At 45.6% G+C, this 121,896-nt stretch overlaps 1 long non-coding RNA gene across 3 annotated transcripts; it reads left to right on the forward strand.

Annotated features, from left to right (window-relative positions):
* The first annotated feature begins 8,546 nt into the window (after positions 1-8,546).
* LOC135179028 (uncharacterized) lies at positions 8,547-119,852 on the forward strand. Of its 3 annotated transcripts, none has more exons than XR_010303870.1 (3): positions 8,547-8,632; positions 99,456-99,502; positions 119,737-119,852. It is a non-coding gene; the product is annotated as an uncharacterized LOC135179028 (long non-coding RNA). The 3 variants fall into 3 exon arrangements; XR_010303868.1 differs by lacking the exon at positions 119,737-119,852 and adding an exon at positions 118,943-119,055; XR_010303869.1 differs by lacking the exon at positions 119,737-119,852 and adding an exon at positions 114,800-115,267.
* The last annotated feature ends 2,044 nt before the right edge of the window (positions 119,853-121,896 follow it).

Here is a 121,896-nt window from a genome sequence, read left to right on the forward strand (position 1 = left end):
TCACATTCAGCTACACTGAATTTCATCAACAAATTTATTGTCCACTCGCTCAGCCCCTGAAGGTAAAAAAGAAAATCATTCCTCATGGTAGTTCTTGTTCTTAGTGCCTTGGATAGCTGTGTATTTTCTGCAAATTCTGTTACCTCCCTGCTCATCCTCTTCTCGAGGTCATAAAATTGGAGTATCTTAAACCAGCACAAATTCCAGCACTAACCCCTGGAGAATTTGACTAGAGACTGCACTCAGAAATGCCCATTGCTCCTAGCTCGGGGGTTGAGGTTTGGATGCAGCTTAATTTGCTCTGTGGGATTGATTCTTTGTATTTGTTGAGGCTTTTAAAAACCTCTTCAGAATCAGAGACTGCTGGGGTTGGAAGGGACTTCTGGAGATCATCTAGTTCAACTCTCCTGTTAAAGTGAGCAGGGATGTCTTCAATTAGAGCAGGTTGCTCAGATCTCAAATGTGACACCTGCCACCTCTCTGGGCAATCTTGGTCAGTGTTTCATCACCCTCAGTGTGAAATTTCTTCCTTATATGTAGTCTAAAATATAAGCAGTAGTGTGACCAGCAGGACTAGGCCAGTGACTGTGCCCCTGCACTTAGCACTGGTGAGGCTGCACCATGAATATTGGATTCAGTTTTGGGTCCCTCACTCTAAGAAGGACATTGAGGTGCTGGACTGGGTCAACAAATGTGGTGAAGGGTCTGGAGAACAGCTCTTGTGAGGAGTGGCTGAGAGAACTGGGATTGTTCAGCCTGGAGAAAAGGAGGCTGAGGGGAGGCTTTGTCACTCTCTGTAACTCCCTGAAAGGACATCGGTGGGTGTTGGTCTCCTCTCCCGAGGAACAAGCAATAAAACAAGAGCTTAAAATTGCACCAGGGTTAGTTTAAGTTGGATGTGGAGAGCAATTTCTTCACTGAAAGGGTTGTCAAAGCCTGGAACAGGCTGCCCAGTGCAGTACTGGAGTCTCCATCCTTGGGGGGATTGAAAAGGAGACGTGATGCTGGGGGACATGGTTTAGTGGTGACCTGATAATGCTGGGTTCATAGTTGGACTCAGTGGCCTTAAAGGTTGCTTACAACCACAATGATGCTGGTACTGTGCTTTTAAACCTGTTCTCTATTGTATAGGGTTAACACTCCTGGGGGACACTCCCCCAGGAGTGTTAACCCTATACATCTATGTTGGATGTGTTGCTGGAAGGGCAGCACAGGGATGTGATATGAAGATATTCCTGAGGGGACTCTCTTAGATAAGAGTCATTTGGACTAGGTGTATAGGTAGGTAGTAATGTCCTTTGTGGTGTTCCACTTAGACCTTGTAGCTCTAACAGTTGAATGGCTCTCAGGATACCTCAGGGGTACATTTGTTCATTGCCTGTTGATTTGTTCATTGTGATCTGAAGGGAGGTTGTAGCCAGGTGGGGGTTGGTCTCTTCTGCCAGGCAATCAGCAACAGAACAAGGGGACACAGTCTCAAGTTGTGCCAGGGGAGGTCTAGGCTGGCTGTTAGGAGGAAGTTGTTGCCAGAGAGAGTGATTGGCATTGGAATGGGCTGCCCAGGGAGGTGGTGGAGTCACCATCCCTGGAGGTGTCCAAGAAAAGCCTGGCTGAGGCACTTAGTGCCATGATCTAGTAGATTGGCTAGAGCTGGGTGCTAGGTTGGACTGGATGATCGTGGAGGTCTCTTCCAACCTGATTGATTCCACGATTCTATCTGAACACACTTGTTATGTGGTAGGTCTCCATCTTCAATGAAGAACCTCTCCAGGGTTTCATATTAGAAGGTGCTGGAATGTCTGTCTCATTTCTGGATTGTTCCTATGTGTAGCAGAAATGACAACTGGCACAAAGAAAGGGGGACTAAGAATCCATGAGATTATGTGCCTATGAAAGAGGCATACCCACGAGAATATGGCATGTGAAATAAAATGAGAGCTTTCACATTTTCCTAAGCACACAGAAACCTCCCTTCAGTGATTTTTCAAGCCCTGAGTTATCCTGACTCTTCCAGTGTGTAACTGAAAGCCTATCATGGTGCAGATGGAAAAACATCTGAGCGCTGCTCTGTTTTGCTGCTCGAATCACTTAGAATGTATTTATGAATACTACTTTTACAACTCAACCAGCTGAGGCTTTTCTCACAAACAGATGAAATCATTTCCTGGGAGATCTTCAGCTGTAACTTTTCACAATGATACATTCAAAGTTCAGAATAGCTGAGAGCCCTGAGGCTGTTTGTCCTGGAGAAGAGAAGGTTGAAAGAGGATCTTCTTGGCGCTGTTAATGTTTCCCTATGGACAGCTCATATAGGATGTGCAGAACTCAAACCCTGCTCCAGCCTCATAGAATCACTGAATTATTTTGATTGGAAAAGACTGTTAAGATCAAGTCCAACCATTCTCTAACTCTACCAAGGCTAGAGCTAAACCGTGCCACTCAGCACTGCATCTCTGCATCTTTTAAACAGCACCAGTATGGGAATTCAGCCACCTCCCTGGGCAGCCTGTTCTAGTGTTTGAGAACCTTTCCAGTGAAGGAGCTTCTTCTCATGTCCCACCTAAGCCCACTCTGGGGCAACTGGAGGCCATTTCTTCCTGTCCCATTGATTGTTACCAGAGAGAAGAGGCTGACCCTCACCTCACTCCAACCTCCTTCAGGTCATTGTAGAAAGCCAGAAGATCTCCCCCAAGCCTACTTTTCTACAGGCTGAACAACCCAGTTCCTTCAGCTGCTCCTCACAAGATCTGTTTTCCAGACCATTCATTGTTCTTCTCTGGACCCACTGCAGCAACCTCAATGTCCTTCTTGGAACGAAGGCCCAAAATCTTGCCTATGGAATTGTTTAATGAGAGAACAAAAACCTAGAAGCTAAAATACAGTCTGTTTGTAATAGATAAACTGGAGCTTATCCTTGTGAAAACATCTCATTGACGTTAAGAAGGTCTTCACCATGAGGTTGGTGAGGCACTGGAACAGGTTGCACAGAGAACTTGTGGAAGTTTCAACCCTAGAAGTGTTTCAAACCAGTTTGGATAGGATCCTGAGAAACCTGGTCTAGTAGGAGATGTCCCTGCCTATGGCAGGAAGGTTGGAAGTAGATTATCTTTAAGGTCCCTTCCAACCCAAGCTGTTCTATGATTCTGACCTCTGCTTTTCAAAGCTGAATATTATGGAGCTTCATTTAGATCACAGAATTATAGGATGGTCTGGGTTGGAAGGGACCTCCAAAGGTCATCTAGTCCAACCCTCTCTGCACTAAGCAGAGGCATTCTCAACTACATCAGGTTCCACACCTTGAATAGCACCAGGGAAGTGGCCCTAACTGCCTGCCCAGGCAATCTGTCCCAGTGTTCCATCAGCCTTATAGTAAAAAAGCCCATTCCTAACATCCCATCTAAATCTGCTCTTCTCCAGTTTGAGGCCATTGTCCCTCAACCTGTCACTGCAGGCCTTTGTAAACAGTCTCTCTCCATCCTTCCTTTAGGCCCCCTTTAGGTAGTGGAAGGCTGCTATTAGTTCTCCCCAGAGCCTCCTCTTCTCCAGGCTGCACAACCCCAGCTCCCTCAGCCTGTCCTCATGCAGAGGTGCTCCAACTCCCTGATTATTTTCGTAGCACTCCTCTGGACCCACTCCATCAGGTCCATGTCCTTCCCATACTGAGGGTTCCAGAGATGGGTGCAGCACTCCAGGTGAGGTCTCACCAAAGCAGAGCAGAGTGGCACAATCACCTTTCTAGACCTGCTGGCAAAGCTGCTTTTGATGTCTCCCAGGGTATGATTTGCCTTCTGTGCTGCGAGCTTGCACTGTCTGCTCACGTCCAGCATCCCCAACTTCTTTTCCACAAGGCTGTTTTCTCTCACCTCATCCCTTAGTCTGTATTGACAGCAAGCATTCTTCTGGCAGGAGGGAAAGATGTTGAGGATTTAATCTTTTAGAATACAGGTCCATAGGGATACAGCCAGCCAGGCATTTAGTATTCCATTTGAAGAGGGTTGGTGATGTCTCCTGAATGGCTTCTTTCTCCTGATAAAAATGAATAGGTATCTGGAGCAGAATAGGACAGCTAAAACATGTCCCCCCTGGAAATCTGTTTCCTTGGAAATACCACAAATATTTCCTCAAGTAACTACTTCAGAAGTCAGTGCCTTTGGGAATGAAGGAGGTGAGATATTAGGTAATGGAACTAGACAGTGAGGACCAGTGAGGAATTCCCTGCATTTGGCTATTCATGTGTTCATTTCTATTTCCAGAGTGTCTATTTCCAGGAGAACATCACATTAAACTTGTTACCTGGGGGAAATATTTTGAGCTCCAAGCACAGTATTTGTAAACAGTGTAAAAAAGAGGTGTGACAGTAGGTACTTCCTATCCCAGCATGGCAGGGTTTGGAAACGACCTCTGGAGATCATCTAGACCAACTCCTGCTAAGGCAGGGTTGCCCACAGCAGGTTGCACAGGATCACACGGCTCAGGAGAGTCTGGAATTTCTCCAGAGAAGGAGACTCCACAACCTCTCTGGGCAACCTGCTCCAGTACCCTCAGAGCAAAGGAGTTTCTCCTCATCTTCAGATGTAACCTCTTGGGTTTCAATTTGTAGCCATTGGCATCTGTCCTGTCACTGGGAGCCAATGAAAAGAGCCTGCTGGTACCATCCTTTGCCTCTCCACACTTTCACTTTTGCTGAACATTGATCAGATCCCCTCTCAGGCTGCTCTTCTCCAGGCTAGACAGCCCCAGGTCTCTCAGTTTTCCCTCCTCACAGAGATGCTCCAGTCCCTTCAGCATCTTTGTAGCCTCTGTTATACTCTGCTCAGTAGCTCCCTGTACCTCTTGAACTGGGAAACCCAGAACTGGACACAACACTCCAGATACAGCCTCAGTATGGCAGACTATGGAGGGAAGAGAACCTTCCAGACCTGAAGATCCTGACTTTCTTGGCCACAAGGGCAGACTATAGAGGGAAGAGAGCCTTCCAGACCTGAAGACCCTGACTTTCTTGGCCACAAGGGCAGACTATAGAGGGAAGAGAACCTTCCAGACCTGAAGACCCTGACCTTCATGGCCACAAGGGCAGACTATAGAGGGAAGAGAACCTTCCAGACCTGAAGACCCTGACCTTCATGGCCACAAGGGCACATTGCTGGCTCATGGGGAACTTGTCCGCAGTTCCTCTCACCTGTAGTGATGCACAGAGCTATTCCTCCCTGGATGCAGGGCTCTACTGTTGTTATGTCACAAATATAGGACCACCTGAAAGAACAAAAATGGACTTTTCTGGGGGGTTTTGTGTGTGTTAACTTCTCCCTGTCAAGGTCCTAGGGTTCAGCTCAGTCTACTGAAAGTTATGGAGAGGCTTCTGTTCATACCTGCCCTTTGAAAAGCAGCATTTTGCTCAACACCAGGCTTATCTTTGCAATTAAACACTGAAAAGCAAATAGTGTAAATTTGAGGGGCTCCATTAATAGAAGTTCTTTAGAACAGCCACCAAGATGATGAAGGGAATGGAACATTTCCCTTAGGAGGAGAGACTGAGGGAGCTGAGACTCTTTAACTTGGAGAAGAGGAGACTGAAAGGTGTCCTTATCACTGTTTATGTAAAGGGTGAGAGCCAAGAGGATGGAGCCAGGCTCTGCTTGGTGATGCCCAGTGATGTGACAAGAGGCAGTGTGTGGGAGTTGAGGCATAGGAAGTTTCATGGAAACATGAGGAGGAATTTTTTCCCTGTGAGGGTGACAGAACACTGAAACAGACTGCCCAGGGGGGTTGTGGAGTCTCCTTCTCTGGAGATATTCAAGACCCACCTGGATGCATTCCTGTGTGACCTGTTATAGGTGACCCTGCTGTGGCAGGTCAGTTGGACTGGATGATCTTTTGAGTTCCCTTCCAGCCTCTCTGACATTCTGTGCTTCTGTGCAAAGTAACTGTTGTTACATCATGAAAAAGCTGAATTCTAAATGCTTCTCAGTCCTGGTGACAACCACACAGGCAGAATTGATGTTAGGAGTGTCTTCCCTCTTAATCACCTTTAAAATGGCATTAGCTTTAATATACTGTTAATAAATTCAGTAAACTTGAAAAGGATTCAATCAAGCTTCTTCATTCTGTGTATTAATATCCATGGTGACATGAAGGCTGTAAGAATGTAATCAGTTAAAATGTCAGTTGTGGGGGAATTTATTGACTGGTCATAGCACTGAAAAATTGATGTCTTTTGCTCAATCAAAGTGAAAAAATTAGAATTTGAATCTGAGGAGCAAATTACCCTTTCCAGCAGCTCTCTGTGGAATTACATCCCACATCTTTGACTCCAGCTGGTGAAGAAAAGAGCCATCAGGGAAGGCAACACCTCACGAGAAATTGTTGTGTTCAGCAGTGGTAAATCAATAGATTTGAAAGAAGAGAACTGATGTATACACTGTAAATACATCCCATAGTACTCCAAGATTGGATGCTTGAAACATAGGAAGAAAAGTTGTCTGCTTTTCCCAGAATCATAGAGTGTGTTGGGTCATAGAGCACTGGAGCAGGCTGCCCAGGGAGGTGGTGGAATCTCTGTCTCTGGAGTCACTCAAAAGCTACCTGGACACAATCCTGTGCCAGCTGCTGCATGGGTGACCCTGCTGAACAGCAGGGCTGGACTGGATGATCTGCAGAGGTCCCTTCCAACCCTCTTCACGCTGGGATTCTGTGAACCCTCTGTGTTCCCCCTTCTGCTGGCAATTCCAAGCTGCTCCACACGGGCTGCCAGGTTTTACTCAGTGCCCTTTATTTGTGGCAAACAGGCCAGGTGTTCTGAGCCCTGAGGTTGCTGACTCTATTCACCAAGTGCCAGCTGACATCAATTATCATTTTAGAGGTGAGAGACAAGAAGGACTCAGTGGTGTTTTGCATGTGTGCCCAGGTGGCCAAGAGAGCCAATGGCATCCTGGCCTGGCTCAGGAACAGTGTGGCCAGGAGGACAAGGGAGATTATTCTGCTCCTTGTACTCAGCACTGGTCAGGCCACACCTTGAGTGCTGTGTCCAGTTCTGGGCTCCTCAATTCAAGAGAGATGTTGAGGTGCTGGAACATGTCCAGAGAAGGGCAACAAGGCTGGTGAGGGGCCTGGAACACAAACCCTATGAGGAGAGGCTAAGGGAGCTAGGGGTGTGCAGCCTGGAGAGAGGAGGCTCAGGGGGGACCTCATTGCTGTCTACAACTCCCTGAAGGGAGGCTGTAGCCAGGTGGAGGTTGGTCTCTTCTGCCAGGCAAGCAGCAACAGAACAAGGGGACACAGCCTCAAGTTGTGCTGGGGGAAGTCTAGGCTGGATGTTAGGAGGAAGTTGTTGGCAGAGAGTGATTGGCATTGGAATGGGCTGCCCAGGTTGGTGGTGGAGTCACTGTGCCTGGAGGTGTTCAGGTAAAGACTGGATTAGACACTTAGTGCCATGGTCTGGTTGACTGGCTAGGGCTGGGTGCTAGGTTGGACTGGATGATCTTGGAGGTCTCTTCCAACCTGGCTGATTCTGATTCTATGTGGACATGCACAGCAGCCTGGATCACACCAGCAGCAGTGCTGCTGTTCATACTGGTGGTAATAGCACTGCAGAAAATACCACCCACCTGGGAATAAGAAGCTGTAGTAAAAGGGCCTTATTTATCTGCCCATCAAAACAGCCCAAGGCTGAATTCCCCCAAGGACAGTGTTTATGTTATGAGAGGAAAAGCCTTAGCAATGCTCTTTTTTATGAGTGGAAAATGGGATGAGAATTTCTGTTCAGCTGTGCAAAGGAAAACCACTGCAAAACCACAGTGTACTTGGTGGTGAGTAAAGCCACTAAGGGCCACGACAATGGCACCTCTGCTGCGAGGACAGGCTGAGAGAGTTGGGGCTGTTCAGCTTTGAGAAGAGAAGGCTCCAGGGAGACCACCTTGTGCCCTTCAGTAATTTAAGGGAGTCTATCAGAAAGCTGGGGACAGATTTTGACCAGGGCTGGTTGTGACAGAACACGGGGTGGTGGTTTGGAACTAATAGAGGGAGACTCAGACTAGAGAGATGGAGGAACATTTTTACTCTGAGAGTGGTGAGACCCAGACCCTGGCTGCCCAGAGAGGTGGTAAATGACCCAACCCAAGAACCATTCCAGGCCAGATTGTTTGGGGCTCTGAGCAACCTGCTGTAGTTGCAGATGTCTCTGCTCAGTGCAGGGGGGTTGGAGTAGATGACCTTCAAAGGTCCCTTCCAACCCAAATCGTTGTGAGGTTTGGGTTGCAATTCTGTGCACTTGTGAATGTCTGTATATGCTGACAGAGGTCTGGGGGGTGTGTGGGGTGGCTGTAACTCAGGGGTGTGGGGTTGTCCTAGAAGCAGGGGCCTGGGCTGCCCAGACAGGCTGTCTGGGCTCGTTGGCACAGGACCCCAGGCCACCTGTGAGCTGCAGGGCGTTAGCAGTTTGGAGTCAGCCAGCACAGCTGAGCTGAGTTAGCTCACAGGTGTGTCCCATATCACTAATTTCACTCAGTATAAAGGGCGAGGTTTGCTGCGAGCAGGAGCTTTCCAGTTTGGGCTTCTCCCTTCTCCTGACTGCTCCTCTTCCTTTTTCCTCAGGACTGCTTTCCTGGTTGTTGGAGTCTGCCGTGTCTTTGCTGGGGTGAGTAAAGCTTTGTGTACTTTATGTTGTAATTGAGATTGGTTTGGCTGGGTTGTGAAATCTGTTTCCATTTTAACTTGCTGCTCTTCCCTCCCTTTCCTTCTTCCCTTTCTCTGCCGGGAAGAGGTCATCAAATGATAGAGTTACTGCTGGTGTTTTGCTCTGGATACAGACTAAACGTATACAATGCCTCATCCCTGGAATTGTTCCAGGTCTGAGCGACCTGCTGTAGTTTCAGATGTCCCTGTTGGCTGCAGCAACGACCTTTAAAGGTTCTAACCCAAACCATTCTGTGGTTCTGCTGAGCAGTTACAGGGTTGAATGCACAGAGAGCAGATTTTAGCAGAGTAAGGGTCAGTTTGCCTTATCTTGATAGCAGTGTTTGTTCTTACTCTCACAAATACATTCTCTGGTCTGTAGCAGAGGTGATAATGTATTTTACTATATAGCTACGAGTTGTTTATTGTTCTGGCAGCTTTGGCTTTCTCTTTTGGACAGGGGGCAACAGGTGCAAACTAAAACAGGTGGCTCCCTCTGACGATGGGAAGAAACTTCTTTGCTGTGAGGGTGCTGCAGCCCTGGAGCAGGTTTCCCAGAGAAACTGTGGATTCTGCTTCTCTGGAGAGGTTCCAGAGCCGTGTGAACATTGTGGTTTTCACAGAGAGAGGGATTTGCCATTGGAATGGGTTGCCCAGGGAGGTGGTGCTGGTGTTGCTGTCCCTGGAGGTGTTCGAGCAAAGCCTGGATGAGGCATTCAGTGCTGTGGTCTATATGATTAGATAGGGCTGGCTGATAGGTTGGACTGGCTGATTCTGGAGGTCTCTTTGCCTTGGTTGATTCTATGATCTTGGGCAAGCTGCTATAAGTGTCTCTGCTTTACAAGTGGGGTTGGGTGAGATGGTCACCAGAGGTTCTTTCTAATTTCTACCATTCTCTGATTCTGTGACTTCCCCTCACTCACTTCTCCTCTGTTGGTCCTTGAGAGTCCTCAGGAGAGAATTTCACATTAGCTTTTTCATAATTGCTGAAGCTGAGGGAAGGAAAGGGAACTAATCCATCAAGCTATACAGAGTGAACTTTTCTTCTAATAACTGTAGTATTTTCCAAGTGAGTTGCTAAGGATTTTATACCTTTGCTGATAAAATGTATTTTCTCATAAGTGGTTTTGGGTTAAGCTAGGAGTAGGATTTTAAATGGTGAATGTGTTGCTTCCTCATCAAACACACCTGGCTCTCCTGGCTTGGAGCCCAAAAGGAGCTGAGACTTTTTTCTCTGTCCTAGGCTTTGGATTTAATATTTCTTAAACTCCTTAAACATTTGTGGAAACCCCTGATGGTGACTGTTTTCTTTCTGTGGTTTGAGTTTGACATCTTATTGATGCACTGTCCTCTTGATTCTGGTGATGAAACAGCTTAATTCTGCAAGTGGCATGAAGCAGAATGTGCCCAGGTGGCTGAAGAAGAGACTTGGTTGTCTCTTTTTTTTTTTTTTTGGCTTAGCTCTTGCAGTCGTCACTGGAGGCATTGCAACAAACTGCCCAGGGAGGTGGTGGAGTCACCATCCAGAGGAGAGTTAAAGAAGTGTGTGGACTTTAGGTACTGTAGGATTTGTTCTAGTGGGCATGGAGGTGGTGGGAATAAGGTTGGCTTTGGTCTTAGAGGTATTTTCCAACCTTCATGATTTGATGGATCAAAACCTCATCCAGTGGGAATTAAGGGTACTAAAAGGAGCAATTATAGGCAAGTGAGTGTAGTTGATTTGTGAGTGCAAGTACAGTTCTGGGCACCTAATTTCCATTGCTATCATCAGCCACCTGTGGTCCTTGGACATCCACTACCTTGTCACATTTGTCATATCTGGGTGACCTACATTGGTGCTTACAGAAACCTTATATAGGGTTTGGGGTAAAAGGCTTATTCCCCATGGTCAGGAGACAGAAGTTTGAGGGTTGATGTGTGACAGTGGCTTCAAGATGGACTTTGGGTCTAATCTTTAGGATTTAGAAATGACTACTTCATGATAGGGTAGATAAAGGTTGGAGGAAACAGGAATGAAACTAAATGCACAGAAAAGGTTGAAGACATGAAGATATTTGGGACAGGACCAAGAGCAGGATGGTGATGGGGAGAGAAGATGCTGATGAGAAGCAATTTATATGGCCATTCTGCATCTCCCAAGGGTGTGATGTGCTCCTTGATGCCTCTGCTGCTCAGTGGTATCAGAAGACCTGACTTGCCTGTGTCTCTTGTGGGTGACTGAGATAAGTGTCAGCCTAAGAACACTGAAGGCTTGTTGCAGAACTAGGGGATGTCATCTTGCATCTCTAAAGTGATGGAGTTTGACCTGCATGGCATTCCAGCCCTGGTCCATGATGTTGAGGTGGTAACTGGGGTGATCCAGATACTTGGCATTGTAAATACATATCAGTCAAGGAGAAACTTCTGTGCATCATCTACCACAGAACCTCTCTTCTGATATGGCAGAGGTTTGCACTGGGTTCCCTTGAGTTGCCACAGTTCATGCTAAATGCTCTAGTTCCTGTGATGACACAAACCCAAGCTGGATCAGGTTGCAGACACAGATCTCATGGTTCCTTGATTGTCTTTCAAAAGGATCTTGCTTAAATCCATTTCTTCATGCTCAGTTAAGTTCTGATTAGATTACCTGCTCAGACCCAAATTGAGGCTTGCTTTCCTCATAGAACCACAGAAACATTTAGGCTGGAAAAGACTTAAGGTCATGAAAACATGATTTATTGAGCATGGTGGTGGTGGGTTGATGGTTGGATTGGATCTTAGATCTTTCCCAACCTTAATGATTCTATAATTCTAAGATCAGAATCCTTTTACATTAATAACAGCATCAGCCTGAAACTCTGCTCTGGAGTTTGGACCATGAGTGAAGGTACATAATGGCCAGTGAATATCTTTCTTTATGGCCAGTGACTTCTCTCTTCCTGGTAGATCTCATTGACTGGCTTTTAAATTGTCCATGGATATTTGCTTTTGTGTGAGCAGCAGCATTCCATTCATTTTCTGGGGTAGGTAACATACAAAGAACTGTCATTTCTAACCCTTCTGTTTCCTTCACCTCCAGACCTCTACTTCACCTTCTGTTTCTTTCCCAGCTAGAAAGAGTCTTAAGTTTCTTTAACTTTACAGTCAAAAAACTTCCTTCAATGCCCAGGGGATCTTCATGTCAAGAAAGGTGGGAGTTCAAATAGCCTTAGGATGGTTGAATCCACTTCCCTCCTTTTACCATTGCCTCCTACTCAGTCAATTTTGTTTCTCATTGCAGCAAGAAAGAAAGAATCAAATGGAACACTTTAGACTTTGGAAGTTTCCCTTAGTAAAGTAACTTTAGTAAGAGGTCAGAAAATAGGTTTGGTACCAACCTGCAGGTTGGTGGTGGGGAAAAGAGGTCTTAAGGCTTTGCAACACTATCAATCAGTCTTAAGGTAGATGCCCAGCTCCAGGCAACCTCATGTAGCTGAAGATGTCCCTGCTCACTGTGGGGTGGGGCAGGTTGGACTAGGTGGCCTTCAAAGGTCCCCTCCAAGCCAAACCCTTCTATGGTTTTATAACAGACTTTTTTTCTTCTGTTGTGTTTTGTATAGCCTCAGGCAATGCTGAGCTGCTCGATGTAACTGATGGGTTTTAGGACTTGTTTTGGTATTTATGTGGCTTTTCCACCCCACTACTGCTGAAGCTAATAGCATATCTACTTCCCTTGTATGAGTTTAGACAGACAGAGTGGCTTGCACTGTTTGAAGGGGTGTGGAGGGTCTGAGGAAGAGCAGGGCTCTAGAAGTGGTAACCTGCTTCCCTCAGGAAGGAAGGTTTGAATCATGATAGAATTGAGGATGGAAGAGACCTCTAAGATACCAAGTTCAGCTGCTCATCTAGAGCTCTCAATCTTGTTATTGCTGCTACACCACATCTCTCAGTACAACATGCATGCATCTCCTAACTACCTCTAGGGATGGTGACTCCTGCACCTCTCTAGGCAGACTGCTCCAGTGCTTGATAACCTCTTCTGTGAAGAAACTGTTCCACATATCCAACTTAAATCTCCCCTGGTGTAACTTGAGGTGGCTTCTCTTGTTGCTTATCTGGGAGAAGGGACTAACAGTCCTTCAAACCCAGCATGTGGTGCTCCTGTGCAACCAGCTTTGGATGCTTTAGCAGGGGGTTTGGACTGGATGATCTCAATCAGCATCATGCTGGGATTCTCTAGTACTGTTAACTTATCTCAAGCAAATAAGTGTAGCAATGTCAACCAGAGCTGCTTCTACTGTAGATTCTTTCATCTTGTCCTAGAATTTAATTGGGAGAAAAGAGCAACATCCACCTCACTACAGCCTAGTTTCAGGGAGTTGTAGAGCCAGAAGGTCTCTCCTTGGCCTCATGTGTTCCAGATCAAACAACCTGAGATCCCTCAGCTGGTCCTCACAACACCTTTCCTCCAGACTCTTCACCAGCTTCACTGCCCTTCTCTGGATCCACTCCAGCACCTCAATGTCCTTCATGAAGTGAGTGCCCCAAAACCAAGCTCAGTATTTGAGATGTGGCCTCACCAGTGCTGAGTACAATCACTACCCTGGGCCTTCTGGCCATGTTATTGCTCACACAAAATCCAAAGGAGATGGCAAGAGCCATATTTTGAACACTTTCCAATGATGTCCCTAGGCTTGAGATGTGACTTGTTCTGAGTTAACACAGCCTGCTTCCCCCCTGCACAAGTGAGGGAAAGTGACACCCATAACCTGAAATCTGGGTTGAGATGAAGAGCTTTACTGGAAAATGGGGTCATAAAATGCACAATGACCTTAGCCTAGCTGCAGAAAAATCACAGCCAAGTGCAGAAGCAACCTACCTACCCCCCCACTTGCCTGACTTGCAGCCCAGCAGAAAGGACCAACACCCCCCCCCCCCCCCCCCCCCAGCTCAGAGACCAGAAGCAGCAACTGCAACAGCAAGCCTCTCATGTCACAATCTGAACTTCAAGTTCCAGAAAACTTTACTTGAGACAGGACTTCCATTTTGAAAGTGGCCTCATGCAGTATGGTACTGAATATCATCAGCAGATTCAGCTCAACCCATGCCACTTGTACAGAAGCTGTAGCATTGTGATGGTTTGGGTGTTCCCTGCCCCCCAACACTTTGGAAATCACCCAGACTAGACTCAGCTGGCTCTGGAAATTTGAATGAAGCTTATATTTACAGCTTAGCTCAATACACAAGCAGATATTTACAGTTTATACAGTTAGAGACAGAAACAGACAAGGTAAAAGATAATACAGAAACACAGCAGCCTTCCCAGAAACCTGAGTCCACAGGAGGGGCTCCCAACCACCCTCATTACCTTCCCCCTACCCCTCTCAACCTTGCCCCAGTCCCAGGGAAGAATGGAGGTTCAGCCAGTGGATTAATCAGAGAGATGGCAGAGAGGCAGTGCCCCAGGGGGAAGCAGCAACTCCCCTGTCTATGTTTTGATTCTTGTTTTTATGCATCTCAGCAAACCTATGAGTGAAGTAGACATCATCCTGTTGGTTTTCCTTTCACAGCCTGCTCTAATCCTTCTCACCAGAACATTCTAGCTAGCTTCAAACTAGCACAGGGATGGAGGTTGTAAAAAAGATTAAGTAATTGCTGTGAAAATAATCTGGGTTTTATTTTCAGTCCTGACCTTGGTATCTTCTGCAATGACAGACCAGAAGAAATATGTTTGGGGCACATCAACCTTGCAGAGTTGGTAACTTCTGCTGAGGGAGACATCCATGCTTGAATTGGAGGGGGGGAAAATCACATCAAACCCAGGGAATTCTCCCAGTTTACACAAGCAGGGGAGTTAGTCCTTTGTGTTTGGAGTTCATTTCACTTGAATGCAGAGCTATAAATATTTTTATCAGGTCCTCTTATTGCATACAGTACATTAAATAAACTAAGAATGAGTTCCTCAGCAGTGTGATTCAGTGACTCCTGTTAACTGAGTCTGAAAAGAAGAGGCAGATTTCATGCAGATGTCACACCTTTGAATTAATTACATATTTCAGATAATGAGCCTGACCTATACTTGAAGTCTTTTCACTTTTTTTGTGCCTGTTAGTAACCAGGTTTATGATATGAACTTTCTTACCACCACCTGACATCCTAAAACACTGTGGTGTGTCTCCATGTTGATGTCTCAAGAAGATAAGGAAAACAAATCCTGGGCTCATAGCTTTATGCTTCACTAGACAGCAGTGATAATGTCCCCTTAATAGAGATTTGTTCAACATTGACCTTTTCAGTATGGAAATAAATCCTTTCCCTGCACAGTGTGATCAGACTTGAAAGAAGTTGTCTTGAAAACAGCATCATGCAATGATGAGGCTTGGAAGGAACCTCTGGAGATGACCCAGCCCTTAGATAAATGCTTTCATGAAGAAGTCTGAAGCTGTAGGAATTGGGGTCAGTCTTATCATGGGTCCCCAGTGATATGACAAGGAGCAATATGCACAAACTCACCCCTAGGTGATTCTATCTGAAGAGAAGGAAAAAATTCTTGACTTTGAGGGTGTCAGAGTCCTGGAGCAGGCTACCCAGAAGAGTTGTAGTCTCCTTCTCTGGAGAGAGTTCAAACCTGTCTAGGTATGATGCTGGAGTCAGGACCAGGTAGCTCCCCTTTAGCAGAGGGGTTGGACTACATCTCCAGAGGTCTCTTTCAACCCTTATTCTGTGATGCCACAGGCAGATAGAAGATGATGTGTGTGGAGTGTGTGGACACAGTGCTTACAGTCTCTAGCTACAGAGAATGTCCAGAGTCTGTCAATTCTGTTTCTGTGCTGGCTCAAAGTGTTTTTTTGTTGGGAAGAAAAGCAGGAAAGGGAACACGAGGAATAGCAGGAATGATAAAATGATAACTCTATTCTCTTCTCGCCCACACTTTGCCTGTGTCAGAAGTGATGAAGTGTGGTCCTTCAGAAACAAATTTCCATGATGAAAGGAATAACAAACAGAATGATGACATAATTGCTGTTGACAATGCTGTCCCTTAGCCTTGAGATCCTTGGGTTCCTGTGGCTGTGAAGCCTTTGACTGCTGTGAAAGCAGTCTTGAAACACTTTGAAATGTGGCTTGCATATCAAGGAGGCAGAGTCAGCCCTTGCAGGGTGGTTTGTGTGGGGGCAAAGTGGATGGATGGAAAAATGTCACTGAAATGTTGGTAGTGTAAGTAGCCTTTCCCTGTGAATTCCTGCTCCTTGAAGGGTTTGACAACAGCTGGGGTCAGTGAATGCTCTGCTGCTGGAAAACATCTCTCTTACTTTCTAATGCTTGTGAATATTCTTGGGTGGGTAATTGTGGGGAGGGGAAATAAAAGGGAGGCTTTCTAGAAGCATCTGAAAGGAGTTTGAGGCTGGGTGTGTGTTAGTCTCTTCTCCCAAGGAACAAGCAATAGGATGAGGGAGCAGCCCAAATTTTGCCCAGTAAGAAGAAAAGCAAATAGCAAAAGACAAGCTTATTTTTCAGCAGTTAGAGCTCCAAGCCTTGACAAGAGCTCTCCAAGATGCCAGGCGTTAATGCTGTTGGTGTCAATCACTTCTCTGGTTGCAGCCTGTGCTTCTGTCAGAAGCCTCATCTGAAGCTGACACAAAGGTCAGTGCTCTCTGCTGGTGAGAGGGAACAATTTGCTAGACATATTAGATGAAAACAATGATGGTCACTTTTCTGTGTAGGGTGGAAGAACAATCCTGTGACAGTGAAACCTCCACCTGTGGAGAAAGTCCAGAAGAGGCTACAAAAATAATTTGAGGGCTGGGACCCCTCTGCTGTGAGGATAGGCTGAGAGAGTTGGGGTTGTTCAGTGTGGTGAACACAAGGAAGACCTTTTGGTGGCCTTTCAATAGAGGGCCAAGAAGAAAGCTGGAGATGTACTTTTTCTCAATGCCTGTGTGATGGTTTGGGTATTAACCCCCACCCCCTGTTCTTGAGAAATAACCCAGGCTAGACTCAGCTGAGCTGGAAATTAAAGAACAAAGCTTTGTATTTACATCTTAGCACAAAATACAAGCAGCTATTTACAATTCATACAGCTATAGACAGAAATATACAAGTTAAAAAGGTAATACAGAAACACAGCAGCCCTCCCGGAAACCTGAGTCCCCTGGGGCAGCTCCCAACTACCCTTCCACCTCCTCTCCACCCCTCTACTTTATCTCAGACTTTGCCTTATGTTCAAGACGAGTTTGGAGGGTTGGCCAGGGGTGTTAGGAAGTAAAAGGATCAGTTACATGACAGCAGGTTAGGGAGAGAAGGGCAAGCAGCCAGAGAGCATGACCCCTATTTATACTTGTGTTCTTGCTTTTATACATCTCAGCAAGCCTATGAGTGAAGTAGACATCACCACTGTTTCCTTTTCACAGCCTATAATCTAATTTAAAGGCTGGCTGAGGCACTTAGTGCCCTGGTCTGGTTGACTGGATAGGGCTGGGTGCTAGGTTGGACTGGATGATATTGCAGGTCTCTTCCAACCTGGTTGATTCTATGATCCTTTGTTAATTCTTCTCACCAGAATATTCCAGCTAGCTTCAAACTAGCACAGTGTGTTAGGATGAGGGATGATGGTTTGAAACTAAGAGGGAGGTTCAGACTCAACAGAAGGATATTTTTCCTTCTGAGTGTGGTGAGACATTGACTCGGGTTGCTCAGAGGTGGTGAATGTCCCATACCTGAAACTGTTCCAGGTGAGGTTGTTTGGAGCTCTGAGCAACCAGCTCTAGTTGCAGGTGTCCCTGATGAATCATAGAATCACAGAATCAACCAGGTTGGAAGAGACCTCCAAGATCATCCAGTCCAACCTAGCACCCAGCTCTATCCAGTCAACTAGACCATGGCACCGAGTTCCTCATCCAGTCTTTTCTTGAACACCTCCAGGAACAGTGACTCCAGCACCTTCCTGGGCAGCCCATTCCAATGCCAATCGCTCTCTCTGGCAACAATTTCCTCCTAACATCCAGCCTAGATCTCCCCTGGCACAACTTGAGACTGAGCCCCCTTGTTCTGTTGCTGGTTGTCTGGCAGAAGAGACCAACTCCCACCTGGTTCCAGCCTCCCTTCAGGTAGTTGTAGACAGCAATGAGGTCACCTCTGAGCTTTAACAGTCCCTTCCAGCCCAAACCATTCCATGATTCTGTGAAACAGTAAATTCCCCATAAGAAGAGACATGGAGGTACTGGTCTCTGATCTTGCTTATCAAGGGACCTGCATGTCTGGCAGCCATGCATCAAGGCTGACATACTCATCTTCTGATGACACTTCACAGCACTGCTGCATAACCTCATACCTCTCTCTCTACTTCTGTCAGCAACACAAATGGAAAGGCTGAGTTTTGCCATGCAGTACTAAAGATAATGAGCTCTTCATCAGAGTGCAGCCACAATGGATCTGACTGTAAAAGCACTTAAAATACTGCATTTGAGTTTAACAGTTGTATGGTGAGCACTTCCTTGGCGTTAGAAGGATGATAGGCAATAAGCTGCCTTGCATTTAATCAGAGCTTTTTATCATACCTCTTGCAGGAATAGCTTTGGACAGAAAGGAGTGGAGTTGTTTGTCATTTGGTCACTGGAGGACTGCCAGTTTTGCCTTTAAGGCTAGAATCATAGAATGGTTTAGGTTGAAAGGGACATCAGAGATCATCCAGTTCCACAGCCCCACCATAGGCAGGGACACCTCCCACTAGAACAGGTTGCTCAAGGCCTTGTCCAGCCTGGCCTTGAACACCTCCAGGGAGGGAGCAGCCACAACCTCCCTGGGCAACCTGTGCCAGTGTCTCACCACCCTCACTGCAAAGAACTTCTTTCTAACACCTACTTTGACTCTCCCCTCTGCCAGTTTAAACCCATTACTCCTTGTCCTGTCATTACAAGACCCTGTAAATAGTTCCTCCCCAGCCTTTCTGTAGACCCCTTCAGATACTGGAAGGCCACTCCAAGGTCTCCTTGAAGCCCTTTCTCCAGGCTGCAGAGCCCCATCTCTTGTAGCCTGTCCTCACAACAGAGCTGCTCCAGCCCTCTGAGCATCTTTGTGGCCCTATGTATGGCTAATGCTAAAGATGCCTGAAAAAAGGGAATCATTCCTTTGAATCTGTTCCTAGTGCCTGGGTGAGGGATGCTCCTTTTAAAGGTCCCAGTTTAAACCTTTTACACCCATCCTATCACCACAGGACCTTGTAAATAGTCCCTCCTCATCCCTCCTGCAGGCTCCCTTCAGAGGGCCACTACAAGGTCTCCTCATGGCTTCTCTTCTCCAGGCTGAAGAGGAGAAAGAATAAAAACCCCAAATTGCAGAAGCTGCTGGCCCAGCACCTCAGCTGTAGCTGAACAGCTTGGAAATGACAGTGTGTAGGTGTAGAATTAGACTTTTTACTCCTGTGCACAGTCATCAATGTTGGTCTGGAGCACAAGGCTTTGGAGGAGAGGCTGAGGGAACAGTGGTTGTTCAGTCAGGAGAGAAAGAGGTTCAGGGGAGACTTCTGCAACAGCTTGAAAGGAGGTTGTAGAGAGGTGGTGATTGGTTTCTGGTACCAAGTGTGCTAGTTTGAGCCTAGCTGGGATATTTTGGTGAGAAGAATTAGATTATAGGCTGTGAAAAGGAAACAGTGGTGATATCTACTTCACTCATAGGCTTGCTGAGATGTATAAAAGCAAGAACACAAATACAGATAATACAGTTGGCTCTCTGTCTCTGGGGTTGCATGAACTTCTCTCTCTAACTTGCTGCCTAATACTTCTCCTTCCTAACTCCCCTGGCTGACCCTCGAAACTCTACCTTGGAAATAAGGCAAAGTGTGGGGTAAAGTAGAGGGGTGGGAGAAGGTAGAAGAGTAGTTGGGAGCCCCTCCTGGGGACTGGTTTCTAGGAGGGCTGTTGTGTTTCTGTATTACTTTTTAACTTGTGTATTTCTGTGTATCTATTGTAAATATCTGCTTGTATAGTGTGCTAAGCTGTAAATAGAAAGCTTCATTCTAATTCACTTAGCTGTATTACAGCTCCATTCTAATTCATTTAGCTGTGCTAAAGCTTCATTCTAATTTCCAACTCTGCTGAGTCTAGTCTGAGTGATTCTCCAAAGTGTGTGGGAGGTGGGTAACACCCAAACCATCACACCAAGGAAGGTGTGACAGGATGAAAACAGCCTAAAATTGAAGCAGCAGGGGCTTAGACCAAGAGGAGGAAGAATTTCTTCCATAAAAGGGTTGTCATGCCCTGGACCAGGTTGCCCAGGGCAAGTGGTTAAGTCTTCATCCCCAGAGGAGTTGAAAAGCCATGCAGATGTGGTGCTGAGTGGCACGGTTTAATGGGGGACTTGGCATTTCTGGGTTAATGGTTGGCCTTGATTTGAAGGGCCTCTTCCAGTCTAAACAAATCTATGATATCTATGATTTGATGTCTCCACACTTCTTTTTCGTGTGTGTGGAGGTATTTTTTCATCTTTGCTATTTGTTTCCATATGTGTAAATCTACCAAAATACTGAGGAGAAAAAGGGAACGAAAAAAGAGTGCACCTTTTGTTCTTTAAAGTGCTGGCAAATGAGCTGCAGCTGTTCTGTGCCTCCCCACGAAGACAATGGGTGCCTTTTAATGAGCTTGGCTTCATCTTTTGTATGAGTTACAAAGGAGCAATCTACAATGCTGGAGGCACCAAGGAAAGACAGCACTGCTGTGGTGTAAAAGCTAAATCCTTCTGACTAGAGAAAAATGCATGGTGAAGTCAGGGAGAAATTAGCCTGCTTGTGTTGTACTCCTGAAAAGGATGGTATGGCAATAAAATAGAGCCTTCCAAACTGTAATTCTCTAAATTAGCTGTGCTAAAATGTGTTAAATTAGGATTTATCACAAAGGCTTCATCTCCTCTAGCAGCAGAATGAACTGTTTGCGCCAAAGGGACCAGTTCTGCTTTTCACTTTCAGAATCAGACTCATTCTCATGGAAGAAAACTCTTAACAATGGTCAAGTCCAGCCCTTAACCAAGCACTACCAGGTCACCACTCAACTATGGCAATCAGCACCATGTCTACGTGGCTTTGAGACCCCTAAAGGGATGGGGAGTTGTGCTAGTTTGAGCCTAGCTGGGTTATGTTAGTGAGAGGAATTAGATTGTAGGCTGTGAAAAGGAAACAGTGGTGATGGCTACTGCACTCATAGGCTTGCTGAGATGTATTAAAACAGGAACATAAATATAGAGAAAGGAGATGCTTGCTCTGACTCCCTCCCTTGTTTCTCTAACCTGCCATCGGTGTAACTAATCCATCTGCTGCCTAACCACCCTGGCTGACCCTCCAAACTCACCTTGAACATAAGGCAATGTCTGGAATAAGGTAGAGGAGTGGAAGGGTGGTTGGGAGCCCCTCCTGGAGACTCTGGTTTCTGGGAGGGCTGTTGTGTTTCTGTATTACCTTTTAACTTGTGTATTTCTGGATATATTGTTAATACCTGCTTGAATATTGTGCTAAGCTGTAAATGTAAAGCTTCACTCCAATTTCCAACTTGGCTCAATCTAGTCTGGGTGCTTTTTTCACAAGAGTAGGGGGCAGGTAACACCCAAACCATCACAGGAGTCCACCACTGCCTTAGGCAGCTCTGTCCCAGGGTTTCACAATCCTCTTGGAAGAAATTGCTCCTTATGTCCTGTCTAAACCTCCCTTGGAGTAACTTGAAGTGGTTTCTCTTGTCTTATTGCTTGTTAATTGGGAGAACAGAGTAACAGCCTCCTTCTTGGGAGATATTGCAAACCTGCCTGGACATTGTGGTCCTGGGCAACCTGCTGTGAGTGCCCCTGCTTCAGAAAGGGGGTTGGGCGAGATGATCCCCAGAGGTCCCTTGCAACTCCTGTCATTCTGTGACTCCCCAGAGGTCCCATCCAGTCCTCCCCATGCCAGATTCTATAGCACCATCCACTTGAGGCATTGCAAGCAGTTCAGCTTTACCATCTAACCCAAGGTATGTTTCCCTGGGAATTCTATTTCAAAGGTTTTGTTCATCAAAGCTTTTCATCATGAACCAATTTGACATCTGAACCTCTACCAGGAAGAATGTGCTGAGTTTACTATAAATGAATTCAAGTGCAACAATAATCCTAGGACAATGAACTGGGCAAGTTGATGTTCTGCTCTTCTCTGCAAGATTTTACTTCACTGGCTTTTAATGCTGGAGGCTGAACCCTGCAACAACCAAACCCCAAAACAATGTGGGCATTTCCTCTCTTTTTTTGGGTAAATACATCATAATTTGTTAGATACATTTAATTTGCTTCCCTCTGGCTGTATTTAAGCAAGCCCAGGCTAAGATGTATTTCATATCCAAGCAGCTTTATGCTGCCTTGTCGCTTTCATGGGGTTTAGTGTCATTCCAAGACTGCCAGGAGGAAAATAATCATTATGGTAGATTAATCTTTTAAAAACTCTTTCCTCAGACCTACATTCTATGTTCTAAAGCTGTCTGACATCACTGAGGGAATTTTTCTTGGGGGAAGTCACAATTTCTGCCCCCAATTAACCTTACTGGCACACAGCTAGGCTGCCAGCAATCTGATTTTCATATAGGTTGGCCTCAATGATCTCAAAGGTCCTTTCCAACCTAACTGATCTTGAGATTCATCCTTTTGTCTTTTACTCGCTGTGAAACTGACAGAATCCCAGCATGGTGGGGGTTGGAATTAATCCCTGGACATAGAATCAAGCAGGTTGGAAGAGACCTCCAAGATCATCCAGGCCAACCTATCCCCCAGCCCTATCCAGTCAACTAGACCATGGCACTAAATGCCTCATCCAGGCTTTTCTTGAACACCTCCAGGGTCGGTGACTCCCACCTCCCTGGGCAGTCCATCATCTAGTCCAGTCCCCCTGCTAGAGCAGAGTCATCCAGAGCAGGTCACCCAGGATCACAATGTCCAGGTGGGCTTGGAATCTCCCTAGGCAGCCTGCTCCAGGGTTCTGGGATCCTCAAAAGAAAAAACTCTTCTCTTTTGTGTTCAGGTGTAACCTGGGTCCCAGTTGTGCCTGTTGCTTCTTGTTCTGTCACTGTAAAAGAGATTGCCCTTATCCTCTTGACACTGCCTTTAGGTATTGATCAGCACTGGTGTGATCTTTGGTTGAAATGATGGCAAGGTGCTATGCACATGCTCTGGTGCTATCTTTATCACTGCAACCAACCCTTACACTCCACTCACTTTTTGCCATTCAAAAACTAGGAGGAAATCACTTTAAAGGTTTTGATGACTGAAAAGCAACCTTTTCCTAAATTTGCTAAGCAAAACTTGGATCTCACTGTGTGTGGGTTCTTTGATATGAAGATGATACAGAATGAAAAATGATCTGTGCCTAGATGCCTTCTGGAATGCACAAAATGTTGCCCACAGCAAGACGAGTCAGTTCAAATGGCAATGTTCTCCCTTGACTAGAGCAAGGAAGTAGGAGACTGCTAATGGCTCTTGAGAGAGGATGTGAACAATCAGTGCACAGTCTCAAGTTGTCCTGGGGGAAGTATAGGCTGGATGTTAGGAGGAAGTTCTTTACAGAGAGAGTGATTGGCATTGGAATGGGCTGCCCAGGGAGGTGGTGGAGTCGCTGTCTCTAGAGGTGTTCAAGAGAAGCCTGGCTGAGGTACTTAGTGCCATGGTCTAGTTGATTGGATAGGGCTGGGTGCTAGGTTGGACTGGATGATCTTGGAGGTCTGGTTGATTCTATGGTCTCTAGGAGGATGTTCAAAGTGTCAGAGATGTTGGGAGAGAGTCTAAGGCATAATTTAGTGGTGATGCTGCATTAACAGTTGAACTCAATCGTAGAGGCATTTTGTAACCTCAGTGTTTTTATGATTCTCAAAGCTTTGCTTATCCACAGCAATTTTAATTCCTTGCCCTCATTTCAACTAAAGATAACACCAGTGCTGATCAATACCTAAAGGCAGTGTCAAGAGGATAAGGACAATCTCTTTTACAGTGACAGAACAAGAAGCAACAGGCACAACTGGGACCCAGGTCTTCTGAGGTTGAGTCCAGCCTTCAATTGAAGGCCACTGTGGCCGTTAAACCATGTCCCAAAGTGCCATGTCCACATTTCTTGGAAACCTCCAGGAACTTAGAAAGCAGCAAAAGTGAAAAGGTATTAAAATGACACTTGATACATGCCTGAAAACAGCACTTCTGTTGTGATCTTGTCATTCTTATGGTCATCAGTTAAATGTTCTTCCAGTGTAATAGTGATTAGATTCTCACTGGCTGAAATCCTTTCTCCTTTTCTTTCTCTTCTGGCCTAAAAGGTATGTTAATGACTGGAAAAATCTGGTAATGAACCAGTGAAGTAGTTTTTTGTGTGAACTCCAAATGTTTCTGGTTTAATGGAATCTGTTCTCAGGAGGAGGAGTATAAAGAGAGCAGGCATGCATAAGGGAAGCAAATCCTTTGAAGAGTCAAATATGAAGCTCTTCACTGTGAGGGTAGTGAAACACCAGAACAGGTTACTCAGGGAGATAGTCCCCATCCTTAGAGACATTCAAGGTCAAACTAGATGGAGCCCTGAGTAATCTGATCTAGTTGATGTCCCTGCTGACTGCAGCAGGGCTTGGACAAGATGACCTTTAAGGGTCCCTTCCAACCTGATGCTTTCTACGATTCTATTACAGAATCACAAATCCTTTAGGTTGGAGGTGACCTTTTAAAGGTCATCTAGTCCAATCCTCCTGCAGTCAGCAGGAACATCTTTTGATTTTCCTCCTGTATTTTGCAAGTACTTTTTGGAATCTAAGACTCCTTAGCTTCTCCCAGCTGCTTCTAAAGCTTTTCCAGAAAGCTGATGCAAGCTTCTTCACACTGGTGCATAACTTTGCAAGCTTAGTAGGAAAAGGGATGAGGAAAATTGGAGAGACATTTCACTTACAAGTTGTATAGATGTGGTGCTGAGGGATGCAGTTTAGTTGGCCAGTAATGGATCAACAGCTGGGCTTGATGCTCTTAAAGGTCCCTTCCAACTGAAATGATTCTAGGAGAGGAAAAACCTCTCCAGAGACAAGCTGTCATGGAGAAGGCAGTAGATCATGTTGAGAAGTAGTAATGAATGCAGATGACAAAACTGGGCTGTGTTCACCCACTTGGTCATCACTGCTGCAGGAAGTTAAGGAATATATGATTATTTCAGCCCAGAGGGTCAACCAAATCCTGGGCTGCATCAGGAGAAGTGTGGCCAGCAGATTGAGGGAGGTGATTCTGCTCCTCTGCTCTGGTGAGACCCCACCTGGAGTACCTCATCCAGTTCTGGAGCCCCCATTACAAGAAGGATGTGGAGATGCTGGAGCATGCCCAGAGAAGGGCCAATGGGATGCTCAAAGGGCTGGAGCAGCTCTGTGATGAGGACAGACTGAAAGAGTTGGGACTGTTCAGTCTGGAGAAGAGGAGTCTCCAAGATGACCTTTTTGTGGCATTCCAGTATCTGAAGGGGGCTTATAAAAAAGGCTGGGGAGGGACTTTTTAGGCTATCAGGGAGTGAGAGGACTAAGGAGAATGGAGCAGAGGTGGAGGTGGTAGGTTCAGGCTGGATGTGAGAAGGAAGTTCTTCAGCATGAGTGGTGAGAGCCTGGATTAGATTGCCCAGGGAGGTGGTTGAGGCCTCATCCCTGGAGGTGTTTAAGGCCAGGCAGAATGAAGCTCTGGACAGCCTGATCTAGGGTAGGGTGTCCCTGGCCATGGCAGGGGGGTTAGAACTAGATGATCCTTGTGATCCTTTCCAACCCTCACTGATTCTATGATTAAAGACAAGTCTAATGGAGACAGTTGCTCAAAACTTGCTGACTAGCAGCTTTGATAGCCTAAGATTGAGTCCCAGGACAGATTATTCAGCCACCAATTTAATATTTGAAGTATTTCCTATTAACACCCAATTCCTTGTGCAGCCCTTCCTGATTTACACCCAGGATACATGTATGCTCCACTGAAGAGTAAGATACTCTGTCATCCATCTGCATTCAACACATGAGAGCTCTTTTGCAAAGAAATAAGCAGATGGGCTTTATTCAAAGCATCATCCTGAGCAATGTGACAGTGATACCAGGTGATTTATAAATATTAATTGAGGATATATCAATCCAGAGCTTTAAAATGCCTCTCAACCATTGGGTATGGTGCTTAACATCATGCTGGTTGTTCATTTGATGTCCCTTTCAGCACCAGTAGACTGCATTATCACAAAAACTGGCACCAGTACAGCCCAAACCTTTCTTGCTGGTAATGGAGCTGGTGTTGTGCCAGAGTTGAAGGCTGTAAAACGAGTTGAGCTGTGAGACCAGAAGCAAGGCAGATGCCAGTGTTGGCACTGCTACCTTTATGGACTGCAGATGCCTTCACTTACTGTCAGGCTGAATGCCAATTTTGTTCCTAGCACAGGCAGTGTCACAGCTTCGCTTTCTGTCATGAGCAAGCAGCTTTGAAAGGGAAAAAGTGATTTGATCTGAGGAATCAAACTCTGCTATGCCTGGGATAGAGCCAGTTCCATAGGCACTGCTAGCAGTAATCCTGAACTTGCTTATCTGACATCTCTATACAGTGCACTTTCAATATAGCCTCCAAAGGTTTCTTTGGCTTCCTTATTTAGGAATCAGATCTCTCAAGCATAGAACTATGATTTTGGAAAGATCACCTAGTTGAATCCCATCTTCAGCTAGATGAGGTTGCTCAGAGCCCAGGGATGGAATTTTTACCACCTCTCTGGGCAGACTGCATCAGCATCCCAACACCCTTGCATAAAAAGAACTCTTCTGTGCATGACTGTTGTCCATAATCCCTGAGGCAGCTTGAGTTCCTTTCACCAGCTGAGCTGCCTACAAATCTTACTTATCCTTGCAGCAAACCCCAGTGTTTCTGTAGGGTGCATTATTTGTCTGCTCAGATATGGTTGGACTATATCACCATCAGGGTAGTAATAACACATGGAGGTGGCTGCAAGGGGTGCTTGCAAGGTAGTGCACTGTGATTCAAGGCTTAAGATCCCCCCCAAGATCATAGAATGGTCTAGGTTGGAAGGGACTTCAAGGATCATCCAGCTCCAAGATGCCCTTTTTCACCTTCCCTCCAATGAATAATGTAGCAGGAGCTACTGCAAGGTAGAAATGTGAATGGGCAGGGAATACAGCATCTGCCTGGCCTCTTAACCTGGCTGGAGTTACAGCCAAGTCTTGCTACAAGCAAGAGCAGCAAGGTTGAAAGGGAGGTTGAAGCCAACACTAAGAGGAATTTTGAGAAGGTTGATCTGTTTGTTAGATCTGTCACTTCATGTGATGGTTTGGGTGTTTTCCCCCCCCACACTTTAGAAATCACCCAGACTAGACTCAGCTGGCTCTGGAAATATGAATGAAGCTTATACTTACAGCTAGCACAATATACAAGCAGATATTTACAGTATATACAGTTACATACAGAAATAGACAAGGTAAAAGGTAATACAGAAACACAACAGCCCTCCCAGAAACCTGAGTCCCCAGGAAGGGCTTCCAACCCCCCTCCTTCACCTTCCCCCTACCCCTCTCAACCTTACCCCAGTCCCAAGGATGAATGGAGGTTCAGCCAGGGGGGTTAGGAAGCAAAGTGGATTAGTCCAAAATGGAGAGTGAGGTTAGAGAGTAAGATGCAGCTCAGCCAGTTCCCCAGCAGCAGCCCAAGTGAGAGACAGACTGCCTTACCTATGTTTTGCTTTATGTTTTTATACATCTCAGCAAGCCTGTGAGGGGAGTAGACTTCACCCTTGTTTCCCTTTCACAGCCTGTAATCTAGTGCTTCTCACCAAAACATTCTGGCTAGCTTCAAACCAGCACACTTCAATGAAGTGGTCTGCAGAAGGAAACTTATGTTCAAGGATTTCTGTCTGAATTAGCTAAATAGAGGCAAATATGTCTATTAGTTTGTGGTGGTTTGGGTATTTTAAGTAATTTTATGCTACACAAGAGCTACTGGGTTCAGTAATGCTGAGGGTCAGAGCTGGCCACCAGCTGAGTGGCAGTTCTCCTTGAACTCCTGCCTTCCCAAGAGCACCAAGTGGGACAGACTGATGGGTGGGGAAAAACTAAAGCAGCTAGAGTGGAGAGAACAACCCAATGAAATAGAGACAAAGAGATAGAAACCAACATAGAACCAAATCCCTGATAGCAGTGGTGGTCACTGTTGTTGCTGCTGATGCTTGGGGCAGGAGCTGGGTGAGTATCAGACTGGACTCGGCAGCAGATGAGAATGGGATTCAGGAACACAAACTGGAGTGGAAAGCAGAATGGGCAGAGTCCTCCTGAGAGACTAGACACTGAAGAGGTGGCTTGGTCCAGGTGACCCTTCAGCTTTTCCCTGAAAGTGCTGCCTATGGGTTGGAATGCCTTGTTTGTTGGCTGAAGTTCACCTGTCCTGTCTTCTCCCTGTAGATGCCACCTCTGACCTCCTGCAGCCCATAGCATGGCACAAGATGTGGCAGTGCCCTTGGTCTGTACAGAAGGAACCCTGACCATGAGTCTTTCTCCATCCCCCCTTTAACCCAAAACCTCTTATTGATTCTATGAGAGACTGGACAGTGCTAAATTCATTTGTCACTTGAAAGTGACCTCTGAAGACTGCTCATCCTGCTGTCTGTTGCACAAAGATGAGCTCACCTGGCAAGGAGATGTCAGCATAAACAAATATCCATTTGGAATGGTAATGTTTTCTTTGAGACAGGTCATGAAGTACGGCTGCCAGGCAGGACAAAATATTCTGAGTGCATCTCGTGGTGCTTCAGTCATTCTGCTCAAGAGTCTGAGTGTTCCAGTAGCCACCTCCCCACCTCTGAGGGTAGAGGTGGAAAGTACTGGAATATTCAATACTAACAAACATAGAATCATAGAATCAACCAGGTTGGAAGAGACCTCCAGGATCATCCAGGCCAACCCAGCACCCAGCCCTATCCAGTCAACTAAACCGTGGCACTAAGTGCCTCATCCAGGCTTTTCTTGAACACCTCCAGGGACAGTGACTCCAGCACCTCTCTGGGCAGCCCATTCCAATGCCAATCACTCTCTCTGTCAAGAACTTCCTCCTAACATCCAGCCTATACTTCCCCTGGCACAACTTGAGACTGTGTCCCCCCTTGTTCTGTTGCTGCTTGCCTGGCAGAAGAGACCAACCCCCACCTGGCTACAACCTCCCTTCAGGTAGTTGTAGACAGCAATGAGGACACCCCTGAGCCTCCTCTTCTCCAGGCTGCACACCCCCAGCTCCCTCAGCCTCTCCTCACAGGGCTGTGCTCCAGGCCCCTCACCAGCTTTGTTGCCCTTCTCTGGACATGTTCCAGTATCTCAACATCTTTCTTGAATTGAGGAGCCCAGAACTGGACACAGGACTCAAGGTGTGGCCTGACCAGTGCTGAGGACAGGGGCAGAATAACCTCCCTTGTCCTACTGGCCACACTGTTCCTTATCTAGGCCAGGATGCCACTGGCTCTCTTGGCCACCTGGGCACACTGCTGGCTCATCTTCATCCTACTATCTATCAGTACCCCCAGGTCCCTTTCCTCCTGGCTGCTATAAGGCAAGGTTAGAATGCTCTTAGGTCAGGCACTGAAACATGCTGCCCAGAGAGGACATGAATTTGCCATCTCTGGAGGTGTTTAAGTACAGACATGGCACTATGGTATGTGGTTTAATGGCTGTGGTGGTGTTGGGTTGATGTTTAGATTTGGTCATCTGAGAGATCTTCTCCAGCCACAAAAATTCTCCAAGAAGTCCAGTGACTAGAAGAGAATATTAAAACATCTCAGTTTAGAAAGCTCTGCTCACCCTTGAATGTTCTTCATTATCATGGCATTCTCTTGGGTTTGTTTAAATCTGGTTTTAGTAACTCTCAGAAAGCTCTGATCACCTTTGAATATTTTTCTTTATCATGACATTCTCTTGGATTTGGTTTAACTCTGTTTGTAGTAACTCTCAGAAAGCTCTGCTCACCCTTGAATGTCCTTTATTATCACGGCATTCTCTTGGATTTGGTTTAATTCTGGTTGTAGTAACTCTCAGAAAGCTCTGCTCATCCTTGAATGTTCTTCATTATCATGGCATTCTCTTGGATTTGGTTTAATTCTGGTTGTAGTAACTCTCAGAAAGCTCTGCTCATCCTTGAATGTTCTTCATTATCATGGCATTCTCTTGGATTTGGTTTAATTCTGGTTGTAGTAACTCTCAGAAAGCTCTGCTCATCCTTGAATGTTCTTCATTATCATGGCATTCTCTTGGATTTGGTTTAATTCTGGTTGTAGTAACTCTCAGAAAGCTCTGCTCACCCTTGAATGTCCTTTATTATCACGGCATTCTCTTGGATTTGGTTTAATTCTGGTTGTAGTAACTCTCAGAAAGCTCTGCTCATCCTTGAATGTTCTTCATTATCATGACATTGTCTTGGATTTGGTTTAATTCTGGTTGTAGTAACTCTCAGAAAGCTCTGCTCATCCTTGAATGTTCTTCATTATCACGGCATTCTCTTGGATTTGGTTTAATTCTGGTTGTAGTAACTCTCAGAAAGCTCTGCTCATCCTTGAATGTTCTTCATTATCATGACATTGTCTTGGATTTGGTTTAATTCTGGTTGTAGTAACTCTCAGAAAGCTCTGCTCATCCTTGAATGTTCTTCATTATCATGGCATTCTCTTGGATTTGGTTTAATTCTGGTTGTAGTAACTCTCAGAAAGCTCTGCTCATCCTTGAATGTTCTTCATTATCACGGCATTCTCTTGGATTTGGTTTAATTCTGGTTGTAGTAACTCTCAGAAAGCTCTGCTCATCCTTGAATGTTCTTCATTATCATGGCATTCTCTTGGGTTTGGTTTAATTCTGGTTGTAGTAACTCTCAGAAAGCTCTGCTCATCCTTGAATGTTCTTCATTATCATGGCATTCTCTTGGGTTTGGTTTAATTCTGGTTGTAGTAACTCTCAGAAAGCTCTGCTCATCCTTGAATGTTCTTCATTATCATGACATTGTCTTGAGTTTTGTTTAAATCTGGTTTTAGTAACTCTCAGATTCTTTATTGATTTTCTTCTGGGGTTTTTTTTTGTCTGTAAAACAGTTATTGACACTGTGAAACATTCCTGATGTAGAGATACTTCATGAAATCCTAAGACATTTTGGGTTTGAAAGGGGAAAGTTATGGAAAGATGAGCAAGTGTTAAAGAAGTTGGCCAGACAGCTATAATTTAAGGGAAAAAACTTGCTTTTTAGGCAATGGAGACTTTGCTGTTGTGAAGTATATTCAAATGAACTTATTTGTCACAGAAGCCAAGTGGGAAAGAAATATGCAAGTGGAGATGTTTGAAGAAAAATGAGTCTTTCTGTACTTCTAGATGGAAGTTAATGCCACAATAGATCAGCAAGCCACCCTCATTAAAACAGCATTCCTGATCTTTGCCTGGCTCAGATCCCAGCACTTATAAGGATCCTAGAATGTAAGAGACAAATCATGTGCCAAAACTCTTGTTGGGTTGAAAGAAAAAGAGGCATTTTCTCCTCTGGTAAATGGCTGGGATGGTAATTTCATGAGAAGATGGAAACCAGGCAGCCTTGTGATGTGGCTGAGATACTCTGAGATGATATTTAAGGACAACTTAAAAGGCCACATGTAATGTATTTTGGGGCATTGTGCTCACAAAGGTGGGAAGCTGTCTTCTGTGAAGTACCAGGTTTTGTAGGATGGGAAAACTTAGGTGACAGTCTATGTACTTCTGGATTCATCCTGGAACACAAACCCTATGAGGAGAGGCTGAGGGAGCAGGGAGTGTGCAGCCTGGAGGAGAGGAGGCTCGGGGGGACCTCGTTGCTGTCTACAACTACCTGAAGGGAGGTTGTAGCCAGGTGGGGGTGGCCTCTTCTCCCAGACAACCAGCAACAGAACAAGGGGACACAGTCTCAAGTTGTGCCAGGGGAAGTCTAGGCTGGATGTTAGGAGGAAGTTCTTCACAGAGTGAGTGATTGGCACTGGAATGGGCTGCCCAGGGAGGTGGTGGAGTCACCGTCCCTGGAGGCGTTCAAGAAAAGCCTGGCTGAGGCACTTAGTGCCATGGTCTGGTTGACTGGCTAGGGCTGGGTGCTAGGTTGGACTGGATGATGTTGGAGTTCTCTTCCAACCTGGTTGATTCTATATGATTCTGTTCTCACCTCTATGAAAAATAGAGGAGGAGTAAAACATGAGCTGCTGAGCAGTATGCCCACTGTAAATGCAAACATGTTGAGCCAGCAATGTGCTGCTGAGGTTCATAAGTCAAATGGTCTCCTGGGATGCAATGTGAAGATAGTGTCCAGCAGGTCAATGGAAGTTCCACTTCTCCTCTGCTCTGCCCTAGTCAGGCCACATATAGAGTATTGATTCCCATTCTGGACATTTGAGAGAGAGGGAACAGCAGGGGAGAGTCCAGTGAAGGCTACAAAGATGCTTAGGGGACTGGAACACTACTGTGAGGAGGAAAGGCTGAGAAACCTGGGGCTGTTTAGCCTGGAGAAGAGCATACTAAGGGATTCTCTCAACACTGATGGGTGGGATGTAAGAATATGGGGCCAGATGTTTTTCAGTTGTGCCTAGCAATTGGATGAGGGGCAGCAGGCACAAAATGTGGAACCCAGGAAGTTCCATGTGAATGTGTGGAGAAACCTTTGTGAGAGTGCTGGAGCCTTTGAGCAAGTTGCTGAGAGAGTTTGTGAAGTTGTCTCCTCTGGAGAGATTCCAAACCCACCTGGATGTGATCCTTGGCAACCTGTTCTGAGAGATGGTTTCAGTAAGGGGATTGAACTAGGTGATCTCCAGAGGTCCTTTTCAGCATCCCTCCCCATGCTTAGACCACGGGGAAGCAGTTGAGGCCCCGTTGCTGGAGGTGTTTAAGGCCAGGCTGGATGAGGCTCTGGCCAGCCTTATCTAGGGTTGGGTGTCCTTGGCTGTGGCCAGGAGGGTTGGAACTGGATGATCCTTGTGGTCCTTTCCAACCCTTACTGATTCTATGACTCTGTGATGTTAATACCAAGCCCCTGTAGGATGCAACTTTACACTTATGGTCATCTTGAACCACCGTGTTAAAGGGTAGGCTGTAAAACCCCTTGTTGATACCAAATACAACTCCCCCCCAAAATAAACCAGCTCTTCAATCTTAATAAGCCACAAATGACCCTTCAGCAGGAAAAAAAAGTGATCTGAAACCTAATTGTATTATAGCACAACTGTTCTGTTGCTGCTTTAGTTGGGTCAGCTCAAGGACACCAACCAAGCATAATAGAGTTCTCACCAGAAGGTTGTTTTTTCTTCTGGGTAGATATCCTTTGAATTTGGTAGCTGATGGGTAAAATGCCTCAGTACATCACTATAAATATCCCCTGGTTTTTTTCCTTTTGTTCTGCTCTAACACTCTATTATGAAGTGATGAACACTTGCAGAAGGCAGAGCACAGTCACTTTATATTCCAGGACTAAAATAAGTCTCTTGGCTTGCAATATTTCATCAAATTTGTCACTTTCTTTGCAGTGAAGTAGGTTAATAATGATACAATAAAGCAATTTTTTTTGATGATAAAGGTGAGATAATATATGGGAAATAGCAAGTGGCTACAGCATCTCTTTACTGACAGTTATAAAGTGATCCTGGGCACATGCTAGGCTACAGCATCTCTTTACTGACAGTTATACAGTGATCCTGGGCACATGCTAATTGATTCACTTCAATTTAAACCCAATTTATCTCGTTTAGGTGAGATGAAAAAGGGAGTGAGAAGGGTTCATTTAATTCCACGGAGTGAAAATTCATAGCATGTAAATTTGTCTGCTTTTAAAAAGTGGTTTTGTTGTTATTTATAGAGAGGTGTAGTATCAGTGATTAAATTAATGGGTTCAAGGCAGAGATGAGGAAATTGCTGGTTCATTATACTGCTTAAATGCTAATAATTTTATGCCACTATTGCAGCTCATCCCCAAATGTGAGATCTTAGCATCCCATCAGTGAGAGATTTGTCATACCAGAGAACTCAAACAACAAAATCTTCCTTTTGAGTATTCTGGCCTAGAGCAGTGACCAGAATCACAGAATAGTAGAGGCTGGAAGGGATCTCTGAAGATCAAGTCCAACCCTGCTGTCAAAGTAGGTTCACCTAGAGAAAGTTAAACAGGACCACATCCAAGTGGGTTTTGAATGTCTCTGGAGATGCAGACTGCCTTCTCTCTGTGCAGCCTGTTCCAGTGCTCTATCACCCTTAAAGCAGCTCCTCCTCATGTTTAGATGAGACTTCTTATGTTCAAATGTGTACCTGTTGCCCCTGACTGAAATAAAGGTTGGTCCCAAGATTCCATCAGGGAATCATCAGTAGAAGGAAAAAAAATAATGAAATGGTTTGGGTTGGGAGAGACCTTAAAGATCATCTACCCCAGAACACTTCAGGAAGATCATGCCATGGGATTCCTGGTTGCAAGCAAAGCTATCTGAATTCTCACTTGAGATTAGATGATGACTTTTTAAGTCCAAGCAGAAGGTGCCCTAAAGCATGTGAGAATGCCATGTGAGAAGGAATAATATCAAGCAGACTGAGCATTTTGACCTTGATTCCCATGTCTTCCACAGGGGAGACAAGGTAGTGGGACACCTGGTTAATGAGAAACACAGGCTGTGATGTATGTGAAAGACTGAGTTGTTCTTGCCTAGATGATGCTGATGTGTAGGTGTGTGGTCTCTGCTCTGGACTATATACATGGAGCCTGAATGAACAATAAAGGTCTCTGGTGGGATTCACATGGAATCATGTGGAGTCTGTGTGGTATCCCTCACTAATGAAAGCACACATCCCTTCGTTACTAATGAATTGTCAGGGACCATGTGAAAAGAACATGTTTGTCTTTAAGCTGTTATCCTAAGATGATAGATCATAGTTGGAAAGATGTCCAGCAGGGAATGGCTTGGGAAGTTGTTGACAACCAGCTGTGCCCAGGTGTCCAAGAAGGCCAACAACATCCTAGCTTGGGTCACGAGTAGTGTGACAAGCAGGATCAAGGAGTGATTGTTCCCTTGTACTCAGCACTGGTGAGGTCATACCAGGCTCAGTTTTAGGCCACTCCAAGAAAGGCATTGTGAGGCTGGAGCATGTCCACAGAAGGGCAACAAAGGTGTTGAAGAATCTGGAGAACAGATGTTGTGAGGAGCAGCTGCAGGAACTCGGTTGTTTAGCCTGCAGGAAGCTCAGATGAGACATTCTCACTCTATACAACTACCTGAAAGAAGGTTGGAGTGAGGTAGGTGTTGGTCTCCCAAGTAACAAGCAATAGGATGAGAGGAAAATTGCACCAAGCTGCAGCAGGAGAGGTTTAGATTGGGTATTGGTAACAATTTATTTACGGTAAGAGTGGTCAGGCACTGCAACAGGCTGCCCGGGGAGGCGGTGAAGTGACCATCCCTGGAGATGGTAAAAAGTCAGATAAGATGCTTGGAACTGTGGTTTAGTGGTCACAGTAGTGTTGATGACTGGACTTAGAGGCCTTTTCCAACTTTAATGATGCTATGTTTCTGACACCAATTTGTCCTCAGCTCTTACTGTGCAGAGCTCTTTCTTTGCTATTTCCCCCCTCTCCTGTTTGTCTTTGCTATTATCTTGCCCTGAACTCTCTGGTTGAAGCTTGCTAGCTTACCTCTGAGTCAAGGATCTTCCTGTAGTGAAGGACTGAGCCACTCTTTCTGCAACTTTCATAAGAAAAGACTGGATGAGGCATTTAGTGCCATGGTCTAGTTGGCTGGATAGGACTGGGTGATAGGTTGGACTGGATTAGCTTGGAGGTCTCTTCCAACCTGGCTCATTCTGTGGTCTCAAGCCATCAGGTTTTCATTTGACTGGAGGAACAAGCTAAAGGTGAAGACAACTAAAGTGTGCAAGTGAACTTGAATTTCAGGGAAGGTATAGTTTTGCTTCATGTGGTGGAATCTCCTAAGCACATGTTTAACCTCAAGGTTAATCAGACCTGAGGATATGGCAGGGTTTATATCTGTGACTTAAGCTAAATCAGAAACCTCATCCACACCTCAACAAGGCCAAGTGCAAGGTCCTGCATCTGGGTCAGGGCAATCCCAAGTGTGGCTTGAAAACAATTTCAGGGAGAAGGACTTGGGAGTATTGATTGATGGAAAAACTCAACACGAGCTGGCAATGGTAGCTTGCAGCCCAGAAGGCCAACCATGTTCTGAGCTTCATCAAAACAAGTGTGACCAGAAAGACTTAGGGAAGTGATTCTCCACCTCTTCCCTGCTCTCATGAGACCCCACCTGGGGTGCTGCATCTAGTACTGTTTCCCACAACACAAGAAGGACATTAAGCTCTAGGAGCAGGTCCAGAACAGAGCCATGAAGAGGGCTGGGGCATGTTCCCTACAGGGACAGTAGTCTGTTTAGCCTGGAGAAGAGAAGGCTCTGGGGAGACCTTGTAACAGCCTTCCAGTAGCTGAAAGGGGTCTGCAAGGAAGATGAAGGGAGACTTTTTACAAGGCCTGACAGTGATAGGTTGAAGGGGAGTGAATTTAAGCTGAAGGAGTGGGGATCTAGACTGGCTATTAGGAAGAAACTTTTTGGTGAGGATGCTGAGACACTGGAACAGGTTGCCCTCCCAGGTTGTGGAAGCTCCTTCTCTGGAAGTCTTCAAGGCCAGAATAGACAGAGACTTGAGCAACCTGGTCTAGTGGAGGTGCCTCTGCCCATGGCCAGGACGTTGATCCTTAAGGTGTCTTTCAACTGAAACCATGTTATGATTTTTAATTCCCACATCACATAAACCCAGGTCAGGATTTATGTAACTATCTTTATTATTCCTAAGTGTTTATTGAATAGTTTATCTGGCAGTAGACAGCCTGAGTCACCTGCTTTGGATATGTATTAGTCACAAAGTTCATGGCAGATCTAAATCATCAACGTTTTCAGTGGACTAATGGGTAGCTGGAGACTGACAGTTGCACCTTGGAATGATGTGGATTTTGTGTCTTCATGTCTTCTAAAATATATTTAGTTATCTATACCCAATTTCTTTCCTTTTTATCTCTTTTTTTTCTCTCATGGTGCTCTTGCTGATCATTGAAACTCAGAGCTAAGAAGTCACTTGGTGATGCAGACTCAAGCTGTAATCAAATCCGTGCTCCCCACTGCTGTTTTATTTTCAAGTGTTATTTCCACCTCCCTTGCCATGCATAATGCAGCGAGAAGACTGAAATATTTCTTTGCTTTGGTACAAGATGAGAGTTCAGTAAAAGTTTAAAGTTCTTAGAATCATAGAATCAGTCAGAGTTGGAAGGGACCACAAGGATTGTCTGGTTTCAAACCCCTGCCATGGGCAGGGACACCCTACCCTAGATCAGCCTGGCCACAGCCCCATCCAGCCTGGCCTTAAACACCTCCAGGGATGGGACCTTAACCACCTCCCTGGGCAAACCATTCCAGGCTCTCACCACTCTCATGCTGAACAAGTTCCTCCTCACATCCAGCCTGACCCTACCCACCTCCTGCTTTACTCCACTCCCCCAGTCCTGTCACTCCCTGATATCCTGAAAATTCCTTCCCCAGCTTTTTTGTAGCCCCCTTCAGATACTGGAAGGCCACAAGAAGGTCACCTTGGAGCCTCCTCTTCTCCAGACTGAACAGCCCCAACTCCTTCAGTCTGTCCTCACAGGAGAGATGCTCCAACCCTTGGATCATCTCAGTGACCCTTCTCTTGGTACGGAAGAGTGCATGGAATTACTGAGTCACAGAATTAACCAGGTTGAAAAAGACCTCTAAGATAGAGTCCAACCTATCACCTTGCTCTTCCAATTAACTAAACCATGGCACTAAGTGCCTCATCCAGCTTCCATGGATTCATACAATTGGTTTGGTTGGAAAAGACCTCTAAGGTCATCAAGCCCACTTGTCAACCTGAGCCCACTGTTGCCATTAAACTCAGTCCTGAAGTGCCATGTCCACACACTTCTTGAACAGCTCAAGGCGTGGTGACTCCCACTACCTCCTTGTGCAGCCAGTGTCTGACCACTCTTTCAGGAAAGAAAGTTTTCCTAATAGCCAATGTTCTGGTTGGCTTAGGGAAGACCTTATTACCTTATTAATCAAGGCTGGCCCCCAGGAGGGTCCAAGACTCCTTTTTTACAAGGAGTCATGTGGAAGAAAATGAGGGGCAATGGGTACCAGTTGCTCCTGGGGAGATACCAATTGGATTCCTGAAGAAAACATTCCAGAATGAGAACAGTCAGAGATGGGAAGTAGTGGACACCCCAACACTGGATGGTCTTGAGACTCAGCTTGACAGGGTGCTGGGTCATCTTGTTTAAGCTGTACATTTATCTGGAAAGGTTGCACCAGATTCTTGGACTCTCTTCCAACTTGGTATTCTGTGAAACTAAGCCTCTCCTGCTGCAGTTTCCTCTAGCTCTGTCACTTGATACTAGAGAGAAGAGACCAACCAGCACCTCACTGCAGCCTGAGATTTAAACTAGATGTTAGGAAGAAGTTCTTTGCAGTGAGGGTGGTGAAACACTGGCTCAGGTTGCCCAGGGAGGCTGTGGCTGCTCCCTCCTTGGAGGTGTTCAAGGCCAGGTTGGATGAGGCCTTGAGCGACTTGTTCTAGTGGGAGGTGTCCCTGCCTATGATGGGGGGTTGGAACTAGATAATCTTTGACCCTTTCAACCTAAACCATTCCATGAATTGTGGGCAGCAATGAGGTCTTCCCTCAGCCTCTCTCCTCCAGGCTAAGCAATCCCAGTTCCCTCATCTATTTTCATAAGACTTTTTCTCTAGACTCTTCACCAGCTTTGTTGTCCTGTCTAAGTGGAGTGACTTGGTAAGTGAGGGCATTGGACTTGAGGACCTCTGGAGGTCTTTTCTGATCCCTACCATTCTATTGAAAAACAACTTCTGGCCTTACAGACTCAGAATGAGTTAGAAATAAACAGTGAGAGAGAGTTTAAGTGTGTTCTGGATTGATCCCCCAAGGCAGTAAAATGGTTTACCTACAAACACATCATTATGCCATGTTCTCAGCTGCAGGTTACCTGTTTCTGATGAGGGAGGTACAGTCATCTTCCAGAGAGCATTGCAATTAGCACACTTGACAGCTGATTAGTCTATCTCCACACACTTGTACTGACATGGGATGTCTGTCTTAGAGACAGGCTTAGTGTGACATAGGATTTCTGTATCCTTCCTCTCTACTGAATTGCTGTGACACATTTGAATCAGAACCCAACACTTTAGCAATCCTAACAGCACTTCCAAATCTAAAACAGCTTTCCTAACACGTGTGCATGGAGGATAATGCAGGAACTCCCAGGTGAGAACCAGGTTCATGTCACTGCTGGATTTTCTAACCTAGTGTCTAAATTTTGGGCAACAGCTGGTGTTTGGAATCCTCAGTGCTTTCTGTGCCAGGCTTGTTGCTAGCATGGTACCTGGTGAAGGAACCTAATGGTGTGCAATAAGGGCAAGCATGGAGTCCTGCAGCTGGTGAGGAATAACCTCCTGCACCAGAACAGGTGAGGGGTTGACCTGCTGGAAAGCAGCTCTGAGAAGAAGGATCTGAGAGTGCTGGCAGGCAACAGGTTTCCCTTGAGCCAGCAATGTGTCATTGTGGCCAAGAAGGTCAGTGGTCTCCTGGAGTGCATAAAAAAGTGTGGCCACCAGGTCAAGGGATGTTCTGCTCACCCTCTGCTCTAGTGAGGTCATATCTGGAGTTCTGTGTCCAGTTCTGGGCTCTCCACTTCAGGAGAGATAGGGAACTATCAGAGTCCAGCTGAGGCTACAAACATGCTAAGGGGTCTGGAGGAGGAAAGGCTGAGAGACCTAGGGCTGTGTAGCCTGGAGAAGAGCAGCCTCAGAGGGGATGTTCTCAGTACAAAGCAGGATATAGAGTGGGGAGCAAGCCAATGAGCCCAGACTCTTTTCAGTGGTGCCCAGGGACAGCACAAGGACGTTCCACCTGAACATGAGGAGAAACGTCTTTGCTATGAGGGTGCTGCAGCACTGGAGCAGGCTGTCCAGAGAGGTTGTGGAGTCTCCCTCTGGAGAGGTTCCAAACCCACCTGGCCATTGTCATCCTGGGCAACCTGCTGTGGGTGATTCTGCTTTAGCAGGAGGGTTGGACTGGATGATCTCCAGAGGTCTTTTCCAGCCTTACTGCTATCTCCTCTCTTCATGTATTGCTACTGGTGCCAGACTCTTTCTGTCCCATGGGGACTCGCTGTCAGCCTGAGCTGGCCGAAGAAGCTGGCACACTGCTGCTGTGCTCTTCCTCCAGCTGATTTACCTTCTGGATAGCTAAGACTGAGCCATTCAGGTTTTGTTTCTTTTTTGTGTCATAAAGTGGACCAAATTAGGCCTGAGGTGCGTGGGTGGCCTCATGGGGAACCATTTTGCCTAGGCAAAGGATGAGACAGCAACTCTTCCCCAAACCCAGCTGTTCTCACAGTGCAGCTGTTTCTCTCTGCAAAACCCAGGTGTGGATGCTGGTGGCAGGGGAAGCAGCTGTACAACCCTGCACAGTAAATGGAGAGATAGTTATCAAAAAAGAAACTGCTCCCACAAATGAGAAGCCTTTAAGAGTCATAACCTTGAGAAAGGAATGCAGTAAAAGACCTTTAATTAGAGCATAGGATTTGTGAAGGCTGAGTGTGGTGTGGCAGATGTGCATGATGCATTGGCTTGGGTTTGAAGGGACCACACTGAATCTACTTTTTCTTGCTGAAGATACAGAAAGACTTGGGAAATGTGAAACTAAAGACTTGAGTGACACTAACAGGATGGGTTGAAGGATGAAGCTGATAGATGTTTAAGTATCTCAGCTGACCCTGTAAGTGCACTTGTCAAAACCAGAGGCGGTCAACTCAATTTCTTTCAGAGGTATAAGCCTGAGATTTGTGGATATGATAGAAGTGGGCTGAAGTATCCTTGATTTCAAGAGAGATGATGAGATGTCACAAAATCATTTTGAGGTAGTGGGAGAATACAAATTAGTCTGTGCTCTTGAAGATTGAAGACAGATAGCCACTGGAAAGAAAGCTCATAAAAGCCCCCAACTAAATAAAAACAAAAACCCCAAACAAGTCACAACAAACTCACAAAACAAAGGACCAAAAGAAATTCATGTCTTGGGAAGAAATGTTTCCAGAATTACAGAATAGGTTTGGTTGGAAAAGACCTTTAAAATCTTCAAGTCCAACCATTCTCTAGCTCTACCAAGGCTGGTGCTAAGCCATGGCCCTCAGCATCACATCCCTGCCTCTCTTAAACGACTCCAGGGATGGGGATTCAGCAGCCACCTCACTGAGCAGCCTGTTCTAGTGGTTAAGAACACTTTCAGTGAAGAATTTTCTTCTACTATCCAACCTACATCCCCCTGGTGCAACTTGAGGCCATTTCCTCTTGTCATATTGCTTGTTACTAGGGAGATGCCAACACCAACTGCAACTCCTTTCAGCAAGCTTTAGTGAACCAGAAGGTCACCCCTCAGCCTCCTTTTCTACAGACTAAACAACCCCAGTTCATGGAATCAACCAGGTTGGAAGAGACTTCCAAGATCATCCAGTCCAACCTAGCACCCAGCCCTATCCAGTCAACTAGACCATGGCACTAAGTGCCTTATCCAGGCTTTGCTTGAACACCTCCAGGGACAGTGACTCCACCACCTCCCTGGGCAGCCCATTCCAATGCCAATCACTCTCTCTGCCAACAATTTCCTCCTAACATCCAGCCTAGATCTCCCCCAGCACAACTTGAGACTGTGTCCCCTTGTTCTGTTGCTGGTTGCCTGGGAGAGGAGACCAACCCCCACCTGGCTACAACCTCCAGGTAGTTGTAAAGAGCAATGAGGTCCCCCCTGAGCCTCCTCTTCTGCAGGCTAAACACCCCCAGCTCCCTCAGCCTCTCCTCATAGGGTTTGTGTTCCAGGCCCCTCACCAGCTTGGTTGCCCTTTTCTGGACACCTTCCAGTATCTCAACATCTCTCTTGAATAGAGGAGCCCAGAACTGGACACGAGACCTCCTCTTTTAGACTCTTTAACAGCTTTGTTGCCCTTCTGGACCTGCTCCAGCACCTCAATGTCTATCTTGGAGTGAATGGCCCAAAACTAAACACAGTACTCAATATGTGGCCTCACCAGTGTTGAGTACAGGAGGGGAAGAAGAAATACTTTGGACTTCCCATTTAGAAGGATGTAGATAAGGACTGAGTGCATCTCAAGTTTTAGAGACCACAAACTAAGCCAAAAATCAGTGCTTTAAAGCTCTCTAACACTTTGAAGGACTATATCCTTCTGCTGAGTTCACTGATCTTCAAACAAATCAGAGAGGATAAAACCAAATGATTTGGTCTGAAGAGATTTTTGGGGAGGCTATGTGGTCTGTCAGATGAGAGTTCTGTGCTAGCAACACTCTATGATTTTATTTGAACCTAGGTGCTCTGAAGCTAAACAGTGATTGGCAAAACCCAGCATCAGTTCCAAATATCCTGTGGCCTCAAGCTTAAGCCATTTGGGACCCAAATATCTCCCTGAAGCTCTGAAAAGGATAGGAGTAGTCACTTGCTTAAAAAAAAAGGCTTAAAGCACAGATAGCAATTAAAAGCAGAATTGCTCTGTTGATGAACTTTAATCACATATCACAGACCTTATTGGATTGCTTAAGAATTATTTCTGGGGCTGTCTGATTTAATCCTAGACCAACCCCAGACTTGGGGGGAAGGGGAAATTAAAATCTTATCTCTCTGCTTGCTTAAAAGGCACAGGTAAAAGTAAAATCAGGACTGGGGGAGATGAAAATTAATTTCCTTGAGAACAATGGTAAAGGTTTTTATACTTCCTGAGCTGGCACAGGGTTATTTTATCCATGAGGCTGCTTAAGAAAAAGAGACTCCTTCTTTTCTTTCTTCTAATAGGAAAAGTTTGAGATTAGGCAGCTCTCAATATTCAGGGTGGGGGGAAAAATGAGGAAGAGGGAAAAAAAAAGGACTATTTTAGTTCTGTCTTTTTCTTCTTTTTTTAATTGCCCTTAGGTAGAAATCAGACACAGAACATTGCCACCAAGAAGATGAAATATTCAGAAATGAAGGGAGTAGAGGCAGAGAGTTGCCTTAGAGATGATAATTCAACTTTAATGGTAACAGCTCAGTGTTAAAACCTCTCCACAGCCATGGATATAAATTCCTTCCCTTCTCATTTGATGTCCTTAAATACACAGAGCATATTGATCTTGGCTGTACTCAGTGATTATGGTTGGCTACTTCATTTAAATATTCCTTGTGGAAAGGACATGTAGCCAATTTAACAGCAATTAGGAAAGATTTAAGCACAGAAATAGAGCTTTTAAGGTTCTTTTTCAGTGGTACAATGATGGTATTTCAGGTTGTGGAGGGTAGGCCCTGGCTGGATGACATATGCCAACCGAAGATGCTCTGTCACCCCTGCTCCTTAACTGGACAGAGAAGGGAAAACAGGATGAAATGCCAACAGATTGAGACAAAGACAGGGAGATCCCTCGTCAATCAGTGTCACAGGAAAACCAGAATCAAGCCAGGGAAATTATTTTAATTCCTACCCAGTAAAGCAGGGTAAAATAATGAGAAGCTATTATCTTGCCCCTTTCTTCCTTGAGAGTGATTGGCATTGGAATGGGCTGCTCAGGGAGGTGGTGGAGTCACCATCCCTGGAGGTGTTCAGGAAAAGCCTGGATGAGGCACTTAGTGCCATGGTCTAGTTGACTGGCTAGGGCTGGGTGCTAGGTTGGACTGGATGATCTTGGAGGTCTCTTCCAACCTGGTTGATTCTGTGATTCTATTCCCAGTTTCTCTGCCCTCTGCTCTAGTGTTATATCACTCTCACAGAGAGGCATTTTTCCTTCCTGGTCAGATGAATCCTCCTGGGTTCAAGTTTGTGTCCATTGTCCCTTGTGTTGTCACCAGACACCACTGAGAAGTCTGCTCCATCATTGTCAGCTACACTTTAGCTAGTGATCAGCATTAAGTAGATCCTCTCTCAGACTGCTCTTCTCAAGGCTAACAAGCTTTTCCTTCTCACGGAGATGCTCCAGTCTCTTCAGCATCTTTAGAGCCTCCACTGGACTCTCTCCAGTTATTCCTTGTCTATCTTGAACTGGAAAGCCCCGAACTGGACACAACATTCCAGATGTGGCCTCACTAGGACAGACTAGAGAGGCAGGAGAACCTCCCTTGACCTGCTGGCCATTATTCTTCATGCACCCCAAAACTTCATGCCCATGAAAACTGGGAAGAAAATGATGCTCACAAAAGTTCAGTGGCCTTTTAATCAGAATCCTCTGCCTGCTTACCAAGAAAATGTTATGCAGTGACTACAGAAATTCAGTTGTAGTTTAACCCCCCCTCCCACCATGACTGAGACTACCTGACTTTGTTCTTTCACTTCACTGTCTCATATAAACACTGAGTAGATGTCTAAGCTTCAGCCCTTTCAGTGGGAGCAGATGATAAGTAACAGGCATTGAGACCATAGTGAGTGAAGGCCTGAAAGAGAAAACAGAAACAGTTTTGCACAAGAAAATTGTTTTTCAATGGGAGATGTAACATAATCAGGAGGTCTTCCACTGGCAGCACTCGACTGCTACCAAGCACACTGTATCTCCCAAAAGGGAGCAGATGTGTTAATAAGCCCCTTCTGATCTCAGACTCCTCACCATCATTTCTCTTTGAGAGGCTTCTTTCATCTTTCCCCATTAGCTACTGCATAGGTGAGATGAACTAAGAGGGAGATTTAGACTAAGGAAAAGATTTTTGCTAGTGAGGGTGGTGAGACACTGGCCCAGGTTGCCTGGGGAGGTGGCAGATGCAGCATCCCTGGAACCATTCCAGCTGAGGTTGTTTGGTCATCTGAGCAACCTGCTCTAGGTGAAGATGTCTCCGCTGGCTGCAAGGGGATTGGGCTAAATGACCTTTGAGGGTCCCTTCCAACCCAAACCAGTTTCTGGTTCTGTAATTTTAACCTTGTGTGCAGCATAAAATTTCATTTTGCTTTTCTGATCCTCACACCAGATAGGGAGAGCTGAGGAAAATGCATCCTTTTTAAAACCAAATTGTTAGACTTGGGATGGGAAAGAGAAGAATCAAGAAGATAAGAAGTCAGAAAGGACTAAGATTGTGTGTGGAGCCCTGATCTCTCTATGCTAGTTATGTGGGGAGGCAAGTGGAGGAGTTTGGAGGTTGGGATAGATGACCTCTAGAGGTCCCTCCCAATCCAAAACATTTGGTAGTTGTATGTGAAGCATCCACACACTACAATGGGAAGAAAGCTCTTCCCATCTTCTCTGTGAATGCATTGTATTGCTCAGAAGGCAGCCTGGAAGTTGGGAAGAAGATGCAAATTCCAAGGTGACTGAAATAAATGGGAGAAGAATAACCTGTAGCTGTGGTTTCTTCACTGAAAGAATCAGTTCAATCATTAAGGTTGGAAATGACCCCAAGATCATCAAGTCTGTCAACCCAGCACCAGTCTGACCACTCAACTGTATCCTGAAGTGCCATCTCTACATGGTTTTTAAACATCTCCTGGTCTAGAGCATACTTCTGAGGATTGTTTGAGGCAACTGGGGTTGTTCAGCATGGAGGAAAAGAGGCTCAGTGGAGGCCACCTCCCTCTCTACAGCTTCCTGAAAGGAAGTCACAGCCAGGTGGGAGTTGGACTCTTCTCCCAAGGAATGTGGGACATGAAGAAAAAGCCTCAAACTGCACCAGGGCAGGTTTACAGAATCACAGAATTAACCATGTCAGAAAAGACCTCTAGGACCATCAAGTTCCAACCTATCACCTAACCCTGATTAACTGAACTATGGCACTATACTTCTCCCAGCACAGCTTGAGACTATGTCCCCTTGCTCTGTTGCTGGTTGCCTGGCAGAAGAGACCAACCCCACCTGGCTACAGCCTCCCTTCAGGTAGTCATAGGCAGCAATGAGGTCCCCCCTTGAGCCTCCTCTTCTCCAGGCTGCACACCCTCAGCTTCCTCAGCCTCTCATAGGGTTTGTGTTCCAGGCCCCTAATGCCTAAACCCATTCCTAAAATGACTTTCCTCCCTGTTAGAAGAACATTTGTTCCTACCTTTGCATTTAATTGAGTTTGGGTTGTTAAAGCTGTGTCAGCATTTCCATTACAAACCACACAATGATTGAGCAGCTACCAAAAATTGCCTGAAGATAGCATCAAAGTGTGTATGGTGTCAGGAAAAAAGTGGTATGAAATTAAAACCAGCCTGGACCACCACAGGATTAATGAGATTTTATTTGCTCCCCTGGTGTCCCTCATCCTTCTCTCACAGCAAAGATGATGATTAATTTCTCCCAGCTTTTTTTTCCCCCCTAGTCTATCATAACAATAACTCCCTTGGAGCTTTTCCTTTGTGTTGTCCTTGCACATCTGAAATTGTTAGAGGTGCACAGCAGTCATTTGCTTGGTGGTAGAGGAGAAAATTTACAATCACAGTGCCCCAATTATTCTAGAGAATGCTACTAATGAGGATATTTCCACATTATGAGGTGCTGCAGAAGTGAGAAGCAGCAAGAAGTTAGTTGGACACCAGGAAGCAGCTCTTTAGTATGAGGGTGGTGGAATGCCCTCTTCTCTGCCCTGCTGAGGCTGCATCTGGAGTACTGTGTCCAGTTCTGGGCCCCCCAGTTCAAGAGAGACTTAGAACTGCTTGAGAGAGTCCAGCACAGAGTCACAAAGGTGATGAAGGGAATGGAACATCTCCCTTACAGGGAGAGCCTGAGGGAGCTGGGGCTGTGCTGCTTGGAGGAGACTGAGAGGTGACCTCATGCATGATTATAGATATGTAAAGGTGAGTGCCAGGAGGCTGGAGCCAGGCTCTGCTGGGTGATGCCCAGTGACAGGACAAGGGGCAACGGGTGGAAGCTGAGGCACAGGAAGCTTCATGTAAACATGAGAGGGAATTTCTTCGTTGTGAGTGTGACAGAGCACTGGAACAGGCTGCCCAGGGGGGTTGTGGAGTCTCCCTCTCTGAAACGTATTCAAAACCTGCCTGGATATGTTCCTGTGTGATATGGTATAGGTGATCCTGCTCTGGCAGGGGAGTTGGACTGGATGAGCTTTCAAAGTCCCTTCCTGCTCCTGATGTTCTGTGATCTCTTCTTTATCCTACAAAAAAGCTGGAGAGGGACTTTCTAGGCTTTCAGGTAGTGACAGGACTAAGGGGAATGGAGCAAAGCCGGAGGTGGGGTGCTGTGACTGAAGAGACAGGGAGCAGCTTGATGCAAGCTGAGTTCTTTTTATTGTACTTTCAGCACTTGGCTATATACCTTAACATACAAGCTAAAAGATCATGCTAAATCCTAATTGGTCATTAAGACAGACCTCAGTACATACCTCATCAAGACAGACCTCTTACGTTAGCAACTAGATAAGCAAAGGTTAACAAACCACAGGCTCATATTCCACATAACTCTGTCTGCTGCAACACTCTTAAGGTCCTTTCCACCCTTAACTTAGTGCTTTTCCCCTTTATACATTCTGAACCCATGGCTTATGTTCTAGTATGTTAAGGTCAAGCTGCTGTACAGCACATTCCCAATAGTGGGGAGGTTCAGACTGGATGTGAGGAGGAAGTTCTTCAGCATGACTGTGGTGAGAGTCTGGAATGGGTCACCCAGGGAGGTGGTTGAGGCCCTATGCTTGGAGGTGTTTAAGGCCAGGCTGGATGAGGCTCTGGCCAGGATGATCTAGAATAGGGTGTCCCTGTCCATGGCAGGGGGGTTGGAACTAGATGATCCTTGTGGTCCTTTCCAACCCTGACTGATTCCTTCCTTTAGAGATCCATCTCCCTTCTATAATTCTGTGACTGAACACGAGCCAGCAGTGTGCCCAGGTGGCCAGGAGAGCCAGTGGCATCCTGGCCTGCATCAGGAATGGTGTGGTCAGCAGGAGCAGGGAGGTCATTCTGCCCCTGTACTCTGCACTGGTTAGACCACACCTTGGTACTGTGTTCAGTTCTGGGCCCCCCAGTTTAGGAAGGACATTGAGATGCTTGAGCGTGTCCAGAGAAGGGCGACGAGGCTGGTGAGAGGCCTTGAGCACAGCCCTACGAGGAGAGGCTGAGGGAGCTGGGATTGGTTAGCCTGGAGAAGAGGAGGCTCAGGGGTGACCTTATTGCTGTCTACAACTACCTGAGGGGTGGTTGTGGCCAGGAGGAGGTTGCTCTCTTCTCTCAGGTGGCCAGCACCAGAACAAGAGGACACAGCCTCAGGCTGCGCCAGGGGAGATTTAGGCTGGAGGTGAGGAGAAAGTTCTTCACTGAGAGAGTCATTGGACACTGGAATGGGCTGCCCGGGGAGGTGGTGGAGTCGCTGTCCCTGGGGCTGTTCAAGGCAGGATTGGACGTGGCACTTGGTGCCATGGTCTAGCCTTGGGCACTGTGGTAAAGGGTTGGACTTGATGATCTGTGAGGTCTCTTCCAACCCTGATGATACTGTGATACTGTGACTGTATAAACAATTAAGAAATACAAAATATTTGCCTGATTTTTTTTTTTTAAGGCTTCAGCTTAAGAATATTTCATCTTGCCTTTTAAAGCCTCTAATTACAATTGCCACCCTTTGGCTTGGCACCCAAATCACAGCCTGATGAGGCTTATTTTTATACGAGGAGACATCGCACCAGGAAAGGTCACACTCTACGTCATTCTGGCTTTGTTTTACTGCTTCAGCCTATCAAAAGATGAAAATGTATCAAACTCCAATATATTTTTTTTTTATTAGCATGTTTAAGAGAATAATTAAGGACAAATATCACCTTACCTAAATTAAAGGGGAAGAAGATGAATCATTCCTTTCACTTCCTTCTTGGGAATCCAGGGCAGCCAGGATAGTAGTCATAAAGGCAAACCACGCTGCTCTTTACGGGAAGGAGGCAAAACACCACATTGTTTCAATAGAAGCTGCTTGAAATATTGCAAAACATTGGAAAATAATCCCCCAGCTGCTTCTTGCAAAGGCAGAGATTGAGGGAACGTAAGTCTGGGAAGCGCTCTCCCCTCTGCCTGTTGGAGGGGAAAAAACATCATAGAATCAACCAGGTTGGCAGAGACCTCCAAGATCATCCAGTCCAACCTAGCACCCAGCCCTAGCCAGTCAACTAGACCATGGCACTAAGTGCCTCAGCCAGGCTTTGCTTCAACACCTCCAGGGACTGTGACTCCACCATCTCCCTGGGCAGCCCATTCCCATGGGCTCTGCGAAGAACTTGCTCCTAACATGCAGCCCTGGTGCAGAAGCAACAGCAACTGGCCCAGCTGAGATGCAGGGGGAGCAAGGATGACACGCCACTTCGTGAAGCGTTCCACACTTTTGGCCCCGGGGCGCAGCGCAGCGCAGCGCCCGGGGTGCGGCCGTGCCGCCTCGCTCGCCTGCGCCCCCCTGCGCCCGCCTGCGCCCGCCGCCGCCGCCCCCGCGCCGCAGCCCCCGCGCCCCGCCCGCTGCCGCTCGCCTCGGCCCGCGTCGGCTTTGCCCACATCGGGCCTCGCCTCGGCTTGTCTCGTCTGGGTTCGGCCTCAGCCGCGCTCAGTGCCGTTCAGCCTGGCCTAGTAAGGCCCAGCTCAGCGGGATCTAGCCCAGCTCCCCTCAGTCTAGTCCTTGCCGAGCTCGGCCCCAGCCCAGGCGAGCTGGGTGCAGCTGCTTGCCGTGGCTGACAGGGCCCTCAGGAAGGCCTGGCGGGCCTGCAGGTGATCGCGGCAACGCCTGTGTTTAGCGGCCTGTGGAAGCGCTTCCATGTGAAGCCCAGAGCTGTCCCCATGGAGCCGCGTCTGGAGGCGATGTGGTTCCTCTGCCGACGCAGCTGGGAAGCTTCCCACCACACTTGTGTTCTTTCTTGCTCCATCTTGGCCTCTGCAAGAGCTCAGATCAACCCTTGGAGCCATGCTCAGCAGCACTATGGAGTGAGCACAGGTGAGCTGGTCACATCGCACAGCGTTCTTGGTAGGTCACTTTAAATGTTGGGGATGTTATAAATTGAGAATGACTCCAAAGTTTCCAGATTACAAATTTATTCATAATATTAAGCAAGTAGAATATGAGCAGAGTTGCAGCGCTGGACGACAGGGGAGTCACCGCTCCTGCCAACTGTCGTGTCAGGTTTCTCAATCAGCCTGTATTTATACCACATTGTCTGCCTTGTTCTGCCTATAAATCCATCCTTTCTGCTCATGTTCCTTCTTTTGGGTTAGGGTCTTCCTTCCCTTCTGGTGGTCGTTGAGGATGAAGTAAGCAGGCCTCCTCAGGTGTCCTCTGGTTAACTTGTCTCCAAATATGGGTTTCCTTTGGCTGGTTAATGTCCCGAGTCCCATATGTGGCATGTTCTCTCAAAATTAAGGATGTACCTAAAGCTTAGTCCTTGGAATATGACTGATTAATGTCCCGAGTCCCATATGTGGCATGTTCTCTCTTATCTCAAAATTAAGGATGTACCTAAAGCTTAGTCCTTGAAATTTTTAGCAATTAGCTAGCTTATTCTTTGCACATTACCCAGGCAACCAGCAATAGAACAAGGGGACACAGTCTCAAGTTGTGCCAGGGTAGGTCTAGGCTGGATATTAGGAAGAAGTTCTTCACAGAGAGAGTGATTGCCCATTGGAATGGGCTGCCCAGGGAGGTGGTGGAGGCACCGTCCCTGGGGGTCTTCAAGAAAAGCCTGGATGAGGCACTTAGTGCCATGGTCTAGTTGATTGGATAGGGCTGGGTGCTAGGTTGGCCTGGATGATCTTGGAGGTCTCTTCCAACCTGGCTGATTCTATGATATATAGCATGACCTCTGCAGTTAGGCATATTTCCTGATTTGCAACAGCTGTACCTACACTGCCGTTTGCGGCCAGGCATACTTAACACTCTATTAAATTGTTTCTTGATTAAACAATTACAGTTACCTATTACAGGGATTTTTGTGCTACAGCAAACAGTGTAAGCACCTCACGGCATGCACACTGACTTCTCCTGCCCTGGACACTTGCTTGGTTCGTGGAGGAGGGTGTGATGAGACCCAACTTTTGAAAATAGACTTTGGCCCATGAAGTTGAGTAGCAGATTTTGCTCCATGAGGTCCTCAGTGACCAGGCCGAGGAGAAGAAATCGGGGTCGGAGTGGCTGGAGAGCAGCCAGACAGAGAGGGATCTGGGGGTGCTGATTGATACCCACCTGAACATGAGCCAGCAGTGTGCCCAGGTGGCCAAGAGAGCCAGTGGCATCCTGGCCTGCATCAGGAATGGTGTGGTCAGCAGGAGCAGGGAGGTCATTCTGCCCCTGTACTCTGCACTGGTTAGACCTCACCTTGAGTACTGTGTTCAGTTCTGGGAGGGACATTGAGATGCTTGAGCATGTCCAGAGAAGGGCGATGAGGCTGGGGAGAGGCCTTGAGCACAGCCCTATGAGGAGAGGCTGAGGGAGCTGGGATTGTTTAGCCTGGAGAAGAGGAGACTCAGGGGTGACCTTATTGCTGTCTACAACTACCTGAGGGGTGGTTGTGGCCAGGAGGAGGTTGCTCTCTTCTCTCAGGTGGCCAGCACCAGAACGAGAGGACACAGCCTCAGGCTGCACCAGGGGAAATTTAGGCTGGAGGTGAGGAGAAAGTTCTTCACTGAGAGAGTCATTGGACACTGGAATGGGCTGCCCGGGGAGGTGGTGGAGTCGCCATCCCTGGAGCCGTTCAAGGCAGGATTGGACGTGGCACTTGGTGCCATGGTCTAGCCTTGAGCTCTGTGGTGAAGGGTTGGACTTGATGATCTGTGAGGTCTCTTCCAACCTTGGTGATACTGTGAAAATGCTGCTTTGAAAATGTGCCTTTCTCTTGCTCTGTTTCCTGAGGTATCCTGCAACAATTTACATGAGAGAAAAGCTCAACAATTTTATATGAAAGAAAAGCTCTCTGGTGATCAACAACATGACAAAAATAGGCTCCTGCTGCATTGTGGTGTGCTCTGGAGATGTGCCAGGGTCCACAAGTCCAGGCTGGTGTAGAAGAGTGCTTTAAGCCTTGTAAAGAAGCTATTTTAGATCACAGAATCGTTTTGGATGGGAGAGGTTCTGGAGCCTCTAGCACAAGGAGGATATGGAACTGTTGGAGCCAGTCCAGAGGAGGCCACAAAGATGCTCAGAGGGCTGCAGCAGCTCTGCTCTGAGGACAGGCTACAAGAGCTAGGGCTCTTCAGTCTGGGAAAGAGAAGGCTTTGAGGAGACCTTGGAGTGGCCTTCCAGTATCTGGAAGGGTCCTAGAGGAAGGCTGGGGAGGGACTATTTACAAGTAATGACAGGACAAGGAGTAATGGATTTAAACAGGCAGAGGGTAGATTGAAACTGGATGTTAGGAAGAAGTTCTTTGCAGTGAGGGTGGTGAGACACTGGCACAGGTTGCCCAGGGAGGTTGTGGCTGCTCCCTCCCTGGAGGTGTTCAAGGCCAGGTTGGATGAGTCCTTGAGCGACCTGTTCTAGTGGGAGGTGTCCCTGCCTATAGCAGGGTGTTGGAACTGGATGATCTTTGAGGTCCCTTCCAACCTAAACCATTCTATGATTCTGTTATAAGATTACTGAGTCAAACCATTTACCCAGAATTGCCAGCTCACCACTAAACTATGTCCCTCAGCACCACATCTACACAGATCTGGAACCCCTCCAGGGGTGGGGACCCCACCGCTGCCTGAGGCAACCTGTCCACACTGCTGACTCTGCTTCCTTGCATCTCATAAATAACCACCCACAGGACAAAATCTATCTGTAAGGTATATTTAAGGTGCTCAAAGAGGTGTTTGATATTGTTGAAGCATTTTTCAGCAGCACCATGAAATTAGACTCTTACAGGCTTTTGTAAGTCTTGGTAAATAAAGCCCTTCACATAGGACTGGTAAGAATAATAGGAAGCTCTTTACAGTGAGGGGTGAGGGTGGTGAGACACTGGAATGGGTTGCCTGGGGTGGTTGTGAGTGTTTCCTCCCTGGAGGTGTTCAAGGCCAGGTTGGATGAGGCCTTGAGCAACCTGCTCTAGTGGGAGGGTGTCCCTGCCTACGGTGGGGAGTTGGAGCTGGATGATTCTTGAGGTTCCTTCCAACCTACACCATTCTATGATAATTGGGGCTTAAGTGATCTCCTCAGATGATGCAGGTGAAGAGATATTGGATATGTCATGGAAGTATCCAGAACTAGTCCAACAGCCATGCAGTAGTGACACAGAACTCAGGTGGGACCTGTGCACATCTGCAGTAACCAAGGCCAGAACATCAGAAGTGACAGGACCTGAATTTGGGCACTTGGGTGCCCCAAATGCTATGACAGGATGAGTGATTTGCCATACATCTCATACAATCCTGGAATGGTTTGTATCAGAAGAGACCTTTCAAGGTCGTCTAGTCAATGCTCCCTGCACTGAACATCTGGAACTAGAGTAGCTTGCATAGAGCCCTGTCCATCCTCTCCTGAAATATTTGCAGGTATGGGACACCTACCTTCTCTTTGGGCAACCTGGGGCATTGTTTCACCACCTTCAGTGTAAACTTCTTCCTTCTCTCTAACCTGAATCTGACTCTTTTAGTTTAAAATCCATCACTCTTTGTCCATCTAAAATGTCTATCCCAAACTTTCTGATCAGCCTCTTTAAGTGCAGGAAGGCCTTCAGAAGGTATTTCTGGAGTGTTCTCTTCACCAGGCTGAACAACCTCAACTCTCTCAGCCTGTTGTGATGGTTTGGGGGTTACTCCGCTCCTCCCACACTTTGTATTTGCCCCAGCTAACTCAGACGGATCCTGGGAATATAGATGAAGCAATTTATTTACAGCTAGCAGAATTTACAAGCAGCTATTTACAATATATACAGTTATATACAATTATATACAGAAATATACAAAGGATAAACAATACAAAAGCACAACTCCCCTCCCAGAAACCTGAGTCCCCAGGAGGGGCTTTCAAACCACCCCAACACCTCCCCCTGGCCCTCTCAACCTTACCCCAGTTCTCAGGAAGAAAAGAGGTGCAGCCAAGAGGTTAGGGAGCAGGGTTAGAAAGCAGTGATGTTAGAAAGATGTGTCTCGGTCTAAGGCAAAAGCAAGAGTGAGAAACAAAATGGAGAAGAAGTCTTTCTTCTTCCCAGAGTTCTCAGCGTAACTGTGAGAGAAGTTGACATCAATTGTTTTCATTTCACTGCCCATTATCTAGTTCTGTTACCAAAACATTCCAGCTTGCTTCAAACTAGCACACCTGTCCTCACAGTGGAGGAGTTCCAGCCCTCACATCACTTTTGTGGTCTCCTCTGGCCCTGTTCCAACAGGTCCTGTGCTGACAGCTCTAGAGGTGGACCTAGAACTGCAGGTGGGGTCTCAGCAGAGTGGAGCAGAAGGGCAGCATCCCCTCCTTCCACCTGCTTGCGATGCTGGAGGTGTAGCCCAGGGCACAGCTGCCTTCTGCACTGTGAATGAGTGTTGCTGGTTCATGTCCAGCTTTTCACCCATCAGCACCCCTAGACCCATCTAAGCAGGCAGGAGATCAACACCCCAGGGTAGCTGGCTTTATCTGTGCAATGCTCTTGGAGTCTCCAACATCTTACTGCTGCTGAGACCCTAGATGCTACCTGAAGACAATACTGCTGTTGAGAAAGAGTGAATCAGGTTTCCAGTGCAAAGATTTACACTTCAGAGGTGGGCAAATTTCCACCAAGTGTGTTCAGTCACAGGGCTGAATCCAGTGATTGGGGAAAAAAGGTCTCTTCATGCAATTACTGCTGTGCAGCATCATCTCTCTTTCCTTCTGCTGCCTGTCTAAAGTAGGCTATTCTTTCCACAAAATATAATGCCAACTGCTATGATTTCTTGGCACATCCACAGGACTCTCTGTGAATGATATGGCATCAGTAACATTCTTTATGCAGGCTGCTCATCTAAACTCAAAATACCTTGGCAGCCATTCCTCTAGCAGAGCTCTCAATCGGTATGTGAACAGGCTGAGTGCCATCTGAAAACATAGATGTGAGTGTAGGCAGCCAACACATCCTTTTGTCTGATCAGATGTGTGTGTAAGGCAGGAGTGCCAGCAGACAGTCTAGCAGCTTCCTCCTGAGAATCAGGGATACCTTACAGAGTCACAGCAGCGTTGCACTTGGAAGTGACCTCTGGACATCATTTAGTCTGATTCCACTGCTAAAGCAGGGTCATGGAGAGCAGAGAGCAGCCTTCACATGTGTTTTGAATGACTCAGAAATAGAGGCTCCACAACCCTGCTGCACAGCTTGGTCCAGTGCTCTACCATACTCAATGGATAGAAGTCCCTCCTCGTGTTCAGATGGAACTTCTTGTGTTCCATTTGGTGCCTGTTGCCCCTTGTCCTACCATTGGGCACTGGACAAGGCTGTGCAGCAATGTTGTGGAGCACACAGCCTCAAGTTGTGCCAGGAGAGGTATAGGCTGGATGTTAGGAAGTCTGTGCCAGAGAGAGTGATTGGCTTTGGAATGGGCTGCCCAGGGAGGTGGTGGAGTCGCTGTCCCTGGAGGTGTTCAAGCAAAGCCTGGATGAGGCACTTAGTGCCATGGTCTGGTTGATTGGATAGGGCTGGATGATCTTGGAGGTCTCTTCCAACTTAGTTGATTTTATGATCTCTAGGAGGATGTTAAAAGTGTCAGAGATGTTGGGAGAGAGTCAAAGGCATGATTTAGTGATCCTGATGGTGTTGTGTTAGCAGTCAAACAAGGAGTCTACTAATAAATACTTTTTTTTTTTTTGCTTCTTGAACAACATCCTTAAATTGTTAAAGGCTTCAAATGGTTTTTAAACAATCCTGAAAGCAAAAAAAAAAAGTTACCAAGTCCTGTTATGGGTGACATGATAGAGGAAATCATGTCTTCATTGTGGCTTGGGGTCCTAGTTGGGAACTTGACCGTGAGCCAGCAATGTGTTCTTGTGGCCTGCAGAGCCAATGCCTTTCTGGGGTGTATTAGAAGGGTTGTGGCTCATGGGTCGAGAGAGGTTCTCCTGCCCCTCTTCTCTGCTCTGGTCAGGCTGCATCTGGGATATTGTGTCCAGTTCTGGGCCCCCCAGTTCATGTGGGACATAGAACTGCTTGAGAGAGTCCAGCACAGAGCCACAAAGGTGACAAAGGGAATGGAACATCTTTCTTATGAGGAGAGCCTGAGGGAGCTGGGGCTGTGCTGCTTGGAGGATCCTGAGAGGTGACCTCCTCAATGTTTATAAATATATAGAGGGTGAGTGTCAGGATGGAGACAGGCTCTGCTGTGTGATGCCTGATGACCTGGCAGGGGGCAATGGGTGGAAGTTGAGGCACAGAAAGTTCATGTAAACATGAGGAGGAATTTGTTCACTGTGAGGGTGACAGATCACTGGGACAGGCTGCCCAGGGGGGTTGTGGACTCTCCCTTTCTGGAGATATTCAAGATCTGCCTGGATGTGTGTTCCTTTGTGATCTGCAATAGGAGATCCTGTTCTGGCAGGGGGTTGGGCTGGATGAGCTTTTGAGGTCCCTTCCAGCCCCTGACATTCTGTAATTACATCAAGGAGACACAGAACTGTATCAACGTTCTCATTGGAAGAAACTTTTAACATCAAGTACAACTATTGGCCCAGGACTGGCAGGTGACCACTAAACCACGTCCCTCAGTACAACATCTGCATGGCTTTGAATCCCTTCAGAGATGGGCGCTCCACCTCTGCCCTGGGCAGCCTCTTCAGGGCCTGATGACCCTTCTGGGGGAGAAATTACTTCTAGTGTCCAACATAAACCTGCCCTGGTGCAACCTGAGGCCATTTCTTGTTGTCATATCATGTGTTTCTTGGAAGAAGAGACCAACTCTCACCTGGTTCCAATCTTCTTTCAGGGAGTTGTAGAGAGTAAGGTCTCCAGCGAGTCTCCTTTTCTGATGGCTAACACCACCAGTTCCTCAGATGCTCCTCAGAAGATTTGTCCTCTAGACCTGGAGGTGTTAAATCCAAACAGACATGACTCTTCAGGACATGGTTTAGTGGTCACAGTGGTCTTGGGCTGATGATTGGACTTGATGATCTCAGAGTTCTTTTCTAACCTTAATGATTCTATGAGACACAAGCCCTGTTACAGACAGGTGTGGAATTGCTTAGTCTATATAGGCTGAACCTAATTCTAGCCTTGAGTTGAGGATGATTAGAAAGGATTAGGTCATGACCCAGTAGCCTGACCCCCTTCTCACAGGGCTTTGAAGCAACTCTTTGTACCACATAAAATTCTCAGTTGCTTTTTGAACCATTTTATTTCTAGGACAAAATGACTTTGTGTGCAGTGAGTTCCTGACTTTGTCTGCAACCATGCTGGGTGATGAACTATTTTCTCTCTTCCCCTCCCCCCCCCCCCAAAATTTTGAATATCTTATTCCTCCTCCATTAGGAAACAAAGACTTACTTGATTTAAAAATATTCTGGAAGTTGTCTCCATCTTTTCAAAGCCTTTGCAGGAACCTTCCCCACCCTCCTTGGTTATTTTTATCACTTTTCTCTGAATCTTATGTGCTGCTTTATTATGCATAATTTACATATTATTCCAGACAGAAATAGGGTTTTTATTGTTGTTGTTCTTTTCCTTATGCATGCTCCACATGCTTTGTATCTGGAGTTGCAGAGCAAGCAGAGATCTCCATTTAATTGACCACAATGATTGTAAAATCATAGAATCAGGCAGGGTTGGAAGGGACCACCAGGATCTAGTTCCAACCCCCGTGCTGTGGGCAGAGACACCTCACACTAGATCAAGCTGTCTCAAGCCCCATCCAGTCTGGCCTTAAATATCTCCAGGGATGGGGTTCCAACCACCTCCCTGGCCAATTTGGTCCAGCCTCTCACCACCCTCCTGGTGAAGAACTTTTTCCTGACATCGAGTCTGAATCTACCCATTTCTATCTTTGTTCCATCCCCCCTAGTCCTATCACTATCTGGCATCCTTAAAAAGTCCCTCCTCATCTTTCTTGTAGCCCCCCTTAATCAAAGAATGCTTGGGGCTGGAAAGGACCTAAAAAGTCTTCTAGTTTCAACCATCCTGCCATTGGCAAGGACACCTTCCACTTGACCAGATTGCTTAAGGCCTGGTCCAGTCTGGTCATGAAGACATTAAGGGAGGGAGCATGCATGGTTTTCTTGGGCAGCCTGTTCCAGTGTCTCCTCACCCTCACTGTAAAGAATTTCTTCCTAATATCCAGTCTAAATCTCTCCTCTTCATCCTTAAAGCTGCTCCCCCTCATCCTATCACTACAAGCCCTTTAGAGTCCCTCTCCAACTTTATTGTAGGTCCTGTTCAGGTACATAGGATGTTTAATTCCTCCCTACCTTACCCCTCACACTCTTCACATTACTTCTATTTGTTGATGCTAAATTGTGTTTGTCCCTTCTTGTAACATGTTTAAGTCCTTCTTTAACTATATGTTACCCCATGACTGCTTTCCCTAACATCTAGACCAAGGCTGATTCCTACACTTGGATCACAACAGCCTCATGCAGTGCTCCAGGCTTAGGGAAAAGTGGCTGGAGAGCTGCCTGACAGAAAAGGACCAGGTGGTGTTGTTCAACAGACAGCTTAATATGAGCCAGGATGTGCTCAGGTGGCTAAGAAGGCAAACAGAATCCTGTCTTGGATGAGGAACAGTGTGGTTAGCAGGACCAGGGCAGGGATTGTTCTCTTGGCACTGGATTCAGTTTTAAGTCCCTCACTCCAGGAAGAATATTGAGGTGCTGGAGAAAGCAGAATGAATCTGGTGAAGGGTCTGAAGAACAGGTTTTTGTGAGAAGTGGCTGAGGGAGCTGAGTTTGTTCAACCTGGACAAAAGGAGGCTGAGGGGAGAACATCTGACTCTCTACAAGTCTGTGAAATGAGGTTGGAGCCAGGTAAGGGTTTGATATCTCCCAAGTCACAAGAAGAAATAGTCTCAAGTTCCAGTAGAGAAGGTTTAGGTAGGATATGAGGAACAATTTTCCTCCTGATAGTGTTGTCAAGCTCTGGACCAGGCTGCCCAGAGCATATAGATGTAGTAACATACTTTAATGGTACTGGGCTAATGGTTGAATTTGACCTTAAAAGTCTCTTCTACATAAAATATTTCTATCATTCTGTGGGACACTTGGAAGTAAAAACTCTGATTTGGTCTTTTTGGTTTTTAATACTTCAGTTGCTGACCCTGGAGGTGTTCAAGAGAAGCCTGGCTGAGGCACTTAGTGCCATGGTCTAGTTGATTGGACAGGGCTGGGTGCTAGGTTGGACTGGATGATCTTGGAAGTCTCTTCCAATATGGTTGATTCTATGATCTCTAGGAGGATGTTCAAAGTGTCAGAGATGTTGGGAGAGAGTCAAGGGCATAATTTAGTGACTGTGATGATGCTGCATTAACAGTTTAACTCCATCTTAGAGGCCTTTTGTAACCTTAATGTTTTTCTGATTCTCAAAGCTTTGCTAATCCCAGCAGTAATTTTCCACAGCAGTTTTAATTCCTGTTCCAGCCTGGTGTTGCTATAAACATTTCATGTTTCATGCACTTGAATGGCTGAGAGCAATTTAATACTAGAGAAAAAAACCTCAACCTTTTTCTACCTGTGAGTATGTTGGAGCAGCAGCTGTGGCTCATACACTCATAGAATCAAGCAGATTGGAAGAGACCTCCAAGATTGTCCAGTCCAACCTAGCACTCAGCCCTGTTGAGTCAACCAGACCATGGCACCAAGTGCCTCACCCAGTCTTTTCTTGATCATCTCCAGGGATGGTGACTCCACCACCTCCCTGGGCAGCCCATTCCAATGCAATCATTCTCTCTGTGAAGAACTTCCTCCTAACATCCAACCTAGACCTTCCCCTGGCACAACTTGTAACTGTCCCCCCTTGTTCCTTTGTTGGTTGCCTGGGAGAAGAGACCAACCCCCACCTGGCTACAACCTCTCTTGTTGTAGACAGCAATGAGGTCCCCCCTGAGCCTCCTCTTCCCCAGGCTGCACACCCCCAGCTCCCTTAGCCTCTCTTCACAGGGCTGTGCTCCAGGCCCCTCAGCAGCTTCCTTGCCCTTCCCTGGACACGTTCCAGTATCTCAACAATTAGATCCATCCTCTAGACCCACCCAGATCATTAGATCCATCATGTTTTGGATCACAAGCCATTCCAGTTCATCTGGTTCAGAACTCTGCATACATTAACTCCAGGGCTGGTAGTTCCTTGCTGCTGCATGAGATATGTGTAGAAATTATTCTTTTGTCACTCATTCTTGTTTCCTTGTTTCTAATTATTTTTCTTTTTAGAAAGGAAAGAAGAAAAATGGGGGAAAAAAGGAAAAGTAGGAAAAAATGAGAGGAAAATAAATAATTAAAAAAAGACAAAGAAAGAATTCCTTCTCAGCAGTGTCCTTGATAGTTGCTTGATGAATATTCAGTAGGAACATCTTGTCTTCCAGAGGCTTCCTACTTCTGTTATGCCACACAAAAAAAGAGAAGGGAGAAAAAAAAGGGTAGAGAGCAATCTATGAAATGGTGTTCAGAGTTTCAGGAATTAGAATCTAGAATGCTTAAATGTGGAACAAAATTCAAAATTTAAGGACTTTCCTGGGCAATGAGCACAAAGTGGAACCCCAAAGGTTTCACATGAATATGAGGAGAAACTTTTCATAGTATCAACCAGGTTGGAAGAGACCTCCAAGATCATCCAGGCCAATTTAGCACCCAGCCCTAGCCAGTCAACTAGACCATGGCACTAAGTGCCTCAGCCAGGCTTTTCCTGAACACCTCCAGGGATGTGTGAGGGTACTGGAGCTCTGGAGCAGGCTGCCCAGAGATGTTGTGGAATCTCCTTCTCTGGAGAGATTCCAAACTCGTCTGGGTGTTGCAATCCTGGGCAACATGCCATGGATGACCCTGGGCTAGTTGTACTAGTTAATCCTCAGAGAGCACTTCCATCACCTGCCATTCTGGGTTTCTGGGGGTTGTCTGAGCTATCACATAGCACTGATATTCCTACATACTAAAGTCACCCAGGGAGACCTCATTAATCCACCCATTTAATCTGCCTGGATTAAACTCTATTTATCCTCCATGTAACAGTCCCAGTTTTACCATTGGCCCCTCTTGGTTTTCCATCAAACATCTTAGCTACCAGAACTACAAATATGGGAAGTGTTCTCTGCTCTCTGCAGCTCTCTTCTAGCTGAAAGGGCTGAGCAACAGAGGGGAAGGTAGAGTTTGCTTTGTTTTGATGTGTGGCAGCTCCTTTCTTCACCACCACCACCAGGCTGTGGCAAATATCCTTGTTTCTAAGATGGGTTTGATAGCTCCAGGGAAAGGTATTATCCAGTGGAAATAGCTTGCAGCTTGGACCTCAGCTGGTGAGACTAAATGCTGAAGTGCTCTGAAGGATGTCTTACTCCTGATCACTGTTTGGTTTCTCTACCTTTTTTTTTTTTTTTGGACAGATGAACAAATCTTGTTGCAGAGGTTTAAGACATCATCAGCATCCCCAGCTGTCACCTCAGCTGTTCTTGTGGAGGTAACCACCTCCATAAGAGCATTTGCTATTTGCAGAGTCCTTCTAATTCTGGTCTGACATTTTGTTCCAGTGCAGTTTCAGTGGAAGATGAGGCTAAAATACTGAACTCCTTAACAGGGGGGCAGAAAGGCAAGTGCCTGTAGCCTCCTCCAAAGCAAGAACTCTTCTGATTAAGCCCTACTAACTTGAGATTGAAGACATTTCAAAATCTTTGTGATTCATGGAATAATAATCATAACTTTTTTGGGTTGGAAGAGATCTGAAAGTTGAAACATAAGCCCATCCCTACCAAATCACCATTAAACCACGTCCTTCAGCACCTCATAGAATCGACCAGGTTGGAAGAGATCTCCAAGATCATCCAGGCCAACTTAGCACCCATCCCTGTCCAACCAACTAGACCATGGCACTAAGTGCCTCATCCAGGCTTTTCTTGACCACCTCCAGGCACAGTGACTCCACCACCTCCCTGGGCAGCCCATTCCAATGCAAATCACTCTCTCTGCCAACAACTTCCTCCTAACATCCAGCCTGAACCTCCCCTGGCACAACTTGAGACTGTATCACCTTGTTCCATTGCTGGTTGCTTGGGAGAAGAGACCAACCCCCACCTGGCTACAGCCTCCCTTCAGGTAGTTGTAGACAGCAATGAGGTCCCCCCTGAGCCTCCTCTTCTGCAGGCTGCACACCCCCAGCTCCCTCAGCCTCTCCATATATACTATAGGCATGATTTATATATATACACACACCACAGGCATGGTGGCAGTGGATCTATCTGGTTCCTCCAAAACTCAACTGCTCATATCAAAATCCTGGCTGCACAGACAGTGACAGGAGTGTGTTCTCTCAGTGGTCTGTGCCTTAGGAATTTCCAGCCTGAAGAAATTTCTGGACCCAGACCACACATGTTGATTGGTTTCTTTTACTGCTTTCTAAAGCCTCTGTAAACTTTTGTCCTCTGCTCTGTTCCTTGGCAATGAATGCCACACTCGAAGAGTGTGCTGTTTGAGGAGTTTGTGCTTTGCTTTGTACCTTCCACTTGCTAATTTCTTGTGATGGCTCTTCATTTTGTGTCATGAGAAGCAATGTCAGTCTCTGGTTTTGTTCTCCAGGCTACTCATGGTACCCTATGCATCTGTCATACTCCTCTCCACTTCTGTTTTTCAAGGCTGAAGAGTCCTTCTCTGTGCAATCTGTCTCCATGTAGCTGCCTTGCCTTGTAACTCTCCCCTTGACCTCTCTGATTATATAATATAATTTGCTGGGATGGGATGGGCAATGCACAAACCATTCCTGATGAAGGCACATCACCAGTTCACAGTGTCGTGGTCATGGGTTTTGTTCCTCACTCTTTTCTTCTCTTGCCATCTGTTCCAATTTTGATAGGTTTTTGTTGCTTGTTTGTCACTGCCTTTTGCGTTATTTAGCACTAAAGGTAGTTTAAAGTGCTAAAGGTAGTCTAAAGTTTCTTCCCTGAGGAGCAGCAGCTACCACAAGGACAGCCAGTTATATATGGTTAGGATTATTCATCCACACATGCAATGCTTTATGGTCACAGTCCATACACAGCAGCCTCCTCATGTTACTTATCTGCTCAGTAATCCAGTGCACAGTCTTCTGAGGAGCTTCTGAAGAAACTGAGGTTGTTTAACCTGGAGAAAAGGAGTTGGAGAGGGAGACCTTCTCACTTACTACATCTGGAGTACTGGCTTGGGGTCCTAGTTGATGGGAACTTGACCATGAGGCAGCAATATGTTCTTGTGGCCAGCAGGGCAAATACCTTTCTGGAGTGTATTAGAAGGGCTGTGGCTAGTAGGTTGAGAGAGGTTCTCCTGCCCCTCCACTCTGCCCTGGTGAGGCTTCATCTGGAGTACTGTGTCCAGTTCTGGGCCCCGTAGTTCAAGAGGGATATAGAACTGCTTGAGAGAGTCCAGCACAGAGTGACAAAGATGACAAAGGGAATGGAACATCTCCCTTACAGGGAGAGCCTGAGGGAGCTGGGGCTGTGCTGCTTGGAGGAGACTGAGAGTTGACCACATCAATGTTTATAAAGATGTGCAGGGTGAGTGCCAGGAGGCTGGAGGCAGGCTCTGCTTGGTGGTGCCCAGTGACAGGACAGGAGGCAATGGGTGGAAGTTGAGACTTAGGAAGCTTCATGTAAACATGAGCAGGAATTTCTTCACTCTAAGGGCGACAGAACACTGGAACAGGCTGCCCAGGGAGGGTTGTGGAGTCTTCCTCTCTGGAGATACTCAAAACCTACCTGGACCTGGTCCTATGTGATCTGGTACGAGTTATCCTTCTCTGGCAGGGAATTTGGACTGGATGAGCTTTTGAGGTCTCTTCCAGCCCCTGCCATTCTGTGATTCTGTGAACTCTTTGAAAGGAGGACCCAGGTGTGAATTGGTCTCTTCTCCCAAGGAAAAGACAATAGGATAAGAGGAATCAGCTTCAAGTTACAGCAGGGTAGGTGTAGATTGGACGTGAGGAACAATTTCTTCCCCTGAATTGTTGTCAAGGCCTGGAACAAGCTTCCCAGGACAGCAGTGAGGTCTCCATCCTTGGAGAGGTTTTAAAGCCATCCTGATGTGGTGCTGTGGGCCATGATTTAGCAGTGATGTAACAGTGCTGGGTTAATGGTTGAATTTGATGATCTTAAAGATGTCTTCCACCCAAAACTGTGGTTCTAGTAATTTTTCTCAGCTGGGTTTTGGGTTTACTGTGGTATATCATTTAGAAATGACAGGAAAACTTTAATTCTTGGAGGACTTTCCTCTTAGGATATGCTTCTGGGTATAGGTTGTGAATGAGAAGCAGTTCCCCATGTGTCAAATTTACCTTTTTATTTTGATTAAAAAGAGAAAGATTTGTGATTAATGAGGCAGGAGTTTGTCAGAAAGAGAAGAGGTACTCAGGTGTCATGTACACAGGCACTTAGGGAAGAACTTGACTTTTCCTGTCATCACCTTCTCCTTGGTGATTTTCTTTTAAGGTAGGGAATGTGCAAAGATGTTGTGTTGATTTATTTGAGTCTGGTATATGGGTATCATTTCATGTCAAAACAGAGCCACTTTGTGGTTGCTGCCTAAAATCCCCCTGCCCATGGTAGGGGACCTGGAATTAGATGATCTTTAAGGTCCCTCCCAAATCAAACTGTTCTATGATTCTACTGATGACAGAATTCGTCTGTTTTTCTCTTTGCTGATCTACTCCTGGCTCTTGACACCCTGAAGTTTCATTAGTATCTGAGGGAAAATCTTTGCTACTTGGAGACCTTCAGCTGGATTTTTCCCTACTTCAACATGTGAACATTCTGATCAAAGAAAACCCTCCTTCATGTTTTTCAGAGGTCTCTTCCAACCTGGTTGATTCTGTGATCTGATTGCTACTGCACTCCATGCTGGAAAGGTCAAGGGATTGTTTGTGAATTCTTGTTGTATCTGCTTGGAATAAAGACCAGAGCTTAATGAAGTTATGTTCAGAATAATTTCTGTGCAGCAGAGACATGATTGTAAAAAAAATCCATTTCTAGAACCCACTTAAAGATTGGTATTTAAATAAGGTCAAGTGTCGAGTGCTGCACTTGGGCCATGACAGCCCTATGCAATGCTCTGAGTTTGGAGAAGAGTGGCTGGAGTGCTGCTCAGTGGAGAGGGATGTGAGGTATTGATTGATGGCCAGCTGAATGTGAGCCAGCAGTGTGCCCAGGTGGCCCAGAAGGCCAGTGGCATCGGATCACAGAATAGTTTAGGTTGGAAAGGACCTCAAAGATCATCTAATTTCAACCCCTCACCATAGGCAGACACCTCCCACTAGAACAGGTCGCTCAAAGCCTAATCCAACCTGGCCTTGAACAGCTCCAGGGAGGGAGCATCCACAACCTCCCTGGGCAACCTGTGCCAGTGTCTCACCACCCTCACTGCAAAGAACTTCTTCCTAACATCTAGTTTAAATCTCAGGTTGTAGTGAGGTGCTGGTTGGCAAGTGCTAGAGAAAACTGCCTCAAAGTGCATCGGGGGAGGTTTTGTTTCACAGAATGCCAAGTTGGATCATCTGGTCCAACCTTTCCAGATAATTGGAAGAGGCTGCACAAGGAGGTGGTGGGGTCACCATACCTGGAGGTGTACAAGAAACTTGTGGACATGGTATTTCAGGACGTGGTTTAATGGCCACAGTGGCCTTAGATTGATGGTTGGGCTTGATGATCTTGGAGGTCTTTTCCAACCTAAGCAATTCTATGATTCTATGACCACTAACCCAAAGGAGGTTGGAGTGAGGAAGGACCCAGTCTCCTTGCACGTGCAACAGGTGACAGGATTAGAGGAAATGGCCTTGAGTTGTGCTGAGGGAAGTTCAGGTTGGATGTTAGGAACAATTTCTTCCCAGCAAGGATTATGAAGCTTTGGATCAGGCAGTCAAGGGAAGTGGTGGAGTTGCTATCTCTGGAGGTAATGAAAAGCTGTGTAGATGTGGTGCTTAGGCGCACGGTTTCATGACAGGGGTGAGACTGCAAGCTCTGGGCAAGTGGCTGGACTTCATGATCTCAAAGGCCTCTTCTAACCTCCACAGTTCCATGATTTTGTCTTCTCTGTTGTATTTATTTATGGCAATAAATAGTATGTAGGTTATAGGAAGTTTTGAAGTCTGTAGCTCTTTCACCTTGAGGTTCTATGCATTTCTTTCCTGCACTTCAGTGTATCTGATGCTGACTCTACATTTTCTCCCCACTGCAGTCAGCTGAGCAGGTTTCTCAGCTCCCCAGACAACCTGATAGGGAATGGTTCCAGGGATGGGAAATCTACCATCTCTCTGGGAAACTTGACCAGGGTCTCACCACCCTCAGTGTAAATAATCTCTTCTCTCTAGTCTCAATCTCCCTCTATGTTCAAACCATCACCCCTTGTCCTGTCGCAGCAGACCCTGCTAAAAAGTCTGTCCCCAGCTTTCTGACCAATGCCTTTAAGTACTGAAAAGCCACAAGGTCTCCCACAGCCACCTCTTCTAGGGACTGAACAGTTCAAACTCTGTCTTTCAGAGGTCATGTAGACAGGGGAAGAGGAAAAACACATGCCTGAAGTACCAGCTGTGATTCAGCAGCACAGTGCCCACTCCCCACTGCTTCCATCTCACCTGGAGTTCAGGATGTTGCTTATGCACTCACAAACGCTGGCAAATAGCCTTTTGGTTTCTTTGCTCTCCTTTCTGAGAAATCAACATCTTGAAGAGAAAAATCACAGAACTTTAGAGGTTGGAAGGGACCTCCAGAGATCATAGAGTCCAACCTCTCTGCCAAGCAGGATCCCCTAAGGTAATTCACACAGGAATGCATCCAGGTGGGTTTTGAAAGTCTCCAGAGAAGGAGACTGCACAACCTCTCTGGCAGCCTGTTCCAGTGCTCTGTCACCCTCACTGTGAAGAAGTTTCTCCTCATGTTGAGCTGAAACCTTCTATGTTCCAGTTTGTAGCTGTTGCCTCTTGCTGCTGACTGCTGGAAGAGATTGGCCACATCCACTTGACACTCACCCCTCAGATATTTGTATGCACTGATCAGATCTCCTCTCACTCTTCTCCAAACTGAACAGCCCCAGGGCTCTCAGTCTCTCTTCACAGAGGAGATGCTCAAGGCCCCCAGTCATCCTTGTGGCTCTCTGCTAGACTCTCCAGCAGGTCCCTGTCTTTCTTGGACTGGTGAGCCCAAAACTGGACACAGCATTCCAGACATGGTCTCACCAGGGCAGAGTAGAGAGGAAGAAGAACCTCCCTAGCCTTGCTGGCCACACTTTGCCTGATGCACCCCAAGATGCCATTGGCTCTCTTGGCCACAAGGGCACATTGCTGGCCCATGCAGAACTTGCTGTCCACCAGCACGCCAAGGTCTTTCTCCAACGAGCTTCTTCGCAGCAGGGCAGCCCCTAAATCTCTTGAAACACAGCAGACAGCTTTTCTTGACAGACGTTTTGCTCCTGCTTTATGGGCACTAATGCAAATACCACACTGTAGTGTGCTGTAGCTTACTGTTGTAGCAAAACTATGGAAGTAGTAGACAAGTGCCATCTGTGATGCTGAGAATCTGAGTGTGCAGTGTTTATCCAGCTATGAAGAGTTTATTTTGCAAATACACATCTGAATCTCTGCAGAGTAAACTATGCACAAAGCCTTCTGTTCTGCCAAAATTGTGTTGCATACCTGATGGAAACACTGGGGGGAGGGGGAAATCTTTCCTGAGTGAATGGCTGTCCAGGGTTAACCCTCTAGGGGAGGTGGGGGGGGAGTAACCTTGAACCTGACCCTAGGTGGTCTTGACCCCTCCCCAGGGGTGGGTCTGAACACTACCAGGTTGTCCCAGGTTGAGACAATAGGGTTAAAAATCTTCTGGGGACTAGAAGATGGTTATTCAATCCCAGAATTCTGCTATCTTTGGGGACTAGAAAATGGTTATTCAATCCCAGAATTCTGCTATCCTGTTAAAAATCTGGGGACTAGAAAATGGTTATTCAATCCCAGAATTCTGCTATCCTGTTAAAAATCTGGGGACTAGAAAATGGTTATTCAATCCCAGAATTCTGCTATCCTGTTAAAAACCTGGGGACTAGAAGATGGTTATTCAATCCCAGAATTCTGCTGTCTTTGGGGACTAGAAGATGGTTATTCAATCCCAGAATTCTGCTATCTTTGGGGACTAGAAGATGGTTATTCAATCCCAGAATTCTGCTATCCTGTTAAAAATCTGGGGACTAGAAAATGGTTATTTAATCCCAGAATTCTGCTATCCTGTTAAAAATCTGAGGACTAGAAAATAGTTATTCAATCCCAGAATTCTGCTATCCTGTTAAAAACCTGGGGACTAGAAAATAGTTATTCAATCCTAGAATTCTGCTATCCTGTTAAAAACCTGGTGACTAGAAGATGGTTATTCAATCCCAGAATTCTGCTATCCTGTTAAGAATCTGGGGACTAGAAAATGGTTATTTAATCCCAGAATTCTGCTATCCTGTTAAAAATCTGGGGACTAGAAAATGGTTATTTAATCCCAGAATTCTGCTATCCTGTTAAAAATCTGGGGACTAGAAAATGGTTATTCAATCCCAGAATTCTGCTATCCTGTTAAAAATCTGGGGACTAGAAAATGGTTATTCAATCCCAGAATTCTGCTATCCTGTTAAAAACCTGGGGACTAGAAGATGGTTATTCAATCCCAGAATTCTGCTATCCTGTTAAAAATCTGAGGACTAGAAAAAATGGTTATTCAATCCCAGAATTCTGCTATCCTGTTAAAAATCTGAGGACTAGAAAAAATGGTTATTCAATCCCAGAACTCTGCTATCTTTGGGGACTAGAAGATGGTTATTCAATCCCAGAATTCTGCTATCCTGTTAAAAACCTGGGGACTAGAAGATGGTTATTCAATCCCAGAATTCTGCTATCTTTGGGGACTAGAAAATGGTTATTCAATCCCAGAATTCTGCTATCCTGTTAAAAACCTGGGGACTAGAAGATGGTTATTCAATCCCAGAATTCTGCTATCTTTGGGGACTAGAAGATGGTTATTCAATCCCAGAATTCTGCTATCTTTGGGGACTAGAAGATGGTTAATCAATCCCAGAATTCTGCTATCCTGTTAAAAATCTGGGGACTGGAAGATGGTTATTCAATCCCAGAATTCTGCTGTCTTTGGGGACTAGTAGATGGTTATTCAATCCCAGAATTCTGCTATCCTGTTAAAAACCTGGGGACTAGTAGATGGTTATTCAATCCCAGAATTCTGCTATCCTGTTAAAAACCTGGGGACTAGAAAATGGTTAATCAATCCCAGAATTCTGCTATCCTGTTAAAAACCTGGTGACTAGAAGATGGTTATTCAATCCCAGAATTCTGCTATCCTGTTAAGAATCTGGGGACTTGAAGATGGTTATTCAATCCCAGAATTCTGCTATCTTGGATTCTCTTAATAAATACAGAATGATATTTAAAGAGAAATACAGCAATAGGCATTACAAAGCAATTGCCACATCCATGGCAACCCTCCTTGAATTTTTCCCCACCCCAAAGAAAGTAGATCTGCACTCTCCAGTGCTCCAATCCTCCTCTCCCCCTCCAATGCTTCTGCCATCCAAAGAGGTCTTGTGCTGACATATTCTTCCCAGCAAATTGGCTCCCACCACACAGGGCAGGAGGAAGAGGAAAGGAGAGCAAACTGGCCTTGTTGTGTTATAAGCTCACACCAAGATAGCAGAATTATGGGATGGAATAACAAGCTTCTAGTCCCCAGAAGATTTTGAACCCTGTTGTCTCAAGCTGGGTCACAGGCGATGGTTAGCTCAGTCTCCCTTCCTGTCTAAAGATCCATAAAAGCAGGGGGGCTTCCTGTTCTCTCTCTCTGTGCTCCCTGCCTACCAGCAGCACCATCCTGTTCCTCTTTGTCCTACCATGTGGCCATCACCCACGAGGCAGACAAAGCCATCACCATCAAAAGTCTGCTCATATCTACACTTCTTGTATTTGTTTTCCCTTCCCTGTACCTTTAACTTCCCTACCTCAGAAACCTTTTTAATTAGTTGTTAAACTTCCAAATCAGAGTGAGGTTGGTTGTTTGAGTGTGCTTACCTTTCCTCTCTCTACATCTGATTCCTTTCTTTTGGGAGGGAAGGGCACTCTCTAAAATGGTTATTGGTTCTATCAAATGTATTTGAGTCTCTGGGAATTTAAATCAGAACAGAGACAATGGTCAGGCACTGCAACAGACTGCTCAGGGAGGTAGTGGAGTCACCATCCTTGGTGGGGGTGGTCAAAAAACATGTAGACATGGCACTTTGGGACATGGTTTAGTGGGAATGGTAGTGTTGGTTTGATGGTTGGGCTTAATGAACTTAGGAGTCTTTTCCATCCTTCATGATTCCATAAACCCTTCCCTTTTCCATTTCACTCCTTTTAATGACCCTCAAGGGAATGGTTAGACCTCCCAGCAGAGGCTAGTTCTCTTTAAAGACTGTTCACTTTGTTCCTTCTGTATCTGGAGCTTTTTTAATCCAACCACCCTGCTAAAGCAGAGTCACCCAGAGCAGGTTGCCCAGGATCACAATGTCCAGGTGAGGTTGAAATCTCTCCAAAGGAGGAGACTCCATAACCACAATGGACAGCCTGCTTCAGGGCTCCAGCATCCTCACAACAAAAGTTTCTCCTCATGTTCCAATGGAACCTCCTGCATTCCACTTTGTGCCTATTGCCCCTTGTGCTGTTCCTCAATGCCATTGAAAAGAGTCTGGCCCAATCTTCTTGCCCCCCACTTTTTAGCTCTTGATGAGCATTGAGCACTTCCCTCTGAGGCTGCTCTTCTGCAGGCTAAACAGCCCCAGGTGTCTCAGCCTTTCCTCCTCACACACATGCTCCAGGCCCCTCAGCATGCTTGGAGCCTCCACTGGACTCTATCCAGTAGTCTCCTGTGTCTCTAGAATAGGAGAGCCTAGAACTGAAGCCAGTAACTCCTGTTATGGTTTCCCTAGGGCAGATATAGAGAAGGAGAACCTCCCTGATCTGTGTGTCATCCTCATCTTCAAGCACTGCATTATAACCTGAGCAATGAATCTGTTTAGTGATTAAGCCATGTTTATAAAAGGACTTTAAGCAAGATTGTATTTCTACATGAGATGAGTTTCACTCTACCCTTGTTTTGCTGTACTTGGGAAGTGGGTTTGTGCTGCTGTGAAATTGTGATGTTACAGAATTCCCTACCTTGGCTCCAGAATTTGGTTAGGTTTGTTTTTTTTTTTCCCTTCCTTCATTATTTTCTCTTTCCTCTGTCTGTAGTTAATGTCCACTAAGTTTGTCACTGCCAGCTCCACAAGCACAGGACAATGCCTTTGTTAGCCCTGAGCTATTAATTTTTTAGCTAGCTGTTGGGGGCTGTGTCACCTTTGCTTCCATTTCTTAATGAATTATATGCTAATTAGAAGTAGCTTACTTCCCATCCTTTGTTCTTCCAGAAGCAGCACATTCCCATCATCTCAAATTTACTTCTCTCCAAGGACACTGCATAAAATGTTGGGAAATGTGCTGCAGGATCATTTAAAAAGCAAGCAAACAAAAAGAAAACCTCAGCCAGAATAAAAAATATGGATGCATAAAGAGGAAATGAAGTAGTAGAGCTGCAGGGAGAATATAAAGTCATTGGCAGTCGTGATGTAAGTATTTTTTGGGTGCCTTCATCAAATGATTAACAAAATCACAGGATCCCAGCATGGTGGCAGTTGGAAGGGGCTTCTGGAGATCATCTAGTCCCAATCTCTGCTAAAGCAGGGTTACCCAGAGCAGGTTGCTTAGGATTGAAATGTCCAGGTGGGTTTGGAATCTCTCCAGGTGAATCATAGAATCATCCAGGTTGGAAGAGACCTCTGACATCATCCAGGCCAACCTAGCACCCAGCCCTGTCCAGTCAACTAGACCATGGCACTAAATGCCCTGTCCAGGCTTTTCTTGAACACCTTCAGAGACGGTGTCTCCACCTCCCTGGACAGCCCATTCCTATGGGAAATCACTCTCTCTGGAGAGAAGACCCCACAACTTCTGTGGGCAGCCTGCTCCAGGCATCTAGCAAAGGAGTTTTTCCTTGTGTTCATATGGAACCTCCTGGGTTCCAGGCATCCAGCACCCTCACAGCAAAGAAGTTGTTCCTCATGTTCAGATGGAACCTCCTGGGTTCCAACTTGTGCCTGTTGCCCCTTGTTGTGTGCACTACTGGCCCCATCCCCTGGGCTTTTCCAATCTCCTCATCATCTCTGTAGCCTCCACTGGATGCTTTCCAGTAGTTCTTTGTCTGTCTTGAACTGGAAACCCCCCAAATAGACTTGAGTACTCCAGATGTTGTCTCCCTAGGGCAGAGTAGAGTGAGAGCTCATGATTGTTTGGGTGTTATCTACCCCCCTCCCAGTTAAGGAAATCATCCAGACTAGACTCATCTGAGCTGGAAATTAGAATGAAGCTTTCTATTTACAGCTTAGCACAATTATACAAACAGGTATTTACAACCTATACAGCTAGAGACAGAAATATACAAGTTAAAAAGTAATACAGAAACACAACAGCCCTCCCAGAAACCTCAATCACCAGTGGAGGACTCTCAACCACGCTTCCACTTTCTTCCCACCCCTCTACCTTAGCCCAGACTTTGTCTTACATTGAAGGTGAATTTGGAGGGTCAGCCAGGGGGATTAGGAAGCAGATGGATTAGCAGGTTAGGGAGAGAAGGGAGGCACCCAGAATCCAGAGAGCTAGTCTGTTATCTGTATTTATGTTCCATTTTTAATACATCTCAGCATGCCTATGAGTGCAGTAGCCATCACCACTCTTTGCTTTTCACAGCCTATAATCTAATTCTTCTCACTAAAATATCCCAGCTAGGCTCAAACTAGCACAGAGCTCCATAGGTAGAGCCTTTAATGCATCTTTACATTTTTTTAACCCTCTTAGAACTTCAGAAATGCAGCAGTTTCTCCCTTTTGTGTTCACAGCAGGAAGGTGATAGTTTATTCCTTTGTCTGACTCAGTGTCTGTTATAAGGAAAACCTTGACCTTTAGTTTTGAGCACTGAAGAGGTTTGGGGTATTGCCCAGGGTGAGGCAAATAGATCATTTAGGTGAAATAATGCTAAATAAGATTAATAGACATAATGAAGAGAAATAGATATTTATTTAACTCCCAGCAGAGCTTAAGGCTGACACTTGATATATTTTGTATAGAACAAGGGGACAAAGTCTCAAGTTGTGCCAGGGGAGGTCTAGGCTGGATGTTAGGAGGAAGTTGTTGCTGGAGAGAGTGATTGGCATTGGAATGGGCTGCCCAGGGAGGTGGTGGAGTCACTGTCCCTGGAGGTGTTCAGGCAAAGCCTGGATGAGGCACTTAGTGCCATGGTCTAGATGATTGGACAGATTTGGGTGCTAGGTTGGACTGGATGATTTTGGAGGTCTCTTCCAACCTAGTTGATTCTATGATTCTTTAGAGTGACAGTCTGGGAGTGGTATGGTCTAGTTGATGAGATAGGGCTGGGTGATCGTTTGGACTGGATGATCTTGGAGGTCTCTTCCAAACTGGTTGATTCTCTGATTCTAAAATAAGAAGAAAAATAAAATCATATATATTGACTTCTTTGTGCCAGACCTTTTACAAGTGCAGTTTGCAAAAACATTTCATTCTAAGCTACATCCAAATCTCAAAACATAACTCCTAGTGAGATACAAGGAAGAGACATTAGAGCTTGTGTTGTTTTGGATTGCCTGCCTACTGGGTAAAAGAACTGGTTGAATTCAGGCTTTGAAACAAGAGTAGTTCATGTCTTTCAGTAGACTTTCTCTTCAGAGTAAAAGAAGAACCAACAGAGAGTTGGGGCTTTGTGTATGAAAACACTGCAGATATTCAGGATTGACAGCAAAAGCTGTAAGAGGTCCCAAGAGAGTAGAAAGTTGGAGCTGAAATGAAGGAAAATCTGTTGAGAAACAAATGGAAAAAGACAAAATCTGTGTAGTCTGTGTTGCCTGAAGAGATTTCCATCCCAGGAAACATTCCAGGTCAGGTTGGATGGGGCTCTGAGAACATGACCTAGTTGAAGATGTCCATGTTCAGTGCAGGGATGTTGGACTAGATGACCTTGAAAGGTCAAATCCATCTGAAACCAGTCTATGGTTCTGTGATTCTATTAACTTCTGATGAAGTAACCAAATGTGTGAGTTCTTGATGGTCAAAAAGCTTGTGTAGAGCAGCACCTCTGAGCTGCTGGCAGCCTTGTAAAAGCCAGAAAGGGAAGATGATGCTGTTTTAATGGTAGACATCATGTGGGTTCTGACTTTTGAAGACTCAGAGAGGTTTGTGTTCTTGCAGGTTTTAACAGGCAATGCAAACAATCACTTCAAAATATGCTCCACAGAGCTGAAGGGAGTCCCTCTCATCCATAAATCTTGACTGGACCCAGTGATCTTAAAAGTCTTTTCCAACATCAACGATTCTATGATAACCTCATTGCTGCAAAAACTATAAGCCCAACAATGAAATCCATGACAGTAGAAGACAAACTAGGTAAAATGGACTCTGTATGTATACGTAGTGAACTTTCTCTCCAGCACAGCACATTGCTGGAATGATGGAGACCAAAAGTCTTGGCTACTGAATTTGTTTAAACTTGGAAAGTAACTCAATGGTTAGGTAACAGCTCGAATACCATGTTTGGTCCTGCAAGAAGGACTTTGAGGTGTGGGAGCATGTCCAAAGAAGAGCAACTAAACTAGTGAAGGGCCTTGAACATAGGTCTTAGGTGGAATAGGTGAGGGAGCTGAGGTTGTTTAGTCTTCAGAAGGCTGAAGGGAGATCTCATCATCACTGTCTACAACTGCCTCAAAGGAGGCTGGAGCCACGTGGGGTTTGGGCTCTTCTCACGTGGAACAAGTGACAAAAGAAGAGGAAATGGTCTCTAGTTGCACCAGGAGATTCAGGTTTCTTCCCTGGAAAGGTAATCAGGTATTGAAACAGGCTGCCCAAGGAGGTGGTGGAGTAATCCTTGGAGGTATTGAAAAGATGTGTGCATGTGGTGATTAGGGACATGGTTTAGAGGTAGTGGATTAGTGGTGGGATTGTGAGCTCTAGGCAAGTGGTTGCACTTAATGACCTCAAGGGTCCCTTCCAACCTCAATAGTTCTATAAGCCTATGAATCATAGAATTGTTTTGACTGGAAAAGACCTTACACAGAATCAACCAGGTTGGAAGAGACCTCTGAGATCATCAAGGCCAACCTAGCACCCAGCCCTATACACTCAACTAGACCATGGCACTAAATGCCTCATCCATTTTTTTCTTCAACACCTCCAGGGACAGTGACTCCACCACCTCCCTGGGCAGCCCATTCCAATGCCAATCTCTCTCTCTGGCAACAACTTCCTCCTAACATCCAGCCTAGACCTCCCCTGGCACAACTTGAGACTGTGTCCCCTTGCTCTGTTGCTGGTTGCCTGGGAGAAGAGACCAACCTCCACCTGGCTACAACCTCCCTTCAGGTAGTTATAGACAGCAATGAGGTCACCTCTGAGCCTCCTCTTCTGCAGGCTGCACACCCCCAGCTCCCTCAGCCTCTCCTCACAGAGTTAGATTTTGTGCTCCAGGCCCCTCACCAGCTTTGTCACCCTTCTCTGGACACCTTCCAGTACCTCAACATCTCTCTTGAATTGAGGAGCCCAGAACTGGATACAGGACTCAAGGTGTGGCCTGACCAGTGTTGAGTACAGGGGCAGAATAACCTCCCTCATCCTACTGGCCACACTTTAAGATGACCAAGTCCATCTCTTCACCCAACACTACCAGACCATCATTAAACCAAGTCCTTTAGCTCCACATCTGCACAGATTATCAATCCCTCCAGGGCTGATGACTCCACCTCTGCCTCAGGCAGCCTGTTCCAGGGCTTGATGATCCTTTTGGAAAAGAAATTATTCCTAATATCCGACTTAAACCTGCCTGTGGTGCAACTCGAGGTTGTTCATTGATAGTACAATAAAGCAGTAGTGCTATGTTTATAGATGAATCTTATCACCAAAGTCAGTTCAGATTATTGGGTGTATTCTTGAGGAATAGGCAGACAGATTTGTTGCTTGAGCAATATTCCCAGATAAAAAAATCATCTTGCCTAAGGAGAAATGTGTGAGTGATATCTGTTAATTTTCATTGTGGAGACTGGCAGTCGAAATCAGGCATTAACCTGATGAATGGAGTTCATACAAATCAGTATCAATTTAATACTGATGAGCTGAAATTCGTTATGGGAAAGTCAGATATCAGCAGCTCACCTGCTGAGAGCAGAAGATGAATTCTCATTATTTCTTTCTTTGTAATTTTAATCAAGCAGTGAGGATTTTCCCCTCCTGAGATTTTGTTCCAGCAGCAAACAAAAAAAACATGGAAAAAAGCTTGATTATTTTATTAGTGTGAAAATTAGAGTCCACCCTAGACTTGTCCATAAATCAGTCAAGTTGAGTTCTCTCTTCAGATTTGCATCTCCTTTTAGACAGCCTTTGATAGCACTGCTTGGGTAAGATAAAATGAGATAAAGCAGAACAAAAAAAATCAGCACACATAATGCAGCACCTGTTCCGTTCCATCCATTTTAACCTCTTAAATGGGAATTATGGGGACACTAATCCTGTGTCATGTAACAGCTGGGTCATATGGAGGCTAACATTAGTAATTGTCAAAGCACATCCTTCAGCTTGCTTGAATACTGTACCCTGAGCCCTGCAGAATTCAGCTCAGGATGTTATTGTGCAGAGATAAAATAATGCAGGTGCTTAAGGATGATGTTCTGCTAGAGATGAACATTAGTTTGTCATGCTGGGGTGGCTTAATTTAGTGCTCCAAGGGACAAAGAGATTGTCTTGTCTTTGTTAGGTTGCCTGGAGAATCTGGACTAACTCCGAATAAAAGTCACTTAGGTATCAACAGGGCAACATGAGGGAAAAGCACAGACATCTAAATTAATGTGAGAGCATGGAAAAGCTTCTGCCTAACCCAAAAAGCTCCTTCAGAAGCTGCATTTCTTCTCAGAAAGCTGCTTCTGTGCTCAAAGTTCACCTGAGGGGATAGTCTAAGGACATTTCTTTAATAGAAGCACAGAATGCACTGGGCTGAAGGAACCTTTAAGAGTCCTCCAGACCAACCTCCCTGCAGTCAGCAGGGACATCCCCACCTAGAGCAGGTAGTTCAGAGCCCCATCAAGCTTGACTTTGAATGTCTTCGAGGATGGAGCCTCCATCAGCCTCCCTGGGCAACCTATTGCAGTGTTCCACCACCCTCATAGGAGAAAACTTCTTCTGAATTTCGTTTTTGCCACTCTCACAAACATAAGCTGTCAGGAATTTCAGGAAAGCAGCTTATGCTGTCTTTAAAACAAGTGAAAGGTCTCTTGTTCCACTTAGTAGAAGGGAAACCAAGATAGCTAAGCTGGCTAAGGGACCTTTCCCAAGTCATAGAATCACAGAATCATTTTGATTGGAAGAGACCTTTAGGATCACCAAGTCCAGCTCTTAATCCAGCACTGCCAAACGCTTGTTACTTCCTATTTTTGACCATGCAGAATTCCCATGTTGGAGACCTTATAATTCAAATTTCTGATCAGAATTGTTTCTGCTGTTGCTCAAACCAGGACAAATTTACATTGCAGCAGTGAGCAGTTTCTCAGGTGATGCCTGCATCATCTCACAGATCACAACAGATGTTTTCAAGTCGAGAAGCTACACCCAGAGCCTAAATCAATATCTCAGGCACGTCAATATATAACTTTCATTTCCAAACCAGTCAGTGCTTAGTATCTCCCAGTGACCTCTGTGGAAGCTTCTTCCTACTGTGTGCTTTACAATAAGGTAAATTTCAAATTCAATGATGATGGAGAAGCCTAATTTGTGTCTTGCAGTCTTACAAACTTTGAGAACATTTGTATTCATGATCTCTCACTCATATAGTCACAGTTCCTGGTTCCTTTTTGGGGACTTGGTGGGTTTTTTTTCCCCCCTCACTATGTGATAATAAAATATTAGGTTTTAATTGAAATAAAAAATGATAAGAAGAAAGTCTTAAGGCTGCAAAATGACAGAGAAGCAAAAAATAATTGACTGTGGAAGTAGCTCCAATGTAGGTCATATGGCCAAAAGCTAAATCTTCTGTTGTACTATCATATTCATGCAGCCTTGCCACTGCTGATAAAGATACTTTAAAAAAAGGAAGAGAGAAGACAAAAGCAATAAAATTTCCAGTGAAATGACTTGCAGAAGTGCTGAGCACCCACAGATCTGACCCAGGTTAGTAGGACCTGCAAGCGCATCAAGCTGTATTCAGTTTTGGGCTCCTCATTACAAGGAGAGGCAGGTCTAGGAAAGGGCATCAAAGCTTGTGAATGTTCTAGAGAAGAGATCTTGTGAGGAGCAGCTGATAGAACTGGGATTGGAATCATAGAATCAGTCAGGGTTGCAAGGGACTGAAAGCATCACCTAATTCCAACCCTCCTGCTGTGGGCAGGGACATCCTACTCTAGATCAGGCTGACCAGAGCCTCTTCCAGCCTGGACTTCAACACCTCCAGGGATGGGGCCTCAACCACCTCCCTGAGCAACCCATTCCAAGCTTTCACCACTCTCTTGATGAAGAACTCCCTCCTCCCTTCAGCCTGATTGTGTAGTTTGGAGAAGAGGAGGCTGAAGGCAGACCTCATTGCTCTCTACAACTTCTTCAAAGGAGGTTGGAGCAAGTTAGGGATTGGTCTCTTCTCCTTATCATCAGGTGACAGAAGGAGAGGGAATGGCCTCAGGTTGCACCAGAGGAGGTTTAAGTTGGATGTTAGGAAAGATTTCTTTCACTGAAAGAATGGTCAGGCATTGGAAGTGGTGGAGTCACCATCCCTGGGGGTGTTCAAAAAACACATGGACATGGTAGTTTGGAACACAGTTTAATGCCCATGGTAGTCTTAGTCTGGTGATCAGACTCAATCTTGGTTGTCTTTTGCAGCCAAAAGAATTCCATGGGTCTATGCTGCTGAACACCAAGGAAAACATTCCTGTTTTATTTTACATGTTGCTTTTTTTGCTACCTCTTTATTGTCTTCAGGTCAGAGCAGGTATGGACTTGCTGGAGCAGATCCAGGAAAGGCCATGGCAATGATGTAGAGGGCTGGAACCCTTCTGCTGTGAGGATAAAGTTGGGGTTGATCGAGGTTGAGAAGAGAAGGCTTCAGGGAGACCTTCTTGTGGCTTTTCAGTGTTTAAAAGGGCCCCTAAAGAATCTGGGGGCAGTCTTTTGTAGTGAGGGTTGTTGCAAATGGGAAAAGGGTGATGGTCTGGAACTAAAAGGGGAAGATTTATGCTAGAGAGAAGGAAGAAACTGTTTATGATGAAGATGGTGAGACCTTGGCTCAGGTTGCCCAGAGAGGTGGTAAATGCCTCATCCCTTGAGCTGTTCTGAGTCAGACTGTTTGGAACTCTGAGCAACCTGCTCTAGCTGAAGAATCACAGAATGTCAGGGGCTGGGAGGGACTTTGAAAGCTCAACCAGTCCAACTTCCCTGTCAGAGAAGGATCACCTAGACCAGATCACACAGGAACATATCCAGGCAGGTTTTGAATATCTCCAGAGAGGAAGACTCCACACCACCCCTGGGCAGCCTGTTCCAGTGCTCTGTCACCCTCACAATGAAGAAATTCCTTCTCATGTTTGCATGAAGCTTCCTATGCCTCAGCTTCCACCCGTTGCCCTTTGTCCTGTCACTGGGCATCACCCAGCAGAGCCTGGCTCCAGCCTCCTGGCACTCACCTTTACATATGTATAAACATGTATGAGGTCACCTCTCAGTCTCCTCCAAGCATAGCCCCAGCTCCCTCAGGTTCTCTTCATAAGAGGTTCCATTCCCTTTATCATCTTTGTGGCTCTGTGCTGGACTCTCCCAAGCAGTTCTGTCCTTCTTCAACTGGGGGGCCTGGAAGTGGACACAGTACTCCAGATGCAGCCTCAGCAGGGCAGAGAAGAGGGGCAGGAGAACCCTTCTCAACCTACTAAGCTGTCCCTGATAACTGCAGATGGATTGGACTAGATGACCTTTGAAATTCCCTTCCCACCTAAGACATCCTGTGTTTCTATGGTCTATAAAGCCAGGATTTCCAGCAATGAGCTTGTGAAATCTCCAGGCCTAACAAGTATGTCACCAGCACCATTGGCTGTGGGCATCTATGTGACACTTGTTGAGTTGGAAGTGAAGGTCTCCCTCCATGTACACATCCCAGAACCTTCAAGAAATTTCTACATCCCATTCACTGCGTTGCCCCAGTCTTTGGGCAAAGTAGAAGCTAGAGGTACCTTGGACCTCATGGAGTTGCTGAATGGGAGTGCTTGTGACCTTTGAAGGTTCTTGGGGGACAGCAAGGACCTAATTAAATATGCTTAGCAGAAACCTTGTGCTGCTTGTGACTCTTGAGAGGGAAAAGAGGAGGTAGGGGCTGGATGTGAGGAGGAATTTCTTGCCAGAGAGAGTGATTGGTATTGGAATGGGCTGCCCAGGTAGGTGGTGGAGTTGCCATCCCTGGAGGTGTTGAAGCAAAGCCTGGCTGAGGCACTTAGTGCCATTGTCTAGTTGACTGGATAGGGCTGGGTGCTAGGTTGGCCTGGATGATCTTGGTCTCTTTCAACCTGGTTGATTCTGTGATAAAAGAAAGCAAATAGTGATCCCTTCGCTGTGTCCTTCTTGACCCTGTTCTTCTGAGGCTCTGTCTGTTGAAACCGTTGTGATATTGGTGGTATTATCTGTTCAGCTGGTGAAATTGGGAGTTCTGAATAGAGCCAATTCAGCTGGAAGAAAAGATTTCTATCTTTCTGAAGAGTGAAAAAAAAATTGATACAGTTTTAGTGGTTCCTGGAAGAACAGAAAGAACTCCTGAAATATGTGATAGCCTCAAACCTAGAGATTGGAATCTTCCAGGTTTTGTGTATTATGAATCATGCTGGAACATGTCCAGAGAAGGGCAACAAGGTTGGTGAAGGGCCTGGAACACAAACCCTATGAGGAGAGGCTGAGGGAGCTGGGGGTGTGCAGCCTGTAGAAGAGGAGACTCAGGGGTGACCTCATTGCTGTCTACAACTACCTGAGGGGAGGCTGTAGTCAGGTGGGGGTTGGTCTCTTCTGCCAGGCAACCAGCAACAGAACAAGGGGACACAGTCTCAAGTTGTGCCAGGGGAAGTATAGGCTGGATGTTAGGAGGAAGTTGTTGGCAGAGAGAGTGATTGGCATTGGAATGGGCTGCCCAGGAGGTGGTGGAGTCACTGTCCCTGGAGGTGTTGAAGCAAAGCCTGGCTGAGGCACTTAGTGCCATGGTCTGGTTGACTGGCTAGGGCTGGGTGCTAGGTTGGCCTGGCTGATCTTGGAGGTCTCTTCCAACCTGGTTGATTCTATGAAATAATCTTGGTTGGAAGAGCTCATCAAACCCAACTATTTACCCAGCACTGTCAGGTCACTACTAAACTGTGTCCCTCCACACAACATCTGCACAGCTTTTAAATCCTTTCAGGGATGAGGACTCCACCACTGCCCTGAGCAGCCTGTTCCAGGGCTAGACAACCCTTTTGAGGAAGAAATAGTTTGTAATGTCCAGCCTAAACCTACCCTGGTGACATCTCATCCTAGCTCTTCACTTGGGAAAAGAGGCCAGTCCCCCCCTCACCCCAGCATCCTTACAGGTCTCACTTTCCTTTTCTCCTGGCTTGTTTCCCTCAGCTACTCCTTATAAGTCTTTAGACCCTTCACTACTTTCATTGCTTTCCTTTGGACACACAAGAAAATGGAGTTGTGACATTTGCAGTGCTGTAGCAGGAGCATAGAACACCTTGAATGCTTTCAAACCATCCTGAAAAGAACTCAGCCACTAAATCTGGTCCTGATTCTTCTTCTTTTTTTATGTCTTGGTTTGTTAATTTTTTTTTACACATTTCCTTTTCACTTACTTTTTTTTTTTAATGTGTTGCTGTTGTTTAAATCTATTTTCCTGATTAGTTTATTTTCCTTCTTTAATGTATTTTATTTTACGTTGGTTTTTATTTTTACTTCTTTTTTTGGTGTTTGATTTTGGTGTTATTTTTGGGTTTAGATTTGTTTTCCTGATTAGTTTATTTTCCTTCTTTAATGTATTTTATTTTACTTTGTTTTGTTTTTTTTTAGTTCTTTTTTTTGGTGTTTGATTTTGGGGTTTGTTTTTTTTTTTAAGATTTATTTTCCTAATTAGTTTTTTTTCCTTTTTTAATGTATTTTATTTTACTTTGTTTTTTTTTAACTTTCTTCTTTTTTTTTGGTGTTTGATTTTGGTGTTATTTTTGTTTTTAGTTTTATTTTCCTAATTAGTTTATTTTCCTTTTCTAATGTATTTTACTTTGGGGTTTTTTTTAACTTCTTTTTTTTGGTGTTTGGTTTTGGTGTTATTTTTGTTTTTAGATTTATTTTCCTAATTAGTTTATTTTCCTTTTTTAATGTATTTTATTTTACTTTGGGTTTTTTTTTTACTTTCTTCTTTTTTTTTGGTGTATGATTTGTTGTTGTTTTTTAATTTATTTTCCTGATTATTTTATTTTCCTTTTTAATATATTTTATTTTATATATTTTTTTAACTTTCTTTCTTTTTTTTTTTTTTAATTTTGGGTTGTTTTATTTTATTATATTTTCCTGATTATTTTCTTTTCCATTTTTATGTATTTTATTTTACATTTCTCTTCAAATTTTTTCTTCTTTTGAATTGGTTTTTATTATTTGTTTTCCTGATTATTTTACTTTCCTTTCTAAATGTATTTTTTGCTACATTGATTTTTTTACCTTCTTTCCTCTTCTTTTTCTGTCTTTGTTCGTTATTTCTTTTTGAATTTATTTTCCTGATTATTTTATTTTCCTTTTTTATATATTTTATTGTATATTTCTTTTTTACTTTCCTTTTTTTTTTATTTTGGTTTGTTTTATTTTATTATATTTTCCTGATTATTTTCTTTTCCATTTTTATGTATTTTATTTTACATTTCTTTTTAAATTTTTTCTTCTTTTGAATTGGTTTTTATTATTTATTTTCCTGATTATTTTACATTCCTTTTTAAATGTTTTTTTTTGTTACATTGATTTTTTTCACCTTCTTTCCTCTTCTTTTTCTGTCTTTGTTCATTATTTCTTTTTGAATTTATTTCCCTGATTATTTTATTTTCCTTTTTAATGTATTTTATTGTATATTTCTTTTTTACTTTCTTTTTTTTTTATTTTGGTTTGTTTTATTTTATTATATTTTCCTGATTATTTTCTTTTCCATTTTTATGTATTTAATTTTACACTTCTTTTTAACATTTTTCTTTTTTTAAATTGGTTTTTATTATTTATTTTACATTCCTTTTTTAATATATTTTATTTTATATTTCTTTTTTGCCTTTTTTTGGTGTGTGAGCTTTATTTTATTACATTTTCCTGATTATTTTATTTTCCTTTTTAATGTGTTTTATTTTACATTTCTTTTTTACTTTATTTTTTCCTTTTTGTTAGTTTTTATTGTTTTTTATTATTTACTTTCTTGATTAGTTTCTTTTCTTAGTTTTTTTTTACATTTCATTTTCCCCTTCTTTCTTCTTCTTTTTCTCTGTTTGTTCATTATTTCTTCTTGAATTTATTTTCCTGATTATTTTAGTTCCCTTTCTTAGTTTTTTTTTACATTTAATTTTTCTCTTCTTTCCTCTTTTTTTTCTGTGTTTGTTCATTGTTTCTTCTTGAATTTATTTTCCTGATTATTTTATTTTCCTTTTTTATCTCCTTTTTTATTTTTTTTTTAAACTTTCTTTTTTCTTCTTTTTGTGCCTTTTCTTTTTACTTTTTTTCACCTTTTCTATCTTTATTTTCTTTCCTGGAGACCTGCAAGACACAAATCTGCTCTTCCCTTCCCACACCACCCCATTGCAAGAATTGAACAGGACCAGCATTGTTGATTATGCTGTGTCAATTTTATTGGGCTTTGATCTATTTAATATGAGTTTCACAAAACAGCAAGTGCTGGATTGTCTTGAACCAAAAGGTGAAGCATCTCATGGCAAGAACTGAGATCTTTTCCATCTCTTTCCTGTTGCAGGGGGAGATGAATTAGAAGCATCACGCACGAGCAGTTTTTGATAATCTGGGGGGAAGAAAAACATGGAAAGGGGAAAAAAAACCCAAACCTCCTTTTAATTGCCATTCTTAGAACTCAGGAATCAATCATTTTCTTTTGGGTCAGCAAAAAAAAAAAAGCCTTTATTTCTTGATCTGCACATTGAGGGATTGCCATGAACCGGCGAGAGATGTCAGATCCTGTTCAGCTGAACTTTGATATGACTTGACAAATACATGTGCGTGGTCACGGCATCCCATGGCTTGTTTGTAGCCCTTTGATATTTGCTGCACTGCAAACAGCCAAATGGAACAGATAAGCACATCTGAGCAGTACAAAGCACTCATCTAAGTGACACCATATTATTACTTCCCTGTGCAGAAGACATTGGAGCTCCTTTAGTAACTACTGCACAACCTTATTTATGTTCCGGTGCCAGGAGGAGCAGGAGCATCTATAATTGTTAGGGTGCTCTCTGTACTAAGAGATGACTTCTGCAGAGCCTTTAAATGCTCAGCACCTCTCAGTTCCAAGCCATTTAGCATTCATTTTCCTCTCAGGAATATGGACTTATTACTCACACATGAGATGAGATGCTGCTGAGGTTAGCAGCCCTCGTGGCTCTTTCCAGCTTAGTGTCAGGATGAGTAAGTGACACCAATATGCGTTCACAGCCTACCCAAAGAGCATGCTTGAATCACAGTACCATAGAATTATATAATCACTGAGGTCAGAAAGGACCTCTAAGATCATCAAGTCCAACCACATGAGCAGATGTGCTAAACATGCCCCTCAGCACCACGTCTGCATGGCTTTTAGATCTCTCCAGGGATAGGGACCCCAGCACTGCCTTGTGATACCTTTCATTTTGTTTCCTGTCCTGCTGTGCTTTGTGTAACAACCATCACACCATGTTATATAGAAAAGGCTGCTGCTAGAATAGAGCATTTTTTCCAGCAGCTGCCACCACAACTGTCTATTTCACCAGCGTGACTCTAGGCACAAAGAGTAACAGAGAAATAGGAGAAGACTGTTCAAACAAAAGGCAGCTTGGAGCAGTAGGTATAGTTCTTGCCATGGCTTTTCTGAGATTTAGTTTATTTTTCATAGAATCAACCAGGTTGGAAGAGACCTCCAAGATCAGGCCAACCCTAGCACCCAGCCCCATTCAATCAACTAGACCATGGCACTAAGTGCCTCAGCCAGGCTTTTCTTCAACACCTCCCTGGGCAGCCCATTCCAATGCCAATCACTCTCTCTGCCAACAACTTCATCCTAGCATCCAGCCTAGACCTCTCCTGGCACAACTTGAGACTGTGTCCCCTTGTTCTATTGCTGCTTGCCTAGCAGCAGATACCACCCCCCACCTGGCTACAGTCTCCCTTCAGGTATGGTATCTTCATCCATGGTGGTTACACAAAGTCAGGAATTGATTGTACTGATCAATTAAAAAGAACCCACCAAGATCACAGGATCTTAGGGATCAGAAGGGACCTTCAGAGATCATTGAGTCCAACCCTCCTGCCAAAGCAGGGCCATAATCTAGTGCAGGTCCCAGGGGAATGCATCCAGTATCACAGTATCATCAGGGTTGGATGATAGCCATATGGGTCTTGAAAGTCTCCAGAGAAGGAGACTCCACAACCTCTTTGGGCAGCCTGTTCCAGTGCTCCATGACCCTTACAGTAAAGAAGTTCCCCCTTGTGTTGAGGCAGAACCTTCCCCAGTGCCTGCCTCCAGCATCAGTGGTGACGATGGTGATAGGATTGCCATCAGAGGTTGAGTTCCATATTGCCTCATATCTCTGTCTCTGGTTCACTAGATTGTTCTTTCCATTCCAGGTGCTTTAGTTCCCACCCCATCAGTTGCTCTCCTTTTCTCCCCTTTCTCTTTCCTAAGGTTCACAGACAGCCTGCAGCACTCCTCTGGTGGCCAACTTAGCCTCAGCTCTTGACATGAGTCAATTTTCTTTTTCATAGAGGAGCAACTGGTTGCCTTTGTCAGTCCAGAGGAACTGAAACTGGAAAATATGGGTAGTTGCTAGGCTGCTGCTGCTGCCTCGTGACACTGGCTCAGGAAATTGTGCTGATCAGTCGCCTGAGAAAACTTCTTATCTCAAACCTCTCCCACACAAAATCCCATTCCACTACCTGGGGCTTTGAAAAAGTAGAGGGGGGGGGGGGAAGCAAGTTAAAAAGATGCAGAACAGCAAAATGCTAGAGGAAAAATAGCCAATTAACTGCTAATATTCAGTTCTGGGTCATGGGTTTGTTTCATGCAGCCTAGCAGGAAATGGTTTGTGAAAATTCAAGTGCTGGCAATGTGCTCTCAGGGTTTTGAGGTGAACCTAAGCTTGTTAAATTAAATCCATGGGTTTGGGGAAGGTGAGGGTTGAGGAATTCTCAGTCTTGGGATGAATTTTACAGCACAGGATAAAGGCTCAATCCAGATGAGTTATTTCTGTGAATGTTATTTGAAGTCTAAATAGTGTCATCCAGTTGGAATGTCAGGATCAGTGACCATAAAACATCTAATGCTAGGGGTTGGAAAGGACCCAAGGAGATCATCGAGTTCAGTCCCCCTGCTGGAGCAGGACAATACAGTCTGACACGGATCACAGGGGAACACATCTAGATAGGCCTTGAAAGTCTCCAGAGAAGGAGGCTCCACAACCTCTCTGGGGAGCCTGTGCCAGTGCTCTGTGACCCTTACAGTAAAGAAGTTCCCCCTTGTGTTGAGGCAGAACCTCTTTTGCTGCAACTTACACCCATTGCTCCTTGTCCTATCCCAGGGAGCAAGTGAGCAGAGCCTGTCCCCTGCTCCTGGCCAGCACCCAGATACTTATAAACATTTATCAAATCCCCTCTAAATTTTCTCTTCTCCAGACTAAAAAGCCTCCCTTGAGCTGGGGCTCCAGAAATAGACACAGTACTCCACTTGTGACCTTGCTAGGGCAGAGTAGAGAGACAGGAGTGATGCTAATACTCTAAATACATGTCAGGAGAGCTGAGCTTCTTGGCCATGAGAGCATACTGGTGGTTCCTGGTGAACTCATCCACCACCATTCCCAGGTCCTTCTCCTCAGAGCTGCTCTTTACCAGAGTCAGCCCCTCACCAATACCAGGACAGGGGGTTGTTCCTCCCCAAATGCAGACCGAAAGAGGGGAGAAATCACTCCCTTTGGTGTGACTAGTGGAGCATGACACTGTGATTTGAAAACTCATCCTTGTAATTAAGTCAGGCAATTCTGAGTGAGAGCTGACCTTTAAAAATCAGCAGCTGTTTATCAGCTATTTAGCCATATTTCAATGACAAGACTGACACTATTGGCCTGTAGAAGTTGGACCCAGTTTCCCTTCTGACAGCAACAGAAGGATTCATCAGGATGGGGATGTTACTGCTCTGTTCAATGGGTAGAACCAGCAAATAACCCAGGCAAAACCAATACATCTGCAGAAGTGAAGTGTTGCTTGTGAGATGCAGCAACCTCAGTCAGCTTCAGGAAAGGTAGTTCCTAACCTGCATAAGGCTGTAAAGAGCTTTATCCTCTTGTGCTATGAGCAGGTCAGTCTGTCCTGAGGCAGCTGGAAAGTCCATGTCCTGAGAAATCTCATTTCCTTTTCCCCAGCTGCAGCCAAAGCTAATACAAAGCAGTGAGAGAGTAAACTAATCCTCCCTTTCTGGGGCGTTGTCCAAGTGATGTGCAATGCACACCTCAGACTAGAATGCTGCCTAAAAATGCTCTCTGCAAAAGGGGTGAGTCTGAAAAACTGCTGTCTTGAATGCAAGAGGATGAAAGGGTACAGATGCTCATCCCCAATGTTTAGGGCAGTGGTTGTCCCCCTGTGATCAATACTGATGAAGCCACACCTTGAATCCTGGGTTCAGTTTTGTACTTCTTGTTCCAAGGAGGACACAAAGATGGGCAGTAAAGCTTGTGAAGGGTCTGCAGATAAAGTCTTGTGAGGAGCATCTGAGGGAGCTGGGGTTGTTTAGCCTGGAGAAGAGGAGGCTCAGAGGGGGACCTCATTGCTGTCTACAACTACCTGAAGGGAGATTGTAGTCAGGTGGGGGTTGGTCTCTTGTCCCAGACAACCAGCAAGAGAACAAGGGGACACAGTCTCAAGTTGTGCCGGGGGAAGTCTAGGCTGGATGTTAGGAGGAAGTTGTTGTCAGAGAGAGTGATTGGCATTGGAATGGGCTGCCCAGGGAGGTGGTGGAGTCACCGTCCCTGGAGGTGTTCAAGCAAAGCCTGGCTGAGACACTTAGTGCCATGGTCTGGTTGACTGGCTAGGGCTGGGTGCTAGGTTGGACTGGATGATCTTGAAGGTATCTTCCAACCTGGTTCATTCTATGACTCTATACAGCTTCCTATAACTGATAGGCTGCCAGGGAGGTGGTGGAATAACCATCCCTGGAGGTGTTCAAAAAATATCTAGATGTAGCCCTTTGGGACATGGTCTAATGGGCATGGTGATGTTGAGGTGGCAGTGGACTTGGTGGTCTTAAAGGTCTTTTCCAATCAAAATGGTTTTGTGATTCTGTTATTCTCTACCTGAAAGGGAGTTGAAATGAGGTGGGAGCCAGTGTCTTCTCCCAAGTTTTAAGTGACAGAACAAGAAGAACTGGCCTCAAGCTGCACCACGGGAGGTTTAGGTTGGACAATCCCAAAAAGGTTGTCAAGCCCTGGGATAGACTGCCTGGGACAGTGGTTGAGTCCCCATCCTTGGAGGGAATAAAAAGCCACGTGGATGTGATGCTGAAGGATGTGGTTTAGTGTTGAGTTGGCAGTGCTGGCCTAATGATTGGACTTGGTGATCCAAAAGGGTTCTTCAAAAAGCCCATTCCATGATTCTACAAGAACCAGCCTCAGCAGTCTGTTTAATAGCCCTGGCTCTGCAGTCAGTGGAAGCAGTTTGTGCATCACAGTTTGGGTGGTGTGTGGTCTGGAAGCCAGTCTTCTGTTGTTTTGACGTTGTTTATAGATGACTAAGCTAAGCTCTGAGGGAGGTGGTTTTAGGCACACATCCTAAGCCTCTGTGTCTCAAAACAAGGTAGCAGAAAACTGTCATATACAGACATAATCATCCCTTGTTTGTCACTGCACTGGCATCATGGATACACAGTTTCTATACGTTCCAGAGAAGGGTGATGGAGCTGGTGAGAGCCTGGAACACAGCCCTGTGAGGAGACGCTGAGGGAGCTGGGGGTGTGCAGCCTGCAGAAGAGGAGGCTCAGGGCAGAGCTCATTGCTGTCTACAACTACCTGAAGGGAGGCTGTAGCCAGATAGGGGTTGATCTCTTCTGCCATGCAACCAGCAACAGAATGAGGTGACACAGTCTCAAGTTGTGCTGGGGGAAGTCTAGGCTGGATGTTAGGAGGAAGATGTTGCCAGAGAGAGTGACTGGCATTGGAATGGGCTGCCCAGGGAGGTGGTGGAGTCACTGTCCCTGGAGGTGTTGATGCAAAGCCTGGCTGAGGCACTTGGTGCCATGGTCTAGTTGATTGGACAGGGCTGGGTGCTAGGTTGGCCTGGATGATCTTGGAGGTTTCTTCCAACCTGGCTGATTCCATGATTATATCAACATTTTGCCATCCTATTTGCTGTCTTGACAGTTCCCCAGGGTTATACTTGGGGAGTTCTGGTGGACAAGAGGCTGACCCTGAGCCAGCATGTGTCCTTGTGGCCAGGAAGACCTATGGTCTCCTGGGGTGCATTAAGAAGAGTGTGGCAAGCAGGTTGAAGAAGGTTCTTCTCCCCCTCTGCCCTACTGACTCCAAATCTAGAATACTGTGTCCTCTTCTGGGCTGCCTGGTTTGATCAGGACTGGGGCTTGCTGGAGGAGGTACAGCAAAGAGCTATGGTGATGATTAGCGGAATAGAACATGCCTCTTATGAGGAAAGACTGAGAGAAATGGTTCTTTTCAGTCTGGAAAAGAGAAGACTAAGTGGAGATCTCATCGATGTTTAGAAGTACTTCAAGGGTGGGTATCAGGGGGAGGGGACCAGTCTTTTTTCAGTGGTGCCCAGTGAGTTACAAGAGTAACAGGCACAAACTTAAACATAAGAAGTTCCATCTAAACACAAGGAGGAACTTCTTTAATTTAGGTGTGATGGAGCCCTGGAACAAGCTGCCCAGAGAGGTGGCAAACTCTTCATTTCTGGAGGGATCCAAAACCTGCCTGGGTGTGTTTCCTCTGTGACCTTCTTTAGGTGAACCTGTCTTGCCAGGGGGGGATGAACATGGTGATCTCCAAAGGTCCTTTCCAACCCCCATCATGCTGTGATTCTGTGATAGTAATTGGATGCTAAAAACATCTTGAAGTGGCAAAACCTGTGAGAGTTGCAACATTAGGTGGTGGTGGAGTCGCCGTCCCTGGAGCTGTTCAAGGCAGGATTGGACGTGGCACTTGGTGCCATGGTCTAGCCTTGAGCTCTGTGGTAAAGGGTTGGACTTGATGATCTGTGAGGTCTCTTCCAACCCCAATGATACTGTGATACTGTGATTAAACCCATTGTTGTTTAAATCAAATTGGGAAGGAGGGGGAATAAAACAATCTGTCTTCTAGTCATAAAGAGTAACATCATCTCTTTTTTTCAAGCTGTTTTTGCTTGCTGTTACATTCGAGAAAACAGTTGTGGTTTTTTCCATTGAATGAAATGGTAGCAGGGATTATAAAGTAATCCCTTTTGATGAAAATGGGAAAATCTGAAAGAGCATCATAATTTCATTTTAGCAGTGAGGCACAACAGTTGCCAAATGCTGAGAAACTGAGGAGAAAAAGGGATGCTGGCAGCTCTTCAGCTTTTATGAGCACAGGTCAGAGGCTGCTTGCTGTAACCTCAATGGAGAAGCTCTTTGGAGTGTTTAATGAACTGATAAATTGGGGGAGGGGAGGTTCTTATAGAGTGCTTGGGTGTCTTTAGTCAATTTTTACTGCCTTTACATCAGTGTTGCAGTGAAATGCTTCTATCTGAAGTCAAATGTGTGTGCAGAATGACTCATGTTAACCTGAACATCATTTCAACTGCCACCACCCCCTGTTCCAGGGACACCCTCCTGCAGAACAGCTCTAGAGAATGGCATAACCACAATAGTAAGATCATGGTACAAATATCTACATACCTTAGATGCAGGAGGAAATTCTTTACAGAACTGGTGGGGAGGCACTAGGACAGACTGCCACGAACGTTGTGGATGCTTACTCCCTGGAAGTGTTGGATGGGGCCTTGAGCAACTTGGTCTAGTGGAAGGTATCCTTGCCCATGGCAGGCAGGTTGGAAGTAGATGCAGGGTTCTGCACTTTGGCCACAACAACCCCAAGCAGCACTACAGGCTGGGGATAGAGTGGCTGGAGAGCAGCCAGGAAGAAAGGCACCCGGGGGTACTGGTAGATAGTAGCTGAAGATGAGCCAGCAGTGTGCCCAGGTGGCCAAGAGAGCCAATGGCATCCTGGCCTGCATCAGGAACAGTGTGGCCATTAGGACAAGGGAGGTTATTCTGCCCCTGTACTCAGCACTGGTCAGGCCACACCTTGAGTCCTGTGTCCAGTTCTGGGCCATTCAATTCAAGAGAGATGTTGAGGTGCTGGAACATGTCCACAGAAGGGCAACAAAGCTGGTGAGGGGCCTGGAACACAAACCTTATGAGGAGAGGTTGAGGGAGCTGGGGTTGTTTAGCCTGGAGAAGAGGAGACTCAGGGGTGACCTCATTGCTGTCTACAATGACCTGAAGGGAGGTTGTAGCCAGGTGGGGGTTGGTCTCTTCTGCCAGGCAACCAGCATAAGAGCAAGGGGGGACACTGTCTCAAGTTGTGCTGGGGGAAGTACAGGCTGGATGTTAGGAGGAAGTTGTTGGCAGAGAGAGTGATTGGCATTGGAATGGGCTGCCCAGGGAGGTGATGGAGGCACCGTCCCTGGAGGTGTTGAAGTAAAGCCTGGCTGAGGCACTTAGTGCCATGGTCTGGGTGATTGGCCAGGACTGGGTGCTAGGTTGGCCTGGATGATCTTGGAGGGCTCTTCCAACCTGGTAGATTCTATGATTCTATGTTTTTTAAGGTCCCTTCCAACCTAAACTGCTCTATGACTCTAAATCATAACTTCTGGCATTGATAAGATTGCCTCATCACACATTTTAATCTCCTGATTAACTGGCAGCAGTCCTTAGAGGTTTTCTGTTCTCCATCACCAGCTGGCATCAAGCTGATCCAATGTCTCATTCCCTCCTAATTCTTCCTTGCATCATGATGTGCTGTGGATTTTATTTTGTGTTGGGTTTGGTTTTGGTTTTTTGTTTGGCAGCAGAGAGGTGGATGAGAATTTCTGATCCTCCTCTTCTCTGTGTTTTGCTTCAGACTAATTTTCCTGGGTTTGGTGAAATCAATCTCAACTAGCTGGAGATGGATCCCAGCTGTGGGTGGATGCATGCATGAGAAAATGATGAGTGTGATAGTCCCCTCTATTCCTTTCTGAGTCAGTGGAGAAGAGCAGCCTACTTGATGGATTGAATATGGATGATGGGGCTTTGAGCAACCTGCTCTAGTTGGGAATCTCATTGCATTCTTCAAGGAGGTTGAACTAGATGACCTTTCAAGGTCTCTTCCAACCCAAACTATTCTCTGATTAATATGATGTCTTGTTTTGGATGTCTGTATTAGGCTGGGATGCATCACAGCCCAGAAGTACAGGGTGCATCCAAAGAGAAGCACTTAAGAGCAAATCTTGTGAGAACAGCTGAAGGAAGTGGAGATTTTCAGTCTATGTGCTAGTTTGAAGCTAGCTAGAGTGTTTTGGTGAGAAGGACTAGATTACAGGCTGTGAAAGCAAAACAATGGCTTCACTCATAGGCTTACTGAGATGTATAAGAGCAAGAATCAAAACATAGATAACTCACTACTCCTACTGGGGAGCTCCGAGCTACATCTCTCTCTCTAACCTCACTCTTCCTTTCCCTGATTAATTCACTTTGCTTCCTAACCCTCTGGCTGAACCTGCATTCTCCCTTGGGATTGAGGTAAGGTTGAGAGGGGTAGGAGAAGGTGTAAGGGTGGTTGGAAGCCCCTCCTGGGGACTCAGGTTTCTGGGAGGGCTGTTGTATTTCTGTATTACCTTTTACCTTGTCTATTTCTGTCTATAACTGTATATACTGTAAATATCTGCTTGTATATTGAGCTAAGCTGTAAATAATAACCTTCATTCAATTTCCAGAGCCAGCTGAGCCTAGTCTGGGTGATTTCCAAAGTGTGTGTGGGGTTGGGAACACCCAAACCATCACAGCCTGGAGGAAAGGGGCGGGGGGGACACCTTGCTCTCTACAACTCTCTGAAAGGACGTTGGTGCAAGGTGGAAATGGATCTGTTCTTCCAAGTGGTAAGAGACAAGATGAGAGGTAACAGCCTGAAGTTGTACCATGAGAGCTTTAGGTCGGACATGAGGAACAATTTCTTCCCTGAAAGGGTTGTCAAAAGCTGGAACAGTCTGCCCAGGGTAGTGATAGAGGCCCCCCCCCCCAGGGGGATTTAAAAGCCATGTAGATGTGTTCCTAAGGGACACGGTTTAGTGGTGACCTGGCAGTGCTGGGTTAATGGTTGGGCTTGATGATCTTACAGACCTCTTCCAACAGGAACAATTCTATGATTCTGTTTGACTGATTTGTACATTGGTGTCTATACTATTGATAGACATGTCTGATGAGCAGCATTGGACCCTTTGAGTGCTTTGGTAGCTCAGATAGTCTTTAAACTCTAGATTTTGTAGGAGGTAGAAGCATTGTACCCCATGAGTATTTTGGTAGCTCAGATATTCTTTAAACTCCAGATTTGCTAGGAGGTATAGAAGCAGTGTACCCTTTGAGTGCTTTGGTAGCTCAGATATTCTTTAAACTCCAGATTTGGTAGGAAGTAGAAGCATTGTACCCCATGAGTATTTTGGTAGCTCAGATATTCTTTAAACTCCAGATTTGGTAGGAAGTAGGAGATTTGTACCCTTTGAGTGCTTTGGTAGCTCAGATAGTCTTTAAACTCCAGATTTTGTAGGAAGTAGAAGCATTGTACCCCATGAGTATTTTGGTAGCTCAGATAGTCTTTAAACTCCAGATTTGGTAGGAAGTAGGAGATTTGTACCCTTTGAGTGCTTTGGTAGCTCAGATAGTCTTTAAACTCTAGATTTGGTAGGAGGTAGAAGCATTGTACCCCATGAGTATTTTGGTAGCTCAGATAGTCTTTAAACTCCAGATTTGGTAGGAAGTAGGAGATTTGTACCCTTTGAGTGCTTTGGTAGCTCAGATAGTCTTTAAACTCCAGATTTGGTAGGAAGTAGAAGCATTGTACCCCATGAGTATTTTGGTAGCTCAGATAGTCTTTAAACTCCAGATTTGGTAGGAAGTAGAAGCATTGTACCCCATGAGTATTTTGGTAGCTCAGATAGTCTTTAAACTCCAGATTTGGTAGGAAGTAGAAGCATTGTACCCCATGAGTATTTTGGTAGCTCAGATAGTCTTTAAACTCCAGATTTGGTAGGAAGTAGAAGCATTGTACCCCATGAGTATTTTGGTAGCTCAGATAGTCTTTAAACTCCAGATTTGGTAGGAAGTAGAAGCATTGTACCCCATGAGTATTTTGGTAGCTCAGATAGTCTTTAAACTCCAGATTTGGTAGGAAGTAGAAGCATTGTACCCCATGAGTATTTTGGTAGCTCAGATAGTCTTTAAACTCCAGATTTGGTAGGAAGTAGAAGCATTGTACCCCATGAGTATTTTGGTAGCTCAGATAGTCTTTAAACTCCAGATTTGGTAGGAAGTAGAAGCATTGTACCCCATGAGTATTTTGGTAGCTCAGATAGTCTTTAAACTCCAGATTTGGTAGGAAGTAGAAGCATTGTACCCCATGAGTATTTTGGTAGCTCAGATAGTCTTTAAACTCCAGATTTGGTAGGAAGTAGAAGCGTTGTACCCCATGAGTATTTTGGTAGCTCAGATAGTCTTTAAACTCCAGATTTGGTAGGAAGTAGGAGATTTGTACCCTTTGAGTGCTTTGGTAGCTCAGATAGTCTTTAAACTCTGAATTTGGTAGGAAGTAGAAGAATTGTACCCTTTGAGTGCTTTAGTAGCTCAGATATTCTTTAAACTCCAGATTTGGTAGGAAGTAGGAGATTTGTACCCTTTGAGTGCTTTGGTAGCTCAGTCTTTCAACTCAAGATTTGGTAGGAGGTAGAAGCACTGTACCCTTTGAGTGCTTTGGTAGCTCAGATATTCTTTAAACTCCAGATTTGGTAGGAAGTAGAAGCATTGTACCCCATGAGTGTTTTGGTATCTCAGATAGTCTTTTACCTCCAGATTTGGTAGCAAGTAGGAGAATTGTACCCTTTGAGTGCTTTGCTAGCTCAGTCTTTTACCTCCAGATTTGGTAGGAAGTAGAAGAATTGTACCCTTTGAGTGCTTGGGTATCTCAGATAGTCTTTAAACTCCAGATTTGGTAGGAAGTAGGAGATTTGTACCCTTTGAGTGTTTTGGTAGCTCAGATAGTCTTTAAACTCTAGATTTGGTAGGAAGTTTGGGAACTCAGTCGCACTTCTGAAGCCCAGTTTGATTTTCAGGGCTTCATCTTATCTAGTTTAAATTTTAGGGCTGAGTCAGTGGTCAGTTTCTATGTCAGGATAAGGACTTGCATGCTGCCTAGGACTGAAATCTCTTTAGTCAATGAGGCATTTGGATATGAAAGAACTTTCTTAAGAGCTCTGTAAGTGAAAGGAATTAAGCAGTTTAAATAGTAAAGGTTTGAATGCCAACTTGCCCATCAATTACACTTCTGCAGCTCCTACCCAGTGAGTACAAGTTGAATCAGAGTTCACCACTCCTTCTAGTGGGTTGTGTGACAAGAACTGGAAATTCCTGTTGTGGACATCACCTCGGTGCAATGGTAATTGCATGGGGCACTATGTGCCACTTCTACTTGTTTTGAAGGATGGAAAAATAGCCTGGTGTCAAAAAGAAGGTAGAATATGTGCCTGAAAAGAAAGAAAAGTCTTATCTGCTGTCATTTCATCTGTTCCAGTTGGCTGGCAAAGGGAATTTGCTGCCTGAACCTCTTTGCAAGTTGCTGATCAATGATGTTCCGATCGTGTTGTGTTATTGCATTCCTGACATGAATGGCATCACACCCAACCAATCCCATCTTCTTGTTCTGGCATTGATGACATGAATGGCAGCAACAAACCCAACTAATCATATCTTCTTCTCATTGTGGCATTAATGATGTGAATGCCATCCACAAACCAAAGGAATCCCATCTTTTTGGTTGATGAAAAGCTCAACATGAGCCTGCAGTGTGAGTGCAGCCCAGACAGCAACCCTGTGCTGGGCTACAGCAAGAGCAGTGTGACCAGAGGACAAGAGAGGGAATTCTGCTCCTTTGCTCTTCCAAGACCCCACTTGGAGTACTGTGTGCAGTTCTGGAGCCCCCAACACAAGAAGGACATGGAGTTCTTGGAGCTGGTCCAGAGGAGGCCACAGAGGTGCTGGGCCTCTTCTCCCAGGCAACCAGCAATAGAACAAGGGGACACAGTCTCAAGTAGTGACAGGGGAGGTCTAGGCTGGATGTTAGGAGGAAGTTGTTGTCAGAGAGAGTGATTGACATTGGAATGGGCTGCCCAGGGAGGTGGTGGAGGCACTGTCCCTGGGGGTCTTCAAGAAAAGCCTGGCTGAGGCACTTAGTGCCATGGTCTAGTTGACTGGCTAGGGCTGGATGCTAGGTTGGACTGGATGATCTTTGAGGTCTCTTCCAACCTGGTTGATTCTATGATTCTATGATCTTAAACCACAGCAGGCTGCTCAGAACCCCAAACCCCCTGGCGTGGCATGCTGGCAGGGATGGGCATCTACCACCTGTCTGAGCAAGATGGGCCAGTGTTTCACCATCATCATTGCTAGCAGTGTCCTTGCAGGCTGCCCAGGGAGCTCATGGATGCTATTCAAGGCCAGGTTGGATGAGGCCTTAGGCAATCTGGTGGGCTTTTTTCACATTATCTTCTTTATTTGGGTATATTTATTATGTATGTAATTTATTTACTTGTCTTGCCCAGGGAGGTTGTGGCTGCTCCCTCCCTGGAGGTGTTCAAGGCCAGGTTGGATGAGCCTTGAGTGACCTGTTCCAGTGGGAGGTGTCCCTGCCTATGGTGAGGGGTTGGAACTGGCTGAGCTTTGAGGTTCCTTGCAACCTAAACCATTCTATGATTTGTCCCGTTTGGAGGCAGTAAGAAACTTGTCCTAAGTGTACTACTTAAGCTTTCTTGCCAGAATGATTTAATTATTTCATAGGAAAAATGAGAAATAATCATTATTGCCTCTTTTTTCCCCCAGTTTCCCAAGTGAATAGCTTCTTCTATCTCCTCACCTTTGCTTTCAAGTTCTTTCTCCTGCTGTACATGGCTGGACAACTAACAGGAGTAAAATTTAGGCTCATTACCTTCTGAGGTGGAACTAAATCACTGTAGCAGCACTAATCTAAATGAACAGCAGGGAGCAGAGGGCAGTGCATCAGCAGCCTTCCTGCTGCAGTGAAGTTTTCTTTTCTAAGCAAATAATATTTTCTGGCTGAAAGTGGAAGGATCTGTTCAGACCCTACCCTCTATGGCACTTAAAGTCTCAAGTCATAAAGCTGCAGAATGGTTTAGGTTGGAAGGGACCTCAGAGCTCAGCCAGTTCCAACCTTCTGCCATAGGCAGGGACATCTCCAATTAGAACAGGTTGCTCAAGGCCTCATCCAACCTGATCTTGAACACCTCCAGGGAGGGAGCAGCCACAACCTCCCTGGGCAACCTGTGCCAGTGTCTCACCACCCTCACTGCAAAGAACTTCTTCCTAACATCTAGTCTGAATTTTCCCTCTGCCAGTTTAAACCCATTGCTCCTCATCCTGTCATTACAGGACCTTGTGAATAGTCCCTCCCAGTCCTTCTGTAGGCCTTCTTCAGATACTGGAAGGCCACTCTAAGGTCTCCTCAAAGTCATCTCTTCTCCAGGCTGCAGAGCCCCAACTCTCGCAGCCTGTCCTCATAGCAGAGCTGCTGCAGCCCTCTGAGTATCTTTGTGGCCTCCTCTGGACTTGCTCCAACAGTTCCATGTCCTTCTTGTGTTAGGGGCTCCAGAACTGCACACAGTACTCCAAGTGGGGTCTGAGGAGAGCAGAGCAAAGGGGCAGAATCCCCTCTCTTGCCCTGCTGGCCACACTTCTCCTGCTGCAGTTCAGGACATGGTTACTGTCTGGGCTGCACTCACGCTACTGGCTCATGCTGAGCTTTTCATTAACCAGGTCCTTTTCCTCATTAGAAAGCCCAATGAAGGTATCAAGTAACCACAAACCTTCCTCCAATGGAGGGTTTATGGAACTCCAGACTAGTGTCAAATGTGTATTAATCTGGCTTGTTGGTTTGGTGATTTCCTGTTGTCACCTCTGTTGAATTTCAGTCATATGAGTGGTTTCAATGATGTTGATTTAACGTTGGACCTGAGGAAAAATGTCTTGCCCAAAAGAAATACCCATCCCTGGAACAGGCTGCCCAGGGAAGTGGTAGAGTCATCATTCCTGAGGTGCTCTGGCACTTCGATGTCCTTTTTGGAGTAAGTGGCTCAAAACTGAAGCCAGTGCCTAAAGTGAGTTCAGCAGTGCCCAGTACAAGGGGACAGTCACTTACTTGGTCCTGTTGGCCACCCTGCTGCTGATAAAAGCCAGGATGCTGTTGGCCTTCTTGGCCAAGATGGGCACTCAGGTACTAGATGGGAGCAGGGTTGGTAAGTGTGGCCCAAGCTGGACTCTACACAGATTGCATCTGGTGACCTAAAACCACCATGGCCATTAGCCAGTGTCCCAAAGCAGCATCTCTAAAGGGTTTTTGAACGCCATCAGGGATGGTGACTCCACCACTGCCCTAGGAACCATCTTCCAATGCCTGACTGCTCTTCCAGTGAAGAAGTTTACCCTAATATCCAACCTAAACCTCCCCTGGCACAACTTGAGGCTATTTCCTCTCATAGCTTATTTGCCTGGGAGAAGAGACCCACACCCACCTCACTCCAACCTCTTTTCAGGGAGTTGTAGAGAGTGAGAGAGCCTCCCCTCAGCCTCCTTTTCTCCAGGATGAACAAACCCAGCTCTCTCAGCTGCTTCTCATAGGACCATCCAGACCCTTCACCAGCTTTGCTGCCCCTCTCTGGGCATGCTGCAGCACCTCTTAGAGCGAGGGGCCCAAAACTGAGCCTGTTATTCAAGGCGCAAACTGCACACACCTCGATGAGGAGATCCGAGGGTGGGATGGGTGAGGGGTTGGGAAGCAGCTGCCACATGGGTGCTGCAGCCTGCAGAAAGATGAAACAGCTGCAGAGTCACTCTGCAGCTGGAGGTAGCCATAAGGATTCCACCCAGCTGTGAACAGGAGGCAGAATTTCCCTCCAGGAGCTGAGTAAAGTGCAAGCTGGCTGAATCGTGGTTGCTCTGGAAACAGTCCTTTGAGTCTCTTTACTCTAGGAAGGGCAATTTCCCAATCATAACACTCCACTAATAATGTTTTGGGGTTTAATAACACTTTTTTTCCCTTCTTCTTTTTACAGGCAGAAGAGAAATAGGAAAGCAGAATTGCCACTGATGGTACACACAGGTAAGTGACCACACACCTGCTTGATTTCAGACCAGGGCATTAACATTAATGAGCACTGCACTAAGCTATAGCTGAAGGACTCATTAAACTAATTGCAAATGCTCATATTTGGTGCTATGGGTGTCTAAAAAGATTTGTTTCAACGTCTCCCATTTTGCCTTGGGGGTTAAGATCCGTGCAAAATCCACTCAGGAGCCTTTGCAAAACAGTCAAACCAGGGGGGGAGATGTTTTGAGAGGCACTACCAAATCCTCTGAGCAAAAATAGATCTTCATAAAGCGAGGTGTTAAAAAGGGCAGAAATGGTTAAAAGTCAGGTTTGAACTCATCCACAGCTTCTTTTTCGTGGTGGTAAGAATAAAAAGCAATCTCCTATTGTATGTCTGGGAGCTCTCACAGTGTTTTGCTGCTTGAAATGACTGCTCTTGTTAGAAAAAATGAGGCTGGTGGGTTGTCCTTTCCCTCCCCCACCCTCCCCCTCCCAGAAAGAAACAGCAGAAGCATCAAAATGACAAAGCAACAATCATCAAAAGCTGTGTGAGGTGCCTTTTTTTTCCCTTTGTGGTTGTTAGAGAGGATAAAGCTTTTGTTGGAAAGAAAGCATAGAAGTATCCCAGAGGCGATAAAAATCTATAGGAAGATCTGTCCCAGAGTGAGCAAAGGCAAAAAGCAAAGACACCAGATATGGAATGTGGGTGAAATTGGTTCTTCACTATTTAGGAGAGATGTAATTTTGATGAATTGATATTTAGGAGGGAGTGGTGAGGAGTCTCAGGTTGGGGAGTTGTATAGCACAGAGTGAGGAGTGTGTGAGAAGCCTACATGTTGAGAGCCATCTCGTTTGAACCGTACTATTACCTAGAAAGGTTGGAGCAGATGATCCTTGGGGTCCTTCCAGCCTGGCATCCTGTGATCTTGTGATTCACAGTCACTGCAGTAACAGAGAGGCTTTAATCTTTCTTTCCTCTGATCACTCCTGCACTTTCCAGCACAACTCCATGCTATCTGTGATGACAGTTCATGTTATGTTTGTTGTTAAAGCGTCGCATGGCAGTGTCCTTCATCTGCTGCTCTGAAAGCCCAGGAGTTATGAAACCTGCTCTCAGAGGGGACTCTTGAATTGAACGGCCCAGAACTGGGCACAGGACTCAAGGTGTGGCCTGACCAGTGCTGAGTACAGGGGCAGAATAACCTCCCTTGTCGTAATGGCCACACTGTTCCTGATGCAGGCCAGGATGCCATTGGCTCTCTTGGCCACCTGGGCACACTGCTGGCTCATCTTCAGCTACTCCCTACCAGTACCCCCAGGTCCCTTTCTTCCTGGCTGCTCTCCAGCCACTCTGTCCCCAGCCTGTAGTGTTGCTTGGGGTTGTTGTGGCCAAAGTGCAGAGCCCTGCACATGGCCTTGCTAAAGACCTCATTGCTGTCTACAACTACCTGAAGGGAGGCTGTAGCCAGGTGGGGGTTGGTCTCTTCTCCCAGGCAACCAGCAATAGAACAAGGGGACACAGTCTCAAGTTGTGCCAGGGGAGGTCTAGGCTGGATGTTAGAAGGAAGTTGTTGGCAGAGAGAGTGATTGGCATTGGAATGGGCTGCCCAGGGAGGTGGTGGAGTCACCGTCCCTGGAGGTGTTCAAGCAAAGCCTGTCTGAGGCACTTAGTGCCATGGTCTGGTTGATTGGCTAGGGCTGGGTGCTAGGTTGGCCTGGATGATCTTGGAGGTCTCTTCCAACCTGGTTGATTCTATGATTCTTTTAATGGTTTATGAAAATGAGAGTAGATCAATTTTCGTAGAGTCCAGACCTCCCTAAAGAGTATTACCTAGCAAAGATGATGCTTGTATCTGTGCTGGACTGAGTAGCCTCTCTTCAAAAGCTGTTGTCAGTTTTCTGCCACTCGTTCCGAGCAGGACACTGAGGTGCTGTGATGGGTCCAGAGAAGAGCTGCTAAGGTGATGAAGGGCCTTGAGTGCACGTCCTGTGAGAAATGGCTGAGGGAGCTCAGGTTGTTTAATCTTCAAAAGAGGAGGCTGAGGGGAGACCTCATCACCTTCTACAGCTGCCTCTAAGGAGGATGGGTGGGCCACAGTCCCTGCTTGCATGCAATGAGCCACATGCAATGGCTTCAAAGTGTGCCAAGGGAGGTTCAGGTTGGCTGTTAAGAGAAAAATCTTTACAGAATGTTTTTTTTTGGCATTAGATGTACTAGTTTGAAGCTAGCTAGAATGTTTTGGTGAGAAGACCTAAATTATGGGCTGTGAAAGGGAAACAGGATAATGTCTACTTCACTCATTGGCTTGCTGAGATATATAGGAGCAAGAATCCAAACATAGATAGAGGAGTCGCTGCTGCTTCTTGGGGCATTGCCTGAGCTGCATTTCTCTCTAGCCTCTCTGCTGTCTCTCTGATTAATCCACTTTGCTTCCTCACCCCCTGGCCTAACCTCCATTCTCCCTTGGGACTGGGGTAAGGTTGAGAGGGGTGGGAGAAGGTGGAAGGGCAGTTGGGAGCCCCTCCTGGGGACTCAGGTTTCTGGGGGGGGAGTTGTGTTTCTATATTACCTTTTACCTTGTATGTTTCTATCTATAACTGTATATACTGTAAATATCTGCTTGTATATTGAGCTAGGCTGTAAATATAAACTTCATTCAAATTTCCAGAGAGGGTTAAGTCTACTCTGGGTGATTAATAAAGTGGGGGGTGGGGGGCAGGGAACACCCAAACCACCACTTTAGAACAGGCTGCCCAAGGAGGTGGTGGAGTCACCATCCCTGGAGATAATTAAAAGATGCATGGACACAGTGCTTAGGACATGGTTAAGTGGCAACAGCTTAGTAGTAGTGGTGGGATTGTGAGCTGTAGGTGTGTGGCTGGACCTAATGATCCCAAAGGTCTCTTCCAACCTCAACAGTTCTATGACTCCATGATATACACTCTGTGGTGGAAAGCACCCAGATTGTCAGACCAAACACAGGTATGGACCTATAGCAGCCAGCACCACATATGACCTGCGGGGTGCTGCTTCATACAGTCAGTCATAAGATGGTTTGGGTTAGATGGGACATCTTCAACTAGACCATGCTGCTCAAAACCTCATCCAGCCTGGACTGCTTCCTTCTAGAGACTTTCCTAGAGGGAAAAAAAATCATCTTAACTTTAAGATCAGAATGAGAGAATGTATTAAATTAGCCATGTGCTGATTTTAGAACTTTATCTGTCTTATTGCATTTCTTCACATTATGAAGAAATCCTGTGGTTAATATATTGGTGGCTTGCTTCCAGATGTCATTTTTTGCCAGCTGTTTGGCACTGATAAGATATAAATTTAAGTTATCTTCTGGAGCATATCAGAGGATGCTTATTAAAGGATGACTGAATCATGTCTACTGCTCACAAATGAAGCCATTGCTGTTAATATTTGCACTACTACCATTGGGACCTTGACCCATTTAGAGGAGTCATCAAGTGAACCTACTTTAGCAGGGAGATTCAACTAGATGATCTCCAGATGTCCCTTTTAATCCTCACCATTCTGCAGTCTTGTGACTATTGCTTCTTATAAAAGCAACCTACATCTTCCAGAGATCTCCATCTAAGAACTGCTGTCACTTCATGATTTCATATTTGCTTTTTCAAACTCATGCAAGGATTTATGGAGGGGGGGGAAAAGAAACTTTGAAGTAGGTGTCAGAAGTCTGCAAATTAGGAATGGTGAACTAATTTATCTTCCCAGCATTAATCCAGATGTGTGAAAATAAGAAGGCTAATAAAGAATGTGATTTCTGTAAGCCAAAGCTCTATTGTATTAGCCAAGTGTAGGGTCCTGCTCCTGCACCAATACAGGTGAAGAGTTGACCTGCTGTAGAATAGCTCTGAGGAGACAGACCTGGGAGTGCTGATGGACAAGTTCACCATGAGCCATCAGTGTGCCCTCAGGGTCAAGAATACAAATGGTCTGCTGGGGTGCATTGATAAGAGTGCAATCAGCAGGTCAAGGGAGATTTTTTCCCCCCTTCTCTATGATGCCCTAGTCTGGTCACATCTGGAGTCCTGGCTCCAGTTCTGGGCTCTCCCATTCAAAAACTCTTGGGAACTACTGGAGAGACTCCAGCAGATGCTACAAGTATACGGAGGTAGCAGGAGCATCTCTGTGAGGTGCAAAGGCTGAGAGACCTGGGGCTGTTTCGCTTGGAGAAGAGCAGCCTGAGAGGGGAAGTGGTCAGGAGGATGGACCAGACTCTTTTCAGTGGTGCCCAGAGACAAGACCAGGGTCAATGGGCACAAAGTGGAACCCACAAACTGGGCATGTTTCATCTGAACGTGAGGAGAAACTTCTTTGTTTTGATGGTTACTGAGGCACCAGAGCAGGCTGCCCAGAGGGGTTGTGGAGTCTCCTTCTCTGCAGAGATTCCAAACCTGCCTGGATATTGTGATGCTGGGCAACCTGCTGTGGGCAGCACTAGATGATCTTGTGAGGTTATTTCCAACCCCTGCCATGCTGGGACTCTGTTATTCTGTGAGTTTCCCAAGACAAAACAGGAGCAATCTCCTCTGTTGAACGGGACTGAGCAATCTGACATATCACGGAGTACAAAGCAATTCTGGGGTGATTCATTCTGAGATGAAATCAATTGCAGTCAATCTTCTGTAGTGTCTCCTAAGGGAGGAGAATGAACCTTTTCCTTATCACATCCAGCAGAAAAAGAAGACATTCTTCCATTTACATCATGATTTTTCCTCTGAATTTTCTCTCTGTTACTTCTTGGTTGTTTTTTCCATTGAGTCTTCTCTTGACGTGGTTTAAAACACAGGGATTATCCTTTGCATCTGACACAAATCAGGTGCCTGCCCTGTTCCCTGCCATCCTGATGCTTCATGTTGCTTTGTGTGCTGGAGTTATTTAAGCAAGCAAAGCTCCCTACATCCAAACTGGGAGCTGAGCCCTTGTCATCACACAGAACCTCTCCTCTCATCAGTATGTTGTTGAGGGTCCCTTTGGATAAAGAAAAATACCAAATCCTTTCTCTAAAAAATGTGCAGATCAAATTTGACATTTGTAGGACAGCAAAGGCTGTCTCTGATGTCTGCCTCTGTCTCACAGCCACAGAGATGTCGTCCCTGCGTGCTTTTCAGCTCATGTTTTCTCACTCAGGAGCATGTCCTACATTCCTACCTTTACAGGCGTTATTATTATGCAAGGCTGTATTACAAATCCACGCCAGAATTTTTGGTGGAAGTGATTAGGAAAAGGAGACAGAAGCTGATCCAAAGCCAATCTTGACTTCCCTTCCTTAAAATTTTAACCAAATCTTATGGTTATGGTCCAGAAGGCAGCCCTAGCATCTATAAATACAGTTTTTTATTAGCTCTCTTACAGGCTTATCATAGAATCAACCAGGTTGGAAGAGACCTTCAAGCTCATCCAGTCCAAGCTACCCACCCCTATCCAATCAACTTGAGCATAGAATCATAAAATCAACCCAGCCCTATCCAATCAGCTAGAGCATAGAATCATAAAATCAGATCTTCAAGCTCTGTCAGTCCAACCTACCCACCCCTATCCAATCAACTAGAGCATAGAATCATAAAATCAACCAGGTTGGAAGAGACCTTCAAGCTCATCCAGTCCAAGCTACCCACCCCTATCCAATCAACTTGAGCATAGAATCATAAAATCAACCCAGCCCTATCCAATCAGCTAGAGCATAGAATCATAAAATCAGATCTTCAAGCTCTGTCAGTCCAACCTACCCACCCCTATCCAATCAACTAGAGCATAGAATCATAAAATCAACCAGGTTGGAAGAGACCTTCAAGCTCATCCAGCCCAACCTACCCAGTCCTATCCAATCAACTAGACCACAGAATCAGCCAGGTTGGAAGAGACCCCCAAGCTCATCCAGTCCAATCTAGCACCCAGCCCTATCCAATCAGCTAGACTATGCCACTGAGTGCCTCATCTAGACTTGGAGAAGGGTGGCTGGAAAGCTGTATGGTAGAAAAGGCCCAGGGGGAGTTGTTTTATAACTGGCTGAACATGAGCCAGAAGTGTGCCCAGGTGGTAAAGATGACCAACAGCCTCCTGGCCTATATCAAGAATAGTCTGACCAGCAGGACTAGGACAGTGATTGACCCTCTTGTATGGGGCACTGCTAAGATCACACCCCAAGCACTAGGCTGTCTTTTGGGTCCCTTTCTACAAGGACATTTTGTAGCTGGAGCAGGTTCAGAGAATCTGGTGAAGTGTCTGGACAAGACATGTTCTAAGGAGCAGTTGAGGCAACTGAGTCTGGAGAAACAGAGGCTGTGAGGATAGCTTCTCACTGCAGCTCTCTGAAAGAAGGTTGGAATGAAGTGGAAGTCAGTCTCTTCTCCCAAGCAACACATAATAGGACAGGAGGAAATGGCCTCAAGATGCCCTAGAGAAGATTTAGGTTGGATATTAGGAGCAATTTCTTTACTGAAAGAGTGGTCAGACTTTGGAACAGGCTGCCCAGGGAGGTGGTGAAGTCAGCATCCCTGGAGCTGTTCAGAAAATGTGCAGACAGGGCCCTTCAGGACATGTTTTAATGGCCATGGATAGACAGCTGGACTTGATCTTAAAGGTCTTTTCCAACCAAAATGATTCCATGATTCTATTCTATGGTTTTATATTATGCTTTTGGAGATTTCCATATTGAAAAGGATATTCTAAATATTTTATCAATATTTAGCTATGAGAAGTATTTTGAATAAAAGTAGGTGTGATTCACACCCTCTTTACATAACTCATGAATTAATATTTACTTCAGCTAGCTCTGTCTTCAGGCTTGCTTGAAATATCATGTGAGGTTTCTGTATAAAATTACAGCCACTTGTAGAGTCTCCTTGGAGACTTCACAAGCTCTCTGGCTTCAGCAATTCATGTGGATGTCAAGGGTCATGGCTGGGCTGGCCACAAGAGGAGAGCCAGAGGCTCCCTATGAATGCCTCTGCCTTCCCAAAGAGAAGAAAAAGGGAGGAAGGCAGAGAATTTGATGGGCTGGGAAAGAAGCTAAAGCATCTGGGATGGAAATAAGAACAAACCAATGAAATAGAGACAAAGAAAGATAAAGCAATATCCAACCAAAACCCTGTCACCATTGTCACCACTGATGCTGGGGGCAGGCACTGGGGAAGTCCTAAGCTGGACTCAGCAGCAGACAGGAACTAGAACTGGAAATGGGTTCAGGAACACAGGGATCAGGACTGAAGGAAGAATAGACAGAGTCCTCCTGGGACAGCTGCCATTTAAGAAGAGACTTGACTCTGGTGATCCTTCAGCTTGATCCTGAAGATTATGTCCATGTGATGCAATCCCTTGTTGGTCAGTTAAGGGCCGCCTGGGCTGCCTGCTCTTCCCTGTAGGTGCCACCTCTGATTCTCTGCATCCCAAGGTGAGGCACAAGATATAGCAATGCCCTTGCTATTCCCAGGGGCAAGCCTAAGACAGAGCCTTTCTGCAGCCCAGCCCTTGCCAGTGACTCTTCCCCATCGGTGTTCTCACTGCTAGAAGCAGTCATTGTCTTGCAAACCTTCAGCATGTGCCAGCACTGGGCAGAGACTGAGCTGAGAAGTCAAATCCCTGATCAGAATCAATTCTGATCTAGCTCAAACCAGGACAGTGGGTCAAAATCATACATTTTCTTAACTTCCCTCTGTCATCTCCTGAGGGAAAACCCAGAGAAGCAGGATATTAACAAGGACAGATTGTTTTGTTCTATCTGTCTCATCCTAGTTCCAAATCAAAGCAAACTCAAGCTGCTATTTGGAGTCTCGCTGAAAGCACACAATCAATGTCAAGATTTATTGATTCTGAATGTTTCTGTTTCAGAACAAACAGATTGTTTGGTTTATCCCTTCTTATGCCACTTGAACTCTTTGAAGTGATGATTGTTCTGAGTCGTTATCTATTGCTCACTGACTACTGTTAGAAACAAAGGCAGGTCTTAGACAGATCACAGAATCATAGAATCCTAGAATCAATCAGGTTGGAAGAGATCTCCAAGATCATCCAGTGCAACCTTGTTAGAAACAAAGGCAGGTCTTAGACAGATCATGGAATCATAGAATCCTAGAATCAATCAGGTTGGAAGAGACCTCCAATATCATCCAGTCCAACCTAGCACCCAGCCCTATCCAATTAACTAGACCATGGCACTAAGTGCCTCATCCAGTCCCAAAATAGTCCCTTTTAGTAGCAATCTATTTATTTCCTGAAAAGTTCATAGAATGATGGAATGATTTTGGGTGGAGAAGAATTTCAAGATCATTGATTTCAAGTGCCATCCAACTCCACTGATTCTGGTGCTAAACCATGACACTCAGTGCCACAGATCTGCAGTGTCTCCAAATCTCTAGAGAGATACTGTGTCCAGTTCTGGGTACATCAATTCAAGAGAGATATTGAGGTGCTGGAACATGTCCAGAGATGGGCAACAAAGCTGGAGAGGAGCCTGGAACACAAACCCTATGAGGAGAGGCTGAGGGAGCTGGGGGTGTGCAGCCTGGAGAAGAGGAGGCTCAGAGGGGGACCTCATTGCTGTCTACAACTATCTGAAGGGAGGCTGTAGCCAGGTGGGGGTTGGTCTCTTCTGCCAGGCGAGCAGCAACAGAACAAGGGGACACAGTCTCAAGTTGTTCTGAGGAAAGTATAGGCTGGATGTTAGAAGGAAGTTGTTGTCAGAGAGAGTGATTGGCATTGGAATGGGCTGCCCAGGGAGGTGGTGGAGTCCCTGTCCCTGGAGGTGTTGAAGCAAAGCCTGTCTGAGGCACTTAGTGCCATGGTCTAGTTGATTGGACAGGGCTGGGTGCTAGGTTGAACTGGATGATCTTGGAGGTTTCTTCCAAACTGGTTGGTTCTGTGTGCTCTTCTCAGGGCTAAACAGCCCCAGGTCTCTCTGCATTTGTTCCTCACAGAGGTGCTCCAGGACCGTCCCCTCCACCCCTGGCACATTTTTAGCCTCCTCTGGCCTCTTGCCAGTAGTTCTCTGTCTCTCTTGAACTGGGGAGCCCAGGACTGGGCCCAGGACTCCAAATGTCACCTGCCAAGAACAGAGTAGATGGGGAGGAGAACTTCCCTCGAATTGCTAGTGGCACTTCCCAGTGCACCTCAGGAGACCTTTGGCTTTCTTGACCACAAGGGCACATTGCTGGCTCATGGTGAACTTGTCCACCAGCACTGATGCTGGATCCTTCTCCTTGGAGTTGCTTTCAAGAAGGTCAACCTCTCACCTGTACACATGCAGGACTCTACACTTGCCTGAGCTGACCTTTATGAGGTCCCCTTCCACCCACCTCTCCAGCCTTTTCAGCCTGTCACTCCTCCCTGCTCTGTGTGTGTGGTAGGAAGTGGAGGTGACAGGATAATGTCAAGGACTGAGTTGTTTCAAGTCTTTGTATTTTTGCTTTTTGTAGTTTTTTGTCCTGCATTTCTTTTGCTTCCCTGTACCCCAGCTCTTGAGGAGGACACAGATTGTATGGACCATCTGATGGACCATTATTTCATTGCAAGCTGTTTCCCTTTCTCATGGAAGGCTGTTAAAAACTTCTATTAGCTTTACCTTTCCATCTTCAAGAAGCTCAGTGAAGCATTTATGTTCTGAGCAGAGCTGAGGCAAGATTTGTCAAGGTAAATAATTTATTTGATGAGATCATCCATTGCAGCTGAAAAAAAGCCTGGCCACTTTCTGACCCATAAAACCTCCCACTGCTCTGCTGCTCTGAAATCATATCAATAACTCTCATAAAAGATGATCTTTTTTTGTCTCTCTGCAAATACCAACTTAATCAGTTATGTAGCCCAACATGTCTACTCCACTAGACTTTGAGCACTGACTTATTAAAAGGTTGAAAATGCAAATGTTTGTGCCAGGCTTTGGAAGGTTATAATGGTGAGGTAAAAAAATGGACTTTGGCTCATTCTGTCTCCTTCTCCTGACCTGGCTTTGAAGGCTCAAAACATGGAGAAGATAAAGGTGAGAACAGTTAAGTTTCTGAGCATTTGTGGCATGTTAGGTGCAGGGCAGACAATGCTGGGGGTGAAGTCTCCTGGCAAAGACTGAGGTTGTGCTGCTTTGCATAGAATACTGGGTCATTAGAATGTCCTCCACAAGAAGGAGCTGGAAAGCCTGGTGGACAGCAAGTTCACCGTGAGCCAGATGTGTGCTTGTGGCCAAGAAGGGCAATGGTCTCCTGGGGTGTATTAAGAATAGTGTGATTGAGAGAGAGAGTCTTCTACTCTAATCTGACCTAGTCAGGCCACAGTCCAGTGGGCCCAGTCCTGGGCTCTCCAGTTCAAGAGAGACAGAGAACTGCTGGAGAGAGGGCAGAGGAGGCTACACAAATGCTAGGGGGGTGAGACTGGTGCACCTTTGTGAGGAGCAAATGCAGAGACACCTGGGTCTATTTAGCCACTAGAAGAGCAGCCTGAGAAGGGATCTTCTCAATGCTGTTCAACATCTAAAAGTTGGTGGTCAAGAAGATGGAGCCACATTCAGTGGTGCCCAGTGACAAGTGACAATGGGCACAAACTGAAACCCAGGAGACTCCATCAGGAGAAACTTCTTGGCTTTGAAGGTGCCAGAGCCCTGGAGCAGGCTGCTCAGATAAGCTGTGGAGTCTCCTTCTCTGTACAGATTTCAAACCCACCAAGACATTATGATGCTGGGCAGCCTGCTGTGGGTGACCCTGCTTTAGCAGGGAGTTTGGGTTAGGGGATGTCCCAGAGGTCCTTTCCAACATCCACCACGCTGGCATTCCATGACTTTGCAAAAGCTGCTGCAAATTGTATGGTGAAGACCGTGGTGCCCCCTCCCAAACTAGAATGAGATGGATCTTCTCCAGCTATCCTTTCCCTCCCTTACAGCACATAACCCACATGTACATGTCTAGCTTTCTGTCCAGTTGATGAAGACTGTTTAACTATGCAGCTATTGAGTAGCATTTAAAGACATTCAATGGCTTACTCAGAAAATCTTTAAGTGCTCTTCTCCCATGGCTGACAAACAGTGACCTTTCCATTTGCAACTCAAATGATGCACGAAGAAGTGACTGCACAGCCAGGAATACTGTCAAGAGCTTAAAACCAATCCACAGCTCCCTGTCTGAACTACTCAGCAGCAACCAGTTGAGCCCAGCTCTGACATGGCAGGGTGAAAATTCTTGAGGTATAACACATAATGGATACTGGCTACAGGTGAAAGAGCAGGGTGGGAATGCATTGATTAGAGGTGCTGGAGCATATCCAAAGGTCAACAAAGCTGATGAAGGTTCTAGAGAACAAGTCTTATAAGGAGCAGATGAGGAAAGTGAGTTTGTTTAGTCTGGAGAAAAGGAGGTTGTGGAGAGACCACCTCATTCTCTACAACTCCCTGAAAGGAGATTGTAGCAAAATGGGTTGGTCTCTTCCCCCAAGGAACAAGTGTCAGAGAGATTGGCCGTTTGAATGGGCTGCCTGGGGAGCTGGTGGAGTCACCATCCCTGGAGGTGTTTAAAGGGAGATTGGATTGTCATGATTTAGTTAATTAGAAGGTGTTGGGTGATCAATGATCTCAAAGGTCTTTTCCAACTTGGTTGATTCTGTGAAGGGGAGAAACAGCTTCAAGTTGCCTCAGGGTGCATTGAAGTTGGGCACTAGGAAGAATTTTCTTCCCTGAAAGGATTGTCCAGCTCTGGAACAAGGCTGCACAGGGCAGTGTTAGAGTCTCTATATAGTAAGAGATTGAGAATCCATGTAGATGTGGTGCTAAGGGGCATTGTTTAGCACTGGGTTAGCAGTTGGGCTTTATGATTTTAAAGATCTCTTTCATTCAAAACAATTCTATGATTCAATGGACTTGGCAGTGCTAGGTCAAAGGCTGCATTTGGTGATCTTAAAAGATCTCTTCCAAACAAAACCACTTTATGACTCCAAGAGTTTTCTAGTCACTCATTTCTTTGCAACCAAACATTGCATTTCTGACAGAATTGCAAAGCTTGCAGAAGGAAAGAAAAATGTTTAAGGCTTATTCTGGTTTATGAAAGCCAAGAATTGGTTCTTTTAGGTCCCAGCTGCAGTTGGAAAGAATTTACAGAATCACAGAATTTCTCAGATTGGAAAAGACCTTCAGGATCATTGAGTGCAATCATTAGTTTCACACTGACAAGTCCTTGACTAAACCAAATCCCTCAGCACAACTTCAAATCATGATGAATCTCTCTGATTGGAAAGGACCACCAGGATCAGCCAGTCCAACCTTCATCCCAGCATCCTTCATCACTAGACTTAAGTGCCACATCCACTCTCCTTTGAAACACCTCCAGGGATGGTGACTCCACCACCTCCCTGGGCAGCCTGTGCCAGTGCCTGACCACCTGCTAAGTAAAGAACTTCCTCCCAACATCCAAACTAAACCTCCCATAATGCCACTTGAGGCCATTCCTCTTGTCCTATCATTAGTAATTTGGGAGTAGAGACCAGCTTCAGCCTCACTACAACCTCCTTTTAGGTAGCTGTAGAGGGCAATAAGGTCCCCTCTCAGCCTCCTTTTCACCAGACTAAACAACCCCAGTTCCTTCAGCTGCTCCTCATAGGTTATGTTTTCCAGACCTCTCCCCAGCTTCCTTGCTCTTCTCTGCACCTGCTCCAGCACCTCAATGTCCCTCTTATACTGTGGTGACCAAAACTGGACACAGTACTTGAGGTATGGTCTCAGGAGTGCTGAGTATAGGGACATGATCACCTTCCTACTCTTGCTGCTCACACCATTGCCAGGATGTTGTTGGCCTTTTGGCCACCTGGGCACACTGCTGGCTCACGTTCAGCCAGCTGTCCACCAACACCCCCAGGTCCCTTTCCACCAGGGAGCTCTCTAGACACTCCTCCTCCCAGCCTGTAGGGCTGCCGGGGGCTGTCATGGCCAAAGTGCATGACCTGGCACTTGGCCTTGTTAAACCTCATGCAATTGGGCTCAGCCCATTGCTCCAGCTGCTTGTGCACAGATGTTGAAATGTCACAAAGGTATTCATGCAGAAAAGTAGGTGCTCTTATTGGCCCCAGCGTGCTGTCAAACGACATTGCTTCCATACTGGTTCCTTCCTGGTGGTTGTGGCTCAGTGTCACCTCTTTTGGTTAATTCAGGCTTAAAATTGCAACTTTCTGATCCATACCTTAAAATCCACACATGCTAGGGTGACAAACTGATGCTTCTGTGCCTCTCACAATGAGGCTTTTGAATTGACCTTCAACCATTCCTATAGCAATGGCTCACAGCGCTTCAAAGAGTGATGAGTGATCGCTTCTAACTTCATTAATGACTCTGCTAATTAGATAGTTAATCATGTCAGCTTGAAAGCTGGAGAAAAAAAAGATAAGGAATCATGGCTCCTCTTTTCATAAATTCATGCCTCTTTTTGGTTTCATTGTAAAAAAAGACAGCAGTACAAAATTTAGGCTGGAGGTGAGGAGAAAGTTCTTCACTGAGAGAGTCATTGGACACTGGAATGGGCTGCCCGGGGAGGTGGTGGAGTCGCCGTCCCTGGAGCTGTTCAAGGCAGGATTGGACGTGGCACTTGGTGCCATGGTCTAGCCTTGAGCTCTGTGGTAAAGGGTTGGACTTGATGATCTGTGAGGTCTCTGCCAACCCTGATGATACTGTGATACTGTAACTCTATGCAAGCATGTTTTGAGCTTTGTAGAGGGAAAAAACCTCCCAAAGACAAAAAAAATTGCTCTCATGGAAAGAAAATAAGGAAAGATGTTTGTGTGCCAGGATTCAAAGTCATAGTGCTGAGATTTATGCCTCTTCAGAAGTTCTTTCATGGTTTTATTTCCAAGGTATTCATCAAAAATCAGGGCAAAGCCCACGTCATGCTGAGAGACATGGTTTAGTGGTAGGCTTAGCAGTGCTGGGTTAATGGTTGGACTCAGAGATCTTAAAGGTCTTTTCCAAAGTAAATGATTCTGTGATCACTTTTGGAGAACTATGGTGCATATAAAGAAATGGGATTGAATTAAGTCTAGTAAAGAATGGGTCAAGGAACAGAGGGAGCACAGAATCGTAGAACCATAGAATCAGCCAGGTTGGGAGAGACCTCCAAGATCATCCAGGCCAACCTAGCAACCAGCCCTGTCCAATCAACCAGACCATGGCACTAAGTGCCTCAGCCAGGCTTTTCTTGAGCACCTCCAGAGGCAGCGACTCCACCACCTCCAAATACTTCAGAAAAGTTTATCAGGGTTTGTGGTGCATTTTATACACTTTGGAGTGCTTCAAGCTTTTGATTTTCAATAGTAAAATCAGGATCTCCTGATGCAAGATGTGTAGATGTGGTGCTGAGGGACATAGTTTAGTGGTGATTTACCAATCTCGGGTTAATGGTTGGACCAGGCATTCTTAATAGATCTCTTCCAACATAAGAACGACAGGACAAGGGGTAATAGGTCTAAACTGGCAGAGGGGAGATTTAGACTAGATGTTAGGAGGAAGTTCTCTACAGTGAGGGTGATGAGACACTGGAACTGGTTTCTCAGGGAGGTTGTTGATGCTTCCTCCCTGGAGGTGTTCAAGGCCCGGTTCAATGAGGCCTTGAGCAACCTGCTCTAGTGGGAGGTGTCCGTGCCTATGGTGGGGGGTTGGAGCTGGATGATCCTTGAGGTCCCATCCAACCTAGACCATTCTATGCTTCTACAAGCAGTTCCATGGTTTGTTATAGAATGATAGAATCAGCCAGATTGGAAGAGACCTCCAAGATCATCCAGTCTAACCTAGCACCCAGCTATATTCAGTCAACTAGACCATGGCACTAAGTGCCTCATCCAGTCTTTTCTTGAACATCTCCAGGGACAGTGGCTCCACCACCTCCCTGGGCAGCCAATTCAGCCAGGTTGGAAGAGACCTCCAAGGTCATCCAGTCCAACCTAGCACCCAGCCCTATCTCATCAACTAGCCCATGGCACTAAGTGCCTCATCCAGTCTTTTTTTGAACGTTTCCAGTGATGGTGACCTGATGGATGTTGGTTGTTGGGTTTTTTTCCTCCCAAACCTCAGGGGAAATATCAAGGTGAGAGACAAATAATATTAAAGATGGATGAACACTAAGAAGCTTTACACACTAGGTCACCTGTGCTACCCACAAATGTCCAGGATATGTAGGTGTGAGCAGGATAATGCCCAGATTCCCCATAAAGCAACATCAGCCCAACATCAGCTCCCCAGAGAAACACTGGGTCCACTGATGACTGAAATCAGATTGAAGAGCATTTTTAGCAGGCTTTTTTCTCTCTCTCTCTTTTATTTATAGAGTTTGTCTCAATGAAATCAGATGTTGCTGCTATCTTCCATATATGATTTATATATTTTCATCTGCTGGAGATGAAAAATGGTTTTCTTATTGCCTCACAGCCTTTGGAATAATTCACTCAGAAGAAGAAGAAAAAAAAACAGGGGAAAGTTTGGCATTCCTTCTGTACCTAAAGCTGCTTTTCATTTTGGTTGCACTCTGTAGGGAGCATGTGAAGAGCACTGAGTAAAGATCAAAGATAGCAACCAGTTATTCTTCATCATTCCTGCAGCTTAAGAAACACTGTACATCTCCCAGAAATTTGAGCTGTAATGAAAAAAAGTCACCTATAAACCTTTATTGACAACAGGCTTGTGCAAGAGGAGGCTCTCTAGTTTCCAATTCATGGGACTGTATTTGAAATGTCACTGGAACCGCCTCTGGTTTGATGGTGGCAGCTTGTAAAAGCATCACCTGTAAAGTGAGGGGAAGGGAAGACATCCATAGGGAGCTGGACCTATATGTGGGCCCATGTGAACCTTGTGAGGTGCAACAAGGCTGATTGCAAGGTCCTGTACTTAGCTGGGGCAATTCTTAGCTGGGCAAGGGGATGAAGGGATGGGTTACAGCCCCTCAGAGGAGAATTTGGAGTTGCTGGTGAGTGAAAAGTTGGACAGGAGCCTTCAATGTGAGCTCACAGCCCAGAAGCCAACTGTGTCCTGGGCTGCATCCCTAGCAGTGTGGGCAGCAGGTGGAGGGAAGTGGTGGAGTTGCCACCCCTGGAGGTGTTCAAGCAAAGCCTGGCTGAGGCACTTAGTGCCATGGTCTAGTTGATTGGACAGAGCTGGGTGCTAGGTTGGACTGGATGATCTTGGAGGTCTCTTCCAACCTGGTTGATTCTATGAAATAGACCTTTAGGGAATCTATCACCAGGACTTCCACCCATAGCAGAGCTGTCCTCAACTCTGCGCTTAGCAGAGGGGAAATATGGAGCTGTTGGAGTGTGTCTACAACAACGTGGGAGGGATGGAAGTCCTCTGCTGTGAAGACACATTGAGAAATTTGGAGTTGTTCAGTCTGGAGAAGAGAAGGCTCCAAGGAGACCTTCTTATGGTCTTTTACTACTGAAAGGGGCCAGTAAGAAAGCTAAGAACAGTCTTTTTGCAGGGCCTGTTGTGGTTGGACGAGGGGTGATGGTGTTAAACTAAAAGAGGGAGATTCAGACTAGATAGGAAGGAGAAATATTTCACACTGAGAGTGGTGGGACACTGCCCCAGGTTGCCCAAAGAGGTGATAGTAGATGCCTCATCCCTGGAACCATTCCAGGTCAGGTTGCTTGGGATTCTATACCACCTGCTCTGATAGCAGATATCCTTGCTGACTGTGGGGGGATTGGGCTAGATGACACTTGAAAGTTCCTTCCAACCTAAAACATCCTATGGTTTCATGAAAGTTTGGTTGGGACATGAAGACAAAAATGAAAGGCAGAGAATGGTAAAAGTCTGGGAATGAAGGAAGGGAGGAAAGGAAGGAAGGGAGGGAGGGAGAGAGAAAGAAAGAGAGAGAGAAAGAAAGGAAGAAAGAAAGAAAGGAAGGAAGAAAGGAAGAAAGGGAGGGAGAGAGAGGGGAAGGGAGGAAGGGAAGGAAAGAAAAAGAAAGGAAGAAAGAAAAGAAAGAAAGGAAGGGAGAGATAAAGGGAGAAAGGGAGAAAGAAAGGGAGGGAGAGAGAGGGGAAGGGAGGAAGGGAAGGAAAGAAAAAGAAAGGAAGAAAGAAAAAGAAAGAAAGGAAGGAAGGAAGGAAATAAAGAGAGAAAGAAAACAAACCAACCCAAGCATTATTGAATAGAATTTGTAAGCAGTGATCTGAGAGCTACCAGGAAATTTCTGTTAGCCCCATATTTAAGACAGTTGAGACTTGGCATTTAAACTCTTATTTCCCCCAGGTAAAGATGAGGCATATTTAGAGAAGGAGCAGTTGAAGGAAGAGAAAGAGTGGGTAAAACCCTGAGAAATGTGAGCGACATCAAAATTAAGAATTGATGTACAGGGAGTCAAAATAAATTGTGGGGATTAAAATAAAGTGAGGCCAGTTCAGGAGCTCTCCTTGAATCTTCACTTAACTCATGAAACAAAATGCTGCCTTTTAGTTCTGCCTGTTGGATTTGGACAATAAAGTGATTATTTGCTAGAGATGGTAGCTATTAAATTATATTGGTAGGGGCTTCTTCTCAAGAGAAATAACATTTATGTCTAAAAGAGTGACAATCTCATTTTACCCACATCAATATTCCTAGCTTGGTGTATTCTCCTTTCCCAGCACAATACAGGCTACTAAAATAATTGTTGTTCTCTGTCCTTTCTATTGAGTTAAGAGCATTTTCAGCTGAGGCAAAGCAGTTTTTGAACCACATCTTTTGCATTCTTGGAAATGCATCTTCATCACTCTGCACAATGCTTATGTAATCACTAATATTGAATGTTTTACACATGTGAATATCAAAGGAGGAGATACTGGGTTTAAATAGCAGCAGAATTCTGTTTGTTTCTTCACCTGGTGTTCAAAAATCCTGTAGGCATGGCACTTCAGAGCATGATTTAGTGGGCGTGGTGGTGTTGGGTTGATGGTTGCACTTGGGAAGACTTTTCAAGCTGTAATGATTCTATGATTCATCTAAATACTCTTTATTGATGCAAAGAGACAGTGGAACATCCTGAGCTCTAGAAGCACTGAGGAGAATGGTGATCTAGTTGGGGATGTCCCTGCTTACTGCAGAGGGGTGCAACTAGTTGACCTTTAAAGGTCCCTTCCAGCTCTTGTGGCCAGGAGGACCAATGCCATTCTGGGGGGTATTAGAAGGGCTGTGGCTAGTAGATCAAGAGAGGTTCTCCTGCCCCTCCACTCTGCCCTGGTGAGGCTGCATCTGGAGTACTGTGTCCAGTTCTGGGCCCCCTAGTTCAAGAGACACATGGAACTGCTTGAGAGAGTCAGCACAGAGCCACAAAGGTGATGAAGGGAATGGAACATCTCCCTTACAGGGAGAGCCTGAGGGAGCTGGGGCTGTGCTGCTTGGAGGAGACTGAGAGGTGACCTCATGCATGTTTATAAGTATGTAAAGGGAGTGTTAGGAATGTGGAGCCAGGCTCTGCTGGGTGATGCCCAATGACAGGACAAGGGGCAATGGGTGGCAGTTGAGGCATAGGAAGTTTCATATAAACATGAGAACAGTCTCAAGTTGTGCCAGGGGAAGTATAGGCTGGATGTTAGGAGGAAGTTCTTCACAGAGAGAGTGATTGGCATTGGAATGGGCTGCCCAGGGAGGTGGTGGAGTCACCATCCCTGGAGGTGTTGAAGTAAAGCCTGGCTGAGGCACTTAGTGCCATGGTCTAGTTGATTGGCCAGGGCTGGGTGCTAGGTTGGCCTGGATGATCTTGAAGGTCTCTTCCAACCTGGTTGATTCTATGATGAGGAATTTTTTTCCCCTGTGAGGGTGACAGAACACTGGAACAGGCTGCCCAGGGGAATTGTGAAGTGTCCCTCTCTGGAGATATCGAAGACCCAACTCGATGTGTTCCAGTGTGATCTGTTGTAGGTGATTCTGCTCTGCCAGGGAGGGTTGGACTGAAGAAGCTTTCAAGGTCCCTTCTAGCCCCTGACATTCTGTGATTCTGTGAACTCAGTGAACTCTAATATTTCGTGATGCTATGATAATCAGAACTCTCATCCATATGTCTCAGAGTAGTTTAAAAATGGAACTTCCCCCATTTTACAAGTGGAAACCAAAGAGTATGCACAAGGTCTTCTTGCAGATTGCCTATAACACCACAATCAGAACTGGCAACAAGGGCTGGTGACTCCATTTCTTCCCATCATTGGCAATGTGGAAGGCTGAGATGTAGAAAACCAAACCTGCCTCTCAGGATCATTCACTTGGGAGGAAGCATCAGCCTCTCTTCATCCTCAGAGATGGGTTTCATTTTTATCAAGTGTCATAGAAAACAAACCTACTCCAAGCAAGTAATTAGTATAAACATGTTTCAGATGAATTGATAGTGTCAATAAACTCTAAAGGCTTTGCTTGCTTTGTTTTGATTCAAATAGAGCAAGATTCAGATATTCATTGTTCCAAATTGTCTCTGAAACCATCTCTGTGTCTATTTTGACAGTCCCTTTCTCAAAGCTATTCCCCCCAGGATTTCCACCCACGATTGCATTGGCAAGACAATATGAGGGAAGCATCAGACTCTGCTTTATGAAGAAATGAATAAATCTCTTACATAGCAACCACCTAAAAGTAAAATCAAAGTCATTTATCTCAGATGCTCTGACTTTAGACATTTTTAACTGCTTGTTGAGATATATAAATGCATCTTGAGAGCATACAGCTGAATTTTTCTTGCTTTTACTTACAACTTTTGCAGAATCATAGAATGGTTTAGCTTGGAAAGGACTTTTAGAGGTCATCTAGTCCAACCCTCCTGCAGTCAGCAGGGACATCTGCAACATCTGCAGGTTGCTCAGAGCCCCAGACAATCTGACCTCGAATGGCTCCAGTGATGGGGCACCTACCACCTCTCAGGGCAAGCTGGGCCAGTGTCTCACTACCCTTACTGAAAGCATTTATTCATTCTATCCAGTCTGAGCCCCCCCTCTTTTAGTTTAAACTCATCACCCCTGATCCCATCACAACAGACCCTGCTAAAATGTTTGTCTCCATCTTTCTTTGTGACCCCTTTCAGAAGTGAAAGACCCCAAGGCTCTGCCAATTCTTTCCTCGCTTTAACTTTCACAAGCCCTTTTTGCTGCAGTGCAGTGAGCCTGCTTCCAAAACTGACACAGAGGCTGAGCTGTGCTGCAGTTACAGCAAAGGTGGAATCCCATATCACCAGTAGCACCAATTGCCTGTAACATCATCCTGAAACTGGGCAAACCCCACTGCTTTCATTTTCCTATCCCGCAGATATCCAGAGTCCCTGGAGGGAATGCAGAGGTGATGAATCACCAGGCTGTGATACTGTGATTTTCTGAGCTATTCCTCTGGTGAATTTGCTTCCACAGAGGCTTGGTCAACTGATGGAAAGGTTTGTGCACCAGATTTATCCACATTTAGCTTTAGGCTGTGTCTCATGTACCAATATTTCACACAAAATCAGACACATTTTAAGGACTAGAAGACTGGGGTCACTCTTCCCTACCTTTCATTTTTGCAAGCAAGAAGTCAAAAGCAGTGAAGGAACAATAGTGGATTTTGTTGACTCCCTATGGCAGTGAGAAATGAGTTTTGGGATGCAGGTACAACATTTAGATGAAGGTTTTTCATCAGTCTAAATTGTGGTTGGATTAAGGCCAAAGATTTTTGACACTCTTAAACGTAAGGATAATATTTTGAATGGGAGGTACCCAAAATATCCCCATCTTATGTGGAATCAGAATCAGGAAGACTTGGAAACACCTCTAAAATCATCATGTCCAAGCATCAACTCAACACCACCATGCCCATATCATGAAGTGCCATCTCTACATGTTTCTTCAACACCTCCAGGGATGGTGACTCCACCACTTCCTTGGGCAGCCTGTTCCAATGCCTGACCACTCTTTCAGGAGAGAGATTTTTCCCAATGCCCAATCTAAGTCTCTCCTGCTGCAACTCGAAGCCATTTCCTCTTGTCTTATTGCCAGCTGTGTGAAACAAAAGACCAACACCCACCCGACTGCAAGCTCCATTCAGACAGTTGTAGAAAGCAGGAAGGTCTCCTCTGAGCTTTGTCTTCTCCAGACTGAGCAATCCCAGCTCTCTCAGCTGCTATGTCCAGAGAGTTCAGGCATGAAGACTTGATTCAAGCCTTTAAACACTACCTTAATAAATTAATTCAGTGTTTTCACAAGTGCCATTTTGTGTGAAGATAGAAGCTCCTAGGTTCCAGTTTCTGGCCTTTGCTCCATATTCTGTCACTGGGTACCATGGAAAAGAGTCTGGCTCCATCCTCTTGATCTCCACCCTTGGCTGTTGATCAGCACTGAGAAGATGTCCTCTCAGGCTGCTCTTCTCCAAGCTAAACAGCCCCAGGTCTCTCAGCCTTTCCCCCTCACAGAGATTTTCCAGTCCCCTCAGCATCTTCATAGCCTCTCTCCAGTAATTCCTTGTCTGGCTTGAACTGGGGAGCCCATAACTGGATGTAGAACTCCACATGTGGCTTGACTAGGGCAGAGTACAGTGAAAAGACAACCTCCATCAATCTGCTGATCGCACTCTTAATGCACTCCAGGAGACCATTAGCCTTCTTGGCTATGATGGCACATTGCTGGCTCATGAAGAACTCTTGTGTCCACCAGGACTGCCAGTTCCATCCCCACAGAGCTGCTTTCCAGCAGGACAATTCCTCATCTATACTTTTGCAGGGTTTATTCCTCCCCAGTTGCAGGATCCTTCACTTGCCCTGGCTGAACTTTAGGCAGTCACTCACCCAACTCACCAGCCTGCCTTGATCACATAAACTGTGTCTAAGGAGTTAAATAAGGCTGCTTGAATACCTCCAAAAACTTGAAAGGGAAGAAAGAAAGTGTCAGAGCTGTGAAACCAATCAATTGTTAAATCCCTGTTCTCCCCCTCTCTGTGTTCAGCGATGTGTGATTAGTTCAGATGAAATTTCTCTGAATCCAGAGCTGACAGCAGATGTTGTGCTCAGCCACTGTGATTGCTGATAGAAAAGGATTTAGTCTTATCTTCTCTCACTTGGTTCTGTCTTGGAATTTCTGCCTGTATCAGGAATAATGTGGCCAGCAGGAGTAGGGAAGGGATTGCCCCCTGTACTTAGCACTGGTGAGGCCACATCTTGAAGACTGGGTTCAGTTTTGGGGACCTCACTACCTCACTACAAGAAGAACATTGAGGTGCTGCAGTGTGTGCAAAGAAGCTGGTGGAAGTTCTGGAGAACAAGTCTTATGAGGAGAGGCTGAGGGAATTAAGGTTGTTAAGTCTGGAGAAAAAGAGGCTGAGGGGAGACCTTCTCACTCTGTGTAACTCCCTGAAAGGAGGTTGGAATGAGTTGGAGGTTTGTCTCTTTTCCTGAGTAGCAAGTGATAGGACAAGAATTAACAGCCTCAGGTTGCACCAGGGTAG

This window comes from Pogoniulus pusillus, chromosome 10 (assembly GCF_015220805.1).
Source record: "Pogoniulus pusillus isolate bPogPus1 chromosome 10, bPogPus1.pri, whole genome shotgun sequence".
Classification (NCBI taxonomy): Eukaryota; Metazoa; Chordata; class Aves; order Piciformes; family Lybiidae; genus Pogoniulus; species Pogoniulus pusillus.